We start from the raw sequence: 116,788 nt of genomic DNA on the forward strand, positions 1-116,788 counted from the left end.
CCTGCTGTGACATACCGGGGGGGGGAACCCCTCGGGGATGGGGGGGCTGTCACACAGCTGGGCAATTTAACCCGGCTGGGCCGGGGTGACTGTCTCCCTGGAGCTGGGGTCTCAGCCCAGGTTTCTCTCTGCCCTTCCCCCTAGTCGCCCCCGGGCGAGGTGGGAGCGCCCAATGTTGCGTTCCAGCCCCACATTCGCACCCACAAGTGCTGGTGGGTTCCAATCCCAGCTGAACACGCCCACACAGCCCTAGTGCGGAGCAGAAGGGCCCAGCGCTGCCCCACAGACCCTCTGGCTCTCCGAGCCCGCTCTTACCCATCACCGCAGCACGTCTGGCCCAGGCTGAACGCTGCTGCTCTGTGCAGAGAGGCTGGCACTTCTCGCTCCTGCCGTACGAGGGGCAGGTGCTGCTACCGACTGCTCCCCCTAACCCCGCCCTGCTGCTCTCTGGGGATGCTGCCCTGCTGTGGAGCTCTCAGGTGTCTTGAACTGGAATTTGTTTGGAGAGAAACTGCTAAGGAGCCTTATCAGCCCCGAGCAGAGAGTACCTGGGAGCCTGCCTGGGTCGGGCGGGTCTGGTACAGCCTCCCCCCAGATAAGGCTCTTCCCTGGACCTGCCACCCATTGGAATCTGGAACGATTCCCTCCGAGGTAACACCCGGGGCAGCCAGGGCAGGGCAGGGCACGGCCTGCTCCCCTGGAGCGTTAGGGCTTTCAGGAGTCAGAGGTGTCAGCGGAGCAGGTTGTGGTTGTACGATAAAGCAGCGAAGAAAGTTGGGGGGACAGAGGAATTGGGTGCTGTGGCATGTGCCATGCCTGGGGCCTATTTGAAAGGCAGCTGTCACACTGTCCCCTTTATCGGGAGTGCCCACTACACCCATCTCATGTAGTCCTCGGCACGAGAAGGGGGAGCATGTTCCCAGCTGAACGGCGTTCGTCCAGGACTCACCGACCCCTATTCCACGATGGGGAAGTGACCTGAGAGAGAGGTCACCATGTAGCCTGCAATTATCAGTGGCTTCTGGATTCCTCTGGGAAAGGGTTAACCAGGGGCTTAGTTTAGTCCACACTTGGCTTTCTCGGCAGTGCTGGTCTCTGGTGGCAGGGAGGGGTCCAGCTCGCACCCTTTCACCTGGCAGGGAAAGTGACCTAAAGGTTAGGATGTTCTCACAGGCTATCGTAGTTACTGGGACCTTGGCAGGGAGGATTGGTGGCTTGTGGGGCATCGGATACCTCCCTTCCTCCTAGAGCTGTGCAGTAACCAGAACATTACCCCCGCGAGGAGAGGGTTTCGGGGACCCTGGGATCTTGGGAGCCAGGGCTTCTCTCAGCAGCCTGGAAGCCCAGGCCCCCCATCAGCCTGTCAAGCAGGTGGGCAGGCGGGCGAGCTGGCAGGGAGCCAAGCAGCTTTCCGTGCGAAACCTGCCTGCTTTCTGTCGGAAGGTTTGTCCAAATCGACGTGTTCCCACGAAACGTTTGGATTTTGACAAGCTGGCAATTTCTGATGGAAAAACAGTTCCACTGGCAAATTCTGACCAGCGCCTCTCCTGACCGCACAGCTCCCTGCATCTCTGCTGAGCATGGAATCCGAATGGACTTGACACAGGTGGTTGTGCCCTGGGATGCCATCTCAGGCCAGCTCCCCCAGTGCTCCGGCGCTCACATTCTCCTAGTGGTGACGTCTGACCCTGGGGAGATGAAAGGCCTCTGCAGGTTGTTTCCTGCAGTGTGAGCTTTGGCTGCAGGCTTCTGTCCCCAGCCATGCCAGGAAGGAATCTGTCTAGCCAGGCTGGGCGTCCTCCCTCATCTGTGGTCAGAGGTCACACGGGCCCTTCCAGTGACAAGGTGGCAGCATCTGGCCCTGGAAAAACAGACATCTGCTGTGTGCTCACCCCAGAGATTTCTTTCTTTCTGCAAACGGAAGAGGCCTCTCTCCTGTAGCCTCAGCAGAGGCTGCGAGGAGGCCAGCAGGCCCTGTGGCCCCCCGCAGACTGAGGGAGGCCCTGACCAGTAGCTCTAAAGGCCAGAAGTAGGGTTACCATATTTCAACAATCAAAAAAGAGGACGGGAGGAGCCCCGCCCTAGCCCCCCCCCTGTCCTGCCCTAGCCCCGCCCCTGCCCCTTCCACTCCCTCCCACTTCCTGCCCCCTCGGAACCCCCAACCCTCCCCCCCACGCCTTGTCCCCTGACTGCCCCCTCCTGGGACCCCTGCCCCTAACTGCCCCCCAGGACTCCACCCCCTACCTAAGCCTCCCTGCTCCTTGTCCCCTGACTGCCCCCTCCTGAGACCTTCCCCCCATCCTAACTGGCCCCCTAGGACCCTACCCCCCTACCTGTCCCCTGACTGCCCCAACCCTTATCCACACCCCCACACCCTGACAGCCCCCCCCCGAACTCCTGACCCATCTAAACCCCTCTGCTCCCTGTCCCCTGACTGCTCCGATCCCTCTCCCCACCCCTGCCACCTGACAGCCCGCCCCAGAACTCCCAAACACCGCCCCCGCTCCTTGTCCCCTGACTGCCCCCTCCTGAGACCCCCCCACCTGTACTCTGCCCAAAACCTTACACCCCCCAAAACCCAGACAGCACCCCCCGAACTCCTGACCCATCCAACCCTCCCCCTGCTCCCTGTCTCTTGACTACCCCCCCAGAACCTCCCTGCCGCTTCTCTGACCCCCTGGCCCCCTTACTGTGCTGCAGAGCGGCGCGCTCGACAGCGGGGGAGGGGAGCAGGGTCGGAGCTCCAGACTGCCGGAGGCCGTGATCTGCCAATGCAGGGAGGGAGGGGGAGAGAGAGGAGGGGAGTGGTGTCAAGTTGCAGGAGAGAGGAGGGGGTAGTGGAGGAGGGGCTCAGGCTGCCGGAGCCCTGTGCGAGTGGCACGATCCGGCCGGCTGCCCTGTCAGCCGCGCGCGCTCTGCATGGGGGGAAATCCGGACATTGACAAATTCCCCCCGGACGCTATTTTTAACTGAAAAAAGCCGGACATGTCCGGGGTATCCGGACGAATGGTAACCCTACCAGAAGACCCCACAGGACAGGTGGGGAACGGGACTGTGACATTACGTTGCTGTTCCATGGTTCCTTTCTCCTCAGCTGAAGAAGAAACTGAGCCCTGAAGCAAGGCAGCAGACTGGCTTGTCCGTGCGGCTGACCCAGTATTCACCAGAGTGGGGAGAAGGAACAGTGAGGCTGGTGGGTTCCTTCTTCTAAAAAGAAAACAAATCAGAGCATGTTTTTACATCCGGCTTTTGACTCCCCGGCCAATGGGTGTGATCATCCCAGGTAGAAAAGTCAGCCTGTAATGCCCGGCTCCTGCTGGCTGCCCCGATGGAGACTCCACTTCCCCTCTCCTCCCCGTAAGGCAGGGGAACTGCCAGCCACTGCCTGGTACTGTCTGCACCCAGCAGCAACACTCCTCTGCCTCCCGCTGCCCTCTCCTCTGCTGAGGTCCCCCGTGCCCTGCCCTGGCACCCTCTCTGCTATGGGGTCAGACACGCGGGGAGAGCAGGGCAGGTCTGTGCCCTCAGCCCCGGGGCTCTCGCACAGAGCTCTGCCCTCAGGCCCAGCCCTGAACATCACGGCGTCAAAGGAGCTTCTCCCACTATCACGGCAGCTCCTCCTGTTGGTGCCCAAAGCCCAGGACCCGCACTCAGCCCCTGAAAGCAGGGCCGGCTCCAGGCACCAGCCGACCAAGCACGTGCTTGGGGCGGCACCTGGTAAGTGGCGACCAATCTTGGGGTGGTGGGGATTGTTTTTGGGGGGGGGAGTTTGGTCGCTGGGGGTGGGGTGGGTTGTTTTTGTTTTGTCGGCTGGGCGTGTAGGGGGCACTGGGGGGTGGGATTCGGCAGCAGTGCTCCGTGGAGGGGGTGGCGGCACGGCGGGGCGCTCCGCGGGGGCGAGGGCGCTGTTTGGCAGCACGGCTCGGCGGTGGGGTGTTTGGCGGCGCGGCGCTCGGTGGGAGATATGTGTGGCGGTGGGAGGGTTCAGCAGCACGGCGCGGCGCTCCGTGGGGGGAGGGGGGGTGTTCGGTGGCGCTCGGTGGGGGGGGTTCGACGGCACGGCATTTGGCGGCACTCCGCGGGGGGGGGTGTTCGGCTCCGCAGCGCTCCGCGGAGGTGGGATGGCGTCGCGGTGCTGAGGGCGTGTGTTATGGCGGTGCTATGGAGGGCGGCACTCTTTTTTTTTTGTTTGGGGCGGCAAAAAAATTAGAGCCAGCCCTGCCTGAGAGTTGGGAACGTTGCAGCACGGCCCAGCCCCGGCTGCTGGGAGAGGAAGGCCACCCCACCTCCCTGGCTGGGAGAGCTGCCATGATCCCCCCATCCGCCAGCCCCAGTTGTTCCCTATGAATTTAAAGATGCGTTAGGCTCCTTGATTTCCTCGGCAGGAACAATGTTCTCATGAGTGTGTGCGCGCGTTCCCCTCCCTGACAAGCATGCAAAACTGATCCACGGCCGAGCCCTGATGTATTAGAAGGTAAAACTCCTGTGAAAGGTGCGCTAGTAATGTTCAAGGCCGGCCGGCAATGCAGGTACTGCCACCAGGCTGCACGGTGATTCATCTCAGAGACATCTCATTAATTTAGCAAATACTGCCTGAAAGGAAGAGAGCGCCGGCCACCCAAACTGTTCACACAAATAAAATCCATATCAGACGCCGCTCACCTTTCCGAGGCGGCTTTGCCTTCCCCTCCCCTCTCCTCTGAAATGTGCGTGGATATAGGTGAGTAAGCAAAGGTGCACTCACACACAAACACACCGTGACACATCTATAATCATACAGTGCATCACTCTGTTCCTAGGATCTCAACAAAGTTCACCTCCGCTCATTAAAGGTGACATGCTAAACAATTGGGTTTGAGCTCTTATATTTTTTCTTCTTTATGGTGGATAAAGAAAGCATGAAAAGGCTTTTTTTTTTAATTGTTTCTTTCTTGTTTTTCACTTTAGACATACCCAGTCTTAGCTTCCCTGTTTCTGCTGGTGGGCTCCAGAGGGAGTTTTCTAATCCCTCAAACCAAAGGAGCATGACCACTGAATATTTAGCAAAGAGAGCTTTTCTCACTACTGTGTGTTCGGCATTTGAGTGAAATGGGTGCCAACCAGAACAACCGACCTCCTCCCCATGCACCTGTTTCAAGCAGCCTGACCAAAACCCCCTTCCTTCCTCCCTTGATCACTCAGGTTTCATATCCTTGGTACTTGTGAGAAAGCTATGCAAATCTGTGATCACACTGAGTGTACTGTGCACGTCTTAGTATACTTCTCTGTCACCCTGTTTGGACTGTAAGTTCTCTGGGGCACAGACTGTGGGTGATAGTTTTGCTTCTCTGGCACAGTAGGACGCTATAACAAGAGACAGGTTTCAGTGTGGTAGCCATGTTAGTCTGTATCAGCAAAAACAACGAGGAGTCCTTGTGGCACCTTAGAGATTAACAAATGTATTTGGGCAGAAGCTTTCGTGGGCTAGAACCCACTTCATCAGATGACTTCATTAGACTGACCTCCCACTTGGTAAGACAACTCCCATCTTTTCATGTGCTGTTTATATACCTGTTAGTCTCTAAGGTGCCGCTAAGGACCATCCCAAACCGCCCCATCATCCGCTCCAATGCAAGGCATTTCTTTACAGCGCCTTCTCTGATATACACACACAGCAACGTGTGTGTGTGTGTATTATTAAAAAGCCCTCTTGATCGGCACACTTCTCACCCTTGGGAGAGGACAAGGGAACAAATATGTGATGGGTGTTAGTCATGTCGCGTAATGCACCACTGGAAGGTGCTGTGATACTGTGGTGGTGAACGTGGTATAATGACCTTCACAGAACAGAATAGCACGGGAGTGACACTTGAGATATGTCTGTACAGCCCCAGCAAAAGTAGGGCCCAGCTGATAATGGTCTTTCAGCACTACCACGAGAGAAACGTTAAATAATAATAAACCGACCTCATCAACCCAGTAGTTCTGTTGTCACCCATAGAGCCAGCCACGAAAAAAGAAGGGTGGACAAGATCTGCATTTCTAATGTAAAAGCAAATCAAACCCCACAGGGCTTTAACAACAACTACCCTTTATTCATCAGAAAGAAGCCAAAAGGAACGTGCCCTGTATTTGGTTCCTAGCTCAGGTCCCCATTTGATGTGCTGACCTCAGGATAGCCATATAGGTTTGGTTGAGGGCACAGGCCTGGGCGTCAGGACACCTGGGTTCTATTCCTGATCTGCTCTTTAGCTTTGGTCACTTCATTTCTCCGTGCCTCTGTTTCCCCACCCACTTTTTGTCTGTGTAGACTGTAGGCTCTCTGGGGTGGGGCCAATCTCTCATCATGTGTTTGGACAGCGCCTAGCACCAGGGGGCCCTGGTCTCGTTTGTGGCCCCTAAGCCCTACCGAAATGCATTACCTAGGGAGGTGGTGGAGTCTCCTTCCTTGGAGGTTTTTAAGTCCCGGCTTGACAAAGCCCTGGCTGGGATGATTTAGTTGGGAATTGGTCCTGCTTTGAGCAGGGGGTTGGACTAGATACCTCCTGAGGTCCCTTCCAACCCTGATATTCTATGATTCTATGATTCTATGACTGTCCTCTGTGCACAAACCCTAGCCTCTCCCCTGCCCCCCACATCTCCCTGAGCCTCCCTCCTGCCTCCCTTAGCCTCCTTCCTGTCCCCATCCCCCTGTACCCCCCTCAGCCTCCCTCGGCTCCCCACACCCCGGCCCCCTTAACCTTCCCCCACATTCTTCTGCCCCCTGCCCCACATGCCCTGCACCTCCCTCAGCCGCTCTTATATCCCACATGATCACCTCCAACCCCCTCAGCCTCCCCTCTGCCCCATCCCCATTCCCCCCTCAGCCTTCCCTCTGCCCCCCACACTCCCTGGCCCCCTCAGCCTTCTTCCTGCCCTCCACACCTACTACCCCTGTCAGCGTTCCCCCTGCACACTCTGTCTCCCTCATGCCCATATCCCTCTGTCCCCCTCAGCCTGCCCCCTATCCCTGCCCCCACACCCCCCTGCAACCCGCTCAGCCTTCCCCCCACATCCCCTCACAGTCCCCATGCGCTGTCCAGGCCCTGAACCATGGCCTCAGCCAGTCTGCCTGTGGGATCGGCTTCAGCCTCCTGGAGCCCAGCGGGAGGTGGCAGCCAGTGTCAGGAGGGCAGCCTGCCTGCCACATGCAGACAGAGCGTGGGGACGGGGCGGCCCTCGCGCAGGCCTCAGCCCCGCTGGCAGCAGTGGGAGATGGCGCCATTTTGATGAAGGGACAATTGGTGCCTTTGGCCACGTTTCCATGGGACAGGTGAGAAGCCCCCACAATCCCGAGTCACAATCAGAGCGCGAGGGCGGCCACGCTGCTGCCCCTGTTGTGCATGGGGTCGGCCCAGCACGCCCAGCTGATGGGGGTGATCCTGTCACGGAGTGTCGGGGGACTCAGGGCCCTGCACCCCCGGCTTCCTGCGATTCACCATGACTCTCAGCCAGCCAGTAAAGCAGAAGGTTTATTTAGACGACAGGGACACAGTTCAAGACAGGTCCCGCAGGCACAGAAAACAGGACCCCCTCAGTTAGGTCCATCTTGGGGTCCTCGGGCACCCCAGCCCCTTGGGAGGTCAGAGCCCTGTCTGCCTCCCAGCCATTCCACCAGCCAGCTCCTGAAACTCTCCCTTCAGCGACCCCTCCCACAGCCTTTGTTCAGTTTCCCGGGCAAAGGTGTCACCTGGCCTCTAACCCCTTCCTGGGTTCTCATGTTACATGCTCAGGTATTCTCCGGTCAGTCTCCCATCCCCCAATGCAGACTATCCCAGCCACACTCCCCTGCCAGTATTCAAAGACCACAGTAAGAACAGTCCCAGTTCATCACAGATGCGTAGCCAGAATCAGCCAGAATCCACTGGAAGCTGCTTTACCAGTTTGTTGGGGCAGCAAGACTTATGGGGCCGGCTGCAGCTGGCATTCGGGGTGTGCGGGCAAGGGGGAGGAGGCAGCATGAATTGCATGTGGGAGATTCATTCGTTGTTTGTGTGACAGCACAAACTCCCCCTCATCCCAAAACCTGGTCCCCAAATGAGCAGACTGGAGCACATCACACTAAGCAAACTGGTGCCACGTGCAACAAAATAAACAGGTCCCATCTCGTGTCCTTTGTTGCACATTTCGATGGCGTGTGCCAGGTGCTGGCAGGTTGCAGGGTCGAGAAGCGTGCATGCGGGTGAACCGCCTGGGTGCTCTTTTCCAGAACTATACGGACGTGGAGCTGTTCCCTCTAATGCACCAGTTCCTGCTGTTGACGTCACTAGGCCTCACCCTAGGTAACTCGGGAGGGTGGAAGGCCACTAAGTGTCAATGAAGCCTTCCTGCACTAGGCCTAAGTGAACCAAACTCTATCCTTCCATGTTTAAACTCTAATCAACCTCAAAAGCCAGGTGCAATTGGAATATGTAAGCAACCAGTTATCTGTGTGCAACCCCCTGCTCAAGCGGTAATAATGAGGCTGCATGTTTCTGGCTGAAGGGAAAAAGGACAAGATAAGAGTTTAAAGAAGTTACTAACAAGCTAGGCTTATAGCTGCCAAGAATGACTTAACTATTACCAGGGATGGGAGGGGTAGAGGGAGGAAGGGGGGGAGAAAGGGAGGGCTAGAGGGGAAAGGGGGGAGGGTGAGGCTTAACTGCAAAATGTATAAAAGAAGAAAAACTGTTCCTGTTAATGTGCTTGATTTGAGACTTGCCAGTCTCCTTGCACCGCTTTGGGATCCCAAATAAACTTTGTTTGCTTCTCCCCCTGGTGTCTTTATTGGCGCGAAGCACACCGGGCAACGAACCCCGCTGTTGCTGTCCTCGAGCACACCTGTGCTGGCAACACTGCCCCCTGTATCCCAGCCAGAGAGCTGGGACACAGAGAGCAGCTGCCTTGACAGTCGCTGAATGAATCCAGTTTGATCCTCTTCCCTGTGGGACAGATGCAGCAGCAGCGCAGTCTCGCTCCAGCCCATCCCACTCAGGGATCTCCTCACCCGGCCGTGACCTGTCGGGACAATGGCGGGAGCGGGGGTTCAGTCTCTGTAACCCCATGTGCTAAGCAGGGGTTAGTGATACCAGATGGAACTGAAAGTCCGAGGCGGGTGGGGAGAGGGGTTCCCACCGGGTGTGTGGGTTTGGTGAAAGGCGCCTACAAAACGTTGGGTCTGCCCAGTGCTTAAAGACAGAGCTGACTGGACTCAGCTGGAAGTCCTGGTTTCTTCTCAGTGATCCCTAGAGCTGAAAACACTGAAGCCGGTTTGCCTGGGCACCATAGAGCCGGTGCTGTGGTGAAAGACAGTACAGGGGGGAGCAGCAGCGAGGTTCCCCCTAGCCAGGTGTGACGAAGTGGGGGGTTTTCTTGTTCTTTGTGGAGTTTCAATGGTTTGCATGTGGAGGGGGTGGGACTCAGTTTCCCTGGGTGTTACTGGTTTAACGAGGTGAGGGGAGAGGGAGTTTGTTTTGCAGAGGACCAGAGAGAGGACTTGGGGACCCAGCCGATGGCTGGGAGGATGGATACCCCGTCGACCTGGCGAACTGGTGACCCGGAGGCCCAGCTGAGGAGACGCAGCCAGTTCTGGCCAGTGGGCGGACAATGGGCTGCAGAATGAGGACCCAGTGACCTAACCAGCTGGTTCCAGCCAGAGGACAGAAGAGGGGAGAGGAGGCCCCGGTTTACAACCCTGTTTACCTGGAGAGAAGACAATGGACAGAGGCGGGGCCTGGGGCCGGTGCTCTCAGATGCCCAGCTGGGAGCAGGGGGCTCTGGGCTGGATAGGGGAAGCAGGCAGATCCCACCCGGATGCAGAGGGATGTGCTGGGCTGAGGGAGGCCAGGCCTGAGGCCCTGAGAGTTTCCTGTGCTGTGTTCAACTCTCAATAAACCCTCCTGTTTCATGCTGGCTGAGAGTCGCTCCGGTCTAGAGAACAGGGTGGCATCAACCCCTTCGGGGGTGGAGGCCTTGGGGGTCGAGAGCGAGTGGACTCCCTGAGGGGGCCCACGGCAGAGACAGACGTGCTAAGGCTCAGAGAGGTGCGGCTCCAGGAGGTGGAGGGGCTTGACCCCCAGAGAGAGTGGACCACCGAGAAGGGCTGTCTCACTGAAAGGGGCACCCCCCACGGACCGCGCGGGGCCAAGAGTGGGCACGATCTGTGAGTCCGTGACACCAGGGAAGTCACTAAGAGCTGGACTCACTCTGGGCTGGAGGCCCCTCACAGCATGGCATCGCAGCTCCAGGCAGAGACGGCAGCATGGAGCAGCAGCGGTGCAGAGCAGAGGCTGAGGCATCCCTGGCCCACCCCTTCTCTCCCTGGGGCAGGAGGCGAACCCCCCCCCCCCGAACACCCCCTGAACTCTCAAACTCTGCTGAGCTGGGACCGTAAACCAGGTGAGGGGATAGCAGAGGGAAAATGGGAGGGGTGTGCCAAAGGGACATTCGTCAATTGGACTCTCTCACCCCAAGCTGGGAAACTGAGGCAAGGGGCTGCTGCCCAATGGACTGTAGAGCGGGCGTTTCACTCACAGTTCACATACTGCTGAGTCACTCTTGTGGTGGTTTCCCCAGTTCATGCTGCGTTTCTTTCTCCTCTAAATAAAAGTTCTCATGTGTTAGACTCAGACTCAGTGCTCGCGACGGGGGAACAGCTGCCTGTTAGGGGCATGTTGGTCGGTTTCCCAGATTTCTGGGAGGGGCGCTGTGACAAACTGGGACTGTTCTTACTGTGGTCTGTGAATGCTGACAGGGGAGTGTGGCTAGGATAGTCTGCATTGGGGGATGGTAGACTGCCCGGAGGAGAATACCTGAGCATGTAACATGAGAACCCAGGAAGGGGTTGGAGGCCAGGTGACACCTTGGCCCGGGAAACTGAACAAAGGCTGTGGGAGGGGTCGCTGAAGGCAGAGTCTTGGAAGCTGGGTGGTGAGATGGCTGGGAGGCAGAGATTGCTCTGACCTCCCAAGGGCAGGGCCGGCTTTAGGCCGATTCAGCCGATTCGGCTGAATTGGGCCCCGCGCCAAGAGGGCCCCGCGCTGCAGCTATCAACCCTGCCCCGCCCCCAGCTCACTTCCCCGGCCCCTCCTCCCCTCCCCTGAACGCCTCGCCCCCTCCCCTGCTTCCCGCGAATCAGAGATTCGCGGGAAGTCTGAGACAAAGCAGGGGCGGGCCAGCAGCACGAGGTAAGCTGGGGTGGGGGCGGGAGAAGGGCTCCGGGGAGGCGCGCCCATCCCGCAGGCCCCAGCGGCTCTGGCCCAGCTTGGCTCCAGCCCGGCCCAGTCCCCGCGGCTCGGGGCTCCTCGTCCCCCCCGCGGCGCGGCGTGGCTGGGATCCCCCCCCCCGGCGCGGCCCCCGCGGCAGCTTCCGCGGCGCGGCTGGGATTCCCCCCCCGCTCCCCCTGGCGCGGCTCCCGCGGCACGGCTCGGGTCCCCCCGGCCCTCCGGCGGCGCGGCGCGGGTCCCCCCGGCGGCGCGATGCGGCGCGGCTCGGCTCGGATACCCCCCCCCGGCGCGGCTCCCGCGGCGCGGGTCCCCCCGGCCCCCCGGCGGCGCAGGTCCCCCCGGCCCCCCAGCGGCGCGGCGCGGCTCGGGTCCCCCCGGCCCCCTGTCCCCCCGGCGGCGCGGCTCGGGTCCCCCCGGCCCCCCGGCGGCGCGGCGCGGCTCGGGTCCCCCCACCCCCCCACCCCCGGCGCGGCTTCCGCGGCGCGGCTGGGATTCCCCCCCCCCCGGCGCGGCTCCCGCGGCGCGGCTCGGGTCCCCCCGGCCCCGGCCCCCCCGCGGCGCGGCGCGGCTTGGGTCCTGGAGGCGGGGCTTGCAGCAAGCCCCGCCCCCAGGAATCGGGCCCCGCTCTTGCTAAAGCTGGCCCTGCCCAAGGGGGGCTGGGATGCCCTGGGACCCCCAGATGGATCTAACTGACGGGGGCCCTGTTGTCTGTGCCTGCAAGACCTGTCTTGGACTGTATTCCTGTCATCCAAATAAACCTTCTGCTTTTCTGGCTGGCTGAGAGTCATGGTGAATCGCAGGAAGCCGGGGGTGCAGGGCCCTGAGTCCCCCAATACTCCGTGACAGGCGCTCCAGCTGGATCTGCTTTGCCAATGCTAAGGGGAACCCCGAGATCCTGATTCTAGTCCTTGTCACTGCCAATACCACCTGGCACAAGTGTTACACCCCCATCACGTTCTGCACAACCCCCATTCCTGCCATCTCCTCTGGCTTGATCCTCTCCATTTAGTGCGTCCTTCGTCTGGAAGGCCGATGGTACGGTAATGCCGCAGAGTCCCACTGAGAAATTAAATCCCTGGCTCACACCTGCCCGGCTTCAGAAACGTTGGCGTTCTCGGGGAGGAGGGAGGGAGCCTAAGAAATCTGGTATCTGAGGTAAATAAAGGCTGGGCAGACGTTCCGGAGGGGGCTCCCTCCCTGCCCACAGGCCAGGCTTGAGGCCAGCGGTTGAGAAAGCAAGTTAAGCTGGGTGTGGAGTGGCGCTTTCCCCATAAAGGCATGGAGCCCCGGCTCTGGTTTCTGATGTGGAAGTGGGGGACGCTTCAGTTTTGCTAACTCGCCCGCTAAGCTGCAGCGTCGGGATGGGTGAGTTTTATTGAAATGCCCAGTATTTCACACAGCCTGGAGATGTAGGGCCAGAGCCTCGTGGTGGGCACCAGAGCCCCAGGTGGTGTGGGCACGTGGGGGAGGTGCAGTGGCAGGGCATGCTATGTGGCCCCTGTGAGACACCATGTGCCCTGAGTGCCCCGGCACAGGAAGGAACGTGCCCAGACAGAAGCAGTAACTACCTCATAGAGAGGGGCAGCCTGCACTCCTCTCAGGCCTGGTCTCCACTACGAGTTTAGGTCGACTTTAGCCGCGTTAAATTGAATTAAGCCTGGACACGTTCACACGACGAAGCCCTTTCTTTCGACTTAAAGGGCCCTTTAAGCCGGTTTCTTTACTCTACCTCCGACGAGGGGATTAGCGATAAAATCGGCCTTAGGGGGTCGGAATTGGGGTAGTGTGGACGGAATTCGACGTTATTGGCCTCCGGGAGCTATCCCACAGTGCTTCATTGTGACTGCTCTGGACAGCACTCTCAACTCAGATGCACTGGCCAGGTAGACAGGAAAAGCCCCACGAACGTTTGAATTTCATTTCCTGTTTGCCCAGCGTGGAGAGCACAGGTAACCACGCAGAGCTCATCAGCACAGATAACCGTGATGGAGTCCCAGGATCGCAAAAGAGCTCCAGCATGGACCGAACGGGAGGTACGGGATCTGCTCGCCATATGGGGAGATGAATCAGTGCTAGCTGAACTCCGAAGCAGTAAACGAAATGGCAAAATATTAGAAAAGGTCTCCAAGGCCATGAAGGACCGAGGCCATAACAGGGACGTACAGCAGTGCCGCGTGAAAATTAAGGAGCTAAGGCAAGCCTACCACAAAGCCAGAGAAGCAAACGGAAGGTCCGGGGCAGAGCCGCAAACATGCTGCTTCTACGCGGAGCTGCATGCCATGCTAGGGGGTGCAGCCACCACTACGCCAACTGTGTGCTATGACTCCGTCAATGGAGAAACACACAGGGAAGTGGGTTCGGGGTACGAGGAAGATGAGGATGGAGAAAATGTAGATAGCTCACAGCCGCAAGGTAGCGGAGAAACCGCTTTCCCCAACAGCCAGGATATGTTTGTGACCCTGGACCTGGAACCGCCCCTCAGCCCGGGCAGGTGCACAAGGGGGAGGGGAGCCCTGGTGCATTCTCTGCTTTCCTGACCCTGCCTGGCCGAGGCACAAGGGATGGGGGCGCAGTGAGGTACAGTGCCCATCTTTAAAAAAGGGAAGAAGGAGGATCCGGGGAACTACAGGCCAGTCAGCCTCACCTCAGTCCCTGGAAAAATTATGGAGCAGGTCCTCAAGGAATCAATTATGAAACATTTAGAGGAAAGGAAAGTGATCAGGAACAGTCAGCATGGGTTCACGAAGGGGAAGTCGTGCCTGACTAACCTAATTGCCTTCTATGATGAGATAACTGGCTCTGTGGATGAGGGGAAAGCAGTGGATGTGTTATTTCTTGACTTTAGCAAAGCTTTTGATACTGTCTCCCACAGTATTCTTGCCACCAAGTTGAAGAAGTATGGGCTGGATGAATGGACTGTAAGGTGGATAGAAAGCTGGCTAGATCGTCGGGCTCAACGGGTAGTGATCAATGGCTCCATGTCTAGTTGGCAGCCGGTTTCAAGTGGAGTGCCCCAAGGGTCGGTCCTGGGGCCGGTTTTGTTTAATATCTTTATTAATGATCTGGAGGATGGTGTGGACTGCACTCTCAGCAAGTTTGCAGATGACACTAAACTAGGAGGCGTGGTAGATACACTAGAGGGTAGGGATCGGATACAGAGGGACCTAGACAAATTAGAGGATTGGGCAGAAAAAAACCTGATGAGGTTCAACAAGGACAAGTGCAGAGTCCTGCACTTAGGACGGAAGAATCCCATGCACTGCTACAGACTAGGGACCGAATGGCTAGGTAGCAGTTCTGCTGAAAAGGACCTAGGGGTCACAGTGGACGAGAAGCTGGATATGAGTCAACAGTGTGCTCTTGTTGCCAAGAAGGCTAACGGCATTTTGGGCTGTATAAGTAGGGGCATTGCCAGCAGATCGAGGAACGTGATCGTTCCCCTTTATTCGACATTGGTGAGGCCTCACCTGGAATACTGTGTCCAGTTTTGGGCCCCACACTACAAGAAGGATGTGGAAAAATTGGAAAGAGTCCAGCGGAGGGCAACAAAAATGATTAGGGGTCTGGAGCATATGACTTATGAGGAGAGGCTGAGAGAACTGGGATTGTTTAGTCTCCAGAAGAGAAGAATGAGGGGGGATTTGATAGCAGCCTTCAACTACCTGAAGGGGGGTTCCAAAGAGGATGGAGCTCGGCTGTTCTCAGTGGTGGCAGATGACAGAACAAGGAGCAATGGTCTCAAGTTGCGGTGGGGGAAGTCCAGGTTGGATATCAGGAAAAACTATTTCACTAGGAGGGTGGTGAAACACTGGAATGCATTACCTAGGGAGGTGGTGGAGTCTCCTTCCTTGGAGGTTTTTAAGGCCCGGCTTGACAAAGCCCTGGCTGGGATGATTTAGCTGGGAATTGGTCCTGCTTTGAGCAGGGGGTTGGACTAGATGACCTCTTGAGGTCCCTTCCAACTCTGATATTCTATGATTCTATGATTCTATGCTGCTTTTCCTTTGAAACGGAGCAGCATTTCCCCCAGCAAGTGCATGCTGCAGCATGAGCCTGGCTAGCTAGGAGTCTGGCAGTGCCTCCTGGTGGGTAAAGAGTGCCCCCGGGGCCATGGGGTACCAGGAGCCTGGCAGGGATCCCCTGCCCAGCGCTCTGCTGGACCCTAGGCAGGAATCCTCCCGCCCTGCCCCAGGTACCTTTGGGCATTGGGGCCAAAGTACTTTAGAACACAAAGGAACTAGCATAAACCATGTTTTAAAAATGGGGAAACTGAGGTATGGTGCAGTGTAATGAGTTTTCCAAGGTCACAGGTCGAACTCAGGCCCTCTGTGTCTTAGACTATTACAGTATGTGAACGGCTGCTAGCTGGCAGCGTCCCCTCTCCTCTGGGGCGTCAGGAGAAGGGGAGGCGTGTTTTCAAGGATGAGTGACTCCAGATTGTTATTTCACTTCAGTTCCAAACATTATAGTTCTGGCTTGTCAGACTCACTGAAATCCTTCTCCTTTAAAGCGTTAACCCTTTGCCTGCCATGGGGTTACGCCTCTCTCCTCCCTCTCACAAAGATACCTGAGATTGCTGGCAGCGTGTCACAGTTACTTGAGCTGTGACATTGTATGAAGAATTTGGGGTCCAGGCAGCTCCAAAAAGAAGGTGTTTCCAATGAAATCTGTCTGGGGATCATGTCTGGGCAAAGTGTTTCCATTGCAGCAGTGTGTTTCGGTGTGTCGTTTACACGGTGTTCTCTCTCTCTCTCTTTAATTCATTTGCATGTTTGTATCACGGTCACTTGTGGGAAGTATCAGAGGGGTAGCCCTGTTAGTCTGAATCTGTAAAAAGTAACAGAGGGTCCTGTGGCACCTTTAAGACTAACAGAAGTATAGGTCACTTGTGGGGTTAGTTGTGGACTTTCTAACTTTGCAACACCACATGAATACAATGATGGCTGACAGAAAGCACGGTGCCGGACTCCAGTGCGGCTTTAGCCTGTTCTGGTTTGACACACACACACACACCCTGCCCGGCCCGGCCCGCCCCGCCCCGCCCCACCCCGCCCCACCCCGCCCCACCCCGCCTCAGCCCACAAAAAGCCGCCATTTTGCAACTGTCATGGGCCGGCAGCAGCTATAATCAAACTTGGGACCTCTGGAGCTTCACACGTGAGCCTCTGCTGTAGGGTTCTCAACCTATTTCCCATTGGGGGCTGCATATGCCGTGCTCTGCGTTCTGTGGGCTGTAGCTACACAAGATGTAATACCAGGGCCGGGATAGATATACCTGGGTGGGAGGGCGGGGGGTGAATGAGCCGGTTTCTGTCCAAGAGTCTGGATTGCTCTGGGCTGCTGATCCCGGCAAGGTCATTGTGAATCCCTGCGCTGAGTGCTGAAGGTGGCCTGGGAAAAGCATGTGTGGGGCGGGGGAGGGGTGTCTATGTTAATCCCGGCTGAAATAAATGGCCATGCCCTTGTAGGGCAGCGCTTACAGTGCACCCCTCAGCGACCCGGCTCCATTTTGAACTCTTTTTGGCCACGACTGTGGCCCCTGGCGACTCTGCCCACTTTAAGCCTGGCCTGAGCTGGGCCCACAGAACAGCTGCAGTGTCAGCAGCGTGTCCCCCTCTGGGCTGCTGGGCTGCAGTGCAGGGGGCAGCATGCCTGGCATGGGGCACACAGCAGCTCTGTGCCCTGGGCCCCTCTCACCTGGAGCTCATCTGAGGGGGGCAGAGCCCTGCCGGAGGCTGCCCAGCTGCTGTCTCTGTGTGGGTGAGCGGGCACTGCCCTCCGGCTGGTGGTAGTGACTGTGGACAGGGGGAGCTGGGACAGAGGGGGTTGCTCCGAGCAGCACTCCCCTTGCAGCGGTGCAGCGCGGGGAGAGAGGAGGCAGCTCCTTCCCCACCACAGGGAGCGCTCCAGCCGGCCCTGACCCGCCCGGGACACGGGAGCCAGGACATCGGAGCCGCAATCTTTGATGGTTTTTACCATGCAGCTGGGTCCCAGCTGTGTGCTAATCGGGCCGGCTGCAGAGACGGAGACAGTGGCCGGGCCGGGGGAGAGGTGAATGGTGGACTTCACCCCGTCTCCAGAGACTTGCCCCCCGCCCCCATGCTGAGCCCCTTTGAACATCCAGCCATGTCCTGCGGTGCCTACCTGGGAGCTGAGCTCTTCTGAAAATCTGGCCCAGTAGTTGAGCCCTCTGAAAACTCTGGCCTTAGCGTCTAAGGGTAACATTTTCAAGAGTGGCTAAGTCACTTAAGTGCCTAAATCCCAGTGACTTCTAGTGGGATTTAGGCACTTGTAAAACTCTCTCCTGGTCTCATGTCCAGCGGTTTCTGTCCCCTGCAGGGTTCCAGTCCAGCTCTCTCCTGCTTCTGTCTGCGCTGTCCATGATGGCGCTCCTTTGCGTAGCCCCCGTGCAGGGCAACGGGGCCCTGGCCCACAAGAAGGTCGAGAGGGGTGAGTAGAGAACCCGTCGGAGAGCTTCTATCATCTGCCATATCCGAGATCAGGGCATCGTGGGCCTGATTCTGCTCCTCTCCCCCATGCCGGGGTCACCCCTAGATCCACTTATCCACTGAATGCACCTTCCAGCCCCCCCGCCAGCGCTGGGCCCCAAGGAACGCTGAGTTCTCCGAAGGGATCGCAAGGCCGGCCTGCACTAGTGAGCCCACTACTCCCATTCGCAGGCCTCCAGCGCCTGGGAATGGGCCAGCCAGGGTGGGGGAGGTGCTGCTCGACTGGCTGTTTGGTTTACACAGCTTCGTTATCCCTTTCTCCGGTAACGGCTGCCAAGCCCCCGGCAGTGACTGAAGAGCGCTGGTGCCAACCGCAGGGCAGCGTTTGGGAACCAGGCACCCCCCCCAAATTGGCTGGGAGTTCTATCCTTCCATCTCACCAACTCCTATACTAGGGCTAGCCCCGGCTAACAGCTGGGGATCTCTCGCTCATGCCTAGAAGCCTTGCCCCCAGAGTCCAGGCAGCAGGGAGAGCCAGTTCCTCCTTGTCAGGGGGTTTCATTCCCTTCTCCCCACACCTCCAGTGGCTCTGGGAGCTGCTCAGGGGCTTGCCCAGGCAGGCCAGGGGCCGAACCAGCTCCAGAGGTGGCCCTGAGCCCCTGCCCCCGCAGTGCTCAGCAGCTCCTCCCCCTCGGCTCAGCTATGGGGGAGGGGCACACAGGGGGATTGTCTGGGGGGTAGGGGAGCTGGGGGGCTCAGGCTCGAGGGAGGACCCTGGGGAGGGGAGGGGCAGTATAACCACAATGCTATCATTCTACCAGGATAGTTTGGGACAATTTCCACCCCAAAGACAAGCCCCTCGATAGGATGTCTGGAATTTTCAAAGGCGCCACAGGGAGTTAGGTGCCTAAATCCCACTGAATTCCAATCACAGTCGGGTGTCAAACTCCCTTAGGCTCTTTGAAAACTCCCATTTAAATTGTCACTGAGGGGTTTCATAATTGACATTCGCTGAGATGGATCTGGCAGTGTCTCCCCCACCCTCCCCAAACGATTTCTTCAGCAGTACGGACTCAGGAAGGATACAGAGCCTTGGTTTACACTTGATTCATCTCTTCAAGGTTTCTTCAAAACCAGCAGAGCAAGAAACTATTCTTATTTTATTTTATTGGTAAAATGAAAGTGTAAGATCTGGAGCCGGATTCTGTGGCCAGGAATGGCCGGGGCGGATTCTGTGGCTGTAGTATTGTGAAATACACAGGACCTGCCTCTAAAAACCCAGCCTCCAGTTACCCCAGGCTGATTTGAGCGAGCTAGCTAGCGCTCTCTCTCCCCGCCTCCCCATCTGCCCCCTTAACCTGATGTTCGTGGCATTTCAGGGTTCCCCAAAGACTGCAGCAACATTCCCAGGGACAGTCCCAGTGGGGTCCATGTCATCCAGCCGGCAGGCTCTCCCCCTCGAGTGGTGTGGTGTGACATGGACACCGAAGGCAAAGGCTGGACCGTTGTCCAGAGAAATTCTTACAACACAGAGATCACCTGGAAGGAGTCCTGGAGCACCTACAAGTACGGCTTTGGGAACGTGCAGCAGGATTACTGGCTGGGCAACGAGTACCTGTCCCTGCTCACGCGGCAGAACATCTACAAGGTCCGCTTTGTGGTGGAGGACAAATCCAACAACACCCGCTACACAGAGTACGACATCTTCAGTGTCGAGGGTGAGCCCAGCGGGTACCCGCTGAGGCTGGGCAGGTACTCTGGGGACGGTGAGGACTATCTCACCACCTACCACTCCGGCCTGGGGGGCATACACGACAACATGAAGTTCAGCACGACTGACAAGGATCAGGACCAGACCAGTGGGAATTGCGCAAGTAGCTATGGAGGCTGGTGGTACGACAAGTGTCAGAACGTCCTGCTCAATGGGAAAGGCTACATCTACTGGGCAGGGTTCTGTAAGAGTGGGGAGTGCAAGTCTTCCCTCATCCTGGTTAAGCCAACAGACGTGTGCTGGGTCCGGCAGGAGGAGCCCATCCTCCTTGGGAGCCGGCGCCGCTGAGAAGGGGAGACAATATTAGATCAGACACGGCGCGCCATCCCCCACCTAATCAGCGCAGTCCCTGCAATGCTTCCACTCTGCTCACCCCCTTCCCTGTTGGCTTCTGCACGGTAAATCCCCTGGAATAAACGCTGAGAGCCGACCCCGCCGGTGCGTTCGAATGACACGAAGAGTGTGATTGGTGTGTATAACTGGAGCCCCGCTTCCACTCTGCCTCGCTGGAAGCCATGTTACTCACTACGACTTTAGACCCACATTAGCCTCTGCTTTTCCCAGCCCTGCCACTGCCCCTCGGCATTAGTGATCAATGAATCATGACACTGGATTTCTAGCAACTGTCATTGAGCATTTAAATGGGGGATGACTCAAAGCCAGGACTTTACATCTGAATCCTGCATGTATTAGCAGTGGTGAGTTTGGGTTCAAAAACCTGCCCTCTGTGTTTTTAATAAATATGGTTATTACATGAGAAAACATTGCAACAGTAATTAGTTGCTGATAAACCACTGAGATTAGATAGACGTGCAACGAAACCACACAATAAAGATATTGGTGTCCCTCTTCAACCCAAGGGGCTAGTCAAAGTTTGGGGCCCTGGGGATGTTCCAGTGGGGAGCAGAAATTGGCAATGGAGTCTGGTAATCTTTTGATGTCTTGTTTATTTACAAGGAACATACAGAGTCCTGCTTCTCCAAACACAGCAGGAACCAACAGCAGGGATTAGCCTCCCTGCTCTCAGCTCCAAGCCTCTTTAGCCAGCACCTGGCCCAAAAGCTCTCTATGCTCCTCCCAAGATCACACCATGCTGACAGGCTCTGCTCGGCTTTCCTGCTCTGCCTCCGTGTCCTGGCTGCACTGCCCGGCTTGTCTCTGTCACACACGCACCAGCTCAGAACGATACTCGGTGGCATCCTCTGCCCACCTGGGGCTAGTTTCTGGGCACACGCCATCATGGCTTGTTCTACACGAGGCCCCCTTACCTGTTGCTTCCAGCTGTCTTAAATGAAGAGTGCATCCTCACAGCTGTGTCAATGAGATTTTAACTCCACCCATAACATGGTATAATCCAGCTCCTAGCAGTGTATTTATCTGTCAGGCTGACGTCCTCTGAGCATCTCTGAACATTTCCTGCCTGTTTGGCTTCATAGAATCATAGAATCATAGAATCATAGAATATCAGAGTTGGAAGGGACCTCAAGAGGTCATCTAGTCCAACCCCCTGCTCAAAGCAGGACCAATTCCCAGCTAAATCATCCCAGCCAGGGCTTTGTCAAGCCGGGCCTTAAAAACCTCCAAGGAAGGAGACTCCACCACCTCCCTAGGTAACGCATTCCAGTGTTTCACCACCCTCCTAGTGAAATAGTTTTTCCTGATATCCAACCTGGACCTCCCCCACCACAACTTGAGACCATTGCTCCTTGTTCTGTCATCTGCCACCACTGAGAACAGCCGAGCTCCATCCTCTTTGGAACCCCCCTTCAGGTAGTTGAAGGCTGCTATCAAATCCCCCCTCATTCTTCTCTTCTGGAGACTAAACAATCCCAGTTCTCTCAGCCTCTCCTCATAAGTCATGTGCTCCAGACCCCTAATCATTTTTGTTGCCCTCCGCTGGACTCTTTCCAATTTTTCCACATCCTTCTTGTAGTGTGGGGCCCAAAACTGGACACAGTATTCCAGATGAGGCCTCACCAATGTCGAATAAAGGGGAACGATCACGTTCCTCGATCTGCTGGCAATGCCCCTACTTATACAGCCCAAAATGCCGTTAGCCTTCTTGGCAACAAGAGCACACTGTTGACTCATATCCAGCTTCTCGTCCACTGTGACCCCTAGGTCCTTTTCAGCAGAACTGCTACCTAGCCATTCGGTCCCTAGTCTGTAGCAGTGCATGGGATTCTTCCGTCCTAAGTGCAGGACTCTGCACTTGTCCTTGTTGAACCTCATCAGGTTTTTTTCTGCCCAATCCTCTAATTTGTCTAGGTCCCTCTGTATCCGATCCCTACCCTCTAGTGTATCTACCACGCCTCCTAGTTTAGTGTCATCTGCAAACTTGCTGAGAGTGCAGTCCACACCATCCTCCAGATCATTAATAAAGATATTAAACAAAACCGGCCCCAGGACCGACCCTTGGGGCACTCCACTTGAAACCGGCTGCCAACTAGACATGGAGCCATTGATCACTACCCGTTGAGCCCGACGATCTAGCCAGCTTTCTATCCACCTTACAGTCCATTCATCCAGCCCATACTTCTTTAATTTGGTGACAAGAATACTGTGGGAGACAGTATCAAAAGCTTTGCTAAAGTCAAGAAATAACACATCCACTGCTTTCCCCTCATCCACAGAGCCAGTTATCTCATCATAGAAGGCAATTAGGTTAGTCAGGCACGACTTCCCCTTCGTGAATCCATGCTGACTGTTCCTGATCACTTTCCTTTCCTCTAAATGTTTCATAATTGATTCCTTGAGGACCTGCTCCATAATTTTTCCAGGGACTGAGGTGAGGCTGACTGGCCTGTAGTTCCCCGGATCCTCCTTCTTCCCTTTTTTAAAGATGGGCACTACATTAGCCTTTTTCCAGTCATCTGGGACCTCCCCCGATCGCCATGAGTTTTCAAAAATAATGGCTAATGGCTCTGCAATCTCACCCGCCAACTCCTTTAGCACCCTCGTATGCAGCGCATCCGGCCCCATGGACTTGTGCACGTCCAGTTTTCCTAAATAGTCCCGAACCACTTCTTTCTCCACAGAGGGCTGGTCACCTTCTCCCCATGCTGTACTGCCCAGTGCAGGCTTCAGTCACTTCAATCAAAGTTCATTGTGACCAGATGCTGAACACCATTAATGCTAACAGCCAGGGGCAGGAGCACCCCCCCCACACCCCCCCCGAACAGGGAAAGAACAGGCTAAAGAATAACGCCATGGATTCAAGTCAGCTGGGCCTGATGGAGTTCACCCTCGGGCAGGGCTTCCAAATCGTGGGCTGTAGCCCAAAGATGGGCCATGACGTAGCCCTGGCTGGTCCACTGGCAGGGGTGAAGATGGGGGGGAATGTGAAGGGGCATTGCCTCCCCCCCAAACTGTATCTTTCCATTCCCCTCCTGACCATGGCCCTTCAGTGCATCCCCAGGACACAAGGCCCTGTCTAATTGGCCTTCCTGACAGAGCCTGCATGGAGAGCGTGCGTAGGGGGGAGTTTGGGGAGCAGGTTTGGAAAGAGGGATGTTTTCAGGGGGAGGGAAGCTGGGAGCCGCTGAGGTGCAGCTGGAAGGTTTCTTCCTCCCTCCTCAGCATCTGGGATGCAGACAGGGGGGAGGGGGTTGCTATTTTGTAGTTGGGCGTATCAGGGACCCCCCCCCCCCCCGTGCACTGAGCTGTCCCCTCCATCTCGGTTGCTGGTGGTGAGGTGGGGGTGTGCTGTTTTGCAGTGTGGGAGCGGGGGATCCCCCTGCCCAGGGCACTGACCTCTCCCCTTCCCACCTCCCATCTCCGCTGTCCTTGCTGGGAGCCACCCCCACCCCCCACTCTGCCCATTGCAGGCTGCGCTTGGTGCCCTCCCCAGCCAGCCATCCCTCGCCAGGCTGGAGCATGACGCTGCAAGCGGGGACATCCTCAGCCTGTCCCGGGCAGCCAGCTCGCTCAGCCGTTTTGCTGCCTGGGGGCTCCCTGCCAAACCCAGGGTTCCCCTGCACCATTCCCCCCAACTTGGGGTCCCACCCACACCCCAACTCCCCCCTGAACATGGCTACCCCTCCCCTTCCAAAACAACCTGAACTCTTCATACGCCACAGCCCACCCCCGCCCCTCCCCATGAGCCACCTGGCAGCAGTGCCCTCCATCGGATCAAACTGCTCTCCATGTCGCCCTCCCACCCCCACACCCCAGGGCCAGGCTGGCGCTCTCTGGGGCTGGACCCCGGCTGTGACTGGGGTTTCAGCACTCCTGCTTCACAGATGTATACAGAGCACTGTATAACCAGAGTTGTCATAACTATAAAGGAAAGGGTAACAGCTCTGCTGTGTACAGTACTATAAAATCCCTCCTGGCCAGAGACTCCAAAATCCTTTTCCCTGTAAAGGGTTAAGAAGCTCGGATAACCTGGCTGACTCCTGACCCAAAGGACCAATAAAGGGACAAGATACTTTCAAATCTTGGGGGGGGGGGGGAAGGCTTTTGTTTGTGCTCTTTGTTTGGGAAGTTATTCGCTCTTGGGACTGAGAGGGACCAGACATCAATCCAGGTTCTCCACATCTTTCTGAACAAGTCTCTCATATTTCAAACTTGTAAGTAAACAGCCAGGCAAGGCGTGTTAGTTTTTACTTTGTTTTCTCAACATGTAAATGTACCTTTTACTAGAGTGTTTACCTCTGTTTGCTGTACTTTGAATCCGATTTCTAATGCAGCGTTTTGCTCTGGCCTATTGCTCTTTAAGTTTGATTACCCTGTAAAGTTATTTTCCATCCTGATTTTACAGAGATGTTTTTTACCTTTTTTCTTTAATTAAAAGCCTTCTTTTTAAGAACCTGATTGATTTCTCCTTGTTTTAAGATCCAAGAGGTTTGGAACTTGATCCACCAGGAGTTGGTGGGAGGAAGGAGGGGGATGGTTAATTTCTCCTTGTTTTTAGATCCAAGGGGGTTGGATCTGTATTCACCAGGGAATTGGTGAAAGGTTTCTCAAGGCTTCCCAGGGAAGGGAATCCACTTGGGAATGGTGGCAGTGGACCAGATCTAAGCTGGTAGTTAAGCTTAGCAGTTTTCATGCAGGCCCCCACATTTGTACCCTAAAGTTCAGAGTGGGGAAGCAGCCTTGACAAGACTCTAGTGACTCTCTCACCCTGGGCTCTCCCCAGTATAGACTCTTGTTCACACTAGTCGAATGATGTTCAAATGCTGAGAAGGAGCAGGGAAGAGGCACAGAAATGACTTGTGGCCTGGCCAGCACACCTTCGAGCAGGCAACCCGAGGGGCTGCAGCTAGTCAGCTTGACTAAGCAGTTCCGAGCTCTGTCATTAAGGTCTATAGTCACCCAGCAGGAGGAGGTAGCTGCATTTCAGGTTTTTGCTCTAGCAGACAAAGGTGTAAGGAGAGCTGGCAAAGCTGATGTTAGAAACATTGACACTGGAAATCCATGTAAGTGTAGAAGAGTGACGGAACCAATCGTGCGGGGACGTGGGAATTCACTCTCACCTGGCCTCTGGGGATGGAGGCAACACGTGGCTGGCACTTCTCGCTCCTGCCGTAGGAGGGGCAGGTGCTGCTACCGACTGCTCCCCCTAACCCCCGCCCTGCTGCGCTCTGGGGATGCTGCCCTGCTGTGGAGCTCTCAGGTGTCTTGAACTGGAATTTGTTTGGAGAGAAACTGCTAAGGAGCCTTATCAGCCCCGAGCAGAGAGTACCTGGGAGCCTGCCTGGGTCGGGCGGGTCTGGTACAGCCTCCCCCCAGATAAGGCTCTTTCCTGGACCTGCCACCCATTGGAATCTGGAACGATTCCCTCCGAGGTAACACCCGGGGCAGCCAGGGCAGGGCAGGGCACGGCCTCCTCCCCGGGAGCGTTAGGGCTTTCAAGAGTCAGAGGTGTCAGCGGAGCAGGTTGTATGTTAAAGCAGCGAAGGCAGTTGGGGGGCAGAGGAATTGGGTGCTTTGCCATTGCACTTGATCAGGTCAATTTGAAAATTCTTTCAAAGGAAATCCAGATGTATACATCTGACTGGGGTACATGTACACACATACACACGCATACTCACATGTGCACACACTCATGTGCACATACACGTACACACATACATACACACATGTACACATACACATATATACAGACATACACATACACGCTCACACGCTGTCCCTGGAGAGCCCCAGGATGCGACTGACGGGGTGGCTGGCTATTATGGAGGCAGAAGGGGGTTGGGAGAAAATAATCAGGAAGAACTTTGGCTGAAAATGCAAACCTAAGCTAGAAATCTGTGCAGGGCTGGGCTCAGCGAAAATGATCTTTTGAGCTGCTCTTATTAACCGTGGTCCTGTACTTCCTGGTTTGCGTCGGACCCAGGCAGGAGACTGGGCTGCTCTCAGCTGTAGAAGCCATTGGAATGAGCCAGGTTGGAATGAGCCAGACCCTCAGAGCCTTCTGCCACCAATCGCCCCAGCAGTCACTGATCCACACCAAACCACGTCCTTCCAGTCAGGCAGTTTCATATGCACACGTCAAACCCTTGGTTAGCCACTCAGACACCACGGTGATGGGCACAGTAAGGACTGGCGGGGGACCCACACACATGAAACGGAGCTCATTAATAACCGATCAACAGCATATATGATGCAATGTACATTATATATAATTTTATTATTTATATAGTTATGGAAAGTAAATAATACATGGAAGAAATGAAAGGCTTTTTTTTACATTATTTTTTTTGTTAGTCATCCCTGCCGGGGCCCCGCCAAAAATGTTTGAATTGGGCCCCGCCCTTCCTAAAGCCGGCCCTGCTGGAGAGAACAGGAGGATTCAGTCAGCAGGGGCTGCCGATCCGTCCCATTCACCAGGGCTGCCATCCTGCGGCTTCAGCATTAGTGGCTGGGGTGACTTGGGGAAAGGTCTCAACCTCCCCACATCCCACTTCACTGCTGCCAGAATCCCTCCTGCCCCCCCCCGCTACAGTCCCCTCCCTACCCAACCTGGGTGGGGCTGGAGGAGAGGGGTCTGAGAACTTGAGTTGTGGATTGGAGGTGGAACAGCTGTCAGGGGCACTGAGGAGGAGGTGGCAGGAGCTCCCCGTACAAGGAGGGGGGTTGCCACTGGAGGTCACTAGGAAGGACAACAAGACTCCATCCTGGGGGTCAGGAGGGGGAATCCATCCCTCAGAGGTGGGCAGGGGCTGGGTGGAAATGCTGCTGGTTCCAGGGGCCGTTAATCCCCCCTGATTCCTCGGAGGCGTCTGAGTCTCAGACAGGTTCTCGTTCCCTTGCAGCAGGAGGACGTCACGGCCAATGTGATGCGCCAGCTCCGTATCATGCGGCACTTGCGCCAGGTGCCCGAGGCGCTGCAGGGCCTGTGCCTCTGAGGCCACCAGCAACTCCCGCTCTCTGCTGCAGGTACTGCTCTGGCTCTCTGTAAATGGGGAGCTAGTGGAAGGGGAAATGGAGCCCCCTGGCACTCACAGAAAACTGATTACAGAATGAGCCTGAACTGAGAGGCACCATATCCACCCCCGTAAAGAGCCAGACTTCAGTGGTGATACACCCCAGCTGGGGTAGCAACAGGATTGAGAACGAGGTAGGAAGTTCAGAGCAGCAAGGAAAGCCTGGAGGGGAACTTGAGAAGAGAGGTTGGAAAAGTGCAGCAAAGAGAAAGGTGCAGACCTAGCTGTTGGGTCCAGGGCCCTGAGCTGCTATCAATGTCAGGGTGGGACTGGGTTCCCCTACCGGCCCCAGAGGAGGCGGCGTATACGCACCTGGAGAAGGTTCCCAAGCCCAGCAAGGGGGCTACAGGCTGAGCAAGTGCCCCAGCGATGGCAGAAGGACTTCTGTCTGTGGAAAGACCTCTTTGGACTTTTAGTGTGAGGCAAGCTGGGCCCCAGAAGGGTGGACTAAAGGTGGTGAGCTGGCCGGAGTTACCGGGCAGAGAAACTGCCCTGGTGCTGGAGCGACCATGGATGGGGGACGCTAGCCCAGCGAGAGGGCTGTGATGCCATGCCTGGCCGCCGGGGGGCACCTAACGATGAGTAGATTCATTTATGATTGTCATAGTTGGCAGGATTGAGTTCCCCCTGTGATCCGTGAGGGAAGTCTTGGTTGCTGAAGGAATCATAGAATATCAGGGTTGGAAGGGACCTCCGGAGGTCATCTAGTCCAACCCCCTGCTCAAAGCAGGACCAATCCCCAGACAGTTTTTTGCCCTGATCCCTAAATGGCCCCCTCAAGGATTGAGCTCACAACCCCGGGTTTAGCAGGCCAATGCTCAAACCACTGAGCTATCCCTCCCCCAAGCAGCGTCCAGTGAGGAGATCAGGGAACGGGTTGTTTGCAGTCCTGCCACTGACCGGTAACGTGATCCTGGCCAGGTCACTCTCCCACCTGGTGCCTCACTTTCTCTGTCTTTGAAATGGGGATCATCCCGACCCACATTAAGAAAGGGTTTGATCCTCTGCTCTTGCTTCCCAAATCCCTGCCCTCCTTGCCCCACACAGGCCTCTGCCCTGTTACTCAAACTACCATGCACATGTTAGTGCCTGTGTCACCCTCGCAACTGCAAGGTCTCATGTACAGTCTCCTGCCAGCAAACTGAAGCTGCCACTAGATCCAGAATAGGAATCGCAGTTCCTGTGCGCTGCCCTGAATGGAGTCTAGACCCTGGGCATGGGGAAGGCCAACGCTCACATCCAGGTAGATCATCAACCTACTCCTCTGTCCCAGGAGCAGGAAGGCCTCTGGTTCGTGCTCCCTTCGGTAGCTGGAGCTGCTGAGTTGGGAGTATGGTGGGCAGAGATGGGAACAGGCCATAGGATGAATCAAGTGTCAGGGGGAGACTCCCTGTGTGTGGGAGATGATGTTGCCCCTCTGTTGGGGAATCCCTTCCTTGCAGATGCTGGGCTTTGGGTGCTGGACTCTGCCAGGAAGCCCAGCTCCCATCCCTAGCTGCTTGGCTGTTCCCTACACTGCTGTGCACCAGGCCCTCTGCAGAGAGCTGCTCTGGGCAAGGACTACAGAGCCTGCTGTCATCCTGGCAGGTGTCACCCCAGGTTCCATAATCCTGACCCCTGGTCTCCCTCCGCTGGCAGGCTCTGAGCAAGGCCTGCCCAGAGAACATGGATGACGAGCTCTCGATCCTGCTGACAGCACCCCCCAGCACAGACAAACTCCAGCACATCTTGGAGGTGAGCAGAATGGGGAGGGGCCGCAGGGGTTTTACCTTAGCCCTGGGGACTCCTAGAAAGAAGAGACTGGAAAATCCATGTTTCTATTGGATCCTTCCGAGTATGCATTCGTGATATAAACTCACTGGGTGACCTTGGGGTAACTCACTTCCCCCTTACGGCATCAGTCTTCTCCACTATCAAATCTACACTGGGGAAGAAGGACAGAAGCCCCGACAACCACCTTCCCCTCTGGGTGTCTGGTCCTGGGAGCCGAAACCAACTGGACTATCTGCCCCATCTCCTAAACTGTAAACTATTTTATTTGTATTGTATTATTTTGCAATTGTTAAGAGCAGCAACTACTTAGCTCAGACTGAAGCATCTTATCTAATTTTTGAGATCTAAGTGGCTCCTCTTTGAGTGCGACGAGACAATTTAACACATTGTGACAAAGAATTTTCATTGCCACTTGTTAAGATTTCAAGAAACAAACTGGTTTAGTTTGAATAGGATTTTCGGTCAGAAATGGTTTCAATGAAATTTCCCCACCATCTCGATTCCTGGGCTCTATCTCTGCCTTTCGGGGCGGGGGGTGGGGGTTGCTGTCTGTTAGAACAAGAGTCTGAATTGGATAGGGATAGAGACCTCTTCAATGTTCTTAATGAAGTAAATACTAATGGGAATTGTGTGATCATGGGAGACTTTAACTTCCCAAATATAGACTGGAGGACAAGTGCTATTAATATAATAGGGCTCAGATTTTCCTAGATGTGATAGCTGATGGATTCCTTCACCAAGTAGTTGCTGAACCAACAAGAGGGGATGCCATTTTAGATTTGGTTTTGGTGAGTAGTGAGGATCTCTTAGAAGAAATGGTTGTAGGGGACAGCCTTGGTTTGAGCGATCATGAGCTAATTCAGTTTAAACTAAATGGAAGGGTAAACAAAAATCGATCTGTGACTAGGGTTTTTTTTTTTCAAAAGGGCTAACTTTAAAAAATTAAGGAAATTAGTTAGGGAAGTGGATTGGACTGAAGAACTTGTGGAACAGATGGATCAGACTGAACAGGTTCCAAACCTCTCGGAGGCTCCTACCTTCTAAACAGTGACGTCAGTTTTCTAGTAAAGGAAGGAAAGCTACAGGGGACTCAGAGGTTTCCCTGGTCCTGAGCCCCTGTCCTGCCTGGCTGATGTCAGCATCTCTCTGTGAGGTCACCACCTCCCCACCACCTTTGACCAATAGGCTGAGGTCCTGCAAAAGGCCTTTGTGATGTCACTATCACACCCACCCCTCCCCTGCAGTGCTAATGTCCTGCCGCAGGCCAGACCCTTTGGAGGTTTGAGCTACTCCCTGTGGATCACCCCGCTCAATGAGTGTTCATTCTAGGAAGCAAGCCGGCTAGACAGTAGAACAGCAGAGGCTGCTCCCAATGCTACACTCGGTTTCTCAGAAATGAGTAGACTTTATGGGCAGAAGAGACAGTTAGAGCATCTAATCTGACCCCCTGCATATCACAGGCCTTTCTGCACCATATGGGGCAGGCAGAGCTCTGCCTGGGCGCAGGGGGAATGGGATGGGGGTAGATCAAGGAAAGGGGGGAGGGGAATGGGTGTGAGGGAAAGAGCTCCTGTCCCAGATGAAGGAATTTGGGGGCAGAGGAAAGGACCCTGCTCCATAGAGAGGGGAGAGGGTTTCTGTGAGTGCCAGGGGGCTCCATTTCCCCTTCCACTAGCTCCCCATTTACAGAGAGCCAGAGCAGTACCTGCAGCAGAGAGCGGGAGTTGCTGGTGGCCTCAGAGGCACAGGCCCTGCAGCACCTCGGGCACCTGGCGCAAGTGCCGCATGATACGGAGCTGGCGCATCACATTGGCCGTGACGTCCTCCTGCTGCAAGGGAACGAGAACCTGTCTGAGACTCAGACGCCTCCGAGGAATCAGGGGGGATTAACGGCCCCTGGAGCCAGCAGCATTTCCACCCAGCCCCTGCCCACCTCTGAGGGATGGATTCCCCCTCCTGACCCCCAGGATGGAGTCTTGTTGTCCTTCCTAGTGACCTGCAGTGGCAACCCCCCTCCTTGTACGGGGAGCTCCTGCCACTTCCCCCTCAGTGCCCCTGACAGCTGTTCCACCTCCAATCCACAGCTCAAGTTCTCAGACCCCTCTCCTCCAGCCCCACCCAGGTTGGGTAGGGAGGGGACTGTAGCGTGGGGGCAGGAGGGATTCTGGCAGCAGTGAAGTGGGATGTGGGGAGGTTGAGACCTTTCCCCAAGTCACCCCAGCCACTAATGCGGAAGCCGCAGGATGGCAGCCCTGGTGAATGGGACGGATTGGCAGCCCCTGCTGACTAGGGTTACCATACGTCCGTTTTTTCCCGGACATGTCCTGCTTTTCGGCAATCAAACCCCCGTCCAGGGGGAATTGCTGAAAAGCCAAACATGTCCGGGAAAATGCCGGCCGGGCACTTCCCCTCCCGTGGCTGCTCTGCTCCGCTCCTCCCCTCTCAGACTTTAAGAGCCGAGCTGCCCGAGACAGCGCTACTGGCTTCAGGCAGCCCCCCCTGCCTCCGGACCCCGAGCCGCCGGCCAGGCACTTCCCTTCCTGGTTCCAGCTGAGCTGCTCCGCTCCTCCCCTCTCAGACTTTAAGAGCCGAGCTGCCCGAGCCAGCGCTACCGGCTTCGGGCAGCCCCCCCTGCCTCCGGACCCCGAGCTGCCGGCCAGGAACTTCCCTTCCCGGTTCCATCTGCTCTGCTCCGGCGGCTCGGGGGAAGCGACGGTCGGGGGTGCAGGGTCTGGGGGCTGCCCGGCAAACCGTGAAGCCGGTAGCGCTCGGGCAGCCCTTTCCCCGTGGCTGGGAGTGGGAGGGAGGAGTGGGCGGAGTTAGGGCGGGGGGTAAGGGGCGGAGTTGGGCGGGGCTAGGGGTGGGGAAATGGGCGGGGCCAGGGCCCGTCGAGGGTCCTCTTCTTTTATTTATTAGACATGGTAACCCTACTGCTGACTGAATCTTCCTGTTCTCTCCAGAACGGGTCCAGCCTTGCCAGCAGCAGGACAAGCATCCCCTGCCCATGTGCCTCAGCCCTGCCTGGTCAGACGCCATCACCCGTCAGTCCTTGGCCTCCCAGGCTGCCAGTGATGGGAGCAACTCTGGGTGGTGGCTCGGGTGACACAGACACCGGTCCACTAGGAATTGGGTGCGGCCCTGTGGGACAGGAGAGTCTCGCAGAGGGCACTTGGGGGACTCTCCTGCCCTTCCCAAGAGCGATAGCACCGTGTCCTGAGAAGATAAGTCTGGGATGAGGCAAAGCTTGTCATTAATTAGCCTGGCTAAAGAGCTGGGTGGAGCTGCTCCGGGGACAAGCTGGCTCGCTCCTGCTCATGGAGGTGAATTCATCTCCCTTCCCAGGAGCACCTGCTCTCCCTTTCATTCCCCACCAGGCTCCTTGTGCCAGGCTAAAGAATGGCCACAGGATGGGAATGAGGCCTGGGCCCCGCCCCAATCTCCTGAGTCTAATGCAGCTGCTCACCTTGTCCCCCATCAGCTGCTGGGTTTCCCCCAGGAGGGAGTAGGTGACAGGGAGAGAGACACACACACATTTGTCCTTCTGGTTGCAGGGCTTGTGTCCTTCCAATCCCATTGGTGGCTGCACAGTGGGCAGAGTCCTCGCTGCGTGCCCGGCCCAACAGAATTGCAGGGCGTGGTGTGGAACACAGAAAGAGATAGAGAGACTCATCCTCCAGCCGGCGTCAGTCTGAGAGAACTTGGCTGGGGTCCCAGTCTCACTCTTCTAGCAGGTGCCATTTCCCAGCTGGGTTCCTTACCCCTCTGGTGCAGCAGCAGCTGGTAGAGCCGGTAAACCCCCTCCCTGGCCTGCCGGCTGATGTCCTTGGCTGGGTCACTGACGGACAGAGCCAGCTGTGCCCTGTGGTGACCCATCCTGGGGAATTCCGCTGAGTTCTAATGGACGGGAGAGAGAGGGGGGACTCCATCAGCATTTTCCTGTCAGCTCCCAGCTGCTCCAGGATGACAGGGAGGCATGAACCTGGAGCACAGCCCCCTTAAAAGCCCAGAGTTACCACTTAACTAGGAGAAGAAGAACTTGACTCAAGCCAGGCTCACTCTCTGCTCTGACTCTGCCTCCCCAAGAGGAACACTCCTAACCCACAGCCCCTGCAGCAGCAGATCCTACAGCCCGTCGGAGCCAGCCCACCTACGCCTGGAGTCAGGAAGCTGGGGTCAGAGGGCACTTACATCAAACTCAGGGAGGGTGATGGTGGATCTGAGCAGGGCCGTGCTGATCTTAATGGCCCTGGCTCTCTCTCGCGGCACCCTGGACACGATCCAGTAGTTAATGTGCTGTGGGGAAAGGAGGCATTGCACTGACTGCCCTGACCAAGGATGCCCACTGGGGGCCCGGCTAGGAGGACTGACTGGAAAATGGATCTAAGAGTGAAGGTAAAATTGCCCCCACCCCTCTCATCGGGCTCACCTCCAAGATGTACTGGAGCCTGTCGGTGTCTGGGGATTCTGCCAGCAGGTTCTCCAGCATGGCGTCCAGGAGGTCTGGCAAGACCCTAGGCAGATCCTGAAAGCAAGGGAGAGCCATGGGTCAGAGTTAGGGAAACTGGGGCTACATCTGCCACAGGATGGGAAAACGGGTCTCTGGGAAGCACTGGTGAGACCCCAAACACATATCCTGGCCTCTCTCATTCACATCCCACTGCAGGCAATTAGCAGGGATTCATGGCAGGATGACAGCTCGCTCTTCTATCCATGACATTAGCATGATCTACCTGCACTTGGGTGGTGTCCTTCTCCATGCCCAGGGTGAAGACGGCATGCAGGGCAGCTCGGAGGAGGTGGGTCTCCATCTCTGGCTCCACGGCAGGTGTCATGGTGCTGGCAAGAGAGAGGAGCCGGTATTAGACTGTGCAGTACGGGGATGGGACTGGTACCAACACGCAGGTGAAACTGCAGTGAAATAGGCACAGGCTGGCAAGAAGGGAAACTGAGGCACCAAGCCAGGGAATGACAAGGCCAAGGTTTCTCAGACAGACAGTGGCAGGGCAGGAATAGCACCCTGCAGGATGGCAGGAAGAGACCCCCCCCAGACTGTCCTGGACTCCCTGAGAGGTGCCTCCCCCCAACTGGAGCACCAAGGACCAAAGTGGCAGCATCTAGTGTCAGTGGGGTTCATGTGGCTCAGGCCAGACCCCTGGGCTGGGGACCCACCCCCATAGCACTGATCGAGGGCCTGACTTCTCACCTGGAACAAAGCTGCGGCGTCCATCGGCCTCGCTGCTGCCCGAGTCCCAGGCACTGCTGCTGTCCCATGGGGAGCGGGTCGAGCTGCTGGTGGTGGGACAGGGATCCTCCACCTCCTGCCCTGGGGAGGCTGGAAGGTCCTCACTGACCGGGCAGGGCGATGCCTCCTGCTGGGAATCAGGGCTGGGCTCCTGGGGCCGCTGCTGCCCACACAACATGCCCCAGAGTCACTCTGCCCGGCTCCCCTCCTGCGCTGGGTCCTGCCTGCCCAGCCGCAGCCTGGCCCAGCTCCATTTCGACCTGGCCTCTCCCACCTCGGCGCCAGCGCTGGGAGCGGGTTTTCTCCGCCAGAAGGCTGGGCACTTCCACCTCCTGGCCTGGCCGGGAGCTCCTTCCCCGCCAGTGGGGACGGAGGAGCCGCTCTGCTCCGGGGGAAGATGGCAGCTGCTTCCCTCAGGCTCTGGGGCCACCTGCAGAGCCTTCTTCCTGAACCTCCTCAGGAGCCTGGCCACCCTGGAACCGAGCGGGGAGCGGGCGTGAGTCTGGGGTCAAGGCAGCCTCTGACTAACCAGCCTGTTTGGTCCCTCCCCATCCCTGCCCTAGCCAGAGCAGCTCTTCCTCCCCCCACAGGGGTGCATGTAATGCAATCTACACGCACTGGCAGGAGTTCATTGCATGATCTGCTTCCTGCTGTTTGGTTCTGGGCTGTTGGAGTACGGGCTTGCAACCATCTGTGCACACATATTATACTAATTGCATCTAGACCACATCTCCCTAGTTTGTTTGTGAGAATGTCCTTATTAACACCAAGATGGATCACATCTACTGTTTACCCACTTCCACTAGGCCCGTAACCCTGCCAAAGAAGGAGCTAGGATTGGTTTGGAATGATTTGTTCTTGACAAGTCCATGCTCACTAGTCCTAAGAACCAAATTGTCCTGTAGGTGCTGACAAACTGATTGTTTAATAAGGAGTTCCAGTATTTTTCCAGGTATGTTAATGGATGGGAAGACGTTCTTTTTCAGGGATCTCTGACGAGAACTGGGGCACAGCACTTAGTTTGTTGAGGCCATAAAATGGAGACAGGCACCTCTTCTCTTCGCCCAGCACCCCAGATACCTAAAAGGGTGGGACTCACATCCCTCAATGGGCTTTAAAAAAGACAATGGTTACAATGTGGCCCCAACCATTTCTGGTTTCTGCAGACTAGATGTTTTAGCAAAGTTTAGAATTCCTTGGTGCTCAACACCGTGAAACTCCCCTTTCTCCTTCACAAAGGGCTTTAACGCCCCTTATCTCACCCAGGCTCTCGACTGCCCAAAGTTGGAGAATTCTCCCTGTTCCCACTGCAGAGCACCCCCCACGACACACACACAGAGTCCTCCTGGTGGTGGGAGGGGAACAGAGGAAAGGACAGAAGACATAAGAGATGAAGAGAAAGGAGGGAGGGATGGAGGAAAAGGTAAAACAAAAAGGACAAACCCTAATGTCCCCAGTGATTCTAAGGGACAAAATCCCAGGTGGGGAATAAAATTCGACCACCTTAAGCTAGTGTTTTCCATGCCTAGAATTCAGCTGGCGCCAGATGCATCAGACTGAACACGTTCCAAACCTCTCGGAGGCTCTTACCTTCTAAACAGGGACGTCTGTTTTCTAGTAAAATCAGGAAAAAGAAAAGAGAAAACTCAAAAGAGGTTCCTCCTGGCACTCATGTACGTGAACCTAAATACTCTCTCAGACCTCAAAGAGAGACCTCGAGAAGGAGACTTGCTGAAGCAAAGCTACAGGGAACACTGAGGTTTCCCTTGCCCTGCGCCCCTGTCCTGCCTGGCTGATGTCAGCATCTCTCTGTGAGGTCACCACCTCCCCAGCACCTTTGACCAATACGCTGAGGTCCTGCAAAAGGCCTTTGTGATGTCACTGCCACACCCACTCCTCCCCTGCAGTGTTAATGTCCTGCCACAGGGCAGACACTTTGGAGGTTTGAGCTACACAAAGAGGAGACACTTAGATCTCAAAAATTAGATGAGATGTTTCAGTCTGAGCTAAGTAGTTGCTGCTCTTAACAATTGCAACACAATAAAATACAAATAAAATAGACTATTTCAGCCATTCTATTATGTCCTAATCTGATCTGAGTAAACATGATAGGACACCTCATCTTATGCACTGCTCCTAGTGACACTCTCCAATAGATCCCCATCCTCCACCTGCCGGGAAGTAGGTAGGGGCGGATTGTTATCCCTACTTGAAAGAGGGAGAAGCTAAGGCTTAGAAAGGAGAATTGACTTGTCTTAGGTCACACAGCCAGTCTGTGGCAGAGTTGGGAATAGGACCCAAGAGCCCTGATTTTCAAACTAACCATCAGATCTTGAATTTCAGACATTGAATGACCTGAAGAAAGTGCTCTCAAGTGAGTTCCAGACCAGCAAGAGTTCATAGTAATTATTCAGCAAGTATTTTAGGAGAACTGGAATGGTAGAGAAAATAATGAACTGCAGAGAAGCAACAAAATTTGTCGAACATATGACTGGTTATGACTATTTACTTGGTCTTAAAAGAAAACAACAGGGACCTGAGTCTCCTCCCTGTCAATAACCCCCTGCTCAGCCAATCAGGGTAGAGACCGAGGGGCGGGAGGATGAGGGTTCTCACCAGAGAGCCCAAAGGATGGCCCAGGTCACCGCTGGGGATCACTGTCTGAGCGCTATTTCAGCCCCACATTTTTCGGTGGACCTCCCACAATGGGAGTTGTAGAGCACCCCCCACGACACACATACACACCCCTCCTGGTGGTGGGAGGGGAACAGGGAAAGGACAAAAGAAGTAAGAGATGAAGAGAAAGGAGGGAGGGAAGGAGGAAAAGGTAAAACAAAAAGGACAAACCTTAATGTCCCCAGAGATTCTAAGGGACAAAATCCCAGGTGGGGAATAAAATTTGGCCACCTTAAGCTAGTGTTTTCCATGCCTAAAATTCAGCTGGCGCCAGATGCAGCAGACTGAACAGGTTCCAAACCTCCCGGAGGCTCTTACCTTCCAAACAGTGACGTCAGTTTTCTAGTGAAATCAGGAAAAAGAAAGGAGAAAACTCAAAAGAGGTTCCTCCTGGTGCTCACATACATGAACCCAAATACTCTCTCAGACCTCAAAGAGAGACCTCGAGAAGGAGACTTGCTGAAGCAAAGCCACAGGGGTCTCTGAGGTTTCCCTGGCCCTGCGCCCCTGTCCTGCCTGGCTGATGTCAGCATCCCTCTGTGAGGTCACCACCTCCCCTGCACCTTTGGCCAATAGGCTGAGTTCCTGCAAAAGGCCTTTGTGATGTCACTGCCACACCCACCCCTCCCCTGCAGTGCTAATGTCCTGCCACAGGCCAGACACTTTGGAGGTTTGAGCTACTCCCTGTGGATCACCCCGCTCAATGAGTGTTCATTCTAGGAAGCAAGCCGGCTAGACCGTAAAACATCACAAGCTGCTCCCAATGCTACACTCGGTTTCTCAGAAATGAGTAGACTTTATGGCCAGAAGAGACAGTTAGAGCATCTAATCTGACCCCCTGCATATCACAGGCCTCCTGTCCACCACAATAGCTACATTTGGGGCAAACACATTCCGGAAAGGCATCTAGTCTTTATTAATGAGATCAAGAGATGGAGAATCCACCACTTTCCTTAGTAGCTTCTTCCTGTGTTCAATCATCCTCGCTGTTGAATATTTGTGCCTTATTTGTCATAGGAATTTGTCTCTTTTCACCTTCCAGCCATTGGGTCTTGTTCTGCCTTTCTCTGCTAGACTAGAGAGCCCTTTAATACCCAGTATTTTCTCTCCATTAAGGCACTTCAACACTTCAGTGAAGTCCCCTTCAATCTTCTTTTGATTAGCTAAACAGGTTGAGCTCTTTCAATAGTTCACTAGAAGGCATTTTTCTCCAGCCCTCAGAACATTTCGTGGCTCTTTCCTGCCCCAGCTCCAATTTCTAGGACCATCTTTTTCAAAGGAGGACACCAACACTGGAGGCCGTATTCCAATATCAGTCTCACTGCTGCTGTGTCACCTCCCTATCCTACTCACGGCTCTGCTCCTACGTCTAATGATGGCTTTAGCCCTGTTCACCACAGCATCACACTGGGAGCTCATGTTGAGTGGCTTCTCCACTCTGGCCCCTAAATCCTTTTCAGAGTCCCTGCTTTCCTGGATACACGTCCCCATTCTGGAGGTGTGGCCGGCGTGCCTTGTGGCTACGTATAGGACCTTGCATTGGGCTCTGCTCAAACTTGTTTTCTTTGAATGGGTCCAGCTGGCCGAATGAGCCAGATCGCTCTGTATCACTGCCCTCTCCCCATCAGGAATTACCACTCTGCCTGTATTTTGTCACCCCCCAATCTTATCCGCAGTGATTGTATGTTTTCTCCCAACAATTATTTTAAAAAATTAGTCCTTGAGAGCTTCTTCAGACCCTTAGTACCCAGGACCTGCTCCCCACAGCACAGTGAGAAAGGCCGTCCAGCCCTGCTGGTACATGGGGGATAAGCACAGAACAAACGTACCTTTAGGAGCTGTGTTGTCCATAGGCTCTGAACAACATGTGGGGGTCAGCAGATTACAAACGCACGACAGACCTGTAGTGTAGACAGGTCCCAACTGTGTCTCGGTTTCCCACCCTGTAAAATGGGGAGAACAAACAAAACCTTGATTAGCTCCATTTGATAGCTGGGGAAACCGAGGCACCCAGTGGTGCAGAGACTCGCCTATGGTCCCAAAGCCAGGAATAGAAAACAGCAGATCTGATAGCCAGGCCTGGGACCTAACCCTGGTTTTCCTGGCCTTGCTGCTCTAAGTTTAGTCACAGCCTCCATGTCTTTTCCCCCGTGTCCCTTAACCCCAGGTCACTGCAGAAGAGAGATTTTCTGGTAGCCAGCTGGCTCTCCTGCATGTGGATGTCGTTCCAAAAGACGTGCTCTGGCTCAGTCCCATGCTATGGTTGGCTGAAGGAACCACTTGGTCACATTCTAGGCCCTGAGTTATACAGGAGGGGCGACTAGATGCACATAATGGTCCTTTCTGACCTGAACCTCTATCAATTGCTACATTTTCTGCTGCTAGGAAGAGAACTCTGGACCTATTTTCTCTCATTCACTTTCAGTCGGAATAATTTCAATCCAGGCCAAAGGATTTCCTCTTCCATTGTGTCTTCAGCACCTTTGGGAGCAACCAGTTACTGTTACCCACAGATTTCCAGTTTCAACCTGTCCCAGGGTGAGATGGCCAGGAAAGGGGTTGGAGCTCAACTGCACCTGGCCCAGGTGATGCAGCTCCCTAGGGTGAAGGGAATAAGTGTGGGGGTCACGTAACAAGACGCAGCCTGTGACTAGGACCCAGCCCTGCTGAGAGATAGAAGGGCAGCCGGTGCTCAGCCAGGAGAGAGACCCCAAGGGAAGCAGGCATGGGAGGGGCTTGGAGCGTCCTTTAAAGGTCAGGGACAAGCTGGGAAGGGGCCAGGCTGAGCACTAAGGACAAGGCCGTAGGAGGGAAAGACAGGGCAGTTTAGGAGATGGGGCAGATAGTCCAGTTGGTTTCGGCTCCCAGGACCAGACACCCAGAGGTGAAGGTGATTGTCAGGGCTTCTGTCCTTCTTCCCCAGTGTAGATTTGATAGTGGAGAAGACTGATGCCGTAAGGGGGAAGTGAGTTACCCCAAGGTCACCCAGTGAGTTTATATCACGAATGCATACTCGGAAGGATCCAATAGAAACATGGATTTTCCAGTCTCTTCTTTCTAGGAGTCCCCAGGGCTAAGGTAAAACCCCTGCTGCCCCTCCCCATTCTGCTCATCTCCAAGATGTGCTGGAGTTTGTCTGTGCTGGGGGGTGCTGTCAGCAGGATCGAGAGCTCGTCATCCATGTTCTCTGGGCAGGCCTTGCTCAGAGCCTGCCAGCGGAGGGAGACCAGGGGTCAGGAGGCTGCATTAGCACCGGTGTGCCATTGACCAGGAGCTGGCTGAGGTAAGCGCCGCCTGGCCGGAGCTCGCACCCAGAAACCCTGCCCCAGGTCAGAACCCCCTCCCACACCCAAATTCCCTCCCAGACCCCACACCCGGCACCCCAACCCCCTGCCCCAGGTCGGAACCCCCTCCTGTACCCTAATCCCTCCCAGACCCCACACCCCCACCCGCACCCCAATCCCCTACCCCAGCCCTGAGCCCCCTCCCGCACCCAAACTCCCTCCCAGAGTCCGCACCCCAACCCTCTGCCCCAGCCCGGATCCCCCTCTGGTACCCCAAACCCCTAATCTCCAGCCCAATCCCAGAGCCCGCATCCCCACCGGAGCCCTCACCCCTCCCTGCATTCCAACCCCCAGCTCCAGCCCAGTGAAAGTGAGTGAGGGTGTGAGAGCGAGCGACTGAGGGAGGTGGGCTGGGCTGGAGTGAGTGGGGGTGGGGCCTTGGGGAAGGGGCATGAAAGGGGTTGGGTCAAGGGCGTTTGGTTTTGTGCAAGTAGAAAGTTGGCAACTCTGTTTAAGGACCTTTGAAAAGCAGCCTCCTTAGCACCGCTCCTGATACCAGGGGCCAAGGCGCCCCCGGACATGAGAACCACAATAGGCCAGAGCAAAACGCTGCGTTAGAAATCGGAGCTCAGGCTGCCAAGCGAACGATAGCTGACAGACAGGAGATGCGGGAATTAAGGTTGTGCCTTCAGCCAGCAACTGGTGTTCATCCGTTTGCACCACACACACACCTGTAGCCAAGGCCACTATTTCCTTGTCTGTCTGCCTGTTTAGCGTCTCTCGGTCCTTACTGTGCCCATCACCGTGGTGTCTGAGTGGCAAACCAAGGGTTTGACGTGTGCATATGAAACTGCCTGACTGGAAGGACGTGGTTTGGTGTGGATCAGTGACTGCTGGGGCGATTGGTGGCAGAAGGCTCTGAGGGCCTGTCTCATTCCGACCTGGCTCATTCCAATGGCTTCTACAGCTGAGAGCAGCCCAGTCTCCTTCCTGGGTCCGACGCAAACCAGGAAGTACAGGACCACGGTTAATAAGAGCAGCTCAAAAGATCATTTTCGCTGAGCCCAGCCCTGCACAGATTTCCAGCTTAGGTTTGCATTTTCAGCAAAAGTTCTTCTTGATTATTTTCTCCCAACCCCCTTCTGCCTCCATAATAGCCAGCCACCCCGTCAGTCGCATCCTGGGGCGCTCCAGGGACAGCGTGTGTGCGTGTATGTGTACGTCTGTATATATGTGTATGTGTACATGTGTGTATGTATGTGTGTATGTGTATGTGCACATGAGTGTGTGCACATGTGAGTGTGCGTGTGTATGTGTGTACATGTACCCCAGTCAGATGTATACATCTGGATTTCCTTTGAAAGAATTTTCCAATTGAGCTGATCAAGTGCAATGGCAAAGCACCCAATTCCTCTGCCCCCCAACTGCCTTCGCTGCTTTAACGTACAACCTGCTCCGCTGACACCTCTGACTCCTGAAAGCCCTAACGCTCCAGGGGAGCAGGCCGTGCCCTGCCCTGCCCTGGCTGCCCCGGGTGTTACCTCGGAGGGAATCGTTCCAGATTCCAATGGGTGGCAGGTCCAGGGAAGAGCCTTATCTGGGGGGAGGCTGTACCAGACCCGCCCGACCCAGGCAGGCTCCCAGGTACTCTCTGCTCGGGGCTGATAAGGCTCCTTAGCAGTTTCTCTCCAAACAAATTCCAGTTCAAGACACCTGAGAGCTCCACAGCAGGGCAGCATCCCCAGAGCGCAGCAGGGTGGGGGTTAGGGGGAGCAGTCGGTAGCAGCACCTGCCCCTCGTACGGCAGGAGCGAGAAGTGCCAGCCTCTCTGCACAGAGCAGCAGCGTTCAGCCTGGGCCAGACGTGCTGCGGTGATGGGTAAGAGCGGGCTCGGAGAGCCAGAGGGTCTGTGGGGCAGCGCTGGGCCCTTCTGCTCCGCACTCGGGCTGGGTTGGCGAGTTCAGCTGGGATTGGAACCCACCAGCACTTGTGGGTGTGAATGTGGGGCTGGAACTCAACGTGGGGCGCTCCCACCTCGCCTGGGGGCGACTAGGGGGAAGGGCAGAGAGAAACCTGGGCTGAGACCCCAGCTCCAGGGAGACAGTCACCCCGGCCCAGCTGGGTTAAATTGCCCAGCTGTGTGACAGCCCCCCCATCCCCGAGGGGTTCCCCCCCCCGGTATGTCACAGCAGGATAATGTGCGTATTGAACGGCAGGGGTTGCCAGAGACTGGCTGGGAGAGGCCTTTGGGGATGGAGGAAGCAGCACTAAGGTACATGCCAACCTCCCTACAGAGGAGGGGTCGTGCCCCGCAGGTGTGGGGCAGGGAGCTGGGACACTGCGCGGTGGGTCATTGTCTGGCCCAGGCCCTTCCTAGCCGGAGGCTGAGGCCGAGGCATTTCCTTCAGGTCACCTTCCGCTGCAGCTGGGCCACGGGCCCCCATAGCCACTAGCCCAGCCAGGGATCCCAAGTGGGGATTGTCACGGCTGGCTCCTCCCTCCCGCCAGCAGCTCTTCACTGCCAGGGAATTCCTGAAATCCTGTGCGCCCCTCCCCCACCCACCTCCTGGGGCTGTGAGTGCCCCGCCGGACAGCCCCCCCAGAGCTCTGAGTGCCCCTGACCAGCCCCCCTCCACCTCCTGGGGCTCTGAGTGCCCCTGGCCAGTCCCTCCCCTCAGCCCCCCCCCACATCCTGGGGCTCTGAGTGCCCCCCCCCGGATAGCTCCCCCCCCAGGGCTCTTAGTGCCCCTGGCCAGTCCCTCCCCTCAGCCCCCCCCACTTCCTGGGGCTCTGAGTGCCCTCAGCCAGTCCCCCTCTCACACCCCGGGGCTGAGTGACCTTGGCCAACCCCCGTCCCTTCAGGAGGAACTCCCAGTACCCACCCAGCCCCCACACCTCAGGGTTCCCCTCCCTGCGGCTCTGTGGCCACCCCCTCACCCCCCGTCCGTGGGGTTCTCATTACCCACCCTTCAGGCCTCCCCAGGGCTCTCAGTGCCCCCCCAGCCCCAATCTCCATTTTCCCTTTCTCTCCCCCACTCTCCCGCCCTCCCCTGCCCGGTTATTTCCATGGCACAGGGGTGTCTCTGTGGGGCGGGAACATTTCTCCAGGGCGAATCCCAAACTCCTCAGCACCCATCCCCCTCCTGGGAGTCTCTGTCCCAACGGGGCCAGTTCCTAGCATCTCCTCTCTGCCCCATGCATGCCTGGCCGGTGGCCGGCTGCCCAGCCAGACTGACGGGCGAGGGCGGCAGTGCCAGGCTGTGCTGGGCGAGGCGGGAGGCTCCAGCAGTCCCAGCTCTCGGTTGTGCCGTTCCCGGGCAGAGGGAACTGGGAGTCGCGGCTCCTGAAGGGCGGGTTTGTGTTCCCAGCTTCTCACCGGCTCTTCCCTTTTGCAGCTGCCCGGTGCCCTCGTCTCCTGCTCCTCGCCGGCCTGCTGGCCCTGTCAGCCCCAGTTCTCACCCTGGAAATACACAACCTGAACATCTTAAAGGGATCCACCCATGCAATCCGGAACATCCACCCAAAGCACCTGAAGGCAGGTGTGTCATGTGTCTGCTTTTATAGCCCTCCCCCCTGGCCCTAGGGGTCCCTGCCAGCCCTGGGGCCCCAGGACGTCACTCACTGGCTGCCTGGGGATTATGGAGGCCTGAAGCCACTGGGAGAAATTACAATCCAACCGTAGCTCTCTATTCAAACCACGCTGAGCTCTTTGGCGGTTTGAGGGAGGGGAGGGAGGTAGGTTCGGGGGCGCACAGGGGCTGGCCCATTGCAGTGCAGGGAGCAGCACGGGACAAAGCCAGGAGGTGCTGGTTGCCTTGGGCAGCAGAGGGGGTGTGGAGGAGTGAACTGGTGCAGCCTGGGCCCGAACCAGGCAGGGGCAGAGATGTGGGTGCTCGGGCAGCAGGGCGACTGGTGCAGAATTAACACAGAGCTCGAGCTAGGCAGGGCAGGGCTGTGCAGAGCTTGAGGGGAGGCGCGGGGGCTGGAAGCTGCTGCAGGAGGAGTTGCAGAGCCAGGGAAGGGACTGGAAGGCACAAGGTGGTGTGGGCAGAGCCACGGGAGCGGGCGGTGAGTTTGGTGCCAGACTGGAGGGGAGCAGACAGAAGCCAGGTAGAGCGGTGAGGGGGGTTTGCAGAAGTGTGGGCAAAAGAACGGTTTGTCCTGGATGAGGGTTTCAGGGACATGGAGAAGGGGAGGCGAATGCACTGCTAACACTCTCTGGTGCTTGGGAGACAGTCTCTGACAACCCCTCATATCACGTGGATCTCCCAATTCCTGTCCCTACAGATCAGGGGAAAGGGAGCCTGCGGCACAGCCGAGCCAGTGACCCACAGTTACCAGAGGCCCACGGTAAGAGTATCCCACACTTCACCTATCCACGCCCTGCAGAAATGAGATGCAAGAACAACAAGAAGCAACAGAGAGTCCTGTGGCACCTTTAAGACTAACAGAAGTATTGGAGCATAAGCTTTCGTGGATGAATGCCCACTTCATGAGACGCAAGATTCACCCACGAAAGCTTATGCTCCAATACTTCTGTTAGTCTTAAAGGTGCCACAGGACCCTCTGTTGCTTTTTACAGATTCAGACTAACACGGCTACCCCTCTGATATGAAGAACAACAGGAGTTATTCACACAGCTTCTCCCTGCAGGGCACAACAAGGCATTGGGATGCATTGTCTGACCGGGCCAGAGGGGAATCCCCAGGGATGGCAGAGGGTGGGAGGGTGTGGGGGAAAGGGCTTGATACACACAGGCTGTAACATGTCTTGCAGAGGAGAAGCTTTGGGTCATGATCTTTCTGCAGGGAAAGTGGCACCACTGATAGACTGTGTGGGATCCAGGACCCACTGGGCCGTGTCCCTCACTACTGCAGGTGTGGGGAGTTTGCAGCCAAAATTTGGGATGAGTGGCAAGATCCTTTGACTCCACAGACTCCTCCTTTCCCTAGCAGCTGGTGTCGGTGGCCTCAGCACACACGCCCTGTTGGAGAGCCCTTGGCACAGGAATTTGCTGAGAGCTGAGGGGGTGCAGAACCCGCTGCTGTAAGATACAGTCACCCCACAGGACACACGGTGCTGTTAGCTTGCAGTGTCCCACGCATCGTGTCTGCCGTGTTAAACACCTCCTCGAAAACCCCTGCAGAGTATGAACAGGGGCCTGTTTGTCTTCTGGGAAACCTACGTGTGCACGTGCAAAGTAGCTAGTTAGAGAATAAACTGCCCAGGAGTGGGTGACAGGACCTAATGCCAGGGCTGTGCCAGCAGATTCGGGCTCAGTGTCTGCATCCGTTGTTGAAGCCTCTTTGACAATGGGCTGGCAAAGCATGCGGGGTGTCAGTGCAGACACTGCTGTCTGTGGCACACCGGAGGGGCCCTTTCTCACTGACCCAGGGTGGGAAGAGCTGAGCAGGGTTCTGTTCCACGGGGTTTAGTGAAAGCGATCTCTCTCTTGTGCACAGTCTGGCCCAAGGACTGCAGCGAGATAACCTGGAACAGGGTCAGTGGCGTCTTTGTCATCCAGCCCACAGGATTCCACCAGATTGTCGTTTACTGTGACTTGAACAGCACCAGTGAGGGCTGGACGGTCCTCCAGCGGAACCGGCGCGACACACAGATCACCTGGGCTGAGTCCTGGAGCACCTACAAGTACGGCTTTGGCAACGTGCAGGATGACTACTGGCTGGGGACGGAGTACATCTATCGGATCGCCAAGCAGAAGGTCTACCAGGTCAGGTTTGTCATCCACGATTCATCCGGCACCATGAAATACGCAGACTACAACCTCTTCGGTCTGGAAGACGAGTCCAAAGGCTACAGGCTGAGGCTGGGCTCTTACACTGGGACTGCAGGGGATGCCATGACTTCAAACAATCCTAGCACCGTGCATGACAACATGAAGTTCTCTGCTAAAGACCTGGATCAGGACACTTCCAGTGGGAACTGTGCATCTAGCTATGAGGGGGGCTGGTGGTACTCGGCTTGTCATTCTGTTCGACTGAACGTCAAAGGGAGCATCACTTGGGGTAGTTTCTGTAGTGGGAACTGCCAAGCCTCCGCCATCCTCATCAAACCAGCGTCCTACTGTTAGTCACCCCTTCCCCACCCTCCTGTCTGCAGTGAGGCCAACCTCTGCTCCACGAAGGGAGGGAAAAGGGTCAGCGTGTGTCATGGCCAAACCTCACACCCAACTCAGAGGGGAAGTATCATGTTTATCCAAAATGGGGCAACTTTCTCTTTTCTTTTCTTCCGTGCACTTTCCGAGCTAATCTCTGCTGGGCACTTGTGCTTTGCGTTGACTTGACTTAGTGATATTCGTAATCAGAAGAATCATTTGCAAAACCTGCAGTATCCAGATGTAGAAGCTCCGAGAAGAGTAAATGCCTCGGATCCGTAGTGACTTTTCAGTGTCTTTTGCTCTCAGACTCATGCGCAGTTCCAGAGGTCACAGGGGTGGGGAAATCCAGAAACACCGAAGGGTTTTTATAAACACCCGCTCTACTGCTCATTAGCAGGGATTAAAGCTTCACATTAAAAAGGCATTTTAAATGTGGTGGCCCCAGTTGGTAACTTTCTGTTCCCTGCCACTTACTCTCTGCTGTGCTCTCGTGGGCACCGTACTGCGTAGATCCATTCCCAGTATTCTCAGCCATCCTGCCTTGGGGGAGTTGGGCTGGCAGACCTGGCTGGGTTCCTTGCCCCACAGTCTTAGGGGTCTGCAGGTTGCTGTGAGGGAATTTTCGGCAATGGCCTAGCAGGATTTGAAAGCCAGGCCTGCACGTCTGACGATATCTGGGTAGCTGCAGCAGTGGCCTGAGGGGCCCTTTAATCAGTACCTTGAATTACTGTCCACGTGTGCAAGTAGGTCCGAGTCCAAAGCCAGTTGATAACAGGCAATCTTCCATTGACTTCAGTGGGCGTTGGATCAGGCCCTAGTGTAGGGTTGTTGGGATGGGCCTGTTGCTCTCAACTGCACCAAAAGTAACTCCTTGGGCCACCAGTCCTTTCTCACGTTTGGAGGAGGAGAGACTGGGATGCTGGGAGAGGAGACTATGGGCTACCTGCTGTCGATACAATACCCAGAGAGAGCCTGTGGGGCAGACACGGGGTGTATTCCACTCCCACAGCAGGCGGAGCCGCTCCTCAGCCTGAGAATCAGGGCTCTGCCCCCAGCTTTGCCTGGCCATGTGCTTCAGTGAAGAGGTCACAGACCCAGGGGCTGTCTCCTGTAAGGGCTGTTGCTTGCTGGCCGCAGTCAGACAGTCACATAGCAACAAGCAAAAATGGGGGGAGGGATTTTCCAAAGGTCACGAGTTACTTAGGAGCACAGAGCCCATTGAAAGTCAATGAGCAGGGCTGGATTTGGGGATGGGCAACCGCCCAGGGTGCAATGGTCCAGGGAGGCTCCGTGGTCAGGGGGCTGTCCATGCCCGTGGGACCCATGTGTGTGGGGAGGCCTGGGCAGTCGGAGAGCGGCGGCTGCTGGCCGGGCACCCAGCTCTGAAGGCAGTGCCGCCGTCAGCAGCAGCGCAGAAGGAAGGGTGGCATGGTAGGGTGTCTTGTCACCCTTCTGCAGGGAGTGGAGCTGGGGCGGCTGCGGCTGCGGCTGGGGCACGCAGCTCGAGCCTGTTCACCTCAGCCAATCTCCGGCCGAGCCGGGAGCCAGGCCCTCCCCATCCTCCTTGCCCGGTGCTCCAAAAGGCAGCGACCCCCGGCCACAGCGGGAGTCGACCTCACGGAGATGCTACCTGCTCCCTCAGGGCTACTGCTGCTCTATAGGGAGCTCATCCCCCCCACACCCTGGGGCCTGTCTGCTAGGGTTACCATATTTCCACAATCAAAAAGAGGACAGGGGGGAGCCCCGCTCTAGCCCCGCCCCCACCCTGCCCCGCCCCCATCCACTCCCTCCCACTTCCCACCCCCTGAGTGGAGCCAGGGAACCTGAGAGCAGCCCACAGTCTGTATCCCCACCCCCAGGGAATGCCGCCCAGGGTAGGTGGAGAGTCCGGGCCTCCCCACTGTGACTTGGGCTCCCTGGGCAGCTCTTACCACAGGCCAGCTTCCGGCCAGGCCTGGGAGTGGAGCCTTGGGGGGAAGAGGAGGACCAAGGGGCAGGACCCCATGGTGAGGGGAGCTGGGGAGACCAAATGTTCTTTGTACCCAGCTCCCCAATAAACCTTAATCGGCCTCTGGGTGGTGTGGGCAGAGCCACGGGAGCGGGCGGTGAGGTTGGTGGCTGCATTTGGGCCAGACTGGAGGGGAGCGGCCAGGAGCCAGGTAGAGCAGCTAAGGGGAGTCTGGGTTAGTCGAAGTCATGACACCCGCACATGGATCAGGAGCAGTGCTTTGAGGACTGGCCCTGCCTCCATAGCCCTGATTGGCTGGGGATGGGCACACAGGAGAAGCTGGCCTCCCGCCCCGTCCCTCAGAGCCTTGGCTGGCTGGAGAGCTGGCAGGAAATCCTGCCTCTCCTGCCTGCTGCCAGCTCTTCTCCCACCCTTCGAGAAGGGGCTGTCGGAGAGACATGTGCTGTCCCTGGAGGGACACAGCAGGGCCCAAGGGAGCCTGAGCTCAGGGCTGGGGGCTGGGCCCAGGGAGCCGCCCTGCGCATGTGCGAACGGGCCCTGGCCCAGAGGGAAGGAGCCTGTTGGTGCCCGATGCAGGCAGAGCCTATCAGGCCTCCGGCCCCCTCCTGCTGATGGTTCTTGGCAGCGACGCGGAGCTGTGGCCAGGCTGAGGAGGGTACCAGGGTGGGTCTCTGCTCTGGAGGGATTCTGGGTGAATTCCTGCCTCCCCGCGGGTGTCAGAGTTTGGAGCAATCCAGCAGGGAGAGGCGCCCCAGTGCCCAGCGGATAACTGAGGCCTACAGCTGGGCCAGCGGAGGGACAGGGAGGCGAATGTGCTGAGAATACGCCCAGCTGTGGAGCTGGGAATATCCTCTGTAAAGCCCTCACGTCACTCGGCTCTCTCCTCCCCACACAGATCAGGGGAAAGGGAGCTTCCGGCGCAGCAGAGCCAGTGAGATGCGGGTAGCCCAGGGTAAGTGGTAAGTGTGTCCCGCTTGCATTGTCCCCCCTCACAGGGGTGAAACACACACACACACACCCTGCAGAGATCTGGGAGCAGAGTGCCAGCGGTGAGAATTCCCTCCAGCACAGCTATGGGGACATCAGTCTGGCGTGAGGCTAGAGACCAGAGCTCACCTCCAGGACTCCTCAGTGCAGCCTGATCTGGCCAAGACGCAGCTGCTATTCCTCGGCGGAGGAGTTGGGAAGGAGGCTAAGGAAAGATTTTATGGAAACTCCACTGTGATCGTAACTCTGAGCGGGGTTTTGTTCCATGAGGTTTTGTTCTTGACAACTTGTCTTGTTTTGCCCACAGCCTGGCCCAAGGACTGCAGCGAGATAACCTGGAACAGGGTCAGTGGCGTCTTCGTCATCCAGCCCACAGGACTCCATCAATTCGAGGTCTACTGAGAGCTGAACAGCACCAGCGAGGGCTGGATGGTTCTCCAGCGGAACCAGCATGACACACAGATCACCTGGGCTGAGTCCTGGAACCCTGTCCCACTCCTGCACAGCCAGGGGGAGGGGAGGAAAGAGGCCCCTGGTGCTCCCATGCCACCTGGCACAGGGCCTGGCTCTTCATCTCTACATCCGTCCTGCCCCTGCAGTCAGCAGGGCCCAGTTCTCTGAGGGGATCAGTGCCCCCTCCCTCGGCATCACCGTGGAGCTGCTCCGTGTGACACCATCATTCAGCTTGTGCCGATCAATCCTTTCATAGGAAACATTTGAAAATACTCTGGTTTGAAATCTCCCGGCTCCCTCCCAATCCGGGGCTCCTGGCCGGCCCCTGCCTGTCGCCACGGGCAGCTTCTCACACTCCCCTCAGAGCACACGTGGGGATGGGGTCCTGGGACGTTAGACAGTGGTCTGGCCAGCGAAATCCCTGTTCTTTGTTCCTGAGCCGCACCTGGCACTGATGCCAGTCCCATTCCCAGGCCGTGAGGTTACACACAAGCTGCCAACAGAAAAGGGGCATGTTCATCTTCCCTCTTCAGCAGCATTATCTGATCCCACTGCACCCTGCAGAGCCACAGTGAGCCAGGGAGGCTGGCTGGGCAGCACGGGGCGTGGGCTGGGCCCTGGGAGACAGGCTACGGGCGGAGCAGGGGTGGGGGCAGGCAGGGCTAAGCAGGGCTCTGGAAATCTGGGGGGAGGATGTCTGTGTGTAGGGGGATGGACGGGGGAGCCTGACTGTGGGACTGGCCCGAGCTGGGAATCTGGGCTGGGCAACAGTGACTGTCTCCACAGCAAGGCAACTAGGGCTTCCCATAGGGTTGTGCCAGGGAACAGAGGCTGCAGCTTCAAGCAACCATGCACGGGGCTCCCCAGAACCACAGGTTCCCCGACAACCCTGGTTCAGTCCTCCAGACACTCCTCCCCCAATGCTCTTCTCTCCCATAATTCCCCTTACCCCGGTCATCATCTTGCCCCCACGTTCCCAATCGCCCCGCCTGGCTCCCCAGCTCCCCTCCCCTCTGGGCTGCTGTGAGCACGGAGCCGCGGAGCGAGCTCTTAGCTGGCTGCTCCAGGGGGCACTGTCCTGGCAGAGGGAACTGGGAATCGCGGCTCCTGAAGGGCGGGTTTGTGTTCCCAGCTTCTCACCGGCTCTTCCCTTTTACAGCTGCCCGGTGCCCTCGTCTCCTGCTTCTCGCCGGCCTGCTGGCCCTGTCAGCCCCAGTTCTCACCCTGGAAATACACAACCTGAACGTCTTAAAGGGACCCACCTGTTGACGTCACTGGGCATCACCCTAGGTAACTCGGGAGGGTAGACGACCATAAGTGTCAATGAAGCCTTCCTGCACTAGGCCTAAGTGAACCAAACTCTCTCCTTCCATGTTGAAACTCTAAAAAGTTTAGACCTCAAACGCCAGGTGCAATTGGAATGTGTAAGCAGCCCGCTATCAGTGGTAACCCCCCTTACCGGTACCAAGCGGTAATCATGAGGCCTGCAGACCTCTGGCTGAAAGGGGAGGTAACGAATCAAAGAAAAGGGACAAGGTAATAATTCAAGAAGTGTTACTAACCAGCTAAACTTATAGCTGCCAAAATAATCTAACTGCTTCAATGTAATTGCTATTTGCTTAGTAACTATTACCAGGGACGGGAGGGGTAAAGGGAGGAATGGGGTGGGGGGAGGAAGGGAGGGCTAGAGGGGGATGGGGGGGGAGGCTTAACTGCAAAATGTATAGAAGAAAAAAAACTGTTTCTGTTGATGTGCTTGATCTGAGACATGCCAGTCTCCTAGCACCGCTTTGAGATCTCAAATAAACTTTGTTTGCTTCTCCCCCTGGTGTGTTTATTGGCGCGAAGCACACCGGGCAACGAACCCCGCTGTTGCCGTCCTCGGGCACTCTGTGCCGGCAACAGTCTTGGCGCCCAACGTGGGGCTCGACGCTGAAATTTAGCCTTGCCCGGACCCCTCTCGGAGGTCGACGGATTACGGCGACGACCGACGCCCAGCGCGCACCGGTGACTTTACCGGGGGCCTCGGCGGAGACGTGGTTTGGTCGACCCCAGAGGGCACAACAGTGCAACGCGCTCGAGCAGTGGAGAAGAAGCTGCGGGCGATGGTGGGGAACCGGTCCTGTGGATAAGGTAGGAACAGTCCAGTGGGGACTTTACCTGTTTTGACCTGGGGACGCCCAGAGTCTCCCTAGAATATGGGGCAGGGACAAAGTACTGCAGGCAGGGCAAGGTGTACGCCCTTAGAATGCATTCTGGTGAACTGGAAAGTGTTTGAATCGGATCCGTTGATTAAAAGTAAACTGAAAAGATTCTGTACAGTAGACTGGCCTCAATATCAGCTAGAGGACCAGGAAAGGTGGCCACCGGAGGGATCACTTAATTATAATACGATCCTTCAATTGCTTCTGTTTTGTCAGCGTACGGGTAAATGGAATGAACATATGTATGTACAGTTGTTTATGTTGTTAAAAGATAGGTCAGATCTTTTGCAAAGGTGTAATTTGACTCCGACAGGTTCGGTAGTAACTACTGTTAGTCCCCAGAACCCTCCCCCGGTTGTGATGGCAGTCGGTGTCCCCTTCGGCTCCAACACCCCCACCATATAAAGACAGGGTGCCTCGGGCTCCAGAGATTGCCCCCTCGGTGGGATTCTATCCATTAGTTACTGAGACCATGGTGGCCCGCCCAGGATCACAAAAACGCCCGGCCACTACTATGCAGGTCTATGTGCACGTGCCTTTGAACCCGGTGGACCTAGCAGCCTTTAAGGCACAGGCAGGGGAATTCTCTACGAACCGAAGCAAGTTTATCTCGGTCTTTGATGGTCTTTTTACAGCCTGGCTAGCTGTAAACCTGACTGGGATGATTGTAATGTCCTTATGCGGACCCTGCTGTCTGAGGTGGAGCGTAATCAGGTTGTGTCTAAAGCAAGGGAGGAGACACAGCGGAGACATGATCTGAATCCAAATCACGTCCCGGTGCCCGCGGACATGGTCCCCCTAGCAGATCCCGGGTGGAACCATAATGACCCTGTGGGCCAAACCCGTCTCACCTCCTACAAGGAGCTGCTTTTACATGGCCTCCGACACTCGGCTGTCTGACATAACAATTGGGCTAAGCCTTATGAGCTAGTACAGGAGCCAAAAGAGAGTCCGGTTGCTTTTCTGCAGCGTATTCGGGATACCATCAGGCAAACTACTACTGCAAACCCCGCTGAACGGGAAACTGAGGCAATCATAAAGGGTATCTTTACCAGCCGTGCGGCCCCTGATATTAAAAGGAAACTACAGAAAAAGGAGGAGTTGATGGGCATGACCATAGCACAGATTCTGGAAACTGCAAACAGGGCTTACAGCCTTAGGGAGGGAGAAAAGGAAAAGAGGCAAGGGAAAATGATGGTTGCAGCAGTACAGGCCGGTGGCAGGGAAGATTTCAGGAAGGTGGAAGGGGCCAGGGAATGAGAGGACATGGGCGCCCTGGCTCACAGGAAAGGCGTCTGGGTCGCAACCAGTGTGCCAGATGCCAAAAGGAGGGACATTGGGAAAATGAGTGCCCCGAAAGGGAAGGTACCCCTATGATGGCAGCGGAGGATCAGGAATAGGGGTGTCAGGGGAGACGGACTATCCTGCCCCCGGAACCCCGAGTAAAAATGCGGGTGGGAGATTCGGACATAGACTTTTTAATAGACTCTGGAGCTGCAAACCACCGTAAACCAACCCCTTCAGCTGACTGTGTCAGAGTCCCTCACTGTGGTGGGTGCCACAGGGAAAGGAACCAAGTGCCCAGTGTATGTCCCAGCGGAATGTGCTTTGGGAAACAGAACTCTATCTCACAAACTGGTTTACCTCCCCGATTGTCCAACGCTTCTACTGGGACGGGACCTGCTTTGTCGCTTAGGTGCCACCCTGCATTTCACCCAAGATGAAATAACCCTCACCTTACCCCCAGAGAATGCCTGGATAATGACACTTGCAATTGAACCCTCAGCCATGCAAGCCCCAGAGTGGAGTGAGTGGGAGGACCAGGTGTATTCCCTTGTCTGGGCATCAGGGGTCCCAGGAAAGGCAGCCCGTCAACCCCCTGTTCATATTCAGCTTCTCCCAGGAAAAAGCCCAGTGCGAATCAAACAGTATCTGATCAAGAGGGAAGCCAGAGAGGGACTGCAGGAGACTATAGACCAGTTCCTAAAGTGCGGGGTACTTCGAGAATGCCAGTCAGCCTGGAACACTCCCATTTTGCCTGAACGAAAGCCCAGTGGCACATACCGGCTGGTCCAGGACCTGAGGGCGGTTAATGAGCGGGTTAAGACTCTGCACCCCCTCGTTCCAAACCCGTATACGCTGTTGGCCTCTATAGAGGGGCAGTACACCCATTTTTCTGTCCTAGATTTGAAGGATGCTTTCTTCACGATTCCGGTCGACCCTCAATCTCAGGAGATTTTCTCCTTCGAGTGGGAGGGCAACAGAAGGGTTCAAAAGCAGCTTTGCTGGACAGTGCTGGCCCAGGGATTTAAAAATTCCCCCACTCTGTTCGGCCAGGCCCTGGCTAGAGACTTGGAGGAGTGGAACAACAAGGACAGGGTCCTCCTCCTGCAATATGTAAATGACTTGCTAATTGCTGCTGTGGGTCTAATCCCCTGTCTCAGAGCTACTGTGAGTCTCCTGAACTTTGTTGGACTCCGAGGATACAGGGTAGCTCAAAGCAAAGCTCAAATTGCGCTTTCAGAAGTTTGGTATCTGGGATTTCACCTAAGGCAGGGGGAACGTCAGCTTTCAAACAAAAGAAAGGAAGCTATCTGTCAAATTCCTATCCCTAGCAACCGTAAACGACTCCGAGCATTTCTGGGCATGGCAGGTTTTTGCAGAATATGGATCCCAGAGTATGGACTGTGGGCTAAACCCTTGTATGAATGTGTTAAGGGAGCGGATCATGACCCCTTTCACTGGTCCCCAGAAGCGGACAGGGCATTTAAAATCTTAAAAAGGAAACTGATGGAAGCCCCAGCCCTGGGTCTGCCGGACCCCACTAAGCCATTTCAACTGTATGTGCATGAGAGGAAAGGGGTGGCCCTGGGAGTGCTTACTCAGTTATTAGGCACCTGGAAACGTCCCGTGGCATATTTCTCTAAACAACTGGATCAAGTTGCAAAGGGATGGCCGGCATGCTTGCGGGCAGTCGCAGCAAGTGCCCTAGTGCTTGGGGAAGCTGAGAAATTGACACTGGGGGGAATTGTGCAAGTGTATATTCCCCATATGGTCCAAGCCCTGCTGGACACTAAGGGCGGTCTCTGGCTTACAAAGGCTCGGGTTGCTCGGTATCAGGCAAAGCTTGTAGAAAATCCTGAAGTTACCCGACAGACCTGTCCCTCCCTTAACCCAGCTAGCCTGTTACCGGAGACAGAGGAGCAGGAACACGACTGTTTGGAGATCATAGATGTCCAATACTCCAGCCGCCCAGACTTAAAAGATCAACCCCTCCCTAATGCTGATTGTGAGTGGTATACAGACGGCAGTAGCACAGTTGTAAACGGGCAAAGGAGGGCTGGCTATGCTATTGTATCTCTCCACAAAACCGTGGAAGCAGAGGGTTTACCTGCTGGGACATCAGCCCAGCTGGCTGAATTGGTAGCCTTAACCCGTGCACTTGAACTGTCAAAAGGAAAAAGAGTTAACATTTTTACTGATTCCAGATATGCCTTTGGAGTACTACACGCTCATGCCGGTCTGTGGAAGCAAAGAGGAATGTTGACAGCCCAAGGCTCTCCGGTTAAACATGGGCCTCAAATTCTCCGGCTTTTAGAAGCGGTACAGCTCCCCTCAGCGGTAGCAGTGGTGCACTGCAAGGCTCATCAAAGGGAAGATCAAGATGTGGCTAAGGGTAATGCCAGGGCGGACAGAGAGGCCAAGCGAGCTGCTACCCTGGAACCACAGGAAGCTGAAGATGCCATATGCATGCCCTCATCCCATCAGTGGGGGAGCTCCCGACCCCTCAGTACTCTCACGAAGAGGGGAACCTGGCCGATACACTCAGGCTCCAGGAAAAGGAGGGGTGGCTCCACTCCACGGAAGCAAAAATGCTCCTACCAAGGAATCTAATACGGCCAGTGCTACAGAAACTACATCAGTCCACCCACGCAGGAAGAGAGGCTCTTACCCAGATTATGAATAAATATTTTCTAACCTCTGGACTTAGACCCCTGGCCTCCCAGATGCAGGCTGAATGCCTAGTCTGCCAAAAAAACAACCCTCGACCAGGAGTGTCAGTGCCACCAGCCACTCTGGAACCTACCCCAGGCCCAGGACTAGTTTGGCAAATCAATTTTACTAAGTTCCCCCGGACCCAAGGATTCAGATACCTTCTTGTCTTGGTGGATCGCTTCAGCGAATGGCCTGAGGCCTTCCCATGTCGTAACAACACTGCCAAAACAGATCATTCCTCGCTTCGGACTCCCCCAGTGGATGGAATCTGACAAGGGAACACACTTCACATCTCAAGTCGTTCAAAAGATATCGGATGCCCTGCAGATCCCCTGGAAGCTCCACACTCCATGGCGACCGCAGGCCAGTGGAGTAGTGGAACGCACAAATCAGACACTTAAGCGGCACCTCTCAAAGGTCTGCCAAGAGGCTTCCCTTAAGTGGCCTGATGCTCTACCCCTTGTTTTGCTCCGCATTCACGCTCTCCCAAAGGGCAGGTTAGGGCTCAGTCCATTCGAGATTATGTTTGGAAGGGCATGGCCTATGAACGGTACACTGGTTCTGGCAGGGGAATGGGAGGTAAGCTGTGGTTTCTTATCTCAGTATATGTGCTCTCTGTCTGCTGTTCTTTGTTCTCTCCACAGGTATACCAAAGATTTGCAGCCTCTCCCGCTGGATGCCCCGATCCACTCCTTGCAGCCAGGTGACTCCGTACTCATTCGGACCTGGAAGGACGAGCCTCTCCAAGAGAAGTGGAAGGGACTCCACACCGTCCTGCTGGTCTCCCACACAGCAGCAAAGGTCGAAGGATCCATCACTCTCGTCTAAAAGCAGTGCCCGCTCCTGAACGGTGGACTGTCCAGCCTGCAGAAAAGACTGCCAGCGACGACCTGGGACTTAAACTGTTATTCAAAAGACAATAAGGTCTGTGGGGAATGCCCTGTAGCCTCTTTGGACAGCCGCTGCACCCTCCCCGCGAGAACTCTGAGCATTGGTTGTGTTTATTTTCACAGGGCCGGCCTAACCTGGTGGCAAGGTCCCTTTTGCTTTTAGTCTGCCTGCTACTAGTAATTGTTATTTTGTGGGTATTTGGGGAATTGTAATTGTTAGGCCTTAGGGTCACCTGCCCAGCATGAGTCCAGGTCCAGGGTCTGCCACAGTGGTACTCTTTGCCATAGGGACACTCCTTTCGTTACCTCCCGTTTCCTCCCGACCACATGCGGGATGGAAAGGAATCCCTACTAACTTGGAAACAAACACATATGAGTCCTTGAAGATTTGCTTTGCCCAAGAGTTTAACCTCTCTAACTGCTGGGTATGCTCCCAAGTCCGGCACCACGCAGCAGGGTTACCCTAGAGAGCAGTTTCCCAGAATTGGTCAGATATCTGTTGGGGATGGTTCAGTAGGGGAAGAAATACCTTGGGTACCCCCTTGTCGCAAAACTGTACCATTGAATCCCAGTATGCATTAAGGGACGACCCCTGGAAGCCGCAGGCCAACTCAACGCAGATCCCTTCCCCTATTAGGCTGCGGTCAGTGGCCCCCGGGTTGGTGTGCTATCGACAGTTCAAGTCCAGCAATCACACCTCGTCCGCTGGGAATAGCACCTGTCAGTATTATTTATCCCCTGACAGTAGCGCCTCCATCCCTGTCTATGTTAATGGCAGATCCAACTCTACGGCCCGGTTCGCAACGTTTAATGACAAAAAAACAAACAGGTGGCGCAGCGGTTATAATGGCTTGGTAGGAAATGGCCACTCCTTTTACATTTGCAGAATCTCTGCCTATAAGTGGCTACCGCATCGGTGGTATGGAAGCTGCTATAAAATAATAAATTAATGGAGATATCCCATCTCCTAGAACTGGAAGGGACCTTGAAAGGTCATGGAGTCCAGCCCCCTGCCTTCACTAGCAGGACCAAGTACTGATTTTGCCCCAGATCCCCAAGTGGCCCCCTCAAGGATTGAACTCACAACCCTGGGTTTAGCAGGCCAGTGCTCAAACCACTGAGCTATCCCTCCCCCCCTCTCTAGGATATCTTGCCCCTCCCCTTCGTGTCCTCCCTAAACTGCCCCCTGGCCGCCCCAGACAGCGTAGCTCTTTGTATGCCACCCCAGAGCCCATTACAAAAGGAGACAGGTTGGGTATGATCCTCCTCCCATCCTATGGGGTGGGACGGCTAACCCAATTTTATCGTAGGCTCTCTGTGTTTCTCACCAAATTCGCCAATGAAACCTTGGCCATAAAAAAAAGCCTTAACTCAGAACTTTACCAGCTCCGGTTGCTGTCCCTGCAAAACAGATAGGCCTTAGATTATGTTTTAGCCTCCCAGGGCGGGGTGTGTGCCATTATTGGAAGTGAATGTTGTACTTATGTCCCGGAAAACTCACAGGACATTAATAAGCACGTCCTGTCAGCCGAACAGGCTTTTGAGCAGTGAAAGGCCCAGGAAAGGGAACCCACAGGTTTCGATTCCCTTTGAAGTTGGTTGCCCGACCTGGAAGGACTGGGGGGTGGCCTTGTGCGTCTCCTCCTCGCAGGTGTGGTACTGTGCCTGGTCACCCTCCTCCTAATTGCTTGTTTTAAAATGCTCCTCCGTAAGCTTTGTGCCCCCTGTTCCCCCAAAATCCCGGCATACCCTCTCATTGAAAACCCCAGCTTCATGGCACTCAATCATATCTTGTCCACAGAATATGAGAAAACTCAGCCAAAAGCTTGTTGAGTATTCTCAAAGGAGGGAGTTGTTGACGTCACTAGGCCTCAGCCTAGGTAACTCGGAAGGGTAGATGACCACAAGTGTCGATGAAGCCTTCCTGCACTAGGCCTAAGTAAACCAAACTCTCTCCTTCCATGTTCAAATAAACTTTGTTTGCTTCTCCCCCTGGTGTGTTTATTGGTGCGAAGCACACCGGGCAACAAACCCCGCTGTTGCTGTCCTCGGGCACTCTGTGCCGACAACACACCCATGCAATCAGGAACATCCACCCAAAGCACCTGAAGGCAGGTGTGTTGTCTGGTCGTCACATTCCCAGCTTTGCCCAGCTGGCAGAGGGTTTGTGGCTCCCAACCGCTGTCTCTGTGTCTCACCCGACATTCATCCAGCAGGGATGGGGAGCAGCTTGTGGCTGTGGTCACCGTGTGATTGTGCTCAGTGGCCCCTTGGCCTGTGGTTTGGGGTCCGGCCCTGCCAGTGTAAGCGGGGGAATGGTCCCGCTATTGTGGGGAACTTTCCTGGCTTCTGCACTACCCGGGTGAAGTGGGCTAGCAAAAGGATCTGAGTCCTCGCTCCCACTTCCTTTACCCAGAGGCCTCCCTGCCCTTGAGGACTCCCCTTCCACTCTCCTGTCTGGCAGAGTCCTCATAACCCCGACAAGGCTGGGCCCAGGATTCCTGGGGGGCTCGACCCCCAACCCTGCTGTGGTCACCTAGGACAGGGGCTAGGGTGTCCCCACTCCGGGGTGCTCTCTCTGCACTGGGCACCTCCCTGACCCACGGATCATTTCATACAATTTAAAGCAAATACAAGTTGTTTAATTAACAATTAATCTAAAGAAAAGAATAAGGAAAAATGGGAAAGGTTAAAGGAAAACACATCACCCCGCTCTGTGGCCGGGAACATCACAACCAGTTTCTCTGGAGCGTCAGGGCAGGTCACAGGCTGTTCCTTGTAGGTCCCAGGCTCCTTCTCAGGCCCTGGCTGTGCTGCAGAGACGCTGTGGGTTGGACACTTACTCGGGCGGTGGCCATGCTCTCAGGCTCTAGGTGGCAGGACCCTAGGGTTACCATATTTAAAAAATAAAAAAAGAGGACACTCCACGGGCCCTAGTCCCGCCCCTTTCCCAACCCATGGCCCCGCCCCAACTCCGCCCTTTCCCCGCCCCTTCCCCAAAGTCCCCGCCCTAACTCCCCCTCCTCCCTCCCAGCTACATGAAAAGGGCTGCACGAGCCTCCAGACCCTGTGCCCCCGGCTGGCGCTTCCCCAGCGCAGCTGGAGCCCGGGAGGGGAAGCGCCCAGCCGGGGGAACAGGGTCTGGAGGCTGCCTGGCCCACCATGAAGCCGGTAGCGCTCAGGCTTCGGGCAGCCCCTATGCCTCCGGACCCTGCGCCCCCAGCCGGGCACTTCTCCTCCCGGGCTCCAGCTGCTCTGCTCCTCCCTGGACTCAGACTTCGGCTCTGTTTAAGAGCCAAGCTGCCCGAGCCAGCGCTACCGGCTTCGGGCAGCCCCATGCCTCCGGACCCCAGCCGCCGGCCGGGCACTTCTCCTCCCCGGCTCCAGCTGCTCTGCTCCGGCAGCTGGGGTCCAGAGGCAAGGGGGCTGCCCGAAGCCGGTAGCGCTGGCTCGGGCAGCTTGGCTCTTAAACAGAGCCGAAGTCTGAGTCTGGGGAGGAGCAGAGCAGCCGTGGGAGGGGAAGTGCCCGGACGGTATTTTTCCCGGACATGTTCGGCTTTTTGGCAATTCCTCCCGGACGGGGGTTTGATTGCCGAAAAGCCGGACGTGTCCGGGAAAAACCGGACGGTGTGGTAACCCTACAGGACCCTTTTTTCCAGCGTCGCCCCCGCTCTATCAGGGTTACGATCCCCCTCCAAGTCTGGCCTGCAGAGCCTCTTGGCTGAGGCGTCTCCCTGTGCTGGGCCCACTGCCCAGGGTCCCCCTCACTCTCCCCAGCTGCTCCCCGCACCCGGCTCCGGACGGCTCCAGCCCCGGCTCCACTCGGCCTCAGCACGGCTGCTGCTGCTGCTCCGCCTCCAGCTCCCTGGGCTGCGCCTCTGGCCCCCGGCTCTGTGGCTGCAGCTCCGCTCCCAGGGCAGCTCTGCTCTCTCTGGGCTGCGCCTCTGGCCCCTCTGGATCTGGCCCGGCTCTGCTCCCCAGCTCAGCTCGGGCCCCTGCTCTCTCCTGAGCTCCGCCCCACTCTGTCTGACTCAGTCCAGTTCACACGGAGGACGGGACCCCCCTGGCCTCCTGACTCCCTGATTAGCTGCCCGCCCTGTCAATCAGGCTGATCTGGAGCATTGGCCTCTCCCCATTGTTCCTGGGGACTGTCCGTCTCAGGGTCCTGATTTCCCATCGACCCCTCCCCTTTTAGTGCTGGGCGCTAGCAACCAAAACACCCCACTGAATGTTAGTAAGGGGGCAACAGTCCCCTTACACCAGCATCTCCTGAAAACTGACAGGAGCCAAACCCCCTCCAGGCCAACCATCTTTGTGGGGGTCTGTCCCCTGTGGGGGAGGGGAGGACAGGCCAGGATCACCGGGCCATGAGGCTGGGGTCAAGTCAGAACATTGGTTATATGCCTGTTGACGTCATTAAGCCTCACCCTAGGTAACTCGGGAGGGTGGAAGGCCACTAAGTGTCAATGAAGCCTTCCTGCACTAGGCCTAAGTGAACCAAACTCTATCCTTCCATGTTTAAACTCTAATCAACCTCAAAAGCCAGGTGCAATTGGAATATGTAAGCAACCAGTTATCTGTGTGCAACCCCCTGCTCAAGCAGTAATAATGAGGTCTGCATGTTTCTGGCTGAAGGGAAAAAGGACAAGATAACGGTTTAAAGAAGTTACTAACAAGCTAGGCTTATAGCTGCCAAGAATGACTTAACTATTACCAGGGACGGGAGGGGTAGAGGGAGGAATGGGGGGGAGAAAGGGAGGGCTAGAGCGGAAAGGGCGGGGGGGGGGGGTGAGGCTTAACTGCAAAATGTATAAAAGAAGAAAAACTGTTCCTGTTAATGTGCTTGATTTGAGACGTGCCTGTCTCCTTGCACTGCTTTGGGATCCCAAATAAACTTTGTTTGCTTCTCCCCCTGGTGTGTTTATTGACGCGAAGCACACCGGGCAACGAACCCACTGTTGCTGTCCTCGAGCACACCTGTGCTGGCAACATGCCCAGTGCTCAGCCCTCGGCTGACAGTCAGATCCAAGGTGTGCCCAGAACAGGGGGGCCCGGGTGGGCTCCATGTGGCCAGGAGATCACACACGCATATGTCCCTGGCACTGGTCACACGGATGCTGAGCTCCCCCAGGATAACAAACCTGCGGGATTCCAACCCCATTAGACACTGTGGGACACAAGCAAATCCGCAGCATGGACCCACCCAAAGCCGGAGAACAAATAATGATAACACGACTCAGACAGTAATAACAGCAATCCGTGACATCTTCCTACTGCAACGTTACCCAGAGGCCCCAGTTGTCACGGAGCATGGGGGAGTCAGGGCCCTGCACCCCCCACTTCCTGCAATTCACCGGGACTCTCAGCCAGCCAGTAAAACAGACGGTTTATTAGACGACAGGATCACAGTCCAAAACAGAGCTTGTAGGGACAGAGAACAGGATGCCTCAGTCAGGTCCATCTTGGGGGTAGGGAGACCAGACCCCGGTGCTGGGCCTCCCTCCCTTTCCCCAGCCAGCTCCAAACTGAAACCCTCCAGCCTTTGTCTCTTTCCCGGGCCAGGAGGTCACCTGATTTCTTTGTTCTCCAACACCTTCAGTTAGCACCTTGTAGGGGAGGGGCCCAGGCCATCAGTTGCCAGGAGACAGGGTGTCGGCCATTCTCTGTGGAGACCCCTGCACACCCCTGCCCTCTCGGGCTCTGCAACAATCACACCTTTATTCCATCACCTAGATACTTAAGAAATGCATAGGGGAAACTGAGGCACCCACACAGTATTCAGAGAAAACATTAAGACCATTCCCACTTCGTCACACCCAGTCTGGAGGCAGGGTGCCTGGGACTGGGCACTGCACCCCCAGGGACAAGAGGACAGGCCCTGTGGCAAGGAACTCACGCTCTAGGGTCACAACACCCCACACCGGGCAGATGAAGCAGGTAAAAGGGGGGGTGGGGATGGGGTGCAGGAAAAGGTTAAGGGAGCTCATTTAGCGCAGGAGGCTGGAGGCTTAGCTCACTCCCAAATCAGGGCCTTCGAGACAGGGTTGGCAGGTGTCGGGTTTTCGAGCGGAACGCCTGCTCGAAAAGGGACCCTGGCAGCTCCGGTCAGCACGGCCCACCGGGCCATTAAAAGTCTGGCCGGTCGGTGGCACAGTGGGGCTAAGGCAGACTCCCTTCCTGCCCTGGCTCCGTGGGGCTCCCGGAAGTGGCCAGCACGTCCCTGGAGCCCCTAGGCGATAAGGAAGCTCCGCGCGATGGCCTCACCCCGAGTGCCGGCTCTGCAACTCCCATTGGCCGGGAACCATAGCCAATGGGAGCTGCAGCGCCTGTGGGCGCAGGCAGCACACAATGCTGCCTGGCCATGCCTCCTCCTAGGGGCTTCAGGGACATGCTGGCCGCTTCTGGGAGCCCTGCGGAGCCAGGGCAGGCAGGGAGCCTGCCTTAACGCCGGTGTGCCATTAACCAGGAGCCGGCTGAGGTAAGCGCCGCCTGACCGGAGCTCGCACCCAGAAACCCTGCCCCAGGTCGGAACCCCCTCCCACACCCAAATTCCCTCCCAGACCTCACACCCGGCACCCCAACCCCCTGCCCCAGGTCAGAACCCCCTCCCACACCCAAATTCCCTCCCAGACCTCACACCCGGCACCCCAACCCCCTGCCCCAGGTCGGAACCCCCTCCTGTACCCTAATCCCTCCCAGACCCCACACCCCCACCCGCACCCCAATCCCCTACCCTAGCCCTGAGCCCCCTCCCGCACCCAAAGTACCCCCAGAGTCCGCACCCCAACCCTCTGCCCCAGCCCGGATCCCCCTCTGGTACCCCAAACCCCTAATCTCCAGCCCAATCCCAGAGCCCGCATCCCCACCGGAGCCCTCACCCCTCCCTGCACTCCAACCCCCAGCTCCAGCCCAGTGAAAGTGAGTGAGGGTGTGAGAGCGAGCGACTGAGGGAGGTGGGCTGGGCTGGAGTGAGTCGGGGTGGGGCCTTGGGGAAGGGGCATGAAAGGGGTTGGGTCAAGGGCGTTTGGTTTTGTGCAAGTAGAAAGTTGGCAACTCTACTTAAGGACCTTTGAAAAGCAGCCTCCTTAGCACCGCTCCTGATACCAGGGGCCAAGGCGCCCCCGGACATGAGAACCACAATAGGCCAGAGCAAAACGCTGCATTAGAAATCGGAGCTCAGGCTGCCAAGCGAACGATAGCTGACAGACAGGAGATGCAGGAATTAAGGTTGTGCCTTCAGCCAGCAACTGGTGTTCATCCGTTTGCACCACACACAGACCTGTAGCCAGGGCCACTATTTCCTTGTCTGTCTGCCTGTTTAGCGTCTCTCGGTCCTTACTGTGCCCATCACCGTGGTGTCTGAGTGGCAAACCAAGGGTTTGACGTGTGCATATGAAACTGCCTGACTGGAAGGACGTGGTTTGGTGTGGATCAGTGACTGCTGGGGCGATTGGTGGCAGAAGGCTCTGAGGGCCTGGCTCATTCCGACCTGGCTCATTCCAATGGCTTCTACAGCTGAGAGCAGCCCAGTCTCCTGCCTGGGTCCGACGCAAACCAGGAAGTAAAGACCACGGTTAATAAGAACAGCTGAAAAGATCATTTTCACTGAGCCCAGCCCTGCACAGATTTCCAGCTTAGGTTTGCATTTTCAGCCAAAGTTCTTCTTGATTATTTTCTCCCAACCCCTTTGTGCCTCCATAATAGCCAGCCACCCCGTCAGTCGCATCCTGGGGCGCTCCAGGGACAGCGTGTGTGCGTGTATGTGTACCTCTGTATATATGTGTATGTGTACATGTGTGTATGTATGTGTGTACGTGTATGTGCACATGAGTGTGTGCACATGTGAGTATGCGTGTGTATGTGTGTACATGTACCCCAGTCAGATGTATACATCTGGATTTCCTTTGAAAGAATTTTCAAATTGAACTGATCAAGTGCAATGGCAAAGCACCCAATTCCTCTGCCCCCCAACTGCCTTCGCTGCTTTAACGTACAACCTGCTCCGCTGACACCTCTGACTCCTGAAAGCCCTAACGCTCCCGGGGAGCAGGCCGTGCCCTGCACTGCCCTGGCTGCCCCGGGTGTTACCTCGGAGGGAATCGTTCCAGATTCCAATGAGTGGCAGGTCCAGGGAAGAGCCTTATCTGGGGGGAGGCTGTACCAGACCCGCCCGACCCAGGCAGGCTCCCAGGTACTCTCTGCTCGGGGCTGATAAGGCTCCTTAGCAGTTTCTCTCCAAACAAATTCCAGTTCAAGACACCTGAGAGCTCCACAGCAGGGCAGCATCCCCAGAGCGCAGCAGGGCGGGGTTAGGGGGAGCAGTCGGTAGCAGCACCTGCCCCTCATATGGCAGGAGCGAGAAGTGCCAGCCACGTGCTGCCTCCATCCCCAGAGGCCAGGTGAGAGTGAATTCCCACGTCCCCGCACGATTGGTTCCGTCACTCTTCTACACTTACATGGATTTCCAGTGTCAATGTTTCTAACATCAGCTTTGCCAGCTCTCCTTACACCTTTGTCTGCTAGAGCAAAAACCTGAAATGCAGCTACCTCCTCCTGCTGGGTGACTAGAGACCTTAATGACAGAGCTCGGAACTGCTTAGTCAAGCTGACTAGCTGCAGCCCCTCGGGTTGCCTGCTCGAAGGTGTGCTGGCCAGGCCACAAGTCATTTCTGTGCCTCTTCCCTGCTCCTCCTCAGCATTTGAACATCATTTGACTAGTGTGAACAAGAGTCTATACTGGGGAGAGCCCAGGGTGAGAGAGTCACTAGACACTGGTTATACAGTGCTCTGTCACGGCTCTGAGGTGCAGTTAACTTCACTTGCTGCACAAGGAACCAGTCCCAGAATCTGAACCAATTGTCCATCAGCGAGTATTTGACTCCCTCTGTCCGGGATGGGGGAACTGGGATTCTTGGCCCCTGCATTTGTGTTTCAAGCTTCACTCCGGCTCATCCCTTTTCAGCTGCCCCGTGCGCTCATCTCCTGCTCCTCACCCAGGAGCGCCGCCAGCTTTTTTGCCGCCCTAGGCGGCGGAAGGTCCCGCCCCCTAAATGCCACCCCCGACAGAGGCGGCGGAAAGTCTCACCCCCGAAATACTGCCGACGACCGGGGCGGCCTGTAACGATGCTGGTTCTGGTGGGACCCAACTGAGAGTGCCAATTCAGGACAAATTGCTCAAACAGGGCAGTTACAGCCCAAGGCTGGGGGTTTTCCACCTCTAAGGCAAACCAAACCAGCCAGACAGTGAAGTCTTGGGTCTCACCCCACTGGCTAACCACAAGTCACACAAGCAATTCCCTTAGACACTCCAGTTTCCCAGTATCACCACCAGTGCCACTCGATATGGGGACAAATGGTTATGAAAACCAATACCCCAGTAAAAGGGAAAAAAAGGTTCTCTCGATCCCGAAGGACCAAGCCCCAGACCCAGGTCAATATACAAATTAGATCTTACCCACAAATCAAGCTGTTGTCAATCCTTTAGAATCTAAAGGTTTATTCATAAAAGGAAAAAGATAGAGATGAGAGTTAGAATTGGTTAAATGGAATCAATTACATACAGTAATGGCAAAGTTCTTGGTTCAGGCTTGCAGCAGCGATAGAATAAACTGCAGGTTCAAATCAAGTCTCTGGAACATCCCCAGCTGGGGTGGGTCATCAGTCCTTTGTTCAGAGCTTCAGTTTGTAGCAAAGTCCCTCCAGAGGTAAGAAGCAGGATTGAAGACAAAATGGAGATGAGGCATCGGCCCTTTTATAGTCTTTTCCAGGTGTAAGAACACCTCTTTGTTCTTACTGTGGAAAATTATAGCAAAATGGAGTCTGGAGTCACATGGGCACATTCCTGCATACTTTGCTGAGTTACAAGGCGTAACTGCCTTCTCTCCATGGGTCAGTTGTATAGCTGATGGTCCTTAATGGGCCATCAAGCAGGCCAGACAGAGCTAACACCAACTTGTCTGGGATGTTTCCCAGAAGCATAGCGTAAGTTTGAAATACAGACAGTACAGAGCCAATATTCATAACTTCAACTACAAAATTGATACACACATATAGACAACATAATCATAACTAATAAACCATAACCTTGTCATAGACACCTCATTTGACCCCCTTTATAGAAGATTTGGTGTCACTACCGGACCTTGGTTGCAACCATGTTCTATATGGTCCCAGATTATATAAAAAACATCACACGGCCGAAGATCCGGCTGCCGCAGTCGCCGCCCCCCAAATGTTAGCGCCCTAGGCGACCGACTAGGTTGCCTAATGGGTTGCACCGGCCCTGTCCTCACCTGCCTGCTGGCCCTGACAGCCCCAGTTCTCACCACAGACACACGAAACCCGCCCATCTGAACGGGATTCATCCATGCAATCAGGAACTTCCACCCAAAGGAACTGAAGACAGGTGTGTCGTGTATCTGCTCCTCTATCCCTCACCCCTGTCCCTGGAGCGCCCCAGGATGCGACTGACGGGGTGGCTGGCTATTATGGAGGCACAAAGGGGTTGGGAGAAAATAATCAAGAAGAACTTTTGCTGAAAATGCAAACCTAAGCTGGAAATCTGTGCAGGGCTGGGCTCAGCGAAAATGATCTTTTGAGCTGCTCTTATTAACCGTGGTCCTGTATTTCCTGGTTTGTATCGGACCCAGAAGCAGCAGTAGCATGAGGCTTTCTCCCAGGATTTCCATTAAGGCCAAACCCCAGATACGTCCGTAATTGGTGAGAAGGGCTGACTTTACAAGGGGAGAGGGATAGCTCAGTGGTTTGAACATTGGCCTGCTAAACCCAGGGTTGGGAGTTGAATCCTTGAGGGAGCCATTTAGGGATCTGGGGTAAAAATCTGTCTGGGGATTGGCCCTGCTTTGAGCAGGGGGTGGGACTAGATGACCTCCTGAGGTCCCTTCCAATCCTGATATTCTATGATAAGATTTCCAGACCACCCACATCCTACTTATCTTGAGACAAGTACCAACAGTTTGGACGCCTGTCCCAGCTGAACCTCTGCACTATGGAAATTCAGCACCAGCAGGGCTGGAGTGGCAGGTGCTGGGCCACAGTTATTGACCAGTGCCCAAAATAAATCCCAGCCCTGCAAAGTCTGAGCACCCTCACCTCCCGCCAAAGTCACTGAAGCTCGTAGGATTTAAGGTTGCTCAGCAAGGCACAGGCTTGGTGCCAGTGGGAGGAACATGCTGAGATGGCAGAGAAGAAATAAAGCAGGTGCAGGGCCCTGGGGGTATTGCAGAGGGGAGGGAAGAGGCCCCATGGCAGGAGCGGCTGAAGAGTCTTTACCAGGTAGATTTTTGAAAATCCTGTTATTTGGCATCATCTGGGGCATTCCAAAGGCTACAGCAAGTCCCTTTGATGGGGTGTGTAAACCCCACCCTGGGCCAGACGGGCTTCAGGGGCAGTTCTGGGCCACGTGAGCACTAGCAGAGTTCATCTCTCTCTAACCACAAACTGCCACTCAGAGCCCTCTGTCTGCCCCTCCACTGCTGCGTCCCATCCCCAGTGGCAAACCCTGAACAGGGCAGTGCTGGCCTGGAGCCTGAACGTTCACCCTGCTACAGGCAACAAAGCTCCTGTTCTGTCTCCGGCCTCAGAGGGTGTTGTTGGATAACAACCTCTCCCCCCAGAACTGCTGTGACTTTATAAACGAGCATCAGACGAACGGGGTTTGGTGGGCAGGAAATGGTTCTGATGGTTCGCTCTATCAATTCCATGGCTCCTGAAATAGAATGATAGAAATGTCGGGCTGGAAGGGACCTGGAGACGTCATCTAGTCCAGTCCCCAGCTCTGAGGCAGCCCCAGGTAAACCTAGAGCGTCCAACCTGTCCTTAAACGCCTCCAGTGATAGGGACTCCACGGCCTCCCTTGGTGACCTGTTCTGACACTTCCCTGTCCTTAGAGTTACAAAGTTTCCCCAATATCCAACCTAAACCTCCTCTGCTGCAGCTTCAGCCCATTAGTCCTTGTCCTACCTTCAGTGGCCATGGAGAAAACCTGATCCCCATCCTCCTTAGAACAGCCCTTAATGCGGGTGCAGACTGTTGTCAGGTTCCCCCTCAGTCTACTTTTCTTGGGACTAAACACGTCCAGTTTTTTTAACTTTTCCTCACAGGTCCTTTTATCAGTTTTGTTGCTCTCCTCTGGACTCTCTTCACAGACCCCCAAATAACCCCCCTTCTGAGCCCACACCCAACCCCCCACCACAGACCCCCCCCAAAACCACACATCTGCCCACACCCAACCCCCCACAGACCCCCAGTTAGCCCCCCTCCTCAGTGCATACCCAACGCCCACCACCAACCCCCAAATAACCCTCTTCTCAGCCCACACCCAACCCCCCACCACAGACCCCCCCAACATCCCACGTCAGCCCACACCCAATCCCCCCATAGACCCACAGTTAACCCCCCTTCTCAGCCCACATCCAACCCCCACCACTGACTCCCAAATAACCCTCTTCTCAGCCCACACCCAACCCCCCACCACAGACCCCCCCCAACACCACACGTCCGCCCACACCCAACCCCCCCAAATACTCCCAAATAACCCACTTCTCAGCCCACACCAAACCCCCCACCACAGACCCCCCCAAACCCCACGTTAGCCCACACCCAACCCCCCACAGACCCCCAGTTAAGCCCCCTTCTCAGCCCACATCCAACCCCCCACCACAGACCCCCAAATAACCCCTCCCTCAGCCCCCAGTCAACCCCTGCTATAGTCCCCCAATCCACCTGCCCAACTCCCACCCACCTCTGCTTAAACCCCCTCCCCAAATAATTCCCTAGCCATCCACTTCAATCCATCCAACCCCCACCCCCTCTCTAACTAAACTCACCCCAAAACCCCAAATAAATCCAACTCCCCCAAACCTCCTGTCAGACCCCCTCACTCCCATCGCCTCTTCTCACCACTCCAACCTCAGCTCCCCGAAAAACCCACCCCATTGCACAACCCCCCAAACACCCCTATAAAACATCACCCTGCCCAGACCCTCCCCCCACTCACCAAAGTCCCACAGCCCCCCCCGCCCACCCTCCTCGGCCCCGTTCCCCAATAACCCCACCTCTTAACAACCCCCACTCCTCACCATCCCCAACCACTTCCTTCCCCTACCCCCTTCTTCACCACTGCCTTGTGCCCCCTGCCACTCCACCACCCCTTGTGCCCCCAAGGCTCTTCTGATGCCCCCAACACCCATGTCCATTTACCCTACAGAGCAGCTCAAAGCCCCCACCTCCTGGCTGCCCCAACTCCCTTCTTCCTTCCTCAATTCCCCCACTCCCCTATGGCTCCCCCAGGAACACCCCCACCCCAGGACCCTCACCCCTTTGGCGAGGCAGGAACATCCCATCTGCACTTTGGAGAGTTACTCAGGGTGGGGTCCCCCCAATGTCCCCTCCTCCTTGTCTTCTTGGTGTGAACAGATGGGTACGTCCCCTCCCCCATTCAGAGTAACCCACCACAGCAAGTCTTTGAGCCGCGAGAGCGGGGCCCAGCCCTGCAGGACAGGAGCCGCTGCTTCAGGGTGCGAGAGCGAGGGGGGCTCACCCTCCGACCCCCCCCACCCCTGAGGCCTCTCCTCCACCTCGGGCCCGGACAAAAACAGCGACCCATGCACACTGGGCAGCGGAGCCTGGCAGTTTCCTCCCCCCGCCCCCAGTGTATCACTGGCCACCTATGAGGGCTGAGTGGCCTGGAGCAGGTGGGGTGGGGTGGGGGGAGAAGGCAGGTGGGGAAAGATCCAGGCTGTGGCACTATACAATGTAGCCCCACAGCCCTGCTCATCAGCCTGTTCCCCTCCAGGGGCTTACAAAGGGCTGGTTCCCGATGTTAGTCCAGTATCTTCCCAGGCCTCGAAGTTGGGCTGACCAGTCTGGAATTGCCAGCTCCTCCTTGCTCCCCTTGTTCCAGACAGGTGCTGTGTTTGCCCTTCGCCCGTCCCCTGCGCCCTCACCCGTCCTCCAGGAGCTCGCCAAGAGACTCACTGAGATTGGGTCTGAGATCGCTCCAGCTAGATCCTTACGTATGAGGCCCACCAGTGCAGCTGCACCAGGCGCTGCGGCCCCCCAGTCACACTTCTGGAGGAAAATGATTAATTATTCCATAGCTGTAACTGGTATGTACCAGCCGGGAGCATCTTTCCCCTCCCCTCCCGACCCTGCCCCTTCCGTGCTGCGGCCTGAGGGCAGGTGCCACCCCTACTCCCCAACAGCAGTGCCCAGCACCTGTTCCCTTGCAGAGCCAGGGGCAACAAGAGCCTGAACTTCACCCCCCAGACCGAGCCAAAGCAGGGGCACTGGTGGGGGGTGGCTGAGGTCCCTCGGTGCTGCCCGTCACCCATGGCAAACGCGGCACATTCCGCTCAGCCCTGGAACTGCCGCAGCGCTAGGGCCTGGTTCTCCTGCAGCCCCCTCCAGCTGGGGAGAGACAGGGCAGAGAAAGGAGCAGGCCTTGTTACCCCAGTCACAGACGGGGTCCAGCTCCAGAGAGCGCCAGCCTGGCCCTGTGGGGTGGGGGTGGGAGGGCGACACGGAGAGCAGTTTGGTCCGATGGAGGGCACTGCTGCCAGGTGGCTCATGGGGAGGGGCGGGGGTGGGCTGTGGCGTATGAAGAGTTCAGGTTGTTTTGGAAGGGGAGGGGTAGCCATGTTCAGGGGGGAGTTGGGGTGTGGGTGGGACCCCAAGTTGGGGGGAATGGTGCAGGGGAACCCTGGGTTTGGCAGGGAGCCCCCAGGCAGCAAAACGGCTGAGCGAGCTGGCTGCCCGGGACAGGCTGAGGATGTCCCCGCTTGCAGCGTCATGCTCCAGCCTGGCGAGGGATGGCTGGCTGGGGAGGGCACCAAGCGCAGCCTGCAATGGGCAGACTGGGGGTGGGGGTGGCTCCCAGCACGGACAGTGGAGATGGGAGGTGGGAAGGGGAGAGGTCAGTGCCCTGGGCAGGGGGATCCCCCGCTCCCCCACTGCAAAACAGCACACCCCCACCTCACCACCAGCAACCGAGATGGAGGGGACAGCTTAGTGCACGGGGGGGGGTCCCTGATACTCCCAACTACAAAATAGCAACCCCCTCCCCCACCTGTCTGCACCCCAGATGCTGAGGAGGGAGGAAGAAACCTTCCAGCTGCACCTCAGCGGCTCCCAGCTTCCCTCCCCCTGAAAAAATCCCTCTTTCCAAACCTGCCCCCAAACCCCCTCCTACGCACGCTCTCCATGCAGGCTCTGTCAGGAAGGCCAATTAGACAGGGCCTTGTGTCCTGGGGATGCACTGAAAGGCCATGGTCAGGAGGGGAATGGAAAGATGTAGTTTGCTGGAGGACAACACCCCTTCACATTCTCCCCCCCCCATCTTCACCCCTGCCAGTGGACCAGCCAGGCCTACGTCATGGCCCATATTTGGGCTACAGCCCACGATTTGGGAGCCCTGCCCGAGGGTGAACTCCATCAGGCCCAGCTGACTTGAATCCATGGCGTTATTCTTTAGCCTGTTCTTTCCCTGTTCGGGGGGGGGGGGGGGGTGCTCCTGCCCCTGGCTGTTAGCATTAATGGTGTTCAGCATCTGGTCACAATGAACTTTGATTGAAGTGACTGAAGCCAAACAGGCAGGAAATGCTCAGAGATGCTCAGAGGACGTCAGCCTGACAGATAAATACACTGCTAGGAGCTGGATTATACCATGTGATGGGTGGAGTTAAAATCTCATTGACACAGCTGTGAGGATGCACTCTTCATTTAAGACAGCTGGAAGCAACAGGTAAGGGGGCCTCGTGTAGAACAGGCCATGATGGCATGTGCCCAGAAACTAGCCCCAGGTGGGCAGAGGATGCCACCGAGCATTGTTCTGAGCTGGTGCGTGTGTGACAGAGACAAGCCGGGCAGTGCAGCCAGGACACGGAGGCAGAGCAGGAAAGCCGAGCAGAGCCTGTCAGCATGGTGTGATCGTGGGAGGAGCATAGAGAGCTTTTGGGCCAGGTGCTGGCTAAAGAGGCTTGGAGCTGAGAGCAGGGAGGCTAATCCCTGCTGTTGGTTCCTGCTGTGCTTGTACAAGCAGGACTCTGTATGTTCCTTGTAAATAAACAAGACATCAAAAAATTACCAGACTCCATTGCCACTTTCTGCTCCCCACTGGAACATCCCCAGGGCCCCAAACTTTGACTAGCCCCTTGGGTTGAAGAGGGACACCAATATCTTTATTGTGCGGTTTTGTTGCATGTCTATCTAATCTCAGTGGTTTATCAGCAACTAATTACTGTTGCAATGTTTTCTCATGTAATAACCATATTTATTAAAAACACAGAGGGCAGGTTTTTGAACCCAAACTCACCACTGCTAATACATGCAGGATTCAGATGTAAAGTCCTGGCTTTGAGTCATCCCCCATTTAAATGCTCAATGACAGTTGCTAGAAATCCAGTGTCATGATTCATTGATCACTAATGCCAAGGGGCAGTGGCAGGGCTGGGAGAAGCAGAGGTTAATGTGGGTCTAAAGTAGTAGTGAGTGACATGGCTTCCAGCGAGGCAGAGTGGAAGCGGGGCTCCAGTTATACACACCAATCACACTCTTCGTGTCATTCGAACGCACCGGCGGGGTCGGCTCTCAGCATTTATTCCAGGGGATTTACCGTGCAGAAGCCAACAGGGAAGGGGGTGAGCAGAGTGGAGGCATTGCAGGGACTGCACTGATTAGGTGGGGGATGGCGCGCCGTGTCTGATCTAATATTGTCTCCCCTTCTCAGCGGCGCCGGCTCCCAAGGAGGATGGGCTCCTCCTTCCGGACCCAGCACACGTCTGTTGGCTTAACCAGGATGAGGGAAGACTTGCACTCCCCACTCTTACAGAACCCTGCCCAGTAGATGTAGCCTTTCCCATTGAGCAGGACGTTCTGACACTTGTCGTACCACCAGCCTCCATAGCTACTTGCGCAATTCCCACTGGTCTGGTCCTGATCCTTGTCAGTCGTGCTGAACTTCATGTTGTCGTGTATGCCCCCCAGGCCGGAGTGGTAGGTGGTGAGATAGTCCTCGCCGTCCCCAGAGTACCTGCCCAGCCTCAGCGGGTACCCGCTGGGCTCATCCTCGACACTGAAGATGTCGTACTCTGCGTAGCGGGTGTTGTTGGATTTGTCCTCCACCACAAAGCGGACCTTGTAGATGTTCTGCCGCGTGAGCAGGGACAGGTACTCGTTGCCCAGCCAGTAATCCTGCTGCACGTTCCCAAAGCCGTACTTGTAGGTGCTCCAGGACTCCTTCCAGGTGATCTCTGTGTTGTAAGAATTTCTCTGGACAACGGTCCAGCCTTTGCCTTCGGTGTCCATGTCACACCACACCACTCGAGGGGGAGAGCCTGCCGGCTGGATGACATGGACCCCGCTGGGGCTGTCCCTGGGAATTTTGCTGCAGTCTTTGGGGAACCCTGAAATGCCACGAACATCAGGTTAAGGGGGCAGGTGGGGGTGGGGGAGTGAGTGCTAGCTAGCTCGATCAAATCAGCCTGGGGTAACTGGAGGCTGGGTTTTAGAGGCAGGTCCTGTGTATTTCACAATACTACAGCCACAGAATCCGCCCCGGCCATTCCTGGCCACAGAATCCCGCTCCAGATCTTACACTTTCATTTTACCAATAAAATAAAATAAGAATAGTTTCTTGCTCTGCTGGTTTTGAAGAAACCTTGAAGAGATGAATCAAGTGTAAACCAAGGCTCTGTATCCTTCCTGAGTCCGTACTGCTGAAGAAATCGTTTGGGGAGGGTGGGGGAGACGCTGCCAGATCCATCTCAGCGAATGTTAATTATGAAACCCATCGGTGACAATTTAAATGGGAGTTTTCAAAGAGCCTAAGGGAGTTTGACACCCGACTGTGATTGGAATTCAGTGGGATTTAGGCACCCAACTCCCTGTGGCGCCTTTGAAAATTCCAGACATCCTATCGAGGGGCTTGTCTTTGGGGTGGAAATTGTCCCGAACTATCCTGGTAGAATGAGAGCATTGTGGTTATACTGCCCCTCCCCTCCCCAGGGTCCTCCCTCGAGCCTGAGCCCCCCCAGCTCCCCTACCCCCCAAACAATCCCCCTGTGTGCCCCATCCCCATAGCTGAGCCGAAGGGGAGGAGCTGCTGAGCACTGCGGGGGCAGGGGCTCAGGGCCACCTCTGGAGCTGGTTCGGCCCCTGGCCTGCCTGGGCAAGCCCCTGAGCAGCTCCCAGAGCCGCTGGAGGTGTGGGGAGAAGGGAATGAAACCCCCTGACAAGGAGGAACTGGCTCTCCCTGCTGCCTGGACTCTGGGGGCAAGGCTTCTAGGCATTAGCGAGAGATCCCCAGCTGTTAGCCGGGGCTAGCCCTAGTATAGGAGTTGGTGAGATGGAAGGGTAGAACTCCCAGCCAATTTGGGGGGGGTGCCTGGTTCTCACACGCTGCCCTGCGGTTGGCACCAGCACTCTTCAGTCACTGCCGGCGGCTTGGCAGCCATTACCGGAGAAAGGGATAACGAAGCTGTGTAAAGCAAACAGCCAGTCGAGCAGCACCTCCCCCACCCCGGCTGGCCCATTCCCAGGCGCTGGAGGCCTCCGAATGGGAGTAGTGGGGTCACTAGCGCAGGCCGGCCTTGCGATCCCTTCGGAGAACTCAGCGTTTCTTTGGGCCCAGCGCTGGCGGGGGGACTGGAAGGTGCATTCAGTGGATAAGTGGATCTAGGGGTGACCCCGGCATGGGGGAGAGGAGCAGAATCAGGCCCACGATGCCCTGATCTCGGATATGGCAGATGATAGAAGCTCTCCAACGGGTTCTCTACTCACCCCTCTCGACCTTCTTGTGGGCCAGGGCCCCGTTGCCCTGCACGGGGGCTACGCAAAGGAGCGCCATCATGGACAGCGCAGACAGAAGCAGGAGAGAGCTGGACTGGAACCCTGCAGGGGACAGAAACCGCTGGACATGAGACCAGGAGGGAGTTTTACAAGTGCCTAAATCCCACTAGAAGTCACTGGGATTTAGGGACTTAAGTGACTTAGCCACTCTTGAAAATGTTACCCTTAGACGCTAAGGCCAGAGTTTTCAGAGGGCTCAACTACTGGGCCAGATTTTCAGAAGAGCTCAGCTCCCAGGTAGGCACCGCAGGACATGGCTGGATGTTTAAAGGGGCTCAGCATGGGGGAGGTCAGCCCAAGTCTCTGGAGACGGGGTGAAGCCCACCATTCACCTCTCCCCCGGCCCGGCCACTGTCTCCGTCTCTGCAGCCGGCCCGATTAGCACACAGCTGGGACCCAGCTGCATGGTAAAAACCATTCAAAGATTGGGGCTCCGATGGCCTGGCTCCCGGGTCCCGGGTGGGTCAGGGCCGGCTGGAGCGCTCCCTGTGGTGGGGAAGGAGCTGCCTCCTCTCTCCCCGCGCTGCACCGCTGCAAGGGGAGTGCTGCTCGGAGCAACCCCCTCTGTCCCAGCTCTCCCCGTCCACAGTCACTACCACCAGCCGGAGGGCAGTGCCCGCTCACCCACACAGAGACAGCAGCTGGGCAGCCTCCGGCAGGGCTCTGCCCCCCTCAGATGAGCGGCAGGTGAGAGGGGCCCAGGGCACAGAGCTGCTGTGTGCCCCACACCAGGCATGCTGCCCCCTGCACTGCAGCCCAGCAGCCCAGAGGGGGACACGCTGCTGACACTGCAGCTGTTCTGTGGGCCCAGCTCAGGCCAGGCTTAAAGTGGGCAGAGTCGCCAGGGGCCACAGTCCTGGCCAAAAAGAGTTCAAAATGGAGCCGGGTCGCTGAGGGGTGCACTGTAAGCGCTGCCCTAGCAAGGGCATGGCCATTTATTTCAGCTGGGATTAACATAGACACCCCTCCCCCGCCCCACACATGCTTTTCCCAGGCCACCTTCAGCACTCAGCGCAGGGATTCACAATGACCTTGCCGGGATCAGCAGCCCAGAGCAATCCAGACTCTTGGACAGAAACCGGCTCATTCACCCCCCGCCCCCCCAGGTATATCTATCCCGGCCCTGGTATTACATCTTGTGTAGCTACAGCCCACAGAACGCAGAGCACGGCATATGCAGCCCCCAATGGTAAATAGGTTGAGAACCCTACAGCAGAGGCTCACGTGTGAAGCTCCAGAGGTCCCAAGTTTGATTATAGCTGCTGCCGGCCCATGACAGTTGCAAAATGGCAGCTTTTTGTGGGGTGGGGCGGGCAGGGTGTGTGTGTGTGTGTGTGAAAGTGCTTTCTATCAGCCATCATTGTATTCATGTGGTGTTGCAAAGTTAGAGAGTCCACAACTAACCCCACAAGTGACCGTGATACAAACGTGCAAATGAATTAGAGAGAGCGAGAGAGAACACCGTGTAAACGACACACCGAAACACACTGTTGCAATGGAAACACTTTGCCCAGACATGATCCCCAGACAGATTTCATTGGAAACACCTTCTTTTTGGAGCTGCCTGTACCCCAAATTCTTCAGACAATGTCACAGCCCTAGTAACTGTGACACGCTGCCAGCAATCTCAGGTATCTTTGTGAGAGGGAGGAGAGAGGCGTAACCCATGGCAGGCAAAGGGTTAAAGCTTTAAAGGAGAAGGATTTCAGTGAGTCTGACAAGCCAGAACTACAATGTTTGGAACTGAAGTGAAATAACAATCTGGAGTCACTCATCCTTGAAAACACGCCTCTCCTTCTCCTGACGCCCCAGAGGAGCGGGGACGCTGCCAGCTAGCAGCCGTTCACACACTCTAATAGTCTAAGACACAGAGGGCCTGAGTTCGACCTGTGACCTTGGAAAACTCATTACACTGCACCATACCTCAGTTTCCCCATTTTTAAAACATGGCTTATGCTAGTTCCTTTGTGTTCTAAAGTACTTTGGCCCCAATGCCCAAAGGTACCTGGGGCAGGGCGGGAGGATTCCTGCCTAGGGTCCAGCAGAGCACTGGGCAGGGGATCCCCGCCAGGCTCCTGGTACCCCATGGCCCCGGGGGTACTCTTTACCCACCAGGAGGCACTGCCAGACTCCTAGCTAGCCAGGCTCATGCTGCAGCATGCACTTGCTGGGGGAAATGCTGCTCCGTTTCAAAGGAAAAGCAGCATGTACCTCACTGCGCCCCCATCCCTTGTGCCTCGGCCAGGCAGGGTCGGGAAAGCAGAGGATGCACCAGGGCTCCCCTCCCCCTTGTGCACCTGCCCGGGCTGAGGGGCGGCACTGAGAGGAGTGCAGGCTGCCCCTCTCTATGTGGTAGTTACTGCGTCTGTCTGGGCACGTTCCTTCCTGTGCCCGGGCACTCAGGGCACATGGTGTCCCACAGGGGCCACATAGCATGCCCTGCCACTGCACCTCCCCCACGTGCCCACACCGCCTGGGGCTCTGGTGCCCACCACCAGGCTCTGGCCCTACATCTCCAGGCTGTGTGAAATACTGGGCATTTCAATAAAACTCACCCATCCCGACGCTGCAGCTGAGCGGACGAGTTAGCAACTTGATGCGTCCCACTTCCACATCAGAAACCAGAGCCGGGGCTCCATGCCTTTATGGGGAAAGCGCCACTCCACACCCAGCTTATCTTGCTTTCTCAACCGCTGGCCTCAAGCCTGGCCTGTGGGCAGGGAGGGAGCCCCCTCCGGAACGTCTGCCCAGCCTTTATTTACCGCAGATACCAGATTTCTTGGGCTCCCTCCCTCCTCCCCGAGAATGCCAACATTTCTGAAGCCGGGCAGGTGTGAGCCAGGGATTTAATTTCTCAGTGGGACTCTGCAGCATTACCGTACCATCGGCCTTCCAGACGAAGGACGCACTAAATGGAGAGGATCAAGCCAGAGGAGATGGCAGGAACGGGGGTTGTGCAGAACGCGATGGGGGTGTAACGCTTGTGCCAGGTGGTATTGGCAGTGACAAGGACGAGAATCAGGATCTCGAGGTTCCTCTTAGCATTGCAAAGCAGAACCAGCTGGAGCGCCCCTCCCAGAAATCTGGGAAACTGACCAGCACCCCCCTAACAGGCAGCTGTTGCCCCGTCGCGAGCGCTGAGTCTGAGTCTAACACACGAGAACTTTTATTTAGAGGAGAAAGAAATGCAGCATGAACTGGGGAAACCATCACAAGAGTGACTCAGCAGTATGTGAACTGTGAGTGAAACGCCCGCCCTACAATCCATTGGGCAGCAGCCCCTTGCCTCAGTTTCCCAGCTTGGGATGAGAGAGTCTAATGGACGAATGTCCCTTTGGCACACCCCTCACATTTTCCCTCTGCTGTCCCCTTACCCAGTTTACGGGCCCAGCTCAGCAGAGTTTGAGAGTTCAGGGGGGATTCGGGGGGGGGTTCGCCTCCTGCCCCAGGGAGAGAAGGGGTGGGCCAGGGATGCCTCTGCCTCTGCTCTGCACCGCTGCTGCTCCATGCTGCTGTCTCTGCCTGGAGCTGCGATGCCATGCTGTGAGGGGCCTCCAGCCCGGAGTGAGTCCAGCTCTTAGTGACTTCCCTGGCTAGGGGGAACCTCGCTGCTGCTCCCCCCTGTACTGTCTTTCACCACAGCACCGGCTCTATGGTGCCCAGGCAAACCGGCTTCACAGTGTTTTCAGCTCTAGGGATCACTGAGAAGAAACCAGGACTTCCAGCTGAGTCCAGTCAGCTCTGTCTTTAAGCACTGGGCAGACCCAACGTTTTGTAGGCGCCTTTCACCAAACCCACACACCCGGTGGGAACCCCTCTACCCACCCCCCTCGGACTTTCAGTTCCATTTGGTATCACTAACCCCTGCTTAGCACGTGGGGTTACAGAGACTGAACCCCCCCTCCCGCCATTGTCCCGACAGGTCACGGCCGGGTGAGGAGATACCTGAGTGGGATGGGCTGGAGCGAGACTGCGCTGCTGCTGCATCTGTCCCACAGGGAAGAGGATCAAACTGGATTCATTCAGCGACTGTCAAGGCAGCTGCTCTCTGTGTCCCAGCTCTCTGGCTGGGATACAGGGGGCAGGAACTGGTGCATTAGAGGGAATAGCTCCACGTCAGCATAGTTCTGGAAAAGAGCACCCAGGCGGTTCACCCGCATGCACGCTTCTCGACCCTGCAACCTGCCAGCACCTGGCACACGCCATCGAAATGTGCAACAAAGGACATGAGATGGGACCTGTTTATTTTGTTGCACGTGGCACCAGTTTGCTTAGCGTGATGTGCTCCAGTCTGCTCATTTGGGGACCAGGTTTTGGGATGAGGGGGAGTTTGTGCTGTCACACAAACAACGAATGAATCTCCCACATGCAATTCATGCTGCCTCCTCCCCCCTGCCCGCACACCCCGAATGCCAGCTGCAGCCGGCCCCATAAGTCTGGCTGCCCCAACAAACTGGTAAAGCAGCTTCCAGTAGATTCTGGCTGATTCTGGCTACATATCACCCCCATCAGCTGGGCGTGCTGGGCCGACCCCATGCACAACAGGGGCAGCAGCGCGGCCGCCCTCACGCTCTGATTGTGACTCGGGATTGTGGGGGCTTCTCACCTGTCCCATGGAAACGTGGCCAAAGGCGCCAATTGTCCCTTCATCAAAATGGCGCCATCTCCCACTGCTGCCAGCGGGGCTGAGGCCTGCGCGAGGGCCGCCCCGTCCCCACGCTCTGTCTGCATGTGGCAGGCAGGCTGCCCTCCTGACGCTGGCTGCCACCTCCCGCTGGGCTCCCGGAGGCTGAAGCCGAGCCCACAGGCAGACTGGCTGAGGCCATGGTTCAGGGCCTGGACAGCGCATGGGGACTGTGAGGGGATGTGGGGGGAAGGCTGAGCGGGTTGCAGGGGGGTGTGGGGGCAGGGATAGGGGGCAGGCTGAGGGGGACAGAGGGATATGGGCATGAGGGAGACAGAGTGTGCAGGGGGAACGCTGACAGGGGTAGTAGGTGTGGAGGGCAGGGAGAAGGCTGAGGGGGCCAGGGAGTGTGGGGGGCAGGGGGAAGGCTGAGGGGGGAATGGGGATGGGGCAGAGGGGAGGCTGAGGGGGTTGGAGGTGATCATGTGGGATATAAGAGCGGCTGAGGGAGGTGCAGGGCATGTGGGGGCAGGGGGCAGAAGAATGTGGGGGAAGGTTAAGTGGGCCGGGGTGTGGGGAGCCGAGGGAGGCTGAGAGGGGTACAGGGGGATGGGGACAGGAAGGAGGCTAAGGGAGGCAGGAGGGAGGCTCAGGGAGATGTGGGGGGCAGGGGAGAGGCTAGGGTTTGTGCGCAGAGGACAGTGGTGGGGCTGGCAGATGGGGGGATCATGGCAGCTCTCCCGGCCAGGGAGGTGGGGTGGCCTTCCTCTCCCAGCAGCCGGGGCTGGGCCGTGCTGCAACGTTCCCAACTCTCAGGCAGGGCTGGCTCTAATTTTTTTGCCGCCCCAAGCGAAAAAAAAGAGTGCCGCCCTCCATAGCGCCGCCATAACACACGCCCTCAGCACCGCGACGCCACCCCCCCCGCGGAGTGCCGCGTAGCCGAACACCCCCCCGCGGAGCGCCGCCGAACCCCCCAGCCCCCCACGGAGCGCCGCGCAGCCAAACACCCCCCCCCGTGGAGCGCTGCCGAACATCCCGTACCCCCGCGGAGCGCCGCACCGCTGAACCCCGCAGCCCCCCACGGAGTGCCACCGAACCCCTCAGCCTCCGCGGAGCGCTGCGCAGCCGAACAACACCCCCCCGCGGAGTGCCGCACCGCTGAACCCCCCAGCCCCCCGCGGAGTGCCACCGAACCCCTCAGCCTCCGCGGAGCACTGCGCAGCCGAACAACACCCCCCGCGTAGTGCTGCGCTGCGCTGCTGAACCCCAAGACCGCCACACACATCTCCCACCGAGCACCGCGCCGCCAACCACCCCACCGCTGAGCCACGCTGCCAAACACCCCCCCCATGGAGCGCCCCGCCGTGCCGCCACCCCCACCCACCCCGGCGGAGCACCACTGCCGAATCCCACCCCTCAGTGCCCCCCACGCGCCCAGCTGAAGAAACAAAAACAACCCACCCCACCTCCAGCGTCGCCCGACCGAACCCCCCCCAAAAACCCTGAGCACCCCACCACCACCCCAAGATTGGCTGCCCCTTACCAGGTATCGCCCCAAGCACGTGCTTGGTCGGCTGGTGCCTGGAGCCGGCCCTGCTTTCAGGGGCTGAGTGCGAGTCCCGGGCTTTGGGCACCAACAGGAGGAGCTGCCGTGATAGTGGGAGAAGCTCCTCTGACGCCGTGATGTTCAGGGCTGGGCCTGAGGGCAGAGCTCTGTGCGAGATCCCCGGGGCTGAGGGCACAGACCTGCCCTGCTCTCCCCGCGTGTCTGACCCCATAGCAGAGAGGGTGCCAGGGCAGGGCACGGGGGACCTCAGCAGAGGAGAGGGCAGCGGGAGGCAGAGGAGTGTTGCTGCTGGGTGCAGACAGTACCAGGCAGTGGCTGGCAGTTCCCCTGCCTTACGGGGAGGAGAGGGGAAGTGGAGTCTCCATCGGAGCAGCCAGCAGGAGCCGGGCATTACAGGCTGACTTTTCTACCGGGGATGATCACACCCGTTGGCCGGGGACTCAAAAGCCGGATGTAAAAACATGCTCTGATTTGTTTTCTTTTTAGAAGAAGGAGCCCACCAGCCTCACTGTTCCTTCTCCCCCCTCTGGTGAATACTGGGTCAGCCGCACGGACAAGCCAGTCTGCTGCCTTGCTTCAGGGCTCAGTTTCTTCTTCAGCTGAGGAGAAAGGAACCATGGAACAGCAACGTAACGTCACAGTCCCGTTCCACACCTGTCCTGTGGGGTCTTCTGGCCTTTAGAGCTACTGGTCAGGGCCTCCCCCAGTCTGCGGGGGGCCACAGGGCCTGCTGGCCTCCTCGCAGCCTCTGCTGAGGCTACAGGAGAGAGGCCTCTTCAGTTTGCAGAAAGAAAGAAATCTCTGGGGTGAGCACACAGCAGATGTCTGTTTTCCCAGGGCCAGATGCTGCCACCTTGTCACTGGAAGGGCCCGTGTGAGCTCTGACCATAGATGAGGGAGGATGCCCAGCCTGGCTAGACAGATTCCTTCCTGGCATGGCTGGGGACAGAAGCCGGCAGCCAAAGCTCACACTGCAGGAAACAACCTGCAGAGGCCTTTCATCTCCCCAGGGTCAGACGTCACCACTAGGAGAATGTGAGCGCCGGAGCACTGGGGGAGCTGGCCTGAGATGGCATCCCAGGGCACAAACACCTGTGTCAAGTCTATTCGGATTCCACGCTCAGCAGAGATGCAGGGAGCTGTGCGGTCAGGAGAGGCGCTGGTCAGAATTTGCCAGTGGAACTGTTTTTCTATCAGAAATTGCCAGCTTGTCAAAATCCAAACGTTTCGTGGGAACACTTCAATTTGGACAAACCTTCAAACAGAAAGCAGGCAGGTTTCGCACGGAAAGCTGCTTGGCTCCCTGCCAGCTTGCCCGCCTGCCCACCTGCTTGACAGGCTGATGGGGGGCCTGGGCTTCCAGGCTGCCGAGAGAAGCCCTGGCTCCCAAGATCCCAGGGTCCCCGAAACGCTCTCCTCGCGGGGGTAATGTTCTGGTTACTGCACAGCTCTAGGAGGAGGGGAGGTATCCGATGCCCCACAAGCCACCAATCCTCCCTGCCAAGGTCCCAGTAACTACGATAGCCTGTGAGAACATACTAACCTTTAGGACACTTTCCCTGCCAGGTGAAAGGGTGCGAGCTGGACCCCTCCCTGCCACCAGAGTCCAGCACTGCCGAGAATGCCAAGTGTGGACTAAACTAAGCCCCTGGTTAATCCTTTCCCAGAGGAATCCAGAAGCCACTGATAATTGCAGGCTACATGGTGACCTCTCTCTCAGGTCACTCCCCCATCCTGGAATAGGGGTCGGTGAGTCCTGGACGAACGCCGTTCAGCTGGGAACATGCTCCCCCTGCTCGTGCCGAGGACTACCTGAGATGGGTGTAGTGGGCACTCCCGATAAAGGGGACAGTGTGACAGCTGCCTTTCAAATAGGCCCCAGGCATGGGGGGGCCACAGCACCCAATTCCTCTGCCCCCCCAACTTTCTTCGCTGCTTTAACGTACAATCACAACCTGCTCCGCTGACACCTCTGACTCCTGAAAGCCCTAACGCTCCAGGGGAGCAGGCCGTGCCCTGCTCTGCCCTGGCTGCCCCGGGTGTTACCTCGGAGGGAATCGTTCCAGATTCCAATGGGTGGCAGGTCCAGGGAAGAGCCTTATCTGGGGGGAGGCTGTACCAGACCCGCCCGACCCAGGCAGGCTCCCAGGTACTCTCTGCTCGGGGCTGATAAGGCTCCTTAGCAGTTTCTCTCCAAACAAATTCCAGTTCAAGACACCTGAGAGCTCCACAGCAGGGCAGCATCCCCGGAGCGCAGCAGGGCGGGGGTTAGGGGGAGCAGTCGGTAACAGCACCTGCCCCTCGTACGGCAGGAGCGAGAAGTGCCAGCCCCTCTGCACAGAGCAGCAGCGTTCAGCCTGGGCCAGACGTGCTGCGGTGATGGGTAAGAGCGGGCTCGGAGAGCCAGAGGGTCTGTGGGGCAGCGCTGGGCCCTTCTGCTCCACACTAGGGCCGGGTGGGCGTGTTCAGCTGGGATTGGAACCCACCAGCACTTGTGGGTGCGAATGTGGGGCTGGAATGCAACGTGGGGCGCTCCCACCTCGCCCGGGGGCGACTGGGGGGAAGGGCAGAGAGACACCTGGGCTGAGACCCCAGCTCCAGGGAGACAGTCACCCCGGCCCAGCCGGCTTAAATTGCCCAGCTGTGTGACAGCCCCCCCATCCCCGAGGGGTCCCCCCTCCGGTATGTCACAGCAGGGTAATGTGCGTATTGAACGGCAGGGGTTGCCAGAGACCGGCTGGGAGAGTCCTTTGGGGATGGAGGAAGCAGCACTAAGGTACATGCCAACCTCCCTACAGAGGAGGGGCCGTGCCCCGCAGGTGTGGGGCAGGGAGCTGGGACACTGCGCGGTGGGTCATTGTCTGGCCCAGGCCCTTCCTAGCCGGAGGCCGAGGCCGAGGCATTTCCTTCAGGTCACCTTCCGCTGCAGCTTGGCCATGGGCCCCCATAGCCACTAGCCCAGCCAGGGATCCCAAGTGGGGATTGTCACGGCTGGCTCCTCCCTGCCGCCAGCAGCTCTTCACTGCCAGGGAATTCGTGAAATCCTGTGTGCCCCTCCCCCACCCACCTCCTGGGGCTGTGAGTGCCCCCCCGGACAGCCCCCCTTCCCCCCGAGCTCTGAGTGCCCCTGGCCAGTCCCTCCCCTCAGCTCCCCCCCGGCACTTCCTGGGGCTCTGAGTGCCCTCAGCCAGTCCCCCTCCCACACCCCGGGGCTGAGTGACCTCGGCCAACCCCCGTCCCTTCAGGAGAAACTCCCAGTACCCACCCAGCCCCCACACCTCAGGGTTCCCCTCCCTGCGGCTCTGTGGCCATACCCCCACCAGGGCTGGCTTTAGGCCAATTCAACCAATTCCCCTGAATCGGGCCCCGGGCCCAAGCCCCGGTACGGTGTACCGGCAAGAGCCCGTGCGCTGTACCAGGGTGGCCCGGCTTCCCCAGGGGGCAATTTAAAGGACCTAGGGCTCCCAGCAGGGGCCGGAGCCCCAGGCCCTTTAAATTGCCACCAGACCCCCACTGCTGGAGCCCTGGGGTAGGGCTGTGGGGCTCTGGGGGCTATTTAAAAAGTCCGGGGCTCCTGCTGCCTCTACCGCCCCGGCCCTTTAAATAGCCACTGGAGCCCCGCTGCTTCCCCAGGGCTCCCGCGGCTATTTAAAGGGCCGGGGCGGTAGAAGCAGGGGAGCCCTGGGCCCTTTAAATAGCCCCCAGAGCCCTGGGATAGCGGGGGACTCGGGGGCTATTTAAAGGGCCGGGGATCCAGCTGCCTCTGCTGCACCCCGTCCCCGCACCAGCCCCGCACCCCCTGCCCTGCCCGCAGCCAGCCCCGTCTCCAGCCAGCCCTGCACCCCCTGTCCGCAGCCAGCCCCTGCTGTACCCCTGCCCTACCTCCAGCCCCATCCCCCTGTTCTGCCCGCACCAACCCCGCCGCCCTGCCCTGCCTGCAGCCAGCCCTGCACCCCCTGCCCACAGCCAGCCTCTGCCGCACCCCCTGCCCTGTCTCCAGGCAACCCCTGCCACACCCCCCTGCGGCCCTGCCCAAAGCCAGCCAGCCCCACACACCCCTGTCTCCAGCCAGCCCCGAACCCCTTGCCCTGCCTGCAGCCAGACCCTACCTCCAGTGAGCCCCTGCCCTGCCTCCAGCCAGTCCCATGTCCACTGGTGCCCTGCAGTTCCCAGGGCAGTAACCCTGCACACCTGCTTCAATGAGGGGGGCAGGGAGCAGCTGGGACCCACACATGTGCACACCACTAGGGTGACCAGACAGCAAGTGTGAAAAATCGGGACAGGGGGTTGGGGATAATAGGATCCTATAAGAAAAAGACCCAAAAATCGGGCCTGTCCCTATAAAATCAGGACATCTGGTCACCCTAGCACACCCCCAGGGAGTGGCGGGGACCCACACACGTGAAACGGAGCTCATTAATAACCGATCAACAGCATATATGATGCAATGTACATAATATATAATTTTATTATTTATATAGTTATAGAAAGTAAATAATACATGGAAGAAATGAAAGGCTTTTTTTTACATTATTTTTTTTGTTAGTCATCCCTGCCGGGACCCCGCCAAAAATGTTCGAATTGGGCCCCGCCCTTCCTAAAGCCGGCCCTGCTGGAGAGAACAGGAGGATTCAGTCAGCAGGGGCTGCCCATCCGTCCCATTCACCAGGGCTGCCATCCTGCGGCTTCAGCATTCGTGGCTGGGGTGACTTGGGGAAAGGTCTCAACCTCCCCACATCCCACTTCACTGCTGCCAGAATCCCTCCTGCCCCCCCGCTACAGTCCCCTCCCTACCCAACCTGGGTGGGGCTGGAGGAGAGGGGTCTGAGAACTTGAGCTGTGGATTGGAGGTGGAACAGCTGTCAGGGGCACTGAGGGGGACGTGGCAGGAGCTCCCCGTACAAGGAGGGGGGTTGCCACTGGAGGTCACTAGGAAGGACAACAAGACTCCAAACTGGGGGTCAGGAGGGGGAATCCATCCCTCAGAGGTGGGCAGGGGCTGGGTGGAAATGCTGCTGGTTCCAGGGGCCGTTAATCCCCCCTGATTCCTCGGAGGCGTCTGAGTCTCAGACAGGTTCTCGTTCCCTTGCAGCAGGAGGACATCACGGCCAATGTGATGCGCCAGCTCCGTATCATGCGGCACTTGCGCCAGGTGCCCGAGGCGCTGCAGGGCCTGTGCCTCTGAGGCCACCAGCAACTCCCGCTCTCTGCTGCAGGTACTGCTCTGGCTCTCTGTAAATGGGGAGCTAGTGGAAGGGGAAATGGAGCCCCCTGGCCCTCACAGAAACTCTCTCCCCTCTCTGTGGAGCAGGGTCCTTTTCTCTGCCCCCAAATTCCTTCATCTGGGACAGGAGCTCTTTCCCTCACACCCATTCCCCTCCCCCCTTTCCTTGATCTACCCCCATCGCATTCCCCCTGCGCCCAGGCAGAGCTCTGCCTGCCCCATATGGTGCAGAAAGGCCGTTGTGTCAGGGCCCCACCCCTAGCCCCACTGAAGCTCGGAAAGCTCCACTTTTGAGGAGGTGGGGGTGGGACAGAGGCTCAGGGCTAGCTTCACCTCCTGCCCTTTATTCTCCCCTTGGCCCTTCTATGGGGTCTCTGGGTGTGAAATGAATCGGAGCCTCATTCCCAGCTGCCTGCCAGGCCCTGGGATCTGGCACAGCCTCCCAGACGGGCACAGCCTGCAGCTGAGCCACGTCAGGGAGCAGTGGGGACAGGTCACTTCGTCCCATCCAAGCAAGCAATGCTGGGGGTTAGAGAGGCTTAGATGGGAGACCCTGCTCTCTCATGGAGGTAAGAGCCATTTACTCCTTGGGGCGTGTGGGTCTCTTGGGGGAGAAATGGGATCCTCGATGCACAGCCTGGCTGAGAGCTTCCCCTGTCCCTGGCTCCCAGCTCTGGGAGAGCGACGCCTCCATCATCGTGCCACCCTGGTTTTGTTCCTAAGAAGAGGCTCCCCAGAGACGTCCCGAACCTGGACTCCTGAGAGCGTTTCCAGTAGGAGGCTCCGGCCCCTCGGGCATAAAGAGAGCATCAGGTAGTCTCGTTCACATGACATTTCCGGTCTCCAGCCCCACTTCCCGCAGCAGGGCAAACGAAGCCATCAGCTCCCAGAATCCCAACTCTTTGACCCCCTTCCGCTCAGCAGTGGGGTTTCTCCAGCTCCCTCACCACACCTGTCAGCCTCTGATGATGAAGGGCCTGAATATCAGAGTCACCAGAACGAGCAAACTCCAGTTCCAGGCAGAGGAGCCTGTGCGTACTCAGCCCCTCTGGACTCCAGGTGTGAAATGGGGAGCAAGGACCCCAGCCCAGTAACAGGAGGAGTGGGCAGAGCAGGCCTGTAACAGGGTGCTTTCCCCTGGGCTGCACAGCCTGGGGCTTAGCCAAGCTGATTACAGAATGAGCCCGAACTGAGAGGCACCATATCCGCCCCCGTAAAGAGCCAGACTTCGGTGGTGATACAGCCCAGCTGGGGTAGCAACAGGATTGAGAACGAGGTAGGAAGTTCAGAGCAGCAAGGAAAGCCTGGAGGGGAACTTGAGAAGAGAGGTTGGAAAAGTGCAGCAAAGAGAAAGGTGCAGACCTAGCTGTTGGGTCCAGGGCCCTGAGCTGCTATCAATGTCAGGGTGGGACTGGGTTCCCCTACCGGCCCCAGAGGAGGCGGCGTACACGCACCTGGAGAGGGTTCCCAAGCCCAGCAAGGGGGCTACAGGCTGAGCAAGTGTCCCAGCGATGGCAGAAGGACTTCTGTCTGTGGAAAGACCTCTTTGGACTTTTAGTGTGAGGCAAGCTGGGCCCCAGAAGGGTGGACTAAAGGTGGTGGCCTGGCCGGAGTTACCAGGCAGAGAAACTGCCGTGGTGCTGGAGCGACCATGGATGGGGGACGGTAGCCCAGCGAGAGGGCTGTGATGCCATGCCTGGCCGCCGGAGGGCACCTAGCGATGAGTAGATTCATTTATGATTGGCATAGTTGGCAGGATTGAGTTCCCCCTGTGATCCGTGAGGGAAGTCTTGGTTGCTGAAGGAATCATAGAATATCAGGGTTGGAAGGGACCTCCGGAGGTCATCTAGTCCAACCCCCTGCTCAAAGCAGGACCAATCCCCAGACAGTTTTTTGCCGCGATCCCTAAATGGCCCCCTCAAGGATTGAGCTCACAACCCCGGGTTTAGCAGGCCAATGCTCAAACCACTGAGCTATCCCCCCCCAAGCAAGTGTATCAAGGGACCAAGCTGGTCGCTGGATTTCCCACTTCAGTTCCAGGGACTGGCTAAGCAGATCTGGGGGTTTCTCCAGCAGCTCCTAGAAAACCAACAGATGCAGAAGGAAGTGCAGGTGGAGCTACAGATGCAGCAGCAGCAATACCTGTGAGAGATCCTGCAAAGGGAAATCAACCCAGGGTCTGCTATGCCCATGGACAAAAAGAGCAGAGAAGGAGAGCATGCCTGGGCTGTGCTGAGAAGGTTAGCCTAGGGAGTAGGGCATGAGAAAGGGTACAAGCGTGGCCTAATGCCAAGATGGGAGCAAGAGTTCTTTGTTTTGGGGGCAGAGAAGCAGGCCATATCAAAAGACACGGCCTGCTTAGGAAATTGCTGAGTGGCTGAACGAGGGGCCAGGGCCCTAAGAAGTTAGAAAGAAAGGAGAAGGTGTCCTCTGACACAAACCCCCATGAGGCAGGCAAGGTGGAGGTGGCTGGGGTGGCCATGGACCTTGCAGACCCTCCACCAACACACCCTGTCGGGTGCTACAGGGAGATGAAGGACGAAATGATTGGCCCAGAGATGAAGCAGACTGGAGGAGGGACAAACACAAGGGTGGAGCAGTCCATGGTGGGTTCTCAGACCCTGACCGAAAAGGTTTTGGCAGATGCAGCGGCAGTAGCAAAAAGGCAACAGAAGACGCTAAAGGCTTCAGAAGAGGCTCTGCAAGCAGCTGTTGATGAGACTGAGTGGCTGCAGGAAGAGCGTCGGGATACTGCAGAAGAGAAGGTTTGCCCCGAGCGAGCTGGCAGTGGAGCTGCAGACACTGCGCACAGGCTGTACAAGCGCGCAGCCGGTGACAGCGATGAGATGAGGACGGATGAAGCTTGGAGAAGAATAGAACTTGCCCCCGTGTGGGCCAGGTTCTAAGGAGGAGGGTATATAACGGGGGGCTTGGCCTGTGGGCTATAAAGCCTGGAGCTAGGCCAAATGGATTACAGAGTGAGCTCCAGCTGAGGGGAAACCAGGGGAAAGCGCAACAAAGGTACAGGAGCAGGCCTAGCTGTTCGGTACAGGGCCTTGGGGCAGAACCTAGAATCCAGGGTAGGACTGGTTCTCCCACGGTCTCTAAGGAAGGGGATGTACAGGGCCATAGAAAGGGCTACCAAGGCCAGCAAGGGCAGGCTGAGCCAAAGTCAGGCTGAGGAAAAGCCCCCAAGGGACAGAGGATCTTGTTTCAGTTAAAGGCATTTTTTGACTTTTCGTTTGGGATGAGCGCGACCCAGGAAGGAGTGGGACTAAAAGATGGTCGCCTGGCCGAAGGGCTGAGTTCCCAGCCCAAAACCTGCTGGCGGGCGTGCTAGCCCAAGAAATCTGTGACCCCAGGCCTTGAAGGAAGGGGCACCTATCGGTGAGTGAACTCTGTTACAAGCCTGCTTCCATTGTGGAAACAGCCTGGTATTGGAGAGAGGTGGGGATGGCCTGTGGGCGAGGATGGCTGGAGGGGTCATACAGGAGGGGCAGCAGTGTCCAGTGAGGAGATCAGGGAACGGGTTGTTTGCAGTCCTGCCACTGAGCGGTAACGTGATCCTGGCCAGGTCACTCTCCCACCTGGTGCCTCACTTTCTCTGTCTTTGAAATGGGGATCATCCCGACCCACAATAAGAAAGGGTTTGATCCTCTGCTCTTGCTTCCCAAATCCCTGCCCTCCTTGTCCCACACAGGCCTCTGCCCTGTTGCTCAAACTCCCATGCACATGTTAGTGCCTGTGTCACCCCCGCAACTGCAAGGTCTCATGTACAGTCTCCTGCCAGCAAACTGAAGCTACCACTAGATCCAGAATAGGAATCGCAGTTCCTGTGCGCTGCCCTGAATGGAGTCTAGACCCTGGGCATGGGGAAGGCCAACGCTCACATCCAGGTAGATCATCAACCTACTTCTCTGTCCCAGGAACAGGAAGGCGTCTGGTTCGTGCTCCCTTCGGTAGCTGGAGCTGCTGAGTTGGGAGTGTGGTGGGCAGAGATGGGAACAGGCCATAGGATGAATCAAGTGTCAGGGGGAGACTCCCTGTGTGTGGGAGATGATGTTGCCCCTCTGTGGGGAATCCCTTCCTTGCAGATGCTGGGCTTTAGGTGCTGGACTCTGCCAGGAAGCCCAGCTCCCATCCCTAGCAGCTTGGCTGTTCCCTTCACTGCTGTGCACCAGGCCCTCTGCAGAGAGCTGCTCTGGGCAAGGACTACAGAGCCTGCTGTCATCCTGGCAGGTGTCACCCCAGGTTCCATAATCCTGACCCCTGGTCTCCCTCCGCTGGCAGGCTCTGAGCAAGGCCTGCCCAGAGAACATGGATGACGAGCTCTCGATCCTGCTGACAGCATCCCCCAGCACAGACAAACTCCAGCACATCTTGGAGGTGAGCAGAATGGGGAGGGGCAGCAGGGGTATTACCTTAGCCCTGGGGACTCCTAGAAAGAAGAGACTGGAAAATCCATGTTTCTATTGGATCCTTCCGAGTATGCATTCGTGATATAAACTCACTGGGTGACCTTGGGGTAACTCACTTCCCCCTTACGGCATCAGTCTTCTCCACTATCAAATCTACACTGGGGAAGAAGGACAGAAGCCCCGACAATCACCTTCACCTCTGGGTGTCTGGTCCTGGGAGCCGAAACCAACTGGACTATCTGCCCCATCACCTAAACTGCCTTGTCTTTCCCTCCTAGGGCCTTGTCCTTAGTGCTCAGCCTGGCCCCTTCCCAGCTTGTCCCTGACCTTTAAAGGACTCTCCAAGCCCCTCCCATGCCTGCGTCCCTTGGGGTCTCTCTCCTGGCTGAGCACAGGCTGCCCTTCTATCTCTCAGCAGGCCTGGGTCCTAGTCACAGGCTGCGTCTTGTCACGTGACCCCCACACTTATTCCCTTCACCCTAGGGAGCTGCATCACCTGGGCCAGGTGCAGTTGAGCTCCAACCCCTTTCCTGGCCATCTCACCCTGGGACACGTTGAAACTGGTAACCTGTGGGTAACAGTAACTGGTTGCTCGCAAAGGTGCTGAAAACACAATGGAAGAGGAAATCCTTTGGCCTGGATTGAAATTATTCCGACTGAAAGTGAATGAGAGAAAATAGGTTCAGAGTTCTCTTCCTAGCAGCAGAAAATGTAGCGATTGATTGAGGTTCAGGTCAGAAAGGACCATTATGTGCATCTAGTCGCCCCTCCTGTATAACTCAGGGCCTAGAATGTGACCAAGTGGTTCCTTCAGCCAACCATACCATGGGACTGAGCCAGAGCACGTCTTTTGGAACGACATCCACATGCAGGAGAGCCAGCTGTCTACCAGAAACTCTCTTCTGCAGTGACGTGGGGTTAAGGGACACGGGGGAAAAGACATGGAGGCTGTGACTAAACTTAGAGCAGGGTGGCAAACCGAGACACAGTTAGGACCTGTCTACACTACAGGTCTGTCGTGCATTTGTAATCTGCTGATCCCCACATGTTGTTCAGAGCCTATGGACAACACAGCCCCTTAAGGGTGTTTTTTCTGTGCTTATCCCGTATGTACCAGCAGGGCTGGACATCATTTCTCACTGTGCTGTGGGGAGCAGGTCCTGGGTACTAAGGGTCTGAAGAAGCTCTCAAGGACTAATTTTTTAAAATAATTGTTATCAATGAATTGGGAGAAAACATACAATCACTGCGGATAAGATTGGGGGGTGACAAAATACAGGCAGAATGGTAATTCCTGATGGCGAGACGGCAGTGATATACAGCGATCTGGCTCATTCGGCCAGCTGGACCCATTCAAAGAAAACAAGTTTGAGCAGAGCCCAATGCAAGGTCCTATACGAAGCCACAAGGCACGCCAGCCACACCTCCAGAATGGGGACGTGTATCCAGGAAAGCAGTGACTCTGAAAAGGATTTAGGGGCCAGAGTGGAGAAGCCACTCAACATGAGCTCCCAGTGTGATGCTGTGGTGAACAGGGCTAAAGCCATCATTTGACGAAGAAGCAGAGCCGTGAGTAGGATAGGGAGGTGACACAGCAGCAGTGAGACTGCTATTGGAATACTGCCTCCAGTCTTGGTGTCCTCCTTTGAAAAAGATGGTCCTAGAAATTGGAGCTGGGGCAGCAAAGAGCCACCAAATGTTCTGAGGGCTGGAGAAAAATGCCTTCTAGTGAGCTATTGAAAGAGCTCAACCTGTTTAGCTTATCAAAAGAAGATTGAAAGGTGACTTCACTGAAGTGTTGAAATGCCTTAATGGAGAGAAAATATTGGGTATTAAAGGGCTCTTTAATCGAGCAAAGAAAGGCAGAACAAGACCCAATGGCTGGAAGGTGAAAAGAGACAAATTCCTATGACAAATAAGGCACAAATATTCAACAGCGAGGATGATTGACCACAGGAAGAAGCTACCATGGAAAGTGGTGGATTCTCCATCTCTTGATGTCATTTAATAAAGACTAGATGCCTTTCCGGAATGTGTTTGCCCCAAAAGTAGCTATTGTGGTAGACAGGAGGCCTGTGATATGTAGGGGGTCAGATTAGATGCTCTAACGGTCTCTGCTGCCCATAAAGTCTACTCATTTCTGAGAAACCGAGTGTAGCATTGGGAGCAGCCTCTGCTTATTAAACAATCAGTCTGTCAGCACCTGCAGGACAATTTGGTTCTTAGGACTAGTGAGCATGGACTTGTCAGGAACAAATCATTCCAGACCAATCCTAGCTCCTTCTTTGGCAGGGTTAGGGGCCTAGTGGAGGTGGGTAAACAGTAGATGTGATCTATCTTGGTGTTAATAAGGCTTTTGACACAGTCCCATAGGACACTCTCACAAGCAAACAGATGCTGCTTAGCACTGTCAGAGCAGCTTTTGCTGGGGGATTCTCCCAGCACTTTCCAATAGTGGGAAAGTATGAAATCCCCATTTGACTGCTGGGGACAGAGGCTAGAGGGGGCAGCAACTTACCCCAAGTCCCACAGGTCAATAGGAAACCAGCAATGGAACCCAGGAGTCCTGACTCCCAGTTCCCTGCTCCAATCACTCCAGCGGAGCACACTCCCTCTCAAAGCAGGGGGACCGGACACGAGGGCCTGGTTGTAATTGCCAGCTGTGGGAGGGAGTGTGCAGCAGTGGTTAGTGAAGAGGCCTGGAAATAAGGACTGCTGGGTCTATTGGAGAGTGTCACTAGGAGCAGTGCATAAGATGAGGTGTCCTATCATGTTTACTCAGATCAGATTAGGACATAATAGAATGGCTGAAATAGTTTATTGTTTTGTATTTTATTATTTTGCAATTGTTAAGAGCAGCAGCTACTTAGCTCAGAATGAAGCATCTTATCTCATTTTTGAGATCTAAGTGTCTCCTCTTTGAGTGCGACGAGACAATTTAACACATTGTGACAAAAAATTTTCATTGCCACTTGTTATGATTTCAAGAAACAAACTGGTTTAGTTTGAATAGGATTTTCGGTCAGAAACGGTTTCAATGAAATTTCCCCACCATCTCGATTCCTGGGCTCTATCTCTGCCTTTCGGGGGGTGGGTTGCTGTCTGTTAGAACAGAAGTCTGATTTGGATAGGAATAGAGACCTCTTTAATGTTTTTAATGAAGTAAATACTAATGGGAATTGTGTGATCATGGGAGACTTTAACTTCCCAGATATAGACCGGAGGACAAGTGCTAGTAATATAATAGGGCTCAGATTTTCCTAGATGTGATAGCTGATGGATTCCTTCACCAAGTAGTTGCTGAACCAACAAGAGGGGATGCCATTTTCGATTTGGTTTTCGTGAGTAGTGAGGATCTCTTAGAAGAAATGGTTGTAGGGGACAGCCTTGGTTTGAGCGATCATGAGCTAATTCAGTTTAAACTAAATGGAAGGGTAAACAAAAATAGATCTGTGACTAGAGTTTTTTTTTTTCAAAAGGGCTAACTTTAAAAAATTAAGGAAATTAGTTAGGGAAGTGGATTGAACTGAAGGACTTGTGGAACAGATGGATCAGACTGAACAGGTACCAAACCTCTCGGAGGCTCCTACCTTCTAAACAGGGACGTCTGTTTTCTAGTAAAATCAGGAAAAAGAAAGGAGAAAACTCAAAAGAGGTTCCTCCTGGTGCTCATGTACATGACCCCTAATACTCTCTCAGTCCTCAAAGAGAGACCTCGAGAAGGAGACTTGCTGAAGGAAAGCTACAGGGGACTCAGAGGTTTCCCCGGCCCTGCGCCCCTGTCCTGCCTGGCTGATGTCAGCATCCCTCTGTGAGGTCACCACCTCCCCAGCACCTTTGGCCAATAGGCTGAGGTCCTGTAAAAGACCTTTGTGATGTCACTGTCACACCCACCCCTCCCCTGCAGTGCTAATGTCCTGCCGCAGGCCAGACACTTTGGAGGTTTGAGCTACTCCCTGTGGATCACCCCGCTCAATGAGTGTTCATTCTAGGAAGCAAGCCGGCTAGACAGTAAAACAGCAGAGGCTGCTCTCAATGCTACACTCGGTTTCTCAGAAATGAGTAGACTTTATGGGCAGAAGAGACAGTTAGAGCATCTAATCTGACCCCCTGCATATCACAGGCCTTTCTGCACCATATGGGGCAGGCAGAGCTCTGCCTGGGCGCAGGGGGAATGGGATGGGGGTAGATCAAGGAAAGGGGGGAGGGGAATGGGTGTGAGGGAAAGAGCTCCTGTCCCAGATGAAGGAATTTGGGGGCAGAGGAAAGGACCCTGCTCCACAGAGAGGGGAGAGGGTTTCTGTGAGTGCCAGGGGGCTCCATTTCCCCTTCCACTAGCTCCCCATTTACAGAGAGCCAGAGCAGTACCTGCAGCAGAGAGCGAAGGTTGCTGGTGGCCTCAGAGGCACAGGCCCTGCAGCGCCTCGGGCACCTGGCGCAAGTGCCGCATGATACGGAGCTGGCGCATCACATTGGCCGTGACGTCCTCCTGCTACAAGGGAACGAGAACCTGTCTGAGACTCAGACGCCTCCAAGGAATCAGGGGGGATTAACGGCCCCTGGAACCAGCAGCATTTCCACCCAGCCCCTGCCCACCTCTGAGGGATGGATTCCCCCTCCTGACCCCCAGGATGGAGTCTTGTTATCCTTCCTAGTGACCTCCAGTGGCAACCCCCCTCCTTGTACGGGGAGCTCCTGCCACGTCCCTCTCAGTGCCCCTGACAGCTGTTCCACCTCCAATCCACAGCTCAAGTTCTCAGACCCCTCTCCTCCAGCCCCACCCAGGTTGGGTAGGGAGGGGACTGTAGCGGGGGGGCAGGAGGGATTCTGGCAGCAGTGAAGTGGGATGTGGGGAGGTTGAGACCTTTCCCCAAGTCACCCCAGCCACTAATGCTGAAGCCGCAGGATGGCAGCCCTGGTGAACGGGACGGATCGGCAGCCCCTGCTGACTAGGGTTACAATACGTCCGGTTTTTCCCGGACATGTCCTGCTTTTCGGCAATCAAACCCCCGTCCGGGGGGAATTGCCGAAAAGCCAAACATGTCCGGGAAAATGCCGGCCGGGCACTTCCCCTCCCGCGGCTCCTCTGCTCCGCTCCTCCCCTCTCAGACTTTAAGAGCCGAGCTGCCCGAGCCAGCGCTACTGGCTTCGGGCAGCCCCCATGCCTCCGGACCCTGCGCCCCCGGCCGGGCACTTCCCATCCCGGGCTCCAGCTCAGCTGCTCCGCTCCTCCCCTCTCAGACTTTAAGAGCTGAGCTGCCCGAGCCAGCGCTACTGGCTTCGGGCAGCCCCCATGCCTCCGGACCCTGCGCCCCCGGCCGGGCACTTCCCATCCCGGGCTCCAGCTGCACTGCTCCTTCCCGGACTCAGACTTCGGCTCTGTTTAAGAGCCGAGCTGCCCGAGCCAGCGCTACCGGCTTCGGGCAGCCCCATGCCTCCGGACCCCGAGCCACGGGCCAGGCACTTCCCTTCCCGGTTCCAGCTGCTCTGCTCCGGCGGCTCGGGGGAAGCGCCGGCCGGGGGTGCAGGGTCTGGGGGCTGCCCGGCAAACCGTGAAGCCGGTAGCGCTGGGACAGCCCTTTCCCCATGGCTGGGAGTGGGAGGGAGGAGGGGACGGAGTTAGGGCGGGGGTAAGGGGCGGAGTTGGGGCGGGGCTAGCGGTGGGGAAGGGGGCGGGGCTAGGGCCCGAGGAGGGTCCTCTTTTTTTATTTATTAGACATGGTAACCCTACTGCTGACTGAATCCTCCTGTTCTCTCCAGAACGGGTCCAGCCTTGCCAGCAGCAGGACAAGAGTCCCCTGCCCATGTGCCTCAGCCCTGCCTGGTCAGACGCCATCACCCGTCAGTCCTTGGCCTCCCAGGCTGCCAGTGATGGGAGCAACTCTGGGTGGTGGCTCGGGTGACACAGACACCAGACCACTAGGAATTGGGTGCGGCCCTGTGGGACAGGAGAGTCTCGCAGAGGGCACTTGGGGGACTCTCCTGCCCTTCCCAAGAGCGATAGCACCCTGTCCTAAGAACATAAGTCTGGGATGAGGCAAAGCTTGTCATTAATTAGCCTGGCTAAAGAGCTGGGTGGAGCTGCTCCGGGGACAAGCTGGCTCGCTCCTGCTCATGGAGGTGAATTCATCTCCCTTCCCAGGAGCACCTGCTCTCCCTTTCATTCCCCACCAGGCTCCTTCTGCCAGACCAGCGAATGGCCACAGGATGGGAATGAGGCCTGGGCCCCGCCCCAATCTCCTGAGTCTAATGCAGCTGCTCACCTTGTCCCCCATCAGCTGCTGGGTTTCCCTCAGGAGGGAGTAGGTGACAGGGAGAGAGAGACACACACATTTGTCCTTCTGGTTGCAGGGCTTGTGTCCTTCCAATCCCATTGGTGGCTGCACGGTGGGCAGAGTCCTCGCTGCGTGCCCGGCCCAACAGAATTGCAGGGCGTGGTGTGGAACACAGAAAGAGATAGAGAGACTCATCCTCCAGCCGGGGTCAGTCTGAGAGAAATTGGCTGGGGTCCCAGTCTCACTCTTCTGGCGGGTGCCATTTCCCAGCTGGGTTCCTTACCCCTCTGGTGCAGCAGCAGCTGGTAGAGCCGGTAAACCCCCTCCCTGGCCTGCCGGCTGATGTCCTTGGCTGGGTCACTGACGGACAGAGCTAGCTGGGCCATGTGGTGACCCATCCTGGGGAATTCCGCTGAGTTCTAATGGACGGGAGAGGGAGAGGGGACTCCATCAGCATTTTCCTGTCAGCTCCCAGTCCCCCCCGGGCCAGGACTCTCCTTCCCCTCAGCCCCTCTGCAGGAGATGCTAGAGGATAGGAGCTAGAGCCAGACCCTTAATTTCCTCTGCCCCCAAGGAAGCCTGGAGCACAGGGCTGTGGGCAGGGCCCTCCATGAGGACTTGCTTCCCCAGCTGCTCCAGTATGAGAGGGAGGCATGAACCTGGAGCACAGTCCCCTTAAAAGCCCAGAGTCACCACTTAACTAGGACAAGAAGAACTTGACTCAAGCCAGGCTCACTCTCTGCTCTGACTCTGCCTCCCCAAGAGGAACACTCCTAACCCACAGCCCCTGCAGCAGCAGATCCTACAGCCCGTCGGAGCCAGATCACCTATGCCTGGAGTCAGGAAGCTGGGGTCAGAGGTCACTTACGTCAAACTCAGGGAGGGTGATGGTGGATCTGAGCAGGGCCGTGCTGCTCTTAACGGCCCTGGCTCTCTCTCGTGGCACCCTGGACACGATCCAGTAGTTAATGTGCTGTGGGGAAAGGAGGCAGATCAGGATCAATGGGCAGGTGCACGTATTGTGGAAATGAGACACAGACACACACCCATCCACAGGGGGCTGAGACATTGTGCGCAGGGTGGAATATCTGATTCATTGATTGCAGAGCTTTGGAAGGGGATTGTTGCCCGCAGGACGATTCTTGAATCCTGCAGGTCACAACTTGTCATTGTCTCTCTAGACTGGAAAAATGTTCAGTGTCGGGGCTGGTCCCATCCTCCCTGCACTCCTGATTCCTGAACAATCCCCTCAGAAATCTCAGGGCCCGTCGGAGAGACGGGCTGATTCTCTGGGGCCCTCCTGTTTCTCTAGGAAGGAGCCTGTGACTCTTCTCTGAGGACCCTCTTCTGGATCTCCCAAGAGGGGTTCAGACTCTCACTCCCCAAGCCAGCCAGGGGCCCTGTGGTTAGTGCTCAACACAACCAGGCAGAGCTCTGGCTTGAAGTCCCAGCTCCTTCCTCTGTCCTTTAAGGAGGAAGGGCCTGACACTGCATTGCACTGACTGCCCTGACCAAGGACGGCCCACTGGGGGCTCAGCTAGGAGGAAAGACTGGAAAATGGATCTAAGAGTTAAGGAAAAATTGCTCCCACCCCTCTCATCGGGCTCACCTCCAAGATGTACTGGAGCCTGTCGGTGTCTGGGGACTCTGCCAGCAGGTTCCCCAGCATGGCGTCCAGGAGGTCTGGCAAGACCCTAGGCAGATCCTGAAAGCAAGGGAGAGCCATGGGTAAGAGTTAAGGAAACTGGGGCTACACCTGCCACAGGATGGGAAGTGGGGTCTCTGGGAAGCACTGGTGAGACCCCCAAACACATATCCTGGCCTCTCTCATTCACATCCAACTGCAGGCAATTAACAAGGATTTATGGCAGGATGACAGCTGGCTCTTCAATCCATGACTTTAGCATGATCTACCTGGACTTGGGTGGTGTCCTTCTCCGTGCCCAGGGTGAAGACGGCGTGCAGGGCAGCTTGGAGGAGGTGGGTCTCCAGCTCTGGCTCCAGGGCAGGCGTCATGGTGCTGGCAAGAGAGAGGAGCCGGTATTAGACTGTGCAGTGTGGGGATGGGACTGGCACCAACACGCAGGTGAAACTGCAGGTAAATAGGCAGAAGCTGGCAAGAAGGGAAACTGAGGCACCGAGCCAGGGAATGACAAGGCCAAGGTTTCTCAGACAGATAGTGGCAGGGCAGGAATAGCCCCTGTTCCCTGGACCCTGCTGCCCCTCCTGTATCTGATCCTGGGTGTGAGCCTCTCCCCAAAGCCGTTGCAATGTTACTGGAGTGAAAAGAACAGCCCAGCCAGGAGAGAGTGAACCTTCCCCGCACCTCTGCCAGAGGAGCCACCCTTGGGCAGTGACCTGGGAGTGGGAGGGGCAGTGACTCCCAGCCCTGGGCCTGAGCAGCACTGGGGTTAGGGGAACCGGGCCGGAGGGTCTCGGTACCTGAGGTTGCCCACAGCGATCAGGGAGTTAGTGAGGACGGCGCCGGGTGGAGAGTTATCAGGCAGCTCCTCAATGAGCTCCTATGAGACCCAAAGGAGACAAAGGAGCATGTGAGATTCGGGCCTCACTGACACTTCTCAGTGAGGAGATTACACAGCCAGAGCCCCACACAGCCAGCAGGATCCCCCCACCTGCCCCCCGCTCCTCCGATTCCTGCCCAATAGTGACCACTCTCCGAATTTCTCCCGTCTCTTCTCCCCAGTCTTCAGCCCCAGCAATCCCTGCCCTCTGCTGCCCCTCCAGCACCAACAATCCCCCATCCATTGGCCTGGGGAGACCCCTGCCCCTCCCATGTCTCTGTCTTTCCTCCAGCTGCTGGGCACCATGTCTCGCTCACCACAATCCTCTCCGCCACAGCCGCCTTGCAGCAGTGCGGCTCCAGTGTGTCCTGCCCTCTCTGCTGTGCAGCGAGACGCGGGGTGGATGGCGTGCAGGAACACGAGCTGCTGGGCCTCCTCCTGCACCCACCAGGAGTGGGGTAGGGGAGAGAGAGCCAGTTAGCCAGGGACCTCCCTGCCCCCCCACAGCAGCTGCAGGACTCAGGCCTGAATGGGGGATAGTGGGGACCCGCCCATTGTCCAAATCACCCACCACTCCACCACAAGCAGGGTCAGGAACTGGGACAGTGCCTGTGGGGGGAGGAGACCCGGCTGGTGTGTGACAGACACCCCCACCTCTGGGGTCCCAGATCATGGAGGAGAAAGGTCCCCATTAGGGCTGGTGGATCATCAGGGACAAGACCCTCTGCAGGGGGTCAGGTGCTGGGAAGGGGCAGGACAGTCTCGGTTCCAGCACAGCTGGGTACGTTTGTACCTTTTCTCCGACTTGGAGCTGCTCTCGGCTGTTATTGAGAGCAGCCTCCTCTGTGGCCACGTCCACCCATTCCTCCTCCTCGTCCCCTGAGTCCCTGGCGGTCCCTGCACCAGGGAGAGAAGGGGACAGGGTGACGCCTGCTGCCACTCTGGGGAAGGACACGGGCACGGTGGGGCAATGTGTCCCCTTCCCACCACCGGGACCCAGGGCAGATCGGGCCCCACACTCCCCCCTCTCAGTGATGCCTTCAGCCCCCAACTCCTTCAGGAGCCCATAGCAAAGAGACCCCCCCCACGCTGTCCTGGACTCCCTGGGAGGTGCCTCCCCCCAACTGGAGCACCAAGGACCAAAGTGGCAGCATCTAGTGTCAGTGGGGTTCATGTGGCTCAAGCCAGACCCCTGGGCTGGGGACCCGCCCCCATAGCACTGATCGAGGGCCTGGGCCCAGGGTGTTCACAGCCCCGCCCTCACCTCTCCCTGAGCCCAGCCTGACTTCTCACCTGGAACAAAGCAGCGACGTCCATCGGCCTCGCTGCTGCCCGAGTCCCAGGCACTGCTGCTGTCCCATGGGGAGCGGGCCGAGCTGCTGGTGGTGGGACAGGGATCCTCCACCTCCTGCCCTGGGGAGGCTGGAAGGTCCTCAGTGACTGGGCAGGGCGATGCCTCCTGCTGGGAATCAGGGCTGGGCTCCTGGGGCCGCTGCTGCCCACACAACATGCCCCAGAGTCACCCTGCCCGGCTCCCCTCCTGCGCTGGGTCCTGCCTGCCCAGCCGCAGCCTGGCCCAGCTCCATTTCGACCTGGCCTCTCCCACCTCGGCGCCTGCGCTGGGAGCGGGTTTTCTCCGCCAGAAGGCTGGGCACTTCCACCTCCTGGGCTGGCCGGGAGCTCCTTCCCCGCCAGTGGGGACGGAGGAGCCGCTCTGCTCCGGGGGAAGATGGCAGCTGCTTCCCTCAGGCTCTGGGGCCACCTGCAGAGCCTTCTTCCTGAACCTCCTCAGGAGCCTGGCCATCCTGGAACCGAGCGGGGAGCGGGCGTGAGTCTGGGGTCAAGGCAGCCTCTCACTAACCAGCCTGTTTGGTCCCTCCCCATCCCTGCCCCAGCCAGAGCAGCTCCTCCTCCCCCACAGGGGTGCACGTAATGCAATCTACACGCACTGGCAGGAGTTCATTGCATGATCTGCTCCCTGCGTTCCCCCTCGTCACCCCTGGGGCTGCAATGCCCGGGGAGTCTCCTCCTTTTCCATCACTGGGTTCAGTCACTTTGGACAAGCAGCTCCCTCCTGCCGTCCCAGGCCACACTCCCCCCCAGGCTAGAGAAGGAACAGAACCCAGGAGTCCAGACTTCTCCTGGGAAACCATTCCCCACGTCAAAGTCCCGAGGCAGAGCAAGGCCAGGACCCCTGCCTTTCCCATTGATTTCCATGCTCAGCAGCTCACAGGGTCTGGCCCAGCTCAGAGATGCTCAGCCTGGGGAACGGTCTCCCACAAGGGAAGGGTTGGGAGCCCCATTGCTGGGACCTTTCCAAACACACTGGAGACGGCTCTGGAGAAGCCCCTCCCCGGTCTGAGAGCGAAGGGCTCCTGGGGGCGGTTTGCAAATCCAATCTCCTTTGGGAGAGATTCTTTCCCCCTCTTTCTGCCTCTCCCCGGACAGACAGAGGACGCCAACGGGGAACCCTAATGCCACTCACTTGCTCTGCTGATGGAGCGATGGATGGAGGATGTTCAGTGTCATCCCTCGCCCTTCTCCTCACTCCCCAAAGCCAAGGCAGGCTGGAGAGGGTGGTGGTGACCTGAGGAGTTACCCTGCCCAGCCAGCAGGCAATGTGATAGCACTGGGCGATCGACTGGCTGTGAAAACAAGAGTCTGTCTTATTGCCAAGGGACAGAGAAACTCAGCCAGCAGCAGGGGGTGCAGAACACTGGCCTAGTGCAGGGGTGACAGCGCCTCCGGGATCCTGACATCCCGGCACTTTACACACCTTCCTGGAGCCTCCCAACCCCCCGGTCTGTAGGGGCTGCGACCCCAACCCCACTGATGAGAACCAGGCCTGGGGCGGGGAAGCTACTGGCTCAGGGTCACACCAAGTGTCAGAGCCAGGGATGGGACCCAGCAGTCCTTATTTCCAGGCCCCTTCACTAACCACTGCTGCACACTCCCTCCCACAGCTGGCAATTACAACCAGGCCCTCGTGTCCGGTCCCCCTGCTTTGAGAGGGAGTGTGCTCCGCTGGAGTGATTGGAGCAGGGAACTGGGAGTCAGGACTCCTGGGTTCCATTGCTGGTTTCCTATTGACCTGTGGGACTTTGGGTAAGTTGCTGCCCCCTCTAGGCTCTGTCCCCAGCAGTCAAATGGGGATTTCATACTTTCCCACTATTGGAAAGTGCTGGGAGAATCCCCCAGCAAAAGCTGCTCTGACAGTGCTAAGCAGCATCTGACCATTAGAGGTCGGAGCGCACTGCCCAGGAGGAGGAGTGTTTGGTTCTGGGCTGTTGGAGTACGGGCTTGCAACCATCTGTGCACACATATTATACTAATTGCATCTAGACCACATCTCCCTAGTTTGTTTGTGAGAATGTCCTTATTAACACCAAGATGGATCACATCTACTGTTTACCCACCTCCACTAGGCCCGTAACCCTGCCAAAGAAGGAGCTAGGATTGGTTTGGAATGATTTGTTCTTGACAAGTCCATGCTCACTAGTCCTAAGAACCAAATTGTCCTGTAGGTGCTGACAAACTGATTGTTTAATAAGGAGTTCCAGTATCTTTCCAGGTATGTTAATGTATGGGAAGACGTTCTTTTTCAGGGATCTCTGATGAGAACTGGGGCACAGCACTTAGTTTGTTGAGGCCATAAAATGGAGACAGGCACCTCTTCTCTTCTCCCAGCACCCCAGATACCTAAAAAGGTGGGACTCACATCCCTCAATGGGCTTTAAAAGAGACAATGGTTACAATGTGGCCCCGACCATTTCTGGTTTCTGCAGACTAGATGTTTTAGCAAAGTTTAGAATTCCTTGGTGCTCAACACCGTGAAACTCCCCTTTCTCCTTCACAAAGGGCTTTAACGCCCCTTATCTCACCCAGGCTCTCGACTGCCCAAAGTTGGAGAATTGTCCCTGTTCCCATTGCAGAGCACCCCCCACGACACACACACAGAGTCCTCCTGGTGGTGGGAGGGGAACAGAGGAAAGGACAGAAGACATAAGAGATGAAGAGAAAGGAGGGAGGGATGGAGGAAAAGGTAAAACAAAAAGGACAAACCCTAATGTCCCCAGTGATTCTAAGGGACAAAATCCCAGGTGGGGAATAAAATTCGACCACCTTAAACTAGTGTTTTCCATGCCTAGAATTCAGTTGGCGCCAGATGCATCAGACTGAACAGGTTCCAAACCTCTCGGAGGCTCTTACCTTCTAAACAGGGATGTCTGTTTTCTAGTAAAATCAGGAAAAAGAAAAGAGAAAACTCAAAAGAGGTTCCTCCTGGCGCTCATGTACGTGAACCTAAATACTTTCTCAGTCCTCAAAGAGAGAGACCTCGAGAAGGAGACTTGCTGAAGCAAAGCTACAGGGAACTCTGAGGTTTCCCTGGCTCTGCGCCCCTGTCCTGCCTGGCTGATGTCAGCATCTCTCTGTGAGGTCACCACCTCCCCAGCACCTTTGACCAATAGGCTGAGGTCCTGCAAAAGGCCTTTGTGATGTCACTGCCACACCCACCCCTCCCCTGCAGTGCTAATGTCCTGCCACAGGGCAGACATTTTGGAGTTTTGAGCTACTCCCTGTGGATCAACCACTCAATGAGTGTTCATTCTAGGAAGCAAGCCGGCTAGACAGTAAAACATCACAAGCTGCTCCCAATGCTACACTCGGTTTCTCAGAAATGAGTAGACTTTATGGGCAGAAGAGACAGTTAGAGCATCTAATCTGACCCCCTGCATATCACAGGCCTCCTGTCTACCACAATAGCTACTGTTGGGGCAAACACATTCCGGAAAGGCATCTAGTCTTTATTAAATGACATCAAGAGACGGAGAATCCACCATTTTCCTTGGTAGCTTCTTCCTGTGGTCAATCATCATCGCTGTTGAATATTTGTGCCTTATTTGTCATAGGAATTTGTCTCTTTTCACCTTCCAGCCATTCCCAAACCTCAGCCAGCATTTGTAGGTGACAAATCTCACGAATTGTCACAGATTGCGGTGTTACTAGAGGAGGTTTTGGAATTAACTGATAAGTCACTGGGACCAGATGGTATTCACCCAAGAGTTCTGAAAGAACTCAGATGCGAAATTGCGGAACTACTAATTATGGTTTGTAACCTGTCCTTTAAATCAGCTTCTGTATCCATGACTGGAAGATAGCTAATGTAATGCCAATATTTTAAAAGGGCACTATTGGTGATCCCGGCAATTACGGACCAGTAAGTCTAATGTCAGTACCGGGCAAATTAGTTGAAACAATTGCAAAGAATAAAATTGTCAGACATATAGAAGAACATAAATTGTTGGGCAAAAGTCAACATAGTTTAGGTAAAGGGAAATCATGTCTTACTAATCTATTAGAGTTCTTTGAAGGGGTCAACAAACATGTGGACAAGGGGGATCCAGTGGACATAGTGTACTTAGATTTCCAGAAAGCCTTTGACAAGGTCCCTCACCAAAGGGTCTTATGTAAATTAAGTTGTCATGGGATAAGAGGGAAGATCCTTTCATAGATTGAGAACTGGTTAAAAGACAGGGAACAAAGGGTAGGAATAAATGGTAAATTTTCAGAATGGAGAGGGGTAACTAGTGGTGTTCCCCAAGGGTCAGTCCTAGGACCAATGCTATTCAAATTATTCATAAATGATCTGGAGAAAGGAGTAAAAGGTGAGGTGGCAAAGTTTGCAGATGATACTAAAGTGCTCAAGATAGTTAAGACCAAAGCAGACTGTGAAGAACTTCAAAAAGATCTGGCATTAGAAAAGGTTCAGAGAAGGGCAATTAAAATGATTAGAGGTTTGGAAGGGGTCCCATATGAGGAGAGATTAAAGAGGCTAGGACTTTTCAGCTTGGAAAAGAGGAGACTATGGGGGGATATGATAGAGGTATATGAAATCATGAGTGATGTGAAGAAAGTGAATAAGGAAAAGTTATTTACTTGTTCCCATAATATAAGAACTCCACTAGTAACCTCCCTCCAGCCTGACAGTTCACCTTTCAGTACGACCCATTGTAGTCTCCCCTTTAACCAGTTCCTTATCCACCTTTCAATTTTCATATTGATCCTCATCTTTTCCAATTTAGCTAATAATTCCCCGTGTGGAACCGTATCAAATGCCTTACTGAAATCGAGGTAAATTAGATCCACTGCGTTTCCTTTGTCTAAAAAATCTGTGACCTTCTCAAAGAAGGAGATCAGGTTGGTTTGGCACGATCTACCTTTTGTAAAGCCATGTTGTATTTTGTCCCAATTACCATTGACCTCAATGTCCTTAACTACTTTCTCCTTCAAAACATTTTCTGAGACCTTGCATACTACAGATGTCAAACTAATAGGCCTGTAGTTACCTGGATCACTTTTTTCCCCTTTCTTAAAGCTAGGAACTATGTTAGCAATTCTCCAGTCATATGGCACAACCCCTGAGTTTACTGATTCATTAACATTTTTTGCTAATGGGTTTGCAATTTCATGTGCCAGTTCCTTTAATATTCTTGGATGATGATTATCTGGGAGCCCCGATTTAGTCCCATTACACTGTTTGAGTTTGGCTTCTAACTCGGATGTGGTAATATTCTACCTCCATATCCTCATTCCCATTTGTCATCCTACCATTATCTCTAAGCTCCTCATTAGCCTCTTAAAGACTGAGGCAAAGTATTTGTTTAGATATTGGGCCATGCCTAGATTATCCTTAACCTCCACTCCATCCTCAGTGTTTAGTGGTCCCACTTCTTTCTTTGTTTTCTTCTTATTTATATGGCTATAGAACCTTTTACACCTTTTACTATTGGTTTGAATTCCCTTTGCAAGGTCCAACTCTACATGGCTTTTGGCCTTTCTCACTTTATCCCTACATGTTCTGACCTCAGTAAGGTAGCTTTCCTTGCTGATCACTCCCATCTTCCACTCCTTGTAGGCTTTCTGCTTTTTCTTAATCATCTCTCTGAGATGCTCGCTCATCCAACTTGGTCTACAACTCCTGCCTATGAATTTTTCCCCCTTTCTTGGGATGCAGGCTTCTGATAGTTTCTGCAACTTTGACTTGAAGTAATTCCAGGCCTTCTCCGCCTTTAGATCCACAAGTTCTTCAGTCCAATCCACTTCCCTATCTAATTTCCTTAATTTTTTAAAGTTAGCCCTTTTGAAATCAAAAACCCTAGTCACAGATCTATTTTTGTTTACCCTTCCATTTAGTTTAAACTGAATTAGCTCATGATCGCTCAAACCAAGGCTCTCCCCTACAACCATTTCTTCTAAGAGATCCTCACTACCCACACCAAATCTAAAATGGCATCCCCTCTTGTTGGTTCAGCAACTACTTGCTGAAGGAATCCATCAGCTATCACATATAGGAAAATCTGAGCCCTATTATATTACTAGCACTTGTCCTCCAGTCTATATCTGGGAAGTTAAAGTCTCCCATGATCACACAATTCCCATTAGTATTTACTTCATTAAAAACATTAAAGAGGTCTCTATCCCTATCCAAATCAGACTCCTGTTCTAACAGACAGCAATACCACCCAAAGACAGGGATAGAGCCCAGGAATCGAGATGGTGGGGAAATTTCATTGAAACCGTTTCTGTTCGAAAATCCCATTCAAACTAAATCAGTTTTTCTTGAAATCATATCAAGTGGCATGAAAATTCTTTGCAAAAATATTTTGTTGCAAAACAAAAGCATCTTCTGTGTCACAGTGTGTTAAATTGTCTCGTCGCACACAAAGAGGAGACACTTAGATCTCAAAAATTAGATGAGATGTTTCAGTCTGAGCTAAGTAGTTGCTGCTCTTAACAATTGCAACATAATAAAATACAAATAAAATAGACTATTTCAGCCATTCTATTATGTCCTAATCTGATCTGAGTAAACATGATAGGACACCTCATCTTATGCACTGCTCCTAGTGACACTCTCCAATAGATCCCCATCCTCCACCCGCCGGGAGGTAGGTAGGGGCGGATTGTTATCCCTACTTGAAAGAGGGAGAAGCTAAGGCTGAGAAAGGAGAATTGACTTGTCTTAGGTCACACAGCCAGTCCGTGGCAGAGTTGGGAATAGGACCCAAGAGCCCTGATTTTCAAACTAACCATCGGATCTTGAATTTCAGACATTGAATGACCTGAATAAAGTGCTCTCAAGTGAGTTCCAGACCAGCAAGAGTTCATAGTAATTATTCAGCAAGTATTTTAGGAGAACTGGAATGGTAGAGAAAATAATGAACTGCAGAGAAGCAGCAAAATTTGTCGAACATATGACTGGTTATGACTATTTACTTGGTCTTAAAAGAAAACAACAGGGACCTGAGTCTCCTCCCTGTCAATAACCCCCTGCTCAGCCAATCAGGGTAGAGACCGAGGGGCGGGAGGATGAGGGTTCTCACCAGAGAGCCCAAAGGATAGCCCAGGTCACCGCTGGAGATCACTGTCTGAGCACTATTTCAGCCCCACATTTTTTGGTGGACCTCCGACAATGGGAGTTGTAGAGCACCCCCCACGACACACACACACACCCCGTGCTGGTGGTGGGAGGGGAACGGGGAAAGGACAAAAGAAGTAAGAAATGAAGAGAAAGGAGGGAGAGATGGAGGAAAAGGTAAAAGAAAAAGGACAAACCTTAATGTCCCCAGAGATTCTAAGGGACAAAATCCCAGGTGGGGAATAAAATTTGGCCACCTTAAGCTAGTGTTTTCCATGCCTAAAATTCAGCTGGCGCCAGATGCAGCAGACTGAATAGGTTCCAAACCTCTCGGAGGCTCTTACCTTCTAAACAGGGACGTCAGTTTTCTAGTGAAAGCAGGAAAAAGAAAGGAGAAAACTCAAAAGAGGTTCCTCCTGGTGCTCACATACATGAACCCAAATACTCTCTCAGACCTCAAAGAGAGACCTCGAGAAGGAAACTTGCTGAAGCAAAGCCACAGGGGTCTCTGAGGTTTCCCTGGCCCTGCGCCCCTGTCCTGCCTGGCTGATGTCAGCATCCCTCTGTGAGGTCACCACCTCCCCAGCACCTTTGGCCAATAGGCTGTGGTCCTGCAAAAGGCCTTTGTGATGTCACTGCCACACCCACCCCTCCCCTGCAGTGCTTATGTCCTGCCACAGGGCAGACACTTTGGAGGTTTGAGCTACTCCCTGTGGATCACCCCACTCAATGAGTGTTCATTCTAGGAAGCAAGCCGGCTAGACAGTAAAACATCACAAGCTGCTCCCAATGCTACACTCGGTTTCTCAGAAATGAGTAGACTTTATGGCCAGAAGAGACAGTTAGAGCATCTAATCTGACCCCCTGCATATCACAGGCCTCCTGTCTACCACAATAGCTACATCAAGAGATGGAGAATCCACCACTTTCCTTGGTAGCTTCTTCCTGTGTTCAATCATCCTCGCTGTTGAATATTTGTGCCTTATTTGTCGTAGGAATTTGTCTCTTTTCACCTTCCAGCCATTGGGTCTTGTTCTGCCTTTCTCTGCTAGACTAGAGAGCCCTTTAATACCCAGTATTTTCTCTCCATTAAGGCACTTCAACACTTCAATGAAGTCCCCTTCAATCTTCTTTTGATAAGCTAAACAGGTTGAGCTCTTTCAATAGCTCACTAGAAGGCATTTTTCTCCAGGCCTCAGAACATTTGGTGGCTCTTTGCTGCCCCAGCTCCAATTTCTAGGACCATCTTTTTCAAAGGAGGACACCAAGACTGGAGGCAGTATTCCAATAGCAGTCTCACTGCTGCTGTGTCACCTCCCTATCCTACTCACGGCTCTGCTCCTACGTCTAATGATGGCTTTAGCCCTGTTCACCACAGCATCACACTGGGAGCTCATGTTGAGTGGCTTCTCCACTCTGGCGCCTAAATCCTTTTCAGAGTCACTGCTTTCCTGGATACACGTCCCCATTCTGGAGGTGTGGCCGGCGTGCCTTGTTGCCACGCATAGGACCTTGCATTGGGCTCTGCTCAAACTTGTTTTCTTTGAATGAGTCCAGCTGGCCGAATGAGCCAGATCGCTCTGTATCACTGCCCTCTCCCCATCAGGAATTACCACTCTGCCTGTATTTTGTCACCCCCCAATCTTATCCGCAGTGATTCTATGTTTTCTCCCAATTCACTGATAACAATTATTTTAAAAAATTAGTCCTTGAGAGCTTCTTCAGACCCTTAGTACCCAGGACCTGCTCCCCACATCACAGTGAGAAATGCTGTCCAGCCCTGCTGGTACATAGGGGATAAGCACAGAACAAACATACCTTTAGGGGGTTGGCCAAGGTCACTCAGCCCCGGGGTGTGGGAGGGGGACTGGCTGAGGGCACTCAGAGCCCCAGGAAGTGGGGGGGGGCTGAGGGGAGGGACTGGCCAGGGGCACTCAGAGCTCGGGGGGGGGGCTGTCCGGGGAGGCACTCACAGCCCCAGGAGGTGGGTGGGGGAGGGGCACACAGGATTTCAGGAATTCCCTGGCAGTGAAGAGCTGCTGGCGGCAGGGAGGAGCCAGCCGTGACAATCCCCACTTGGGATCCCTGGCTGGGCTAGTGGCTATGGGGGCCCGTGGCCAAGCTGCAGCAGAAGGTGACCTGAAGGAAATGCCTCAGCCTCGGCCTCCGGCTAGGAAGGGCCTGGGCCAGACAATGACCCACCGCGCAGTGTCCCAGCTCCCTGCCCCACACCTGCGGGGCACGGCCCCTCCTCTGTAGGGAGGTTGGCATGTACCTTAGTGCTGCTTCCTCCATCCCCAAAGGCCTCTCCCAGCCAGTCTCTGGCAAGCTCTGCCGTTCAATATGCACATTACCCTGCTGTGACATACTGGGGGGGGAGGACCCCTCGGGGATGGGGGTCTGTCACACAGCTGAGCAATTTAAGCCGGCTGGGCCGGAGTGACTGTCTCCCTGGAGCTGGGGTCTCAGCCCAGGTGTCTCTCTGCCCTTCCCCCCAGTCGCCCCCGGGCGAGGTGGGAGCGCCCCACGTTGCGTTCCAGCCCCACATTCGCACCCACAAGTGCTGGTGGGTTCCAATCCCAGCTCCCCTGGAGCATTAGGTCTTTCAGGAGTCAGACGTGTCAGCGGAGCAGGTTGTGATTGTACGTTAAAGCAGCGAAGAAAGTTGGGGGGGCAGAGGAATTGGGTGCTGTGGCCCCCCCATGCCTGGGGCCTATTTGAAAGGCAGCTGTCACACTGTCCCCTTTATCGGGAGTGCCCACTACACCCATCTCATGTAGTCCTCGGCACGAGAAGGGGGAGCATGTTCCCAGCTGAATGGCGTTCGTCCAGGACTCACCAACCCCTATTCCAGGATGGGGGAGTGACCTGAGAGAGAGGTCACCATGTAGCCTGCAATTATCAGTGGCTTCTGGATTCCTCTGGGAAAGGGTTAACCAGGGGCTTAGTTTAGTCCACACTTGGCTTTCTCGGCAGTGCTGGACTCTGGTGGCAGGGAGGGGTCCAGCTCGCACCCTTTCACCTGGCAGGGAAAGTGACCTAAAGGTTAGGATGTTCTCACAGGCTATCGTAGTTACTGGGACCTTGGCAGGGAGGATTGGTGGCTTGTGGGGCATCGGATACCTCCCCTCCTCCTAGAGCTGTGCAGTAACCAGAACATTACCGCTGCGAGGAGAGGGTTTCGGGGACCCTGGGATCTTGGGAGCCAGGGCTTCTCTCGGCAGCCTGGAAGCCCAGGCCCCCCATCAGCCTGTCAAGCAGGTGGGCAGGCGGGCGAGCTGGCAGGGAGCCAAGCAGCTTTCCGTGCGAAACCTGCCTGCTTTCTGTCGGAAGGTTTGTCCAAATCGACGTGTTCCCACGAAACGTTTGGATTTTGACAAGCTGGCAATTTCTGATGGAAAAACAGTTCCACTGGCAAATTCTGACCAGCGCCTCTCCTGACCGCACAGCTCCCTGCATCTCTGCTGAGCGTGGAATCCGAATAGACTTGACACAGGTGTTTGTGCCCTGGGATGCCATCTCAGCCCAGCTCCCCCAGTGCTCCGGCGCTCACATTCTCCTAGTGGTGACGTCTGACCCTGGGGAGATGAAAGGCCTCTGCAGGTTGTTTCCTGCAGTGTGAGCTTTGGCTGCAGGCTTCTGTCCCCAGCCATGCCAGGAAGGAATCTGTCTAGCCAGGCTGGGCGTCCTCCCTCATCTGTGGTCAGAGCTCACACGGGCCCTTCCAGTGACAAGGTGGCAGCATCTGGCCCTGGGAAAACAGACATCTGCTGTGTGCTCACCCCAGAGATTTCTTTCTTTCTGCAAACTGAAGAGGCCTCTCTCCTGTAGCCTCAGCAGAGGCTGCGAGGAGGCCAGCAGGCCCTGTGGCCCCCCGCAGACTGGGGGAGGCCCTGACCAGTAGCTCTAAAGGCCAGAAGACCCCACAGGACAGGTGGGGAACGGGACTGTGACGTTACGTTGCTGTTCCATGGTTCCTTTCCTCCTCAGCTGAAGAAGAAACTGAGCCCTGAAGCAAGGCTGCAGACTGGCTTGTCCGTGGGGCTGACCCAGTATTCACCAGAGTGGGGAGAAGGAACAGTGAGGCTGCACTCTCTGTCTGGAGGCCCCTTAGAGCATGGCATCGCAGCTCCAAGCAGAGACGGCAGCATGGAGCAGCAGCGGTGCAGAGCAGAGGCAGAGGCATCCCTGGCCCACCCCCCGAACACCCCCTGAACTCTCAAACTCTGCTGAGCTTGTCCCGTAAACCGGGTGAGGGGATAGCAGAGGGAAAATGGGAGGGGTGTGCCAAAGGGACATTTGTCCATTGGACTCTCTCATCCCAAGCTGGGAAACTGAGGCAAGGGGCTTCTGCCCAATGGATTGTAGGGCGGGCGTTTCACTCACAGTTCACATACTGCTGAGTCACTCTTGTGGTGGTTTCCCCAGTTCATGCTGCGTTTCTTTCTCCTCTAAATAAAAGTTCTCGTGTGTTAGACTCAGACTCAGTGCTCGCGACGGGGGAACAGCTGCCTGTTAGGGGGGTGCTGGTCAGTTTCCCAGATTTCTGGGAGGGGCGCTCCAGCTGGTTCTGCTTTGCAATGCTAAGAGGAACCCCGAGATCCTGATTCTCGTCCTTGTCACTGACAATACCACCTGGCACAAGCGTTACACCCCCATCGCGTTCTGCACAACCCCCGTTCCTGCCATCTCCTCTGGCTTGATCCTCTCCATTTAGTGCGTCCTTCGTCTGGAAGGCCGATGGTACGGTAATGCTGCAGAGTCCCACTGAGAAATTAAATCCCTGGCTCACACCTGCCCGGCTTCAGAAATGTTGGCATTCTCGGGGAGGAGGGAGGGAGCCCAAGAAATCTGGTATCTGCGGTAAATAAAGGCTGGGCAGACGTTCCGGAGGGGGCTCCCTCCCTGCCCACAGGCCAGGCTTGAGGCCAGCGGTTGAGAAAGCAAGATAAGCTGGGTGTGGAGTGGCGCTTTCCCCATAAAGGCATGGAGCCCCGGCTCTGGTTTCTGATGTGGAAGTGGGGGACGCTTCAGGTTGCTAACTCGCCCGCTCAGCTGCAGCGTCGGGATGGGTGAGTTTTATTGAAATGCCCAGTATTTCACACAGCCTGGAGATGTAGGGCCAGAGCCTGGTGGTGGGCACCAGAGCCCCAGGCGGTGTGGGCACGTGGGGGAGGTGCAGTGGCAGGGCATGCTATGTGGCCCCTGTGGGACACCATGTACCCTGAGTGCCCGGGCACAGGAAGGAACGTGCCCAGACAGACGCAGTAACTATCGCATAGAGAGGGGCAGCCTGCACTCCTCTCAGTGCCGCCCCTCAGCCCGGGCAGGTGCACAAGGGGGAGGGGAGCCCTGGTGCATCCTCTGCTTTCCCGACCCTGCCTGGCCGAGACACAAGGGATGGGGGCGCAGTGAGGTACATGCTGCTTTTCCTTTGAAACGGAGCAGTATTTCCCCCAGCAAGTGCATGCTGCAGCATGAGCCTGGCTAGCTAGGAGTCTGGCAGTGCCTCCTGGTGGGTAAAGAGTGCCCCCGGGGCCATGGGGTACCAGGAGCCTGGCGGGGATCCCCTGCCCAGCGCTCTGCTGGACCCTAGGCAGGAATCCTCCCGCCCTGCCCCAAGTACCTTTGGGCATTGGGGCCAAAGTAGTTTAGAACACAAAGGAACTAGCATAAGCCATGTTTTAAAAATGGGGAAACTGAGGTATGGTGCAGTGTAATGAGTTTTCCAAGGTCACAGGTCGAACTCAGGCCCTCTGTGTCTTAGACTATTACAGTGTGTGAACGGCTGCTAGCTGGCAGCGTCCCCGCTCCTCTGGGGCGTCAGGAGAAGGGGAGGCGTGTTTTCAAGGATGAGTGACTCCAGATTGTTATTTCACTTCAGTTCCAAACATTGTAGTTCTGGCTTGTCAGACTCACTGAAATCCTTCTCCTTTAAAGCGTTAATCCTTTGCCTGCCATGGGGTTACGCCTCTCTCCTCCCTCTCACAAAGATACCTGAGATTGCTGGCAGCGTGTCACAGTTACTAGGGCTGTGACATTGTCTGAAGAATTTGGGGTCCAGGCAGCTCCAAAAAGAAGGTGTTTCCAATGAAATCTGTCTGGGGATCATGTCTGGGCAAAGTGTTTCCATTGCAGCAGTGTGTTTCGGTGTGTCGTTTACACGGTGTTCTCTCTCTCTCTCTCTAATTCATTTGCACGTTTGTATCACGGTCACTTGTGGGGTTAGTTGTGGACTTTCTAACTTTGCAACACCACATGAATACAATGATGGCTGACAGAAAGCACGGTGCCGGACTCCAGTGCGGCTTTAGCTGGTTCTGGTTTGACACACACACACACACACACACACACACACACACACACACACACACACGGCCCGCCCCACCCCACAAAAAGCTGCCATTTTGCAACTGTCATGGGCCGGCAGCAGCTATAATCAAACTTGGGACCTCTGGAGCTTCACACGTGAGCCTCTGCTGTAGGGTTCTCAACCTATTTACCACTGGGGGCTGCATATGCCGCGCTCTGCGTTCTGTGGGCTGTAGCTACACAAGATGTAATACCAGGGCCGGGATAGATATACCTGGGGAGGGCGGGGGGTGAATGAGCCGGTTTCTGTCCAAGAGTCTGGATTGCTCTGGGCTGCTGATCCCGGCAAGGTCATTGTGAATCCCTGCGCTGAGTGCTGAAGGTGGCCTGGGAAAAGCATGTGTGGGGCGGGGGAGGAGTGTCTATGTTAATCCCGGCTGAAATAAATGGCCATGCCCTTGCTAGGGCAGCGCTTACAGTGCACCCCTCAGCGACCCGGCTCCATTTTGAACTCTTTTTGGCCAGGACTGTGGCCCCTGGCGACTCTGCCCACTTTAAGCCTGGCCTGAGCTGGGCCCACAGAACAGCTGCAGTGTCAGCAGCGTGTCCCCCTCTGGGCTGCTGGGCTGCAGTGCAGGGGGCAGCATGCCTGGCGTGGGGCACACAGCAGCTCTGTGCCCTGGGCCCCTCTCACCGGGCGCTCATCTGAGGGGGGCAGAGCCCTGCCGGAGGCTGCCCAGCTGCTGTCTCTGTGTGGGTGAGCGGGCACTGCCCTCCGGCTGGCGGTAGTGACTGTGGACGGGGGGAGCTGGGACAGAGGGGGTTGCTCCGAGCAGCACTCCCCTTGCAGCGGTGCAGCGTGGGGAGAGAGGAGGCAGCTCCTTCCCCACCACAGGGAGCGCTCCAGCCGGCCCTGACCCACCCGGGACCCGGGAGCCAGGCCATCGGAGCCGCAATCTTTGAATGGTTTTTACCATGCAGCTGGGTCCCAGCTGTGTGCTAATCGGGCCGGCTGCAGAGACTAGGGTTACCATTCGTCCGGATTCCCCCGGACATGTCCGGATTTTTGAACTAAAAATAGCGTCCGGGGGGAATTTGTTAATGTCCGGACTTCCCCCCCCCTCCCCCCATGCAGAGCACTCGCGGCTAACAGGGCAGCCGGATGGTGCTCCGACAGCGAGAGAGACCCCTCCTCCCCCCTGCAGCAGAGCTCACTCCCTCCCTCCCTCCCTGCATTTGCCTCTGGCAGTCTGGAGCTCCTCCCCAGCTGCTGCCCAGCGTGCCAGGAGAACGGCTCAGACAGTTCCTGAGCAAGCTCCCAGAGAGACCTTAGGCGAACCGAAGGCCAAGGACAAGGGGGCCAGCGGGTCGGAGAAGGGTCAGGGAGGTTTTGGAGGGGGCAGTCAAGAGACGGGGGGGGTTGGGAGTTTGGGGGGGCTTTCTGGGAGGTGTGTGGAGAAGGTTTTGGGCAGGTAGGGGGTAGGGTCCTCGGGGGCAGTTTGAGGGGGGTCTTAGGAGGGGGCAGTTAGGGGATAAGGAACAGGGAGGCTTAGGTAGGGGGTGGGGTTGTGGAGGGCAGTTAGGAGCAGGGGTCCCAGGAGGGGGCAGTCAGGGGACAAGGAGCGGGGTGGGGGTTGGGAGTTCTGGGTGGGGGCTGTCAGGGGGCAGGGGTTGGGAGAGGGATCGGAGCAGTCAATGGGACAGGGAGCAGAGGGGTTTAGATGGGTCGGGAGTTCTGGGGGGGGGCTGTCAGGGGGTGGGGAGTGGTTGGATGGGGCGTGGGAGTCCCAGGGGTCTGTCTGGGGGTGGGGGTGTGGATAAGGGTTGGGGCAATCAGGGCACAGGTAGGGGGTAGGGTCCTAGGTGACCAGTTAGGATGGGGGGGAGGGTCCCAGAGGGGGCAGTCAGGGGACAAGGAGCGGGGGGGAGGGTTGGGGGTTCTGAGGGGGGCGGGAAGTGGGTGGGGCAGGGGTGGGGCTAGGGCAGGACAGGGGCGGGGCTAGGGCTGGAGATTCCCCAGTTTCCAAGATTGGTTAAATATCAACATCATTGGTACAGAGAGCTCCTCAGCCAATTTTCTTAAAACTCTTGGGAGC

At 56.1% G+C, this 116,788-nt stretch overlaps 3 protein-coding genes and 1 long non-coding RNA gene across 6 annotated transcripts; 3 read left to right on the top strand and 1 right to left on the bottom strand.

Moving 5' to 3' along the window:
- Nucleotides 1-12,475: 12,475 nt before the first annotated feature.
- Nucleotides 12,476-20,868, top strand: LOC135976655 (fibrinogen-like protein 1-like protein). Its single transcript, XM_065573551.1, has 3 exons — nucleotides 12,476-12,587; nucleotides 17,562-17,672; nucleotides 19,051-20,868. Exons 1-3 carry the CDS (start codon nucleotides 12,584-12,586, stop codon nucleotides 19,728-19,730), a joined length of 795 nt encoding a protein of 264 aa, XP_065429623.1. The 5' UTR covers nucleotides 12,476-12,583; the 3' UTR covers nucleotides 19,731-20,868.
- Nucleotides 20,869-41,538: 20,670 nt separating this feature from the next.
- On the top strand, nucleotides 41,539-46,400 carry LOC135976656 (fibrinogen-like protein 1-like protein). The gene is made up of 4 exons (XM_065573552.1): nucleotides 41,539-41,725; nucleotides 43,243-43,386; nucleotides 44,135-44,197; nucleotides 45,310-46,400. Exons 1-4 carry the CDS (start codon nucleotides 41,722-41,724, stop codon nucleotides 45,936-45,938), a joined length of 840 nt encoding a protein of 279 aa, XP_065429624.1. The 5' UTR covers nucleotides 41,539-41,721; the 3' UTR covers nucleotides 45,939-46,400.
- A 1,354-nt stretch (nucleotides 46,401-47,754) lies between these two features.
- On the top strand, nucleotides 47,755-58,453 carry LOC135976569 (uncharacterized). Of its 2 annotated transcripts, none has more exons than XR_010593807.1 (3): nucleotides 47,755-48,893; nucleotides 49,229-51,507; nucleotides 56,219-58,453. It is a non-coding gene; the product is annotated as an uncharacterized LOC135976569 (long non-coding RNA). The 2 variants fall into 2 exon arrangements; XR_010593808.1 differs by having other exon boundaries at nucleotides 47,755-48,886.
- Nucleotides 58,454-72,733: 14,280 nt separating this feature from the next.
- Nucleotides 72,734-78,058, bottom strand: LOC135976571 (fibrinogen-like protein 1-like protein). Of its 2 annotated transcripts, none has more exons than XM_065573066.1 (3): nucleotides 77,887-78,058; nucleotides 75,263-75,373; nucleotides 72,734-73,887 (listed from the first exon to the last, which is right to left on the bottom strand). In XM_065573066.1, exons 1-3 carry the CDS (start codon nucleotides 77,888-77,890, stop codon nucleotides 73,208-73,210), a joined length of 795 nt encoding a protein of 264 aa, XP_065429138.1. In that variant the 5' UTR covers nucleotides 77,891-78,058; the 3' UTR covers nucleotides 72,734-73,207. The 2 variants fall into 2 exon arrangements, with proteins under 2 accessions (XP_065429138.1, XP_065429137.1); XM_065573065.1 differs by lacking the exon at nucleotides 77,887-78,058 and adding an exon at nucleotides 76,810-76,924.
- Nucleotides 78,059-116,788: the final 38,730 nt, after the last annotated feature.

The sequence above is a fragment of the Chrysemys picta genome, chromosome 19 (genome assembly GCF_011386835.1).
Source record: "Chrysemys picta bellii isolate R12L10 chromosome 19, ASM1138683v2, whole genome shotgun sequence".
Taxonomy (NCBI): Eukaryota; Metazoa; Chordata; order Testudines; family Emydidae; genus Chrysemys; species Chrysemys picta.

Coding starts and splice junctions, on each gene's coding strand:
- LOC135976655 (XM_065573551.1), top strand. Junction 17,673..19,050: donor CCACAAGAAGGTCGAGAGGG/GTGAGTAGAGAA, acceptor GTGGCATTTCAG/GGTTCCCCAAAGACTGCAGC.
- LOC135976656 (XM_065573552.1), top strand. Junction 43,387..44,134: donor CCCAAAGCACCTGAAGGCAG/GTGTGTCATGTG, acceptor CTGTCCCTACAG/ATCAGGGGAAAGGGAGCCTG. Junction 44,198..45,309: donor ACAGTTACCAGAGGCCCACG/GTAAGAGTATCC, acceptor TCTTGTGCACAG/TCTGGCCCAAGGACTGCAGC.
- LOC135976571 (XM_065573065.1), bottom strand. CDS start 76,849: ATGTCTGGGCAAAGTGTTTCCATTGCAACAGTGTGTTTCG. Junction 75,374..76,809: donor CATTGCAACAGTGTGTTTCG/GTGTGTCGTTTA, acceptor TGTCCCCTGCAG/GGTTCCAGTCCAGCTCTCTC. Junction 73,888..75,262: donor CCACAAGAAGGTCGAGAGGG/GTGAGTAGAGAA, acceptor GTGGCATTTCAG/GGTTCCCCAAAGACTGCAGC.